At 33.7% G+C, this 121,275-nt stretch overlaps 2 protein-coding genes across 4 annotated transcripts; one reads left to right on the top strand and one right to left on the bottom strand.

The window, feature by feature from the left end:
- Positions 1–7,489: 7,489 nt before the first annotated feature.
- On the bottom strand, positions 7,490–51,327 carry EFCAB7 (EF-hand calcium binding domain 7). Its single transcript, XM_063106415.1, has 15 exons — positions 51,276–51,327; positions 49,101–49,288; positions 45,067–45,278; positions 44,349–44,435; positions 43,430–43,625; positions 42,868–42,989; positions 32,795–32,936; positions 29,372–29,481; positions 26,684–26,841; positions 25,330–25,463; positions 20,741–20,889; positions 13,926–14,135; positions 11,384–11,491; positions 10,234–10,409; positions 7,490–7,731 (listed from the first exon to the last, which is right to left on the bottom strand). Exons 2-14 carry the CDS (start codon positions 49,285–49,287, stop codon positions 10,335–10,337), a joined length of 1,890 nt encoding a protein of 629 aa, XP_062962485.1. The 5' UTR covers position 49,288; positions 51,276–51,327; the 3' UTR covers positions 7,490–7,731; positions 10,234–10,334.
- Positions 51,328–51,626: 299 nt separating this feature from the next.
- Positions 51,627–118,270, top strand: ITGB3BP (integrin subunit beta 3 binding protein). 3 transcript variants are annotated; one of them, XM_063104064.1, is made up of 10 exons: positions 51,627–51,724; positions 68,207–68,249; positions 81,296–81,431; positions 90,599–90,668; positions 105,557–105,635; positions 106,047–106,140; positions 106,538–106,597; positions 111,957–112,029; positions 112,740–112,790; positions 117,848–118,270. In XM_063104064.1, exons 1-9 carry the CDS (start codon positions 51,720–51,722, stop codon positions 112,753–112,755), a joined length of 576 nt encoding a protein of 191 aa, XP_062960134.1. In that variant the 5' UTR covers positions 51,627–51,719; the 3' UTR covers positions 112,756–112,790; positions 117,848–118,270. The 3 variants fall into 3 exon arrangements, with proteins under 3 accessions (XP_062960134.1, XP_062960136.1, XP_062960135.1); XM_063104066.1 differs by lacking the exon at positions 68,207–68,249; XM_063104065.1 differs by lacking the exons at positions 111,957–112,029; positions 112,740–112,790.
- The last annotated feature ends 3,005 nt before the right edge of the window (positions 118,271–121,275 follow it).

Here is a 121,275-nt window from a genome sequence, read left to right as displayed (position 1 = left end):
AAGTTTAGCATCCATTCTTGATAAAAACTCTCAGCAAACTAGGAACAGAAGAGAATTTTCCCAACCTAATTAAGGGCATCTACAAAAACATCTCTACAGCTATTATCATATTAATGGTAAAAGACTGAATGCTTTCCTTCCTAAGATTGTGAAGCAAAGTAAGGATATCCACTCTCACCATTTGACATCATAATGGCAAGTCTTTGCCACTGCAATAAGGTGAGAAAAAGAAATAATAGGAGAGAAAGAAATGAAACTGTCCCTCTTTGCAGATGACATGCTTTTCTATGAAGAAAACCCCAAGAAATCCACACACACAAAAAAGCAAAAAAACAAGAACAAAAAGCCCCTCTTTGGACTAATAAACGAGTTTAGCAAGGATCTCAGATTCTATTAGGACCAACACAAAAATCATTATTTTTTGTATATTAGCAATGTACAACTGGAAACTGGAATTTAAAAAGCAATACCACTTATAACAATTTGTAAAAATAAAATATTTAGGTATAAGTCTGATGAAGTACATACCGGATCTACATGCTGAAAACTACAAAATACTGATGAAATAAATAAAAGAAAACCTACATTAATGGAGAGATATACTGTGTTCATGGATTGGAAGACTCACCATAATAAACATGTCAATTGCCCACAAATGATCAATACATTTAACACAATACCAATCAAAATCCCAGCAGGATTTTTTGTAGATATAAACAAGCTAGTTCTAAAATGTGTATCAAAAGGGAAAGAAATTAGAATAAACACGAGCATTCTGAAAAACAACAATAAAATTGGAGGAATCATATTACCTTATTATAAGACTTACTATAAAGCTACTGTATTATTCGTGAAGGGAAAGAACATGGATCAGTGGAACAGAATCAAGTCCAGGAAGAGACTCACAAATATATGGGTCTATATGACCAGGTGATTTTTCAACAAAGGTACAAGAGCAATTTAATGGAAAAAAGGATAATCTTTTCAATAAATGGTATTAGAATAGTTGACATCCTATGGAAAAAAAAATTAATCTCAACCTAAACCTCATAACTCATACAAAAATTAACTTCAAATGGATTATAGATATAAATGTACAAGGTAAAACTATAAAACTTTTAGAAGAAAACAGGAGAAAACTCTTTGTGACTTGGGATTAGGGTATAACTTGTTAGGCTTGACAGCAAATGTATAATTCATTAAAAGATAAGTCGATAAATTGGACTTCATCAAAACTGAAACCTTTTACTCTCCACATGATCCAGTTAAGAGAATGAAAAGGCAAGCCACAGACTAGGAGAAAATATTTTCAAATCACATACCCAACAAAAGACAAATCCAGATAACTTCAAAACTCAATAGTAAAGCAAACAATCCAGTTTAAAAATGGGCAAGACGGTTCACTCACTGGCTGAGCGTGGTGCGGACCACACCGTGCCGAGGGTTGCGATCCCCTTACCCGTCAGAAAAATAATTAAATAAATAAAAATAAATAAAAATAAAAATGGGCAAGAGACTTGAAGAGACACTTCACCAAAGAGGACATATACAGATGGCAAAGAAGCATATGAAAAGTTGTTCAATATTAGCCAGTAAGGAAATGCAAATTAAAACCACAATGAGACATTACTGCACATCTATTAGAATAGCTAAAATAAAAAATAGTGACAATATAAAGTGTTGACACAGATGCAGAATAACTGGAATTGCTGATGGAAATGCAAAATGGTATAGCCACTCTGAAAAACACTTTGGCAGTTTCTTAAGTCAAACATACATTTACCATATGATTCAGCAATCCCACCTCTGGCTATCTACCATAGAGAAACAAAAACTTACATTCACATAAAAATCTGTACATAAATGTGTACAGCAGCTCTATTAATAATTGCTAGATATTAATAATTGCTGGAAACTCAGATGAATGCATAAACAAACTATGGTACAACCATATAATAAAATATTACTCAGCGATAAAAGGAACAAACTATTGATACATAAAATTTGGATAATTCTTAAAGGCATTATGCTGAGTCAAAGAATTCAGTCTCAAAAAGTTACATACTGCACGATCCTATTAATATGACATTCTCGAAAGTAGAAAACTATAGTGATGAAGAACAGACCAGTGGTTGTCAGGGGCTAGGAGTTATGTGTCGGGGGTGGCAGTGGGGGAGGGGAGTGGGGTGGGATGTGACTATAAGGGATAGCATGAGTTTTTCTGGTAATAGAACAGTTCGGTATCTAGATTGTGGTGGTGGTTATATGAATCTATATGTGTATTAAATTAATAGAACTGCACAATATTCTCCCTACCAAAGGGTCAAATTTACTGTATGATAATTTTTTAAATCTGAAATTAAAACTCAGCAGGAAAAAAAAAAGGCATTAGTTTAAAATAGAAGCTTCTTCTTTTTAGAAGTGGAACAGTTTCTTCTGGGTTGGGGAAAGGATTAAAGGTTTCATGAAGGATGAGGCATTTTAAAAATGTATGTTAGAGGTACAGCCTGTAATACTTGTTCATGATCCATCTTCTCTGATAGACTGTGTATAATGAGGGCAAGAATAATGTCTGGCTTGTTCAGTTCTGTATACACAGTATTAAAGCAGTGCTCTGCACATATTGGGTACTCAATAAGTATATAATTAATTGACCTGTGCCTGTGATATTAATAGGCAGAGATACAATGACAGGACATTTTAGGGAAAGTAAAAAACATGAGAAAATACCTGAAATTTCCATGTTTCCTTCTGTATTAGTCTGTTTTGTGTTGCTTATAACAAAATACACGGAACTGGGTGATTTATAAAGAAAAACAACATTTATTGCTTACAGTTTCTGAGGCTGTGAAGTCCAAAGTCCATCTGGTGGTGGCGACAGTGACCCAGTGGTCTCACATTGCAAGATGGTGTAAGCAGAGAGAGCAGAGAGAGAGAAAGACAGCTTTCTCTTCTTTTAAAGCCCTCATAACCATGCCCCTGACTATCATTTTTAATCCATTCATTACTGCATGGTCCTACAATCCAATCACCTCTTCAAGACTCTGCCTTACAATTACCATAATAGGATTTTCCACCCTCTTAACAGTCACAATGGGAGCTAAGTTACTAATACATAAAACTTGGGGGATACAATTCAAGTTTTTTTTTTTTTTTTTTTTTTTTTTTTTTGTCGTTTTTCGTGACCGGCACTCAGCCAGTGAGTGCACCGGTCATTCCTATATGGGATCCGAACCCGCGGCGGGAGCGGCGCCGCGCTCCCAGCACACCACTCTACCGAGTGAGCCACGGGCTCAGCCCTACAATTCAAGTTTCATTGAGTTTTGGGGGGACATAATTCAATCCACTACATACCACCCTGGCCCCCCAAAACGCATGTCCTTTTCACATGCAAATACATTCATTTCACCGCCAAAGTCTTAATTTGTCTCAACTCAAAAGTCCAAAGTTCAAAGTCCCATCTGTGAAATCAATACAAGTTATCTACTTCTGAGACATAATGGTGGGACACACATAGGGTACATATTCCCATTCCAAAAGAGAGAAACCGGCCAAAAGAAAGGGGTAACAGGTCCCAAACACATCCAAAACCCAGCAGGGCAAGCATTAAATCTCAAAGCTGGCAAATCATGTACCTCGACTCCATGTTCCACCTCCTCTGCACGCTACTGTGGGGGTTGGGTCCCCAAGTCGTCTGGCAGCTCCACTGCTATGGCTTTCCTGGTCTCAGGTGATGCTTTAGCTCTCTCAAGCTAGTGTTGCACGCTGGTAGCTCCGCAGGTCTGGGGTCTCCATGGCGGTCTCGCTCTCAAGGCTCCACTAGGCATGGTGCTGTTGGGGTTTCTCTGCCGCAACTCTAACCCCACATTTCCACCCGGCATTGCTCTAATGAAGGTAGTCTGCGGTGACTCTGCCCCTACAACAGATCTCTTCCTGGGCCCCCAGACTTTTCCATACATTTTCTGAAATCTGGGTGGAAGCTCCCAAGCTTCCACAGCTCTGGCATTCTGCAAGCCTGCAGACTTAACACCATGTGGATGCTGCCAAGGATTCCAGCTTGTATTTTCCAAAGCTGCATGTCCAGCCACACCTGGGGCAAATTTAGCCACAGCTGGAGAAGCCAAAGCAGCTGGGATGCTGGTTCTGGAAGCAGCTTCCCAAAGTGGCCCTGGGCAGTGAGCCCATGGAGGGTGCCTCGGGCCTGTTCCCCAAGACCATTTTGTCTCCCTGGGCCTTTGGGCCTGAAATGGAAGGGTTGGCCCCAGAGGTTTCTGCAATGCCTTCAGGGCCTTTCCCACCTTTTCCTGATAATCACTTTCCTTTGTACTAATCTTCTTAGCACCACTGGATTTTTCTTCTGAAAATACTCTCTGTTTTTCTAACACATGGCCAGGCTGCAAATTTTCCAAATCTTTATGATCTGCTTCCCTTTTAAATTCTGGCTTTATATCATGCCTTTGCTGCCATAACTCAGCATAGGCTGTCACAAGTAGCCATGAAGCTTCCTTAATGCTTTGCTGCCTAGAAATTTCTTCAGCCAAATACTCTGGTTTGCAACTCCTAAGTCCAACTTCCACAAATTCCTAGGGCATGGACACAATGCAGCCAAGTTCCTTGCTATGGTGTAGCAAGGGTTATCTTTTGTCCAATTCCTGATAAGTTCCTCATTTCTATCTGAGACCTCCTTAGAATGGTCTTTACAGTCCATATTTCTATCAGCATCCTGCCCGCCATTACATAACCAGTCTCCAAGACATTCTAAACTTTCCTTCGTCTTTTTGTCTTCTTCTGAGTCCTCCAAACTCCTCCAACCTTTTCTCAGTACCCAGTTCCAAAGCCATTTCCACATTTTCAAGTGTCTATTATAAGCAACACCCCACTTCTCTGGTACCAATTTTCTGTATTAGTCTGTTTTGTGTTGCTTATAACAAAATACACAGAACTGGATGATTTATAAAGAAAAATGACATTTATTGCTTACAGTTTCTGAGGCTGTGAAGTGCAAGGTCCATCTGGTGGTGGCAACAGTGACCCAGTGGTCTCACATTGCAAGATAGTGGAAGCAGAGAGAAAGAAAGACAGACAATCCTCTTCTTTTAAAGCCCTCAGAACCATGCCCCTGACCACCATTTTTAATCCATTCATTACTGCATGGTCCTACAATCCAATCACCTCTTCAAGACTCCACCTTACAATTACCATAATAGGATTTCCCACTGTCACAGTGGGGGCTAAGTTTCTAATACATAAAACTTGGGGGATACAATTCAAGTTTCATTGAGTTTTGGGGGGACATAATTCAATCCATTATACCTTTTCTTTCTAAATCCCTCCTATCCCTTCAAGGTCAGTTAAAGTTCTAGCTGGTCCCCTGATTCTTCCAGCCCACACCCATTTTTCCAACTTTTCCAAACTTGCCCTATCAAACTCAGTCTAACATTTTAGTGTAGTACTCCTCAGTAATTTAAAAGCCTATGCTTCATTTCCCTTAGTAGTCATTATAATGTGCCCCCTTTAATATTACTTATATTTTAAAGTGCATTACATAACTAAATACAAGGCACTACTTAGCTTCCTTCATTCCTTCAGTCCTCCAAGAAATTCTCATTTACCCCTACCTGCACTAAATTGGGCAGGCCTTTCCCTCCTCTTCTGTTCCTGTACCCATATCAGTAGTTTAATGCTTAATGACTGGTGTTTACTAATTTAAGATTTAATATTATTCCCTAATAGGCAAAACTCATTTCCTCAGCTCCTTCTTTCCTGAAGTCAGGGATCATGCCTACCACTTCCTTATTATAATTAATGTAATATGTAATAGATATTTGCTAATTGGATGCCCCTGTGTACCATTCCCTAGCCTACTCTACTCTCAGTATTTTCACTTCTCTGCTAAGAAGAAAATTAATTTTTCAAAAGCTAAATCCAGACAATTTTTATAATAGACATTTAGAAAACACACAGAAACATACTTTTCAGTAATGCTATGTACTCATATCTGAAATTGCAAGAAAGCTCTGCTGGTATTCTGTAACTGGCACTACTGTATTTACATTACATGCTGGCATTAGGCTTCATCAAATAATTGAACCTAAGCTGGACTTGAAGTTAGCTTGTTTGATCTTGTGTTCAATTATAAAGGAAAGAATAAAATTAAGAATATGTATACAATATTGGATATTTATCAACTGTCTAAAAGAAACAGAAAAATATATTTTTTTAATTTTTTGAGGAGTGGACCCATACTCCAACCCCTTTATAATATGCATGTCTTATTTTAACATTCATGTATGCTTTCAGAAATGTATTATATAAAAAATATAGCAGAGTACCTGTTTTAAAAGTAGAAACTAACTTTAGCCAAATATCACAAATATAGGCAGCTTATGAATTATTAATAAGAATTGAGGATACCTATTCTTTATTTCCTTGGACAGTACTAGTCATAGGTAACCAGTACAAACACTTCAAAACAACCAAAATTATTTACCCCTTAGGCTTTCAACAACTCATCCTAGCTCCTGGCCCCCAAATTATCTCACTGCACGAATCTCTTCTACTTCCTCTAAATCAGTTCTATTATTTATTTGCTTTATTTTTCCTCAAATCATTAAAAAGTACCCCCCCCACCACCACCCCATTAAGATAGGCTCAGTAGCAAAGATAGGCTTTATAATATATGTAAAGCTAGCAGGGCTATCTCTATATGACCTTATAAATTCATGAAGAAGTGAAAATCGTACCTTTTTAAGAGCAGAAGACTTAGTATCCACTTTATAAATTAGAAATATTTTTTATATAGTCTCTAATAAGAATGGGTGTATATGCCTGGGTATGCATATAGATATAATGTCCAATACATTTTGCCAAAAGCAGTCTTAGAAGTCATAAAGAATTCAACACAGTGCTGAGAAATATTATTAATCTCTCTCTCTAATGAGTAAAATAATATGCTCACCCTCTGGTGGCCAAAATCAGAAATACATTTCCATTTCTTGGGTTATATCCAAAATGATTAGTGTGGTATATTAAGTTTCTGCTATTTAAGCTACATTAAAAATAGATCTAAAAGAAGACCACTGGCTTTTTAAAAAAACAGGTCTACATTAATGTCTAATAGAAAATCAACATAATTATTATCTATAGTAATTTAAGAATTGCTTATGATAGTATTGGTTACTTAAAACTTAATCTGGTTTTAAAATATCAGAACTATAGAATTTTAGAGTTGAAAGGAATTATAGTGATCATGTAGTCTATTTTACTCCAATTTAAAACTGCATGTTAGGTAATCAGTGAAAAAATTAAATTTTTGTTTCTTTTTTTTTTTTAATCTGTTCATTAATGAAATGAAAAACAATCTAGGCAAATGAAATTGAAAATAATGAGGATTTTTATTTTTATGCTTCTAGTTTTAATTTATAAATCTCTTTTAGAATTAGGAAAAATTCATTCTACATATAAATTTATGTTTATTTTCTAAGCATTTTATTCAACCATCCTACCAATATTTATTACATATCTATTATGATTTCTATGGCATATGCTGAGGTTATAACTGTTGCTGCTTTCAACCTAGTCAAGGGTACAGACAAATGAACAGCAATCTTCATATAGTATGATGAGTGCTACAACAGCACTGAGCATTAAGTGTTAGGGCCATCAAAGTCATCTTGGTCAGGGAAGTAATCAGGAAAGGATTCTTGGAAAAAGTGACATATTCCCCAAAACCTGAAGGAAGAAGAGTGAAGAAAGAGGGAGGAATTATTATACAGGCAAGATGGAAGCACTACATACAAAGGGCTTGAGGTGGGAGAGAATACAGAAATTGGGAGAAACTACAGAAGTATGGGCGGAAAGAAGCCTGAAAGGGAATGGTCAGGTGGAGAGAAAATCTGAAAACAGGTGTCCCAGAAAGATCAACAGTGTCTAACACTGGAGAGAAGACTTCAAAATATCTACTGGATTTAATGATGAGGAAGTTCCTTGTCCTGGGAGGGAACAACCTCTATTTGAATTAACTGGAAAGATGAATGGGAGTCAAGAAAGTGGGTGGAGTAAAAGTGGACAATTCTTTCAAGTCCTTTCACCTGTGAAGAAGAGGCCAGAAATGAGATGATAGAGACAGATGGGGAATGAGAGATTTAAGAATAAAGCTCTATAGCTTTATAAAGAATAAAGCTCTATAGCTTTATAAAGAATAAAGCTCTATAGCTTTATAAAGAATAAAGCTCTATAGCTTTATAAAGAATAAAGCTCTATAGCTTTATAAAGAATAAAGCTCTATACTAGAATATGTATAAATAGTAATGGGGAAAAGCCAATGTAGAGGGAATGTTTGTAGATAAAACTCATTTATGGGAGTTTTAATGGGGACATTGAGAATACAGGCACGGATGGAATCCAGAGCACAGGTGAGATCTGGGGCATCTAGATGTCTTTTTTTTTTTTATCCTTTTCTGGCTATTTTGAAATATACAATACAATATTATTAGTTATTGTCACCCTAGAGCACCAGAACTTATTCTTCCTATCTAACTGTAATTTTGGAACTTTGTACCGTCTCTCCACCTTTCCCTGGCCTCCCCTAACCGCCTAGAAGTCTTTTTAGTAAGCCAGATCATTGCGCTTTTAAAATTAAAGCACATGCAAAGTTACCTTTGAAAATAATATGGTCAATCTGCAAAACCACTCTGAAAAAGGGAAGCACCTCTCAAATTTAAAGAAAACATTATATGTTAATCAAATATATTTGGATGGTTAAAGGATTACTATCAACCTATGAGTCAAGACCTAGTGCAGGACTTGAACTTTTTATGGATATTCCATTAGCATAGTACTTATGTAATCTATAAAAAGTAGCTAACTTAAAGGTCCAAAAATGTAACCTAGTTTATATTCATTATATAGCTCATTCCCTTAAGTTTTCATTCACTTGGAAGAAAATTTAGCTTGAAACAAAATATCTTTGTTTTTTTCTACTAATTGAAAATGGGACTGTTAAGAGAGTTTTGTTTTTTGTTTTTTCCCCTAATAAGTGAGTAATAGGAAGAAAAAAAAAGACTTGGTATGTCTAAGTGGCGACAGTGGTGGAAAGTAAAGGGCTCATTAGTATTTTTTCTCAAGTCTCCACATTCCAGTGATACCATTTTATGTCACCTATCATCCTATTTTAAAATCCCCTTTAGGGCCGGCCCATGGCTCACTCGGGAGAGTGTGGTGCTGATAACACCAAGGCCACGGGTTTGGATCCCATATAGGGATGGCCGATTGCTCACTGGGTGAGCGTGGTGCTGACAACACCAAGTCAAGGGTTAAGATCCCCTTACCGGTCATCTTTTTAAAAAAAATAATAATAATAAAATAAAATAAAATAAAATCCCCTTTACAGCTTGGGGCATAGATAACTTTACTATATGTTTTTAGTATCATAACCAGATAATTAATTTCCTATAAGTCAATACCTTGTGAAATAGAATATATGGTCACATTTATTGGATTTATAAAGCATTTGGCAATTAATAAAATGTTTTCACATTACGTTACTTTTTAAGGCCCATTATCTGAAGAATTCAAACTGCTAGATTATGACAACCCATTTTACAGATATCTAAATCAAAGGCCAAAATTCCAAATGACATTTAAACTATGTGCTAACATGTACTGGGTACAAATATAACATACTGCCATAATGGTATTCATATTTCAGAGCTGACATTTACTGGCCAACTATTCTGTTACTGATAGTATTGTACTGTTCTTAATTGCTTAATATAAGTTTTCATGCCATATACTGCTTTCCTAAATGCTATATAGATTTAATTCCTAATATTCCAAAATGCATTTAATTAAAAGCAATCCACAAGTAAATTAATAAAAAATTTACCATTAGAACAAAATATTGGCTTCTTAAAATAAAAATAAATTTCTCTAAATTTTTAACTTTTTTCTAATTGGAAAATTAAATAGCCATTTTTGTATGTATTTCTGTTTTCTTTTAGTTTTTTTAATGAGTAAGATAAACCAAAAGTATATAGGATTTTGTAGAATTCATTGAATATTACTTTTTAAAAGCTTACTGTTATTTTATTTTGACTCACTACTCATAAATGAAATGTGCATAGATTTCCCTCTAAATTAATAAGGCTACATTATAAAAAACATTATTTGTATTTTAATAACAAAATATATAATATGGACATAAAATATAAATGCATATAAATATATTATTACCTTGGTACATCAGTTAAATTGATTAGCATTTAGTTGATCAATAAATAACAGACCAAATGTGAAATAATTCTTCTCAGTTTGATACTTCCAAGTTGAATTATTTAAGATATGAGGGAATACACACAATAATATATCCATTCTTGTCGTTCATTCAGAGGCATTACATGTTGACAAACCTGCACATAAAAATAAAAAGCTTTTACTTTCCTTCTATGTATTATTTTAGACCTTTTGTAAAAAATATCCCTGTGCAAATAAAATTCTATAGTATTTGTCCTTAGCAGGGACTGGCAATCTATGATCCGAAGTCTAGCAGGATAATCCAATCCAAATCCCACCTTAAAACAGTAGTTTTTAGTTCATGTGTGTGAATGTGGGTAAAGAAGGGTGGTGGAGAGCAGAGTAATATCTTTTCCTTGCTAAGCCTAGAGAATTATCTAAAAATATTAACTGGAGAAATAGAAAAGATAATCTCTCTTTATCTTCTTCTAGAATGTTTCAGGATTTCATGGACAGAAAGGAGAAAAAAAGGGTAAGAACAGAAAGCTTTCTCTTTTTCTCTTTCACTAGACCCTGAGAACATACTGATCTGTCCCTGCCTTTGAGTTCCTAGCTAAATCCGAAATCCAGAGTTCTCTTACCACCAGAACTATAGCTCTCCTGGCTCTTGACTTGGTTGCTTATCTAAAACTTACAGGCATTTTCTCTTTTGGATTACCTTAGGAAATCTTAATAATGTAGATTAAAATATTTGGGGTTATCAAAATTCCTTTATTATAAATACTATTTAGTATTTCAATAGTATGTTCAAAAGTGCTTTCACATACATCATTTTATCTTTATCTTTATGTTAACCTTAGGTGAAGTACCTAAAACTAGTGATACTATCTTGAGGGGGGCTAATGAGGAATTGGTTAACAGACACAAAGTTTGACTGTGTATTGTAATGACAAGTAAACTAATTATCCTAATCTAACCATCGCACATTGTACACAATTATTGAAAATTAATGTTGTCCCCACGTATATGTATAATAAATTATCTTTAAAAAATTATTTAATTTCTACATGTTTACTCATAGCATTACAAACAACAATTTCTTTTTAAAGACATTTTTTAAAAAGGCTTTAATTAGAAAATAATGCATTACCATTGTAGATTTTGGTGCCACTTCTACTGCAAATATGTTGAGTCCTCTGTTGTTTACGCAGTTTTTACTTAACTCATTGTTGATGTGAATAATCACTTTATTATTTGACTATTAAAAAAAAAGATGTCATAAGTTGCTAGTCCTTTCTTTAATAAATACAGACAAATATAAACCTCATAATAAGCCCTGAAGTTCTGTTTTAACATCACACAGTCCACTACACATTCATATGAACTGGCTCCTTCTCTCAACTTTGTATCTGCTATTTTTTCTCATTCATTCTCTTTCCATTCTATCACCAATTATATAAACTTTTTCTTTTAAATGTGACTTTATTTACCCTTTAATCTTCATTTCCCAGGACATTATGGATATAAGGGCCACATTATGTCATCCTTGGCTGACTATAGCAATAGTCTCTATTTCTTTTATTGTATCTCTAGTTTTTCCATCCTCCATTCATTCCGATACTATCTTCAAACTAATATCCCTAAAAGATCCCTTTAATTGTGTTACTCACTCATTCACTCAATGTATATTTACTTGGTATCAACTGTAGGTCAGGTACTGTTCTAGGGTTTAGATAAAATGACCACAATGAGACAGTTCACAGTCTAGGGGAGATATAAATAAATGACAACTATAAAACATTTTGCTAAGTCATATAATAGAGATATTCATAGGAATCTATAGCAACACAGAAGGTGAACATTAGCTCCAGCTGGGGTTTCAAGGAGGGCTTCTTGAAAGAAGTGACAATTGAAATGACAGATAATGGCCTCTAGGACAGACAGGAAGCAAGGGAAGTGGAATGAAGTTGATAAATGGGAGAAATGATTCCCCTGCTAAAGAGCCTGCAATCACTCCCTAATCACTAAAGGGGCAGTATGTTAGACTACCTGAATTTATTTATCAACTCTTCTACTACTTAGCTGTTTGAACTTTTGCAAGTTATTTAACTTGTGCTTCAGTTTCCTATGTGTAAAATGCAGATAGTACTTACTTGATAGCATTGTTGTGATAAGTAAATGCATTAATATATATAAATGCCTGGCACACTGTAGGCTCTAAAATGTTAGTATTATTGCTACATTTTGGTGAAGAAAGTTTAATTTTCCTTGAGGGAAAAGAAGGAGGTGGAAGGTTGAGAAATGATAGGTAAAAGCAGAGCAGAGGTGTTGGGGTAAGTAGAGACTCCCCTTCACCCTTTTAATCCTAATAAAACATAGAGGGCAAAAAGGAAAACATGCTGGATCTTAAGAATCACTCTCCAAGACTTTATGATCCATTTGAAGATTGCAGTCTACTTGTTGGGAACTCTATCTTATTTCACGAAGTCCAAGCTCCTCTCTCTCATTTTCAAGATATCATATATAATCTGGATCTATTTTATTTATATTGTTTACCTTCTTAATACTTCAAATAAAGCTGTCTGCTTCTACAAAGCAGATATTCTCACTCTTTCCTCTACACTTCACATTGACACTTTCCATGTTTCTTCTTACAGTGTTGCCTCTGTCTCTCTGTATATCCAAATCCTAATCATCCTTCAGTACTCAAATCCCACACCACAATCCCTGTCCCCCTCATCAGAAATCCCTCCCCAACTTCTATGGTCCAAATTAACAATTAAGAGAAACAAATAGAATAAAACTCCTATTACACACACAAACAGTACTACATTATTTTACATTTGATTATTCTCTGATCTCTTTCAAGAGTATTTTGTCTTTCCAACTAGCCTACAATCTCATTGAAAGCAGAACTATGTTTTACACTTTCTGGTGGCCCTATTGTGACTACAACAGTTAGTTACATAATATATACTCAAATTGACTCAAAACTGAGCCAAACCTTAGGTATTTTAAGAAATTTATGGCAGGTATAGAAATAATATAAATCTCACCCTGGGACTAAAAAAAATAAGCCAACAGTACTAAGTACCTAGCTATCTTGTATAAGGTTTTATAAAAAATTATGATTTCTAGAGAACTGGGTATCTCTGGCTTTAAGAATTTAATATGTATTCATTTGACCAGTAATATTAATAGTGGCAGGGAAGATGGCCAAAGCTAGAAATAATTGGCTTGAAAAAAGTAGTTAGACAAAATAATGATAATCTATAGGATCTCTGATTGCAAAGTTAGTGTAAAAAGTTCAGCTAAATTTTTTTCTTTGTTTATAATATTTATTTAAAACACAATGTCTATTATTTAAAATAGCTATGTATTGTGTGAAGACTTTAGGAACAAACTAAATAAAATCTTTGCACCCAGATTATGCTCTATCTTCATTGATCTCCAAATATTTAATTTTCATAATATTTTAAGAGAAAAACAATGATCTCAAGCCTTTAGAAATCATAAAAATTATCATGCCCAGCTTGAGTTAGAAATCTGACAAGAAAAAAGAATAATGGTCCATTATAAACATTATTAATATAATGATATTTAATTACTACATAAGAATAGAGTAAGAGAGAAGATGTAACATTTTAGTAAACTTCATAGCAAAATAAGGAGAACCACTTTATAATTCATACCTTGTTTTCAATAACTGACGTTATCCAGGTGTCACAATTATAAGTATGTACAATTATATTTTCATAGCCATCCATTACTTTGGCATCACCCCTGTTAAGGACAGATTTACAAATGGCCTTCTCAAGTTGCCCACTACATGCCTCCATATGGACAGCTTTAATTCTTGGCTTGCATTTTTCTGCATAGATATCGATGATAAATGGACATGCCTGAAAAGGAAGAAAAAGCAAATCTTGCTTTAGCCTTTTAACAGAATTTTAACTAAATCACTAAATTTATTATTAATATGTTTATCATATAATTTAAGAAGATGCACTACAACCTTCTAGGCTTGCCCTTCTGATATACTTTTGGAGGAAGAAGTTAGAACTATGAATTTAGTAATAAAAAAATGTAATTCTGACTTTTTGGTAGCATATTAACTAATGATGTTCAAAAAAAACTACTATCTCTAGCAAGTTAGTTATACTTCCTTTAAGCCATAATACATACCAACCCTCCATTTGCTTTAATTCTAACTAACATCCTGTTATTTAATTTCCTTTTCTAACTTTAAGGCTACAGAAAGAATTCATCAAAAGGCCCTAAAGAAATTGTGTTTACAATTGAAACAATGCATGGACATAAAGCACTAAAAAGAATTAAACATAGAAAAATAAATTCACAATTCAAATTTAGTCTAAAAACATCTTTAAAATCTGAGATCTAAAAATATTTTCTGCATTTGGAACTGAATTTTTCCAGTGTCTACCTTTACTCTTTACCACAGCCTATAATGTGCTACACACAGTATACTTTGTCTCCCTATACAGCCCAGTCTCCTGCTTTTCTACCTGCTACACTGATCTTTCAGATCCTAGAGCAAATCAAGCTCTTTGCTATGTCATACGTTTGTATGTAGTGTTCTCGCCACTTGGAAGATTCTCGTCATATCTTCACACATGGGTTCCTTGTCCTCCTCCTTCAGATTAAAGCTTAAGTGCCACCTCTGAGGAGATCTGCTCTGATCTCCCAGTCTCCGTCACTCCCTCACTGTCCTTTTCTGCTTCAGCCTCTGGCTTATTTCTTGCAGAACACTTTTGAAATGATTTTATTTATTTTCTATTTAATTAATCACTCTTCTTCATGGAACGTACATTCCATGAGAGCAGTAATTTTGAATATTTTATTCATCACTGTGCCCTCAGTGCCTCTTTCTTACAGACTTAGAGTAGGTATTCAATAAGTATTTGTTGAATAAATGAATAAATTCACACACATTGATGGTCATCATTTTGGGGAGAAAAAAGATAAAAGTCTAAAGTAAATTTAGTAGAACATCAACAAAAATGTTTGTCTTAAAATATTTTAATGACTCTAACCTTTGGCAATAAGAGATAGAAAAATGAAAAATCATTGGACTAGAAAGCAGAAGACCTGGGTTTATAACTGGATTTTGCCATTTATCAACTACATAACCTGAGGGAAGTCACTTAACTTCTATGAGGCTTAGTTTCCTCATTGAGAAAGTAGAAATAGATAGTATATATTCTGCCAAGCGTTGTTGGAACTATCTATTAAGGTGATATGTGTAAAAATACATGTAAAATCTGAAACAAATAATAATGGTTGTGGTATATCTACAGGTTTAATTAGTTTTTTCGGTACTGAATAGATTCTGGTAATATTTTGTCATTTTTAAAGTCCTGGTTATCAGTTTTATTCAGCCAAAGAAAATCAATATTTATCAATATTCATTAAAAGTAAAACATTTTTTGGGCCGGCCCGTGGCTCACTTGGGAGAGTGTGGTGCTGATAACACCAAGGCCACGGGTTCGGATCCCATATACGGATGGCCGGTTCGCTCACTGGCTGAGCGTGGCTGACAACACCAAGTCAAGGGTTAAGATCCCCTTACCGGTTAAAAAAAAAAAAAAAAAAAGTAAAACATTTTAAAAGATCCTTATTAAAAACATGTTCTCTAAACTTTTAAAAGTAAAGTCTTATCACATTGAAAAAAGGTGTCCTATAGCTTTATTATATTTTCTGTTAATGGGCTTGATCTTTTATCTACTTATTTTCTTTATCCTACTAAATTAATATAGGAAGCAAGAAAACTATTAACTGTAAATTGTTAATTGTTAAACTAGGTAATAAGGAAAATGCGGAAGACTGTAATAATAAAACCTAGATTATGAGATGCTACCTAAGAAAAGAAACAAGGGAAGAAAAAAGGGAAAACTAAACATGCAAGTTTTACTTATCAGTATTCACTAAAAGAGCAACCATTAAGTTATGGTGATATAGGAGCAATACCCTTGTAGCAAGAACAATAAAGAAGCTGTATTACTCTTTGACAGAGGATCTGCCTTTACAGGTTGATATAGGAAATGTAGAAGTGTACTTCAAAAAGTTCATGGAAAAATAGAATTTAAAGATAATACTACTCCTTCCATGAACTTTTCGAAATACCCTTGCATAATCTATAATTCTAAAACCTGGATTAGGGAATTTAATAAGAAAAAATAAAGTAAAAAGACTGGTTGTGCCTGATTGTGGAGGGAAAAAATAACAAAAGACAAATTGAGAGTATGTAATAAGTTGTAGAAACCCTGAAATAAAATTTTACTTTTCTTGGTTTACTTAAGACCACTCAAAAAAAGATATTTCCAACAATCCTAAATCTTTTCCCAAATCCTAACCTGCAACTGATAATTTTATTATTCTTTGTGATACAATACCTACCAATCTGCCAAGTAGGATCTACTTCCTGATAAAATTTACTACAGTTCCTGTCCATGATCAAATTATAGCTCACGTAGGCATTAAATTACTTACATTACATGACGTTACTTCAAAAAGTTTATGGAAAAATAGAATTAAAAGATAATATAAATCTTTCTATGATCTTTTTGAAGTATCCTCACATATGATTTGAGAAAGTACCAAAGAAATAGGTATGGTTCCCAAATCTCTGTGGACAAAAGACTCCACAGACGTATTCAAACCAATTAGAACAGAGCTCATAAGATTACAGATTAATTCTTCCTAGATTATCATAACTTGCTTTTTTTTTTTATAAACATGAAAATGTTAGGCCATGTGCTAGGTATATTGACTCTGACATAGTACACATTGAGGAACCATTGCCTATCATAGCCTATACCTTAGTTTAATAGCTAAATAGACTCCTTGCCTCAGAGCAACTACAAACACTGACTAAATCAGTCAGTCAAAACATCTTCAGATTTCATATGAATCCTTTAAATCAAATATTACTGCATTTATAAATCTCTATTGCTAATGGCAACCACTCCGAATTTTTATATCAATTGATTAATTATAAATTGTTACTTTTTCCTTCTTATACTACCATCTGCCAGTGTAATACTCTTAATACAATTCTATTACCCTTAATGAGGAGAATATGTTCATTTTGATTCTATAAATCAAGAAATGTTCATGCCCAGAATATAGTTTTTGGATGCTGTAATACCAAATCCTGCCTTAATATTGTTTGTTGATAGGACTTATATTAAAAAATAAAAAGGTCAATACCAGGCTTAATATCGAATAAGTAGCCTAATCCATGTTTTTAAATCTATATGTTTACTAAAAGCCAAATTGTTTAAATGGCTAAACTGTGACTCTCTCTAAGGGATATCAAATTACTAAAATAAAAGAGTAAAGATAAACAAATAGCTAGTATGCTTTTAGAATAATTGACTTTTAAAAAATGCTATAGAAATAAGTTTTGGTTTTTTTTCCACTTTCTCAGTACCCTTTACAAATGAACAATAAATAAATTAATTATTTGACACTTAAAATAACTGCTATCATAAAGGAAGTGACTCAAACTAAAAAAAGAAGCTGATATATAGAAGCTAATATACTATATTATAGGAACTACAGAAAGACTCAAAAGCACTATAGAAACACTTCAGATATACTATAGTGCTACAGTTTTAATTTGAATGTCTGTCCCCTCCAAAGCTCATGCTAGAACTTAATCTCCAATATATTTGAAAGGTGGTGCTTTTAAGAAGTGATTGTATTATTAGGACTATGCCCTCATGAATGGATTAATCCATTCATGGGTTAATGGGTTAATGGTTTAATGGGTTATCAGGGAGTAAACCAGGGGCTTTATAAGGAGAGAAAGAAAGCATGAGGATGTGCTCTTGCTCAGCCCTCACTATTTGATATGCTGCATTGCCATGGGACTGACTCAGTAGAGTCCCCACCAAGAAGAAGGCCTTTATCAGATTGACCTCAGTCTCCCCAACCTCCAAAATTGTAAGAAATAAATTCTGTTTCTTTATAAATTACCCAGTTTCAAGTATTCTGTTATAAGCAACAGAAAACAGATTAATACATATATAAATACTTTAACAGATTGTTATGCTAAACAGACTACTCTGTCTAAAGTCCATGGAGAAGTTCAAGAATTCTATCATAGATTCACAAAACTTTGCCTGCCAAATTCTGAAAAGATATACTGGGAACCATCAGGTGGTAAGAAACATGAGGATAAGATCTGGCAAAACCAGACTGGCCACCTGACATGAGATAAAATCCTCCACGGAACAACTCATTCTAATAGGGACATATTGGCTATAATATTAAACACTGTGGAAAAACTTTTCTAGGATAATAAAGGATGTGGTCAGTATATGCTTTATCTGTAACTAAATTAACCTGGAAAAATTGTAAAAGTGGTACATAAACTGAGACTATGCTCTAAAAGACCTTTTGAGCATTTCCAAATAGATTTTATACAGTTGCCTCTCCTTCCATGGTTTATGACTATTTACTACTAACAATAGTACATTTATTTTCCCTGTTGAAAAGCCACAACCATCATGACTGCTTAGGACATTCCAAATTATTGATCCTGTGATAAGGTATACACTTAACAGGAACAATGATTCATGAATTTGGGTTATATAAGGTTTTGCTCCTTATTTAGAAACATTTTTGTCTTTATCATTCCCAAACCTCTGGAAAAATGAAAAGAGCCTTAACAGAATTGGAAAGGTTCATGCTTTAGAGATCTTCCAGTGAGTGAGGTTCTCCAAAGAATCTCCAGAAGCAGACAGTCCACAGAATTAACTCTAACCCAAGAAGTTTTGAACAAGCAACATGACCATATGAAGTTAGAGAGCTTCTTCCCAAGACCATTGAAACAAGATTCTACTATAGGTTACATGCTTCTTTGCATACTCTTGTTTATCTGTAGCTTTCCTCTTTACTGATTTAATGTTATATACTTCTGACTTGGCCTATTATGTTCTCCTTATTAGTAATAATGACTTGCCTAAGTTGAGAGTTTAAGGAAAATGTGCTTGAACTATGAGAAATACAAAATGCAACTTATTGTCACAACACCCAGAGACAATATACCTACAGTTTCACTAAGAATTATTACATATCTTGTGCAGCTCTTATGTGTAAATCAGACTATTAAATGGCAACCCATAACCAAGGTTACTTATTCTGCACAATTATTAATTAGGCCACTAAAGGTACGACTCCTTAACAACCTAAATAAGTTATAGTTTCTTACATGCACTCCGGAAGAATATATCCTTTATGGAAAAAGACTCCTGAAGATAGTACTCCTATCCACAGGAGTTGTGCCACTCCAAGTGGGCATCAAAAAAATTATTCCCTCATGTTGACTGATATAGTAATTAACATAGACTAAGCCCTGGGGGCACAACAAACTAGTTTCATTTCTTTAACTCAAGCAGTTTAATCAATTACCTAGTTCAAAAGCCTTGGATTTTCTTTTGATCGACCACGGAGGAGTCTGCACCAATGAATGCTAATACTTCAGGCTGTACCTGGATTGCCCTCCAGTCACTTCTTATAGTACTTCTAGTCATACTTGTTTGTCTCAGAGTTTTTGTTTAATGTTGTCCAGAGGTGGGTTTTTTTGGGGTTTTTTTTTATAGTCAAGTGCAGTAGTGAGAAGGCAATAAAGAGTAGAACAAGGAATTCGACTTGTAACGGACTGTGAACAATCACTTGAGATAACTCACTAACTTCGGACCAGCCTGTCCGGAGTCTTAAAATGCTTCTGCACAGTCACTGTCCTAACAGATGATTTAACATGTTTCAAAGACAAAAACAGGATGAAATTATGGTCAATGCACAAACTGAAATCAGATCTCCACAAATAAAACCTCTTCAAAGAGAATCAACAACAGTGGTTGAGTGAATTTTTGATGTTTTTTTTTCCTACAGCTTTAGCTGATGAAAGTCAAAAGGAAAAGCGATTTTTATTACCCCTTTGTTTTAATGCAAGTATTATTCAATTTCTATACCTATAGGTCAATAATAATGATGATGATAGCTGATATCCACATATGAGCCAGCTACTGACCCAAGTGCTTTACAAATATTAACCCAAGAAATACCCTTTAAAAAAAGATCAGAATCCCAAGTTCTCATACAGACATTTTCCTTATTCTAAGAGAGCCTTTATTCTGGTAGGACAAAGAGTTTCCCTATAAAATGAGACTTTAGGAATTCAAATAGCTTTCTCCAATTACAGAGTATAACTTTTTCTAATTACCTTTTTTCCCCCCTGCATATCATAAGCTCAAACTCTTTTGTCTCTGAATTAATTAAATGTTGGCAGTAACTAAGTTTCAGGTAAGACTAGGAACTTGCATTAACTAACTGAAACATGCTGTTTTACCCAGAGTTCATTCATATACTAAAGTTCAAGGATCTGAGTGCTCAATTCAAAAGTCATGTGTCACAAAAATATTCATGAGGTAAAATATTATATACTAAATCCATTGGCAAAACTTTAAGAATGCTTTACCTCTGTCAACTCCAGAGCTTTATTGTAGCCCATTGAATGTAGAGTTACCCAAAGGTCACAAGGATCTCCTTCTCGATCATTGGCTTCCATTAGATTCAAATCCATAAATCCTTGTCTTGTCAGTTCATTCTTCTTTGTGTCAAAATTCTCTGTTAAAACAACCAAAAGTTCCTTTCTTACATAATTTTAAAATTCACACATTTAATAAAATGTCTATTATAAATTATTATTCACAAATGTTTATTTTAGAGGAGGCCTTACAAATCTGTGAGTAGTCTAAAAGTGGAATAAGAATGGCTCAAAATATGCTTGAGAGCTAGCCTTCTAATTTCACACAATACAAAGTATAGTCACCATACATAATTTAGTTTTTCAATAAATTCTGAAGTTATAAATAGTCCAACTATATTCCAAACTTAGAGGAAATTGTAATATTTCTGGGTAAATTCCAACCTACCTGTTCATTTAGAGTGTACACTGATACATATTTCAAAAAATTAAACTGCTTCATATGTATTTGACACTTAAACCCAGCAGAAACTGGATGAATTTGATATAATAGCCCCAGAACTTCTGGAGTTTCAAGAAAAGAGATGCCGATAGCACCAGATTTAAGGAGATTACTATATGCCTAGTTCCTCTAATTTTAACTGAATTGTCCACTAGTCCTTAGAAGACTGTTAGATAATAGGGAACACTTTGGAGCCATGAATCAACTATATTTTCTCAGGCAAGTTGAAGTATGCCCATTTTAACATTATTTGTGAGCAAAAATAAATTCACCTAGAAGTATCTAGACATGAATAATTCCTAAATTTGTCTATAACATAGATAATAAGCAGCCATTTACTATGGATTATATTTTGTTAACTGTCCTACAACAAAAAAAAATTTTATTTGCCAACTCCCATCTGTATTATACCCAAGGGAAACAGGTATTCTTACGTGAGATAGCATTTCTTTTGTATGCATTATTGTGAGAAAAGCAGCAGAGACATAACTGTCTAAAACTGGTTGACTGATTAATAGTTTAAAATAGAGTTGAATGTGACATAACTTTTGCAAGGAAAAAAATAAATGCAGATTAAGTTAGATAATGGAGAGAAATGGTAGCCACTAAAATGGAAGTTGGAGCTACTATGTAATAAAGCAAGATGAAAAATTTAACATTTGATATATAATACAAAGAAATTATTACTTAAAAAATGAATCTAAATACTGTACTAGAGACTATCAATAACTAATCTACTTTTAAAACTTAAAATTCTCAATCCTCATTAATTTTTAAACAGTTTATTAACATCTGACTTCAACACTTACTGTAAAGCTACAGTAATCAACACAGTATGGTATTGGTGAAAGAAGTGACAAATAGATCAATGGAACAGAATAGGGAGCCCAGAAATATACTTACAGAAATATATTAACTGATATTTGACAAAGGAGCAAAGGCAATTCAATAGAGAAAGGATAATCTTTTCAACAAATGGTGCTGAAACAATTGGATATCCACATGCAAAAAAAGTAAATCTAAACACAGACCTTATACCTTTCACAAAAATTAACTCAAAATGGGTCACAGACCCAAATCCAAAACACAAAATTATAAAACTTCTAGAAGATAATATAGGAGAAATTCTAGGCAACCTTGGGTTTAGTGATAAGGCTTTAGATATACCAAAAGCATGCAAACCATGATACACGAAAGAAAAAATTGACAAGTGAGACTTCATTAAAATTAAAACCTTCTGCTCTATGAAAGACAAGAGAAGGAAAAGACAAGCCACAGACTGGGAGAAAATAATTGCAAAATACACATCTGATAAAGAACTTGTATTCATAATATACAAAGAACTCTTAAAACTCAACAATAAGAAACAAACATCCCAATTAAAAAAATGGACAAGTGATACGAACAGACACTGCACCAAAAAAGACATGGCAAATAAGCTTATGAAATGATGCTCAACATCCTATGTCATTAGGGAATTGCAAATTAAAACAACACACCTACTAGAATGGCTAAAATCTGAAGAACTGACAATACAAAATGCTGATGAGAATATGATATAACAGGAATTCTCATTCATTGATGGTAGGAATGCAAAATGGTATGGCCACTTTGAAAAGACAGTCTCACCATACAATTCAGCAATCATTGAACTGAAATGACTTGAAAGGAGTTGAAAACTTGTATCTGCACAAAAACCTGACACAAGTGCTCACAGCAGCAGTATTCATAATTGCCAAAAACTGGAAGCCACCAAAATGTCCTTCAATAGGTAAATGTGTAAACCAACAATGACATGTCCATACAATGGAACGTTACTCAGCAATAAAGAGAAATGAGCTATGAAGCCACAAGAAGACATGGAACAACCTTAAATGCATATTAAGTGAAAGAAGCCAATCTGAAAAGGCTACAAACTGTGTGATTCCAGCTAGACAACACTCTGGAAGAGGCAAAACTATACACAGCCAATAAAAAGATTAGTGGTTGCCATAGCTGTGGGAGGATGAATAGGTAGAAAAATAGATGGAGCACAGGGGATTTTTAGGGCAGTGAAACTATTCTATACAATACTGTAATGGTGGATATATGACATTTTATATTTGTCAAAACTCATAGGATGTACAACACAAGAGTAAATCTAATATAAACCATAGACTTTAGTTAATAATAATGTATCAATATTGGTTCCTCAACTGTACCAAATATACCATGCTAATGAAAGATGTTAATAGTAGGGGAAACCTGTGGGTGAAAAAGGTATATGGGAAATCTTTGTATTTTTTACTCATTTTTTCTGTAAAACTAAAACTGTTCTAAAAGTCAAAGTCTGTTAATAAACAAAACAAAAATAAAGATACCTTTGGGTCTAAGAAAAATTTATTACAATGATCTTACAAATAAATAACACATTTTCTTATAGAGGGGAAGGATAAGTAAAATTAAATTACATATGACAATAAACATTTCAGAACCTAAAAGCCTCCCATTTCTTTGCAGTATTATTAATGTGGGTGATGGAGACATTCCCCCCAAGTAATTCTGTAAGTCAATCATTCTTGAAGACTTTTTGATAGCATGTAGTTTAAGGTTCTGGAGACTAACTGCCTGCATTTGAAACCTAGTTGTGAAACTTTCTTGCTATATAACCTTGGTTAACTTATTTAACCTCTTTGATTCTACTTCCTTATTTGTAAGATGAGAATAATAATACTACTACCTCATAGAGTTGATGTGTGTAAGTGCTTAGATCCGCACCTGGTACATGGTAAGCTCTCAAAAAATGTTAACTATCAACTCTGCTGATTTAATTAAATTATTAAACTAGAATTTTATTGACCAACCACTTTACCATAAAAAAATCATTACTATTCACTCTTATGCAATGTGCTCTAGTGCCAACAAATACAGAATTAAAAGACTGTATCATTAAAGTTCAAGATAATTACATCATCCTATAGATAATACTCTATTATGTATATTATCAATCTTATTAATCAAAGTTTAATATTATAAATCAATAGGGGCCGGCCTGTGGCTCACTCGGGAGAGTGTGGTGCTGATAACACCAAGGCCACGGGTTCGGATCCCACATAGGGATGGCCGGTTGCTCATTGGGTGAGCGTGGTGCTGACAACACCAAGTCAAGGGTTAAGATCCCCTTACCGGTCATCTTTTTAAAAAAATAAATAAATAAATAAATAGACATTTCTTGTTGTTGATTTTATTATTTATACTTTCAGTTAAAAAGACATATACTTTTAAAAAACCCTTCATATTAATAATATTATATTTCTACCCTACTTCCTGTTTAAGTAAACAGATCTGTCAGACTCTCACCTGGCTCACTGACTTTGCCATTTTAAGAACCACATATAACTATCCAAGTGGCAGTATATGTGAGTTAATCTCTCTTCTGACTGAATTCAGGCCTCCTCATACTTTTGTTCTGTGATCTATAGTTGGTTATGGTTTTTTGTCTTTCCCCTATCCCCTTACAGTCCTCGGCTTACATATGCAGGCCCTATCTTCTTCCCAGACTTTTCCTAAGTGACTTTGCCTGATTCCAGTGACTTTCTTTGTCTATCTCAGCCTTATTTGCTTCAATACCTCCATGGATGGACTTTCTTAATTCAACTTAAATACAAAAACATTAAAGAATTCCTAACATGTATAAACAACTTCCTGGAAACCTCTTAATTTTTTAGTATAACTCTAGCTTACTAGCTTTTTGCTGCCCTCTCCTGGGCACAGTTTGTGACTCTTGACCACTTCAGGCCCAGTGGTATCAAGAGCTAGGACAAAGTTTTTTATCTTCTAAGTCCCAAAGAGCGTAGGCTGAAAACTGAAATTATGATTAAGTAACTCACAGTTTCTTTCAATTTAAGTATTACACCAATTATCAGTTTAAGGAAAATAAATGTTTATGTTTTTATGATCTATAAACACTGCTACTATTTTTACACTGTCCTAAATGCTAGATTGTATTCCATGGAGGAGAAGTTTGACTTCTTACTTCTTAGAGATGAAAAGGTGCTATATACTTTTTTACACATACATTAAAAAGAAAAGTGCTTACCTCTGCAGACAGCCCAAGCATCTTCATCACATTTCTCACCACTTGTTCTTAATTCAAAAAAATTATATTCTTCAAGGCTAAGAAGACCATTTCCATCTAAATCAATTACTTCAAATATATCTGATAAAGTTGACCTAAAATTATAAAAATAGCTAATTATTTCTTATCTCTAAGGCAACTAGACAAAGGTTTCTATAAGGATATCTTTCAAAAAGGAAATAATATAATGGGATTAAACAATTTTTGTGAACTACAACATTATCTAAATACAGTTTTAGCTCAGTCTAGTATTACATGAGATAGACAAGCTTCTAAAACAACCATAGTATCTCAACATATAGTAGGAACTCAATGAATAGCAATAGTTCCCTTCTTCTTTTACTCTTTCTGCAATCTACTTTCTTGCTCTCTTCCTGCAGCCAAATCTTATTGCATATATCTAGGGCATAGGAAAACTATATACGTTTTGGATTTCATATTTGTCAGTTATCTAAATCAATAGTACAACTAGCAGGATCTACATGTATTTCTACAAGCAGTGTCTAGTGGGGGAGAAATAGGTAGATGTGTGATTAAAATTGACTTGGTAAATGTGTGGAACCCAGAAATGAATGACAATCACAGACCCGTAGATGGAATCAGTTTACTATCAGATGCCTAGTAAATGGGTTGAGGTGGCTTTTTTTTTGTATATATTTATGGTATACAACGTGATTTTTTTGATACATGTATACATTGTAGAATGACTACATCTAGCTAACATATCCATTATCTCACACACTTATCATCTGGGGGTTTTTTTTGGCAGCTGGCCAGTAGGGGGAACCAAACCCGTGACCTTGGGTTTAGAAGGCTATGCTCTAACCAAGTGAGCTAAGCAGCCAGCCCTCATTTTTTTGTGGTAGAATATTTACAATGTACTTTTAGGAATTTTCAAGTATATAATGCATTATTATTTATTATAATCACCATGTTGGACAAGAGATCACCTGAACTTATTCCTCCTGTCAGCTGTCTAATTTTGTATACCTTAACCAACATTTCTCCGATCCTCCCTCCCAGCCTCCCGCACTCACTCCCTGGCATCTGGTAATCACCATTCTATTCTCTGTTTCTATAAACTTGACTTTTTAAAATTCCATATAAGTTAGATCATGCAGTATTTGTCTTTCTGTGACTGGCTCATTTCACTTAGTATAATGTCCTACAGTTTCATCCATGTTGTCACAATAGTTGAGTTATGAATTAGAATCAGAGGATAGGGTGGGCTAGCCAAAGGAAAGGGGGGAAGACAGGCTATTGATATATATCCATTCTAGACATTATAGTTCCGACCTTAATAAACAAAACTTACCTAAATTCCTCTGTAAGAAATAATTCCCCTGTATCATCTCTATACACAAGTTGGGCTTCTTCTGTTGTTGGTTTTATTTCTTTCCTCAGCCTACAGCCAGTTGTGGAAGGAATTAACCAGTAAATTCCAGGCCCTAGTTCACCAGTCCATCCAAACACCTTTTCTCAAAAGAATTAAACAAAACAAAATAAACATGAATCTTAATCATTTTTACTCTTTCTTATGAAAGGAAAGCGTTAGAAATTATTTTTTAAAATCAGTATTCACCAATTCTATTATAGTTCTATCAATCTTTGCTAGGCTTCAAATTCTTTTTGTTAATTGTAACCCCACTACAAGACCATTAGATGTAGATCTTTTTATATATTTAAAAACAAATGCTTGAAAGTATAACAAGTAAAAAGTTATATCTTCTACATCTTCCCCAATAATCTTCAGAAATGTTTGTTATGCAAATATCTTCAACAGGAAGCAAAGAGATAAATCTTAGGATGATTTTTTTATGCAAACACTGAGCTCCTGTAAAAAAGTAATAATATTCCAGGTTATGGTTTTCTAATTTGATTCAAATATAAATATGTAATTTGTAAATCATTTCAATGACACAAAATAAAAATTAAGTATATTTTAAAAGAGTTCACTGTTTGTATAAATTAACCATATTTATATGAGTCCAATTATGTGGACAAAAGCATTGGAATTTTACTATTATTTATGTAATATGGACTGTAAAACAAGATGCATAATCCTAAGTAAACCTGCCTTATATGAAATTCTGTTTCCTATAAAATGTTGGATATTTATAATGAGTGCCAGGACATCTACATAGGAAAACATTTTATTCTCCTGTTCTACAAAAGAAAGGAAATGGTATTTCTCTATGTTCCTCCTAGGAATTTTTTGGAGCCCAAAAGTTTCCTATAAAAACTAGAGGATCCCCATACCAGCCAACCATCAAAAAAAAGGAAAATAAGAAAAATGAAAAAAAAAACTAAGAGTGTCTGTCAAATATATTAAATCTAAGCATTTTCTAATTGTGTATAATAGCTAAGCAAACAGGTATTTGCCCTTCAGCACAGACTAGCCCAAGGGAATCCTGTCAGATATTGTTTCTAAAAATTTCTTTCAAAATCCATGTATATTTTTAGGTCATCCTGGAGGCTATTATACAAAATAAGTCTGCTCATCTGAATTCTGGGTTCAGCCCTATTTCTGCCCTGATGAATCAAAAGAACCATAATCATCCTAAGGTCACAATGTCCTATTTTGATATAAGAAGCAATCCAATATCACTGAGGGTCATTTTGAACACTACACATTTACCAAATCCATACTTTGGAAACCATAATCTTTTAATTTATTTTATTTTATTTTTGTACTTGGCCCCCATTGCAGGGGCAGACAGACCTCTCCCTGTATAATCTTTTAGACTGGCCAAATGTAGACTGATAATCAGGAGTGAAAAAACAAATCTTGCTGCTTTCCAATATGTGCTATATCATGAAATTCCTTTATCTCTACATATGACCTTGAATTGCTACTGTGGATGGCAAATGGTAAGATTTTCACGGGCACAAAACACTTTCTAAAGAAAATAATTGTGAAACTAAAAACACAAATAAAATATCCTTTGTAAATACGACATATTACAGATAAACAGAAGCCTATATAGTAAAGAAATAAATAGAAACTTATTTGAACTTTATTACAGCCTTGCTATGTACTAACTTTTTTATACAAGCAATCTCATAAGAAAGTAATTTTACCCAAAACAAAATAGGAAAAGCTATTGTTTTAGACAATGCTTTATCAGGAACTTAACTTTGCAGTCAGTTCTGAAGAAGAATTTAGTCAAAACATTAACTTCTGCCATTTTATTTGTTTCTTGCCTATAACTATTCTTGTCTGTTAGGAAGCCTACAATAAAGACTTTTATATAACATTCCATCAGGGAAATGTTTGTCTGTCATTGGGCCTATATAAAGATTAAATATGACATTGCAGTTAGCCCTTGAATAGAATTATTCCTGCTGTTGTGTAGCAATGTATTTTGTAGTCCTCATAAAATAAGTAGCCACATTTATGTATCTGCCTCATATATTTGGCCTCTGAGTAAATATATAATTAGGAAAGATCAGAACAACACCATGGGCAACATATAAAAACATTTAAAAGCATTTCTTCATATCAATCTATTTTTGAACGCTATGAGTCAAGCCTGAGGATAGTAATCTTGAAGTTTTTCTGTTTTGCACTAGCAATATAAGGAAGACAAACATCTACAGCAACTTTTCCAAAGTCTTGAATTGCTTGTATTTAAGGATAAAAAAAATCGACTGTCATCAACCTTTTTCATTGAGTATAACAAAAAAAATGTTTACATGTAAGGCATCAGGGCATTTAAAGAAGAGAAAAGTAAAGCACAATTTCACACAATTTATAAGTTACAAAGCCAAGACTGCCAATCAATCCTCAATTCTTAACAAATCTCAGCAAACAGGAAAAAGTCTTTCATAATTAACAAAACATATATAATATCTATGGTGTTTAAGTTCCGTATATAGCTTAATTGGAAGGGAGAATATAAAAGTTTAAAAAATAAAATATATATAGAAAAACTATTATTTTCTCCAAATTTGAGTTCATACTATATTTTAAAATTAAACATCACAAAATAAATATGTATACTTCTCTATTTCGTAGTTCAGTAAAACACACGAACTGTAGATTTGCTTGACTCTCACTTTCCTTAAGAATATACAAGGCAGTGTCAACTGATAACCAACGGGATGGTTTTCCTATAAACAAAAAAACCCAAACACCATAAAATAAGTAATCACTACTTACTCTTTCCTATCTAAAAAAGATGTTAGTGGTTTATTCCCCACACAGATTTTTCTTTTTAGAAATACACATCCCATTTGTATATTTAAACATCATAGCATTTGCAATAAGGCACATAACTATATATGGTAACCTTGTAAAAAAAATCCTCTACATGCTCACTTTCTAAAAATCATAACTTTTCTTGAACTCATCAAGCACTGAGGTTATAAGACATCCAAGTAGCCTGAAATCCAATGAAAAACTGACCCTTTCAGGGAGACATAAGATATAAGCACTAGCTTACCTGTACAGCACAGAAGCAAGAGATGTCAGACAGGATCTGTGTGTTGACAACTCCAAAATCTCTATCTTTTCTCTGAATGTTAGACCAACATAACCAAATGACTATTTGACATTGCCACTCGGATTTCTATTCCAAAACTGAACTCCTGACCTCTTCAAACCCCTTTTAAAAACTGTCCATCTACACTCTTCTTTATCTCAGTTAATGGTAAGTTACTTCTTCCAGTTGTTCAGGTCAGCTTTAACTTTTCTCTTCTCTCACATATCAAAACCAATCCTTAGGAAATCCTATGGTTCTACCTTCAAAACATATCCAGAATCTCTACTGTCCCCTCTCCTGCCTATACCCTGGTTCACAGCATCACCAGTCCTCTCCTAGAGTTCTGCAATAACATCCCAGCTAGACTCCTTGTTTTCTGCTCAGTATCCTTCAGTCTATTTTCAATAGTGACCTGACTTTTCTTGTTAAATATGTCAGGTTATATCCTGACTTCTACTCAAAATCCTCTAATGAAGTAGCGTTGCAAGCATGTCGCTCTGACCCTAACAATAAGGAAAAGTGGATGAACTAAAAAATCATAACTGTTCTTGAACCCATCAGAGCTGAGGTAATAAGGCAATGAAATAGCCTAAAATCCAAGGAAAGATCTTTCCAGGGAGAGATGGGATGCGAGAACTGGCTTACGTGTGGTAGAGCACAGGAGGAAGATACGTCAGGCACCATACGAGTGCAAGAAGAAGAAAGAAGACAGAAGAAATGTTTGAGGAAATAAAGGCAGAGAATTTTCTGGAAAGAATGAAAGACCACAAGCCACAAATCCCAGAAGCTCACAGAACCCTAAGTAGAATAAATATAAAAAAAATTAAAATAACAACAGCATCAACAACAAAACCAAAAAACACCTAGATTCATATTCAAACTGCTAAAAATCAAAGATAAAGAGAAAATGCTTTACTGGTCAGCCACCAAAAAAAAAAAAAAAAAAAGAGAGAAAGAAAATCTTAACCACAGCCATGGGAAAAATACCTCATATGAAATGAAGGAAAAAAACCTCAGTTAGCTTAGTAAAAGACCACATCATCCCGGCAAACAAAATCTCTACGTGATTTTGTTTTTGTTCCTCCCCTTGTCCTTGTTTTCATCATCTATCACTCTCTATTTATTCACTCCATCCTAGACACTCTAGACTCCATTCTTTTAACACCAGCACACTCTCACCTCAGAGCCTCTGCACAGAGTATTTTCTCTGTCTGGAATGCTCTGCCACCTTCTCCACTCTTCACCCATCCTTTCTACCAGCCCTACACCCACAAATCTTACTCCCTTGCCTCCTGTGGAAGACAACAAAAATGGCTGTCCCCCTCTGTATCCACAGCCTTTCACAATGTGACTTTGCAGTTTGTCTATCAAGAGATCAAGTCTATTTCCCTACCCTATGCATCTGGATTTGCCCTGTGACTTGCTGTGAACAACAGAATGTAACAGAAGTAACATTGTGCCAGTTCTGAGCCCAGACCTATTGTGTTTCTGCTTTTTTCCCTCAGATTCCTGTTACCTCTTGAGAACAAGTCCAGGCTAGCTTACCAGAGGATGAGAGATTATATGAAGCACAGTCAAGTTGTCTCAGTTGAGACCCCATATACAGGAAAGAACACAGCCAAGTTCAGCAAAGCCAGCCAGCAGCTAACCTATAGCTGACCACAAATGTTGAGTGAGCCCTACAAAAAAAAGCCAAGCCTGGCTCAGGCTAACAGAACTGAATAGCAGGCCTACAGACTCATGAGTAAACAAGTGTTTAATTGTTTTAAGCCACTGAATTTTGGGGTAGTTTGTTATGCGGCAGTTAATAATTGATACACCTCATTCAAAGTCTCAGTTCATATGTCACTGTCTTAATGAGGCATAAACTAACCTCTCCATTTCAATGACAACCCATATTCACTCGACATTCAAAATCCCCCCTTCATGTTTTTCTCATAGCAATTATACTTTCTAATATGTCATTTACTGTTTTTATTACATTTATTATTTATTTTTGCCCCACTAAAATGTTAGTTTATGAAAGCAGAGATTTTTGTCTTTTTTATCCTCTAATGTATCCTAAACACCTAAATTGATGTTTGGTATATAAGGCCCTCAATAAATACTTGATAAATAAATGAATAAAGGAATCTTATTCATAAAAATATAGAGAATTTACAACTACACTGAATTTTCAGGGCTATCTTGATTCTCTTCTCTGAAAAATTACCATCGTAATTGTCATTTAAAAGTATCAATCACCAAATATTTTAAGTACCCTACAAGATGTACAGTGAAAACTTTCAAAATCTCTACTTTAGGAGGGAAAAAGAATAGAGGTATGTTTGGGGAATCCTCTAGTAAGAGAATGTTTTTATGCACACATCATAAAGATTAATTTTGAACAATCAACATTAAAAGCACATCTAGGGAAAGCACCCTTATAGACATCTTTCACTGATTAAAAATTATATAATAACCATTCTAGTCACTAGGAAATAATTAATTTTTATATAGAAAAGAATATTACCATGAATGCAAAGATTATTAATAAAGATTGGCTAAGTCATAGACATAGGACTTTGAAGGTATTAAAAAACACTTACAGTTTTATATTGTCCCAAATTATGCTCCTACAGAACTTCTCTTAGACATTAATTTTTAAAAATTGATAAATAAAAAAGCTAAGATTAATTAGCAAATAAAAAGTTAATTCTATATCATGAGTAAACCAGGTAACATTTTTTTTTTCAGTAAGCCATGCTTTAAACATATACACAAAGCAATTTACTCACTTTGCATAATACCATGTATAAACACTTTCTTTCTTGAAATGTAACCATATGTTTCCTACTTAAGCATATTATTTTCTTCACTAACTAGGACTACTGAATCCTTACATAAGTATTTTCAGAGGTACATATTGATATTTTTAAAATATACAGAAAATTTAAACTTGCCTTCAACTTGACTTAAGTTTAATGGCTTAATTGTTAGATAAACCATGGACCTCTGAGCTATTTGCATCTTGTACTGATGACTAATGATTTCACCATCCTCTTCTACAAAGAAGCAACCTTTTGACTGTACGCATTGCCAGTCCTAAAATGAAGAAAAAAGTTTTTTCAAACAATATTAAATGTTTCCAGCATGCATAATAATGAGGAAAAACCCAAGGAGGATATAAAACAAATGTCATATACAGTCAGTACTCTCTAGGAATGTGCAACATAGGAAGTAAAAAATAGGCATGACACAATTCAATTATAATTGGTGACAGTATATGGTTGAGACAAAAAAAGAATTATACATGCAAAACAATACTATAATCCTGGTTCCTAAAATAGTGCCTAGCACATTGTAGGTGCTCAACAAATACTTATTGCCTGACTGGGTGGGAGGGATATTGATATCAGTGAACTATACCATGAGGGATCAACAGCATTTAGGAAATAAAAAGTTAGGAAAAGACATAATGGAGAGAAGAAATAAGAAAAACAAGGTTCATGAGAGTGGGAGAAGTATCGAAGCAAGGTAATAAATAAATACACTGCTATAATAATCCAGCTGAGATTAGTGCTAGGAGCATAGTAAGAATGAAGAAAGACTGCTAAAACAAATATATTGAAAGAAAAACATGATAAGACTCTGTGTTCAAAGATAAAGTATACAGCAACCAAAATAATTGTTTCAAGTCTAGGTAACTAGAAGAATGCTGAATACAAATTTCAAAGCTACAGAGAATTCTGATAAATATAAAATAACAGTTTTGAGAAAGATCTTTCTGTACTGGCTCTACTATCAGTCTAGCCAAATCTTTTTTCCTAGTCTGAATTAATATGTCTATGTGGTATCTCATAAGTATAATTAAATAAACTTGAAAATGCACCTTAGGCAGAAAGTAAAAAATTCTTTGCTGAAGCTATGAGAAATTGAGCCATTACCATAGAGGTGTGCAAGAACGCTTTTCACTTTATCATTTGTAACATAAGACATATGTGTGTTCTCCTAATGACTTCTATAAACAGAGTATTAATGAGGCTTTGAAATGACTTTATAAAGGAAGATTTTGAAAAATTATCTGTAAGGATATTTAGATAAGTTCAAGGCTTTAAAAACATTGGTAACTACTAAAAAGGTGTACATTAGCTCTATAACAATAGCATCACAAATATATTTAATCTATTACAGAAAAATTTAGTATGGCACAGAAAACGCAAGACCAAAGATTATTTACATTGAGATCGACTTCTTATTTTAAAGGCTAACTATATAACATATATTTACACATCCTTTTTCTTTTATACATCATAATTGTTTTCTTTTAATACCTATTTGTACGTATTTGTGGAGTACAATGTGTTGTTTCAGTATATGCATATACTGCGCAATGATTCACTTAGGGTAGATAGCTTAGTTTTGTACCCATTAATCCACCGTTTTTCCTCCTCCCCACTTTCCCTGTCACTGGTAACCATTATTCTACTCTCTACTTCTTTGAGAACCACATTTTTTTTTAAGATTCCACATATGAGTGATACCATCTGGTATTTGTCTTTTCGTGCCTGACTTATTTCACTTAACATGATGGTTTCCATATTTTATATTATTTTAATATATTTAAAATAAGAAATTTAAAATTAGAAAATAATCCCTATAATTCTACCATCTTACTTTGATTTTTATGCAGTCCTTTCTAATACTGGCCTGATGTAGAAACCTATTTTTTACATTCTAATAAACACCATTTTATGTTCTGATTTTAAATTTTATCTTATACACAAAATATTTTACTGTTGAAAAAGAATCAAGTTGGAAAACTCACACTTTCTGATTTCAATACTTCTAGAAATCTACAGTAACAAAAACAATGTGGTACCGGCATAAAGACAGACATATAAGATCAATAGAAGAGAATGGATATCTCAGACATAAACCCTCACATATGGGCCAATGATTTTCACCAAGGGTGCCAAGACCATTCAGTGAGGGAAAGGACAGTCTTTTAAACAAATGGCATTGGGAAAACAGGATACCTACATGCATAAGAATGAATTTGGACCCTCAGCTTATGCTATATCAAAGATTAACTCAAAAGGACTGAAGACCTAAACATAACTGCTAAAACTATAAAACTCTGAGAAGAAAACAGAGGAGGAAACCTAACAGTGGATTTAGGAATGATTTCTTGGACACGACACCAAAAGCACAGGCAACAAAAGAAAAATTAGATAAACTGGACTTTAACAAAATTAAAAACTTTTGTGTATCAAAGTGAAAAGGCACAGAGTGAAAAGGCAACCTATGAAATGGTGGAAATTATTTGCAAATCATCTATCTGAAAAAGGATTAATATCTAGAATATATAAAGAACTCCTACAACCCAACAATAACAAAACAAATAACTAGATTTTTTAAATATGCAAAGAAATTGAATGGCCATCTCTCCAAAGAAGATATGCATATGGCCAATAAGCACATAAAAAGATCTCAACATCACTAATCATTAGGGAAAGGCAAATTAATCACACCCATTATGATAGTTATTACCAAAAGTCCAGAAAATGAGTGTTGGTGAGTATATGGAAAAACTGGAACCTTTGTGCATTGCTCACAGGAATGTAAAATGGTGAAGCCACTGTGGAAAACATTATGGCAGTTCTTCAAAAAATTAAACATAGAATTCCATATGATCTAGCAATTCCACTTCTGGGTATATACCCAAAAGATTTGAAAGCAGTGACTTAAACAGGTATTTGTACATCAACATTCATAGCACCACTGCTCACAATAGTCAAAAGGTGAAAACAACCCAAATGTCCATCGATGATAAATAGATATACAAAACATGGTATACACACACAATGAAATATAATTCAGCCTAAAAAGAAATGAAATTCTGACACATTCTACACATAGATAAACCCTGAAGACATTATGCTAAGTGAATAAGGCAGACACAAAAGGACAAACACTATATGATTCCACTTATATGAGGTATTCAGAGTGGTCAAATTCAGAGAGACAAAAAGTAGAATGATAGTTGTCAGGGACTTAGGGAAGGGGAAAATGGGGACTTATTGTTTAGTGGGTAGAGTTTCAGATGAAAAAGTTCTAGAGATGGATGGTAGTGATGGTTGTACAACAGTGTGAATGAACAATGCTATAGAACTATACACTTACAAATGGGTAAAATGGTAAATTTTTATTATACCACAAGAAAAACCATTTTGCTATGCAATATTCAAAATTTCAATTTAACTGGTTCTATGATTAAAAATTGATTTGGTATATCATTACTTATTTAACTATTTCTAAAATGTTGAATATTTAGTTCATTTTCAATTTCTCATCAGTATAAATAATACTAAACTAAATGCTATTTTATGTAAATGTTTTTCTTCTGATGAATGATTTCCCTGAGAACTTCTAGGCAAAAAGTATGTATGTCTTTAAGGCTACTGACATGTATTCCCATATTGCTTTGTAAACAGTGATGCCAATTTTATAAGACCACCAATGGTATATCATGTAATAATTTTACTATTATTTAGTCAGTACTGTATTATCATAAAAAAAATTGGGTGGTGGTGAGGGATGATTTCTTAGGCCAGGTGTAGGTACATAAAACATCTATTATAATATTCCATATATTTTTTATATGCCTGAAGTAACTGACAGTAAAAAATGGTATTATAATAACTTTTGCATTAATTTGAATTTCTCTGATTACTACTAGCAAGGTTGAACATTTCCTGATGTGCTTATTATTTTTGTTTCCTTCTTGTGTTGAAATGCCTATTCATCTCCTATTCTCATGGCTCTATTGCAGACTTGGCATTTTTCTTACATATTTTAATAAATTCTTTTGACTATTTCAGATATTAACCATTCTTTTATTTTCTCTATTTTCTTTTATTTTAGTTTTATCTCTCAGCTTATATGTTTTCCATTTTTAGTTTTATCTTTTCTTTGGAACTTTCTTCTTAAATCAAATTTTAAGATTTTATCATTACTGCTGAATATTACTCAAGCTTTTAACCAGTCATTAGTCTCATATTCTGTCACACGTTTAGGTTATAAAAGATACGTGTATTTTTAATTCTGAGCAATTAAGATGTGACCTTAAATTATTGGAATTCATCTTCTTTAGTATATTGCCTATGACAAAAACCAATTATTATAGGGCCGGCCCTTGGCTCACTCGGGAGAGTGCGGTGCTGATAACACCAAGGCCGCGAGTTCAGATCCTATATAGGGATGGCCGGTGCGCTCACTGGCTTAGAGTGGTGTGAAACGCCACTGAGCCAAGGGTTACAATCCCCTTAACGGTCGGGAAAAAAAAAAAAGTTATATATGACATTTCAACAACATCCCTATGAGACAATATGGGGTAGATATAAATTAATCATTTAATAAACAGAAAAACTGAGGTACCCAGAGGTTACATATATTCAATATTTTACAAGGAGTTTATAGAAATATTAGGTCTAGAGTCCAAAAATTTTGGGTCAACGCTTTTACCATTAGGTCACGTTTCCAAAAGAAAACATACTCAGGGTACCAAATTCAAAATTTTTATTATCTCTAACACAATGAGGTTCAAACTTGGGCTTGAGCCAAAAGTTTAAGTTCAACTATTAATGATGAGTCAGAATATGCACAGACTTTGATTTAGCTTCCCTGTAAATCTCTTGGATAGGAACATGTATGGACTAACAACAGAAGCTGACATAAGTTCAGAGCCAATTGGCCTTAACATAATCGACATGACCTTGGATAATGATGACTGCTAAAGACAAGAAAAGGAAGATATGAGTATACAGTACTTAGACAAGATATCCTTCCAGACAGTTCAGTTTGAACTATCATTCTGACATTAAATGAAAAACATTTAAAATGTTTTCCTTCAGTTATTATTATAGCATTATCACATGGGACTTCATCCAATTTATGAATATATTTTTTATATCTACCTATCTAGAATAGTAAGGGATACTAGTATAGAATTACAGATTAAAGGTAGGAATCTAAAAAGCAATCTAGTCCATACTTCTCTTTTGATTGATGAGAAAGTCTGAAAAATAAAGTGATAAGAATAATGTCATGGGTCTCATTGATTACAGAACCAGAGCTGGAACCTAGGTCTCCTTACTTTCTCTCCAGTATACCAGTTCTGTTCTATGTCACATTTAAATATCTGCCATGATTTTTTTTAAAAAACAAGTTTTTAAAAAAACTTCATGTTTAGATATTATTATAATAAAGCATGATAAAGCATTATCATTCTGGCTTATCCATATATTTGTGTTAAGATAAACTTAATTATTTGTCTTTCTTATCCCAAAATATAGGTTTTAGTAGCTGCAAAATTTCTTAAATGTGTATTGTAAACATGGGCGTAGCACCCCCCTAGTTTAAGAAAACGTTTAAATAAAATTGTAAAAAATAATGTACTTTAGCACACTGGTAGTGAACATAATTTGTGCTATTTGGAAAATTCAAAGATGGAAGAATTTTTCCATGTGCTGATGGTACTTCTGGGGACAGTGCCATAAGCTGACAGGAGATGGCTTTATAAAATTTAGCTGGGGAGCAAGTTAAACATGTTTATTAGAAGTCTTTCCTAACTTCCAATTCTACAAAATAAGGCTATGTTAGAAGAGAATTCATAAATTACATTGGAAAGACAGCCAAACTGCATATTACAATATTATACATTGGGTGATAAGGCTGGAAAATGGTAGAACAACAGCCATTATAAAACAGAAGTAAGACAAATGCCACATCATTTATATCAAACAAACTTCAGTGTAATGATAGGATTAATTTGAATATTAAATAACATTTTTAGGAGAATTTGTACCTCTGTTTAAAAGGAAGCATTCAATTTTTTAAGATCTACCGGAGTTATTAAATACACAATGCTTATTTAACCTAAAATTTTCTTGAAAAGAAATAGATGTTCGATCACACAAAGCTCTAGGATCTAGACTAAAATGTTATAAGTTAAAAGAAAAAAGTTCTGACAAATTGGCTGGCTCATCCCAATAAATCAATTTGAAAGGATTATATATTAAGTTGGCAGTTTGAGTATTATGAGAAAAATGGAAGAAGGTTGAGTTAAAAAAATTTTTTAGAATGCTAGAGTAAGAAATTCCATGTATGACGTAATTTTTTGACAAAAGGAACAAAGTAATAGCTTGTAATTCTTACATAGGGCATGAGATGGTGCTATATTCTACCAATTCAAGTAAATTCATATAAATGCAAACAGAACTATTACTTCATTTATTTGTCCTATACAAATTTTACTTATTTTCATGCATAATGTATAAGCAAATGCTGAAAAGCACAAACTACAAATAGTAAAGCAGAAAATTCTAGCTATCAAAACAAATATATTAGTAAAATTACATTTTTCTTGGAACACTGTAGTGAATAAACATGATTTGTTTTGACGATTCTGTACAATTGCTAAAATTTTAGGTAAGGAAGAATTATTAAGCAGTAGATCTGCCATAGATATAGTCAGAGGAGGAATTTATATCATCATCATCATCATCATCATCACTTTTTTTTAAATAAAGATATCCTATGTCACATACTTAGAAAGCTATTTGCTTTTCAGTATATTAAGACAAATAGATAAATAGATAGTTATTGAACTGTTTGTTATTAATGCATTATAAACTATACATGCTTAAAAATAAAAGGTTAAATTGATGATTTATAAAAGGAAAAATTGATATAGATTGGCACCTAATTGACAGGATAGATTGATCAACATTTTGAAAATGTGAGAAAACATTGCAATAAAATTATTTGGAGCTTTCACAAAAATTAACAGACAACAAACCATTTTGAGTTTTAAAGGTTTATATTTGTATTGTTAGACATATATATATATATAATATGTATGATGCACAACACATACATATGTTGTACATTTGCTATGCAATATATATAGACATTTATAACATATAGGTTTTACCACATATGTATTGTGTGTGCATATGTTGTACAACATATAGTACACATGTAAAAAATACATGTAGGCATATTCTAATTATGAGTCTGAATACAGCATGGGAAGTATTTCATCTCTGGAGTTTACAACTTATGGTTTGGTGCTTACTCTAATTCTAGCTGTGACTGGCCTTAGCAAGGAAGTTGAAGCTATTCCTTTCTCAAAGGAAAATTCCTGACATCCCTTGGCACATTATAGAACCTCAGCATATCAACAGAATTGAGGATTAAATAAAGAATGGTAACACGGTATCTAAGTATGGCCAATAGAGAGTTATATATGTATAGTCCCTGTGAGGGTCTTATTTTCCTCCTGTAATTCAAGTCCTTTACCAATTGTGTGGAATTATGGTTTAAAATCTAGCTTATTCTTACCCTGTTACAATTTTCTAATTTCTGAAAAGTCCCTCCTTCTCTGTCCCAATTCCATACTTCTCTGTTTCCCATGAAATTGAGATACCCAAACTCATTTAAAATAGATTTAAAGTATTTGAAGACAATTAATTTAACAATCCTTTTAGCAATTTATTCTTTTTTTAAAAATTTTTTTACTTTATTTATTTATTTTTTTTAAAAGATGACCGGTAAGGGGATCTTAACCCTTGACTTGGTGTTGTCAGCACCACGCTCAGCCAGTGAGCGAACCGGCCATCCCTATATGGGATCCGAACCCGGGGCCCTGGTGTTATCAGCACCGCACTCTCCCGAGTGAGCCACGGGCCGGCCCAGCAATTTATTCTTATATTCATAACCAAGTCCTCAGAGTGGTTATAAAACCTCAGAAATGTATAAAATTTATGTAATTAAAAAAATAACTTCAAAGTAAAATGCAAACAAAGAACTGAATCCTCCTGAATAACAAAAGGGTGATATATATTTTTTAAAAATCATTTCAGCTCATCTAAGAAACACCAGATAGTAAACAACAATGGGCAATATCAAAATCAGAAACTGGATGTAAAAAGGTAAGAAATACAGGGCTATCCAATATTTCAAAAGATATTAAATTTTATATGAGAGTCACAGAATTTAAAAGTTGAGAGTATGCCATCTTCTTTTAATCATTAAATTCTCTTAGTACCTTTTACCCAATTCCCAAATTATCAGATGCACCCTATTATTTAGATGCACCTTTCTGTGCTCTTGATGTTTTAGATGCAAAACTTTCTTGTTATATAGTTGCAATGGCCTAACAACTAATAATTTGGGCATTTTTTATTAGATCTGCCCCTTCCTTACTACATTCAGGTAATACCCTAGGCCAAACTATCAACACTTTATATGAGGGGTCTTCAAAAAGTTCATGAAAAGGTTGGTATTATCTTCTAATTCTGTTTTTCCACAAACTTTTTGAAGTACCCTCATATCTGGATAACTCTATCAGTTTCTCAGATAGTCTCTTTAATTTGAGGTCTCCATATACAATATAATAGTAGAATAACTTTTTTAAAAATATATTTTCTTTGTGTCATTCCCATTTAAAGACCTACAGTCATTTCTTAGTCTTGAAATAATATTAACACTATTATTTATTAAAGTGAATACTATGTCCCTGGCACTGTGCTAAATGCTTCACATATGTTAGATGACTTAAATCTTTCTAAATCACACTAAATATAATTATTCCCAAATTACAGATAAGGAAACTGAAAGTCAGAAGGGCTGCTGACTACCTTACCCAAGGTCACACAGTTATTAAGTGACAAAGCTAAGATTCCAGCTCAGGTCTGTCTCTATCCAAAGGTCTTAATCAACACCTAGAGCACTGCTTGGCACAGAGTAGTCACTCAATAATACTCGTCAAATGTATGTATAAATAAAATACTATGCTATACTATTTTAGTATACTGTTAATAATCAAATGAAATTTTCTGTTTTTTAATTCAAGGCCCGTATTTTACTAAGCAAAATAGATGGCATACATTAGCTGCTTAGTAATATTTGTTGAACTGAAGTAAATTAAAGAAACTGTATTGGTATGGGCCCAATTAATGACACAGAGAAGAAGTCTTATTATGATTTAATATAATCCATATTTATTTATAGCTCTCTTTACACTGGCTAAAATTATGTTTATTTTCACTTTGAATCAGGTAAACATAATTATTTAACTAAGTTAATTTTATTAGCCTTTAAGTTAGTTGCAAAACACAAAAAGTTCCATTGGTGGAAGATAATATTGTTGGAACAGTAAATATTGTGTGTGAACATGTTGGACATGCACACCAAATTGCTTAGGGTGTATGGATTCCTAAACAGTCTGAACAAAATTCCTTGGAGATAATGTTTTAAAATTTTAATATAGAACAAATGTCACTGTCTAGCAATTTAAAGATATAAGGGACTTCAGAGTTCAATAACAAATACAGAGTTGTTATTTGAAACAAAAATGTAACTCTTGAGAACAATCAGTTCAGTTTTCTAACAGCAGTTATAGTATGTGGTCATAACCATTTTCCCCCTTTTACAGAGGTCTCTAGGTGCACATTTTTAATGTATCCTAGCAGTTTCCAGTTAATGTTTTATATTTCTGTAACTATTATTTTCTGTTGAAAGAAAACTAGTAAAGGTTGAGTCTAGAAAGGGAAAACAAAGAAAGAAGATCAATATTAACACTCTACAAATATTGACTTAGCAAAGTGACTTTGCTGTCTTTCTCATAGGAATTCATATTGAATGAATGATTTATTTATAAGAAACACCTATGGAAAGTATTGTTAAACAAAAGAAAAAATTCGCTTACCAACATATATAATTAGATAATCTACTCATCAAGGGTCATCATTTTCAAACTGAAGCTCCTATAATAGTATTCTTATTCATTATTTTTACTTAAAAAGTATTATAACTGGCTTATAGGTAGAAATGCTGCATTCCAAAGAAAAATCTCAAAGAATTACTTCACAAATTTTACTAGTTCTCTGTAGACACTGAATAGTTATGAATAAAATTACTGTCAAGTTTTCTTGGAAAAAGTCATATCTATTAATTTAAAATACTGTACCTTTATTAAGCTTGGCTCAGTTAACTTTGAGTTTCGGTTACTATTAGCACCCATGGTAATTGTGAAAGAAAGAGATGTTTTGAACGTTCTAGTTGCAGACAGTAAAGAACTCCTGGTGTCACCTGTAACAAGTAATAGTTATATGATCTCACCTTATGAAAAGTCAATTGGTGTTTGTTTCTAAAAACAATGTAATATAAAATGTCTATTGTATTAATTTCACTCTCTTTGTTCTTCCTATCGAAATAGTCAAAAGTTTTATATTTATCAAGCTCTAATGGTCCCTAATTTATGGGCTACTTACTAATAAGATTTCTTATTTCAATATGTCACCTTTTAGTCTGAAATTTTAGCTTTAATAAAACATAATGAGCATAACCAAGTTCTATAATAAAATATTTTTTCAATAGATTTTTACAGCTAACAGAGTCTAGAAATGGTTGCTAACAAAAGTTGGATTCACATTTGCTTAATCATTGATAAGCTGAGATAGGAGGAAAAATTTATCTGAATATGACTCTTCATTCCTGATCAAGAAATTCTTTATGTTAAAAGTAAATACCTTTATTTGAGAATGTTTCCTGATCAGTTTTTCTTATGATTCTAGGTGATGGTTTTGGTACTGGTGACGGGTCCCTTTCAGGGGACCCTTCAATGTGGCTTCCAAACTGTTGACGCCTCAGTTTACTGTCAACCTCCAGTTTTTCTAGTGTAGTCTTGAGACATTGCTCATTGGTGGTCATATATAATTTACAAAACTACAGGAAATAAAAAAGTAGTTCAGTGGGTAAAATATTAGATCATACATTTGGGAGGAGAAGGTAAATGGACATTAGTAGGCAAGGGACAGACTGATGTATGGAATATATTTCCTATTGAACTCGATTACTCATTTTATTTTCTTGAATCAGATTGACCAGCCTCAAGTGACCTAGTGAAATGCAGCCATGATTCAATCAGGTCATACTTTGAGTGAAAATAAAATGTTACACAAGGAGAAATGATTTATTATTTTTTTTTACAAGACGTGTAGACTTGCGTTTGTTCTAAATAATTTTTATGATTCTTCCACCCTAGAAACGGTACATTTCTGAGAAGACTCTCTATGGTTGTGCATGTGTGTGTCAGTCAGTCTGTGTGAGCACACACATATTTTAACTTGATTATATCATTTTTAATGTAGTCATCAGCTTGCAATTGGGAACTGGAGAGATTAGATGTCAAGTACAATGAGTGCACAAGATAGTATGTCATTGCCATTATTAAAAAGACATGCCCCTTTAAAAATACTTTTACAATAATGTTAATTAGCTTGATTTAATCATTTCACCATGTATACCTATATCAAAACATTACATGTACACCATAAATATATACAATTTTTATTGGTCAATTATACCTTAAATAAAGATGGGGAAAAATAAAATAAAAATACTTTTCCTACACAGTATGCAAATTTACATCAATATGAGTTTATGTACCTCAACGTAGTCAAATTTGCCATCAGCATTTACATCAGCCAAATTTATTATAGCATTTACTTCTTCTCGCGTCATCTTTTCACCTCTCTGAAAAAAACACAAGATTTATTTTAAAGCAACATGATTATCACTTTGTTATTTATGGGGATAGTGAAAATATTTTAATCTTTTATATGAGTAAGTTTGAATATATGGTTTCATTATGATTCAGAATGAGCATTATGTCAAGCAAGAATGAAACTGCTATTAAAATAAAATTTTATAATTTTATTAAATTTTGTGAAAGTACGCTGAATTCCACTCTACCGAATTCTAACAATTGCATACCATAAAGTCAGTGATAACTGCTATTGAATTCAGAGTAATGATATTTTCTAACATTGTGCCAAGAAACCACGTGAATTCCTAATACCATTTATACTTTGTTATCCTTTTACTTGTTACGTATGGACCTATCACTGATTTCCCAAGAGTTCTGGACAGGAAAGATTTGCATAGGAGCACAAGGAGCAACTTAGGCTCAATTTTATACTTTATCTTTTATTTACAAAGTATCTTTCATCCAGAAGGATTCCTAAGTACTTTTAAAATAACATGTAGGTGAGTCATTTCACCTGCCAAAAAATAAGTATTATTAATGTGGACTTTGGTAGCCAAAGCTAGATTCTAAGTTGTTTTGTAAAATATTCATACTACAAAAAGGTTTCACAGATCTTACCTTTGTTAGAAATTTATAAAGGTCTGTGTGTAAAATAGAGCCATCATCGTTTACATCTAATTGTTTAAATGATTTTAGCAGGTCTGCTTTTGAAGTAGGTTTTTCCTTCTTTAAAATTATACAAAAATCATCAAAATTCAGTTTGGCAGTTTGAGGAGTCCAATACTTATTAATAGTCTTTTGGGATGGATTTCTTCCTGCATGCTGAAGAGCTGCCCAATAAAGCAAGTATTATTTGTTATTGTAACATTTGGAATTGGTATTTGTGCTACCAAACTCTATTTATAAAACCTTATATTGTCTATTTCCAGCTATCTTAGATGGAAATTCACAAGATCTGTGTATCATCAATCAGTGCTAAAAAATGATAACCTGAATATTCTACAATCTAACGCAATAAGGACTAAAAATATTAAACAATTTAACTAAGAAATATCATCAAGGAAATAGAAACCAGATTAGTGTAATAAATACCGACATTTGTAAGTTATAATAAACATTTACTGTGCACAAATATTAAAACAGGGTGATTTTTTTTCAGAGATACAAACTTTGGTTCCAAAGAAGTTTACATTTGAAATAGGAAGTTTACATCTGAAGTGTAAAATTGGTCTCTGTGGTCATGACTTATGGCTAATAACATATTAGAGATCCATAGATGAAGAGAAATTTTACCATCCTCCAGATTTTGCCAGTGCATCATACCTAGATAACTTAAACATTGATATGCAAAGAAAAACAAGAAGATAAACCAGAGGTGATTTTCACAGCTAATGGAAGTTGTAGCTGTAGTAACTGCCATCTTCTATTCACCTACAAAAGCTTTGTGGAAATTTGTAGCATTAGAGATAATACAATTTTTTTTAATTTCCACAGGTTTATTTTGGATGTAGACAAAATTGCTGATTACCATGCTGCCCTAGAAACAAAATATAATTATTCTGCCTAGTGTGTAAGTAAACATTCCTTAATTCACCTATTAATAGAATCAGAGAAATGGCATATAGTTTTAGGATTCCACCCCCAGCCAACTTCCACCCTTTAAAAGTTGGGAATACAAGAACGTTAATGAAGTTGTAACTTGAAGGTCAAAAATCCATGTGAAAGAAATTAATATTTTTCCTTCTAATTTTGGAAAAATAAGTATGTAACTGTTTCCCACAATTGGCAGCTCAGCATATGCTTGCTGCTATCTTCAATAACAAAGAAAATATTGTTTTAAAAAATTGACTGTTAATTACAGTAATCACCCCTATCTGCGGTTTCACTTTCCACAATTTCACTTGCTGTAGTTTGTTACCCATAGTCAACCACAGTCCAAAAATAGTAAATGCAAAATTCCAGAAATAAACAATTCATAAATTTTAAATTGTACGTGATTATGAATAGCATGATGAAATCTCGTGCCATCCTGTGCTGGTCCACTCTGTCCTGTGTGTCGTCCCTTTGTCCAGTGTATCCGTGCTGCATATGCTATCCATCTATTAGTCACTTAGTAGAAGTCTCAGTTGTCATCACAAGAAGGGTAAGTACAGTACAATGAGATATTTTGAGAGAGAGAGAAGCCACATTCACATAACTTTTATTACGATATATCATTATAATTGTTCTATTTTATTATTAATTATTATGTTGATCTCTTACTATGCCTAATTTATAAATTAAACTTTATTATAGGTATATATGTACAGTTGGCCCTCCATATCCACAGGTTCTGCATCCTCAGGTTCAAACAACCAAGGATGGAAAATATTTTTTAAAAAAATTTTTAATGACAATACAATGATAAAAAATAATACAAATTTTAAAAATATAGTATTACAACTATTTACATAACACTTTGTATCAGGTACTATAAATCTAGAGAAGATTCAAACTGTATGGGAGGTTGGTCAGGTATTAGCATATGTAAAAAAACAAAAATAAAGTATTTGGGAGGTTATGTGTAGGTTATATGCAAATACTACACCATTTTATATAAAGGACTTGAGCATCTTGCTGATTTTGGTATCCTCAGGGGTCCTGGAACTAATCCCCCACGAACACCAAGGGATAGACTATATAGGAAAATACATAGTAAATATAAGACTGGGTACTGTCCTCAGTTTCAGGCATCCACTGGGGGTACAAATACTGTAAAAAAGAAGGACTTTCTCAGAATAAGGTTAATTATGCCAAAACATGTACCCACTAAGCAGACATCCCCATATCTAAGAAATAGATACAATCTAGTTACGACTGACTAACTTTAATCTCTAGGTTTAGAATTAGTTGGAGTCCATTATTAAGTTTGATGATAGTAAAAAATTATGCAACTGTAGATGTTTAAAGGTTAACACCAAGATACTGATCTTTTGCCAGGGTTTACTGTAAGCTTTGACATGAGTCTATAATACCTGCATTATTTATAAATTGACAAAAAGGGAACTCTAAAGCTCTGGTAATGGTACTACTCTATCCCACTGGAAATGGAAATGTCACAGCACATGTTCTGTATATAAGTGGCAGAAGGATAGAGATGAAAGACCTAGTAGTAAGAAAGACATGTCACTGGTTCACAATACTCTTTTTCAAGAAATATATTACCTGAAGCCAATTATTACAATGTTACAAAGAATATTCCACCATAAAACCAAAAGTTTATATAAAACTAACGAGACAAACACTACGTTGTTATCCTCCCAGGTAATTTTGAAAGACTGACAGCACCTTAGTAATACATACTCATTAATTAACAAACTAAATGCTACAGAAAGAGAAGGAATATTAAACTTTCAAACTTAGAAGATTCCTTATCTCGGCCTATTTTCAAGAGAATAAAGAAAAAAAATGCAGGTATTTTAGAAATAATGGCAAGTTAGAGGTAACTTTAAATTATTGGATTTCTAGGCCAATCCCGTGGTGCACTCGGGAGAGTGCGGCACTGGGAGCGCAGCGACGCTCTCGCCGCGGGTTCGGATCCTATTTAGGAATGGCCGGTGCACTCACTGGCTGAGTACCGGTCATGTAAAAGACAAAAAAAAATAAATTATTGGATTTCTGCCTGTACCATTTAATGTATGTTAATTAAACACTAATACTTAAAATTCGAAATAAAACATTTTACTAATTTTAAAACTACATAAGTAAAATTAAAATTTTCATGACTTTAAAAATTGCTTCAGTCATGTGCATTTGCATTTAAACTATTTTACAAATAGTTTAAAATTTTTTATTTGGATATCAAATAAATTTTAATCTTTTCAATTCTCATATTCCCTCAAATGAATTTCCTCATATAGAGATCTTATTGCATACAAACTCAAGACATTGTTACAAAAATATGTCAGTTTTTGGTTTAAGGGAACTTCTTCTAAAGTTGGCAAAATAACTGTTTCTTCACTAACAAAGTTACTATCCTTGGACATGAACAGTCACTGTTATCTGGTATTGCTGTTTACCACTCTCTTGAGACTAAAGACCTTGAAGTCATTCAGTACCCCTGGCAAGAACCAAATTCACTGTTGGGGGACATTTGCAACCAGAGGAACTTTAAAATGTGATAATGGAGAGAAGCAATAAAAGACAAAAACAAACAAAAATAAAAAACCATAGAACTCTTAATTCTCTTTTAAAATTTCACTTACCTCCTAATACTTCTTTTTCAGTCATTCAACCGATTTTCTTATATTCTCTACATTTTCCTCAGAATAGGTCAAATTCAGACTAGTGATTCAGATGCCAAAAGTGTTTTAATTCTATTATTATATATCTTAAAGCACCGAAATGAGAATTAAAAAAATATTTTTTAAGCAAGTAGTAATTTATGAAAACTTTAAGCATACCAATCTAGTCTGTATAACCATTGAAAGTTTTATTTTGAATTTCTTAGAATATATAACTATATAAAATGGCATAATAGCTTAGTGTAGTTCCATTGCTCAAGTTTCACTAAGAAACCGGGATGGTCCAACAATGTAATTCTAATTCCAGTCTTTCAGACCTATTAACTTTTAAAAAATAGACAAAATATTTACATTTTAAAAAAAATTTACCTAAGTAAAGTTGATCTTTAGAAATAATATTTTCTAAGCTGCTTTTGAAGACAGTTAAGTAGGCAGCTCTACAATTCATATAAAATATCTCCTCTTCAGTTACTGGAAATTTCTTTGTTCGAGGACTCTCTGAAAGCGTTGTTTTCTGACTGGAGAATGCTGCATCACTTCCTGGACTGATGGCCATTCTATTAGAAAATAATTTTAAAATTTGTTTCAGCCAGTGTTAATCACCATGACAAACATCACCATGCCCTTCAAATGGGGGGAAAGATTTTAAAGTTTTTATATGTGGAAGGAAAAGATGAAAATTATAACATATATAAGGAAAAATCAAAATATTAAGTTTTTCTATGTGGAAGAAAAAGATGAACATTATAGCATGTATATGGACATATTATCCTATGTTAAATTGGAATAAGCCCTTGGCAATTGATTTCTAATTTTATATATACACACATATGAATATAACTGTTCCCCAAGTATGTGATAATAGCCAAAAGAACAAAGATGTAATATAATACAAAAGCAGAATCATAGGACAAAGGAAAAGCACACATTTATTCTCCTAAAATAAGAGGACGGTCAGATGAGACTCTTCATAGGGTTATTAAGACGATTAAATCAGTTAATATATGTGAAGCATATAGAGCACTTGCCCGGTACATAAGAGCTAGATAAACTGTAAGCAGTTTGAAACTCCACAATAAGGAGAACTTGGATATAAAGTGGATTGGCAGTTGGCACCCATCCTCTGCAGCAGCATCAACCAGGCCATTTCATCAATGTCTCGATAATGCAGCCCCACATTTCAAATAATTAAATTTTAAAAGTCCCATTTATAGCATTATCATGGGGTTTTCTTGCGTTCCTTTATTAATAATATTATTTGGGGTTTATATAGCACCTTTGCTCATAAGAGCTTAAAGAACTGTCACACATCTTGTTTTATCCCTCCTACGGTGGGCATGTATTTTTGTCTTTTTTTGTCCGTTTTACAGATGAGGAAATTGAGGGACAGAGATGTCACCCGGCTAGTAGTAAGTGGCAAAGGCAGTAAATTTTGATAACAGTTTCTTCTTTGTTAATGTGGATGAAGGTTTATTGAACAATGGTTACTGAGAGGTACTAAATTGTGCTGGTGGTCCAAGCTTTCAACGTTACTTTAGCCAGTTCTGACTTCTAAAAATACATTCCAATCTGCTAAATTGAATATTTCAAGTTCAACAATAAGATGACACAGGTAGAGTCTCCTTCAGGACTCATTGGATTCTTACTCTGGAGGCCTAAACCACTTGCACCTTCTTGAATTATAAAGGTCTTTTACATTTGGGAAAGAAAGATAATAATCGCTTATCATGGATGAAGTACCCTATTTATAATACACAGACCGCCTGCCTGACACTTTCATATTACACCAGATTTAGAAAGACCCCACAGGGATGTGCTGTCACAGTCTGGTTACTGCAAACTGGTATCACTATAATTAAGCATCAGCGTTTTAAACACATATGCGGGCACGCGTCTCCTCACATATGTGAAAGAAAACTGTTCCAGCAATAAAGAAAGAATGAATGTTCGCTTTGCAGCAAGCAATTTTAAAATGGAAGTATTTTTTAGAAGGGTTTTCAAATATTCTTTCCAAATAAGGTGACTTCCTCACGTGGATATCCCAGGGCAGAAATGTTCCAGAACTCTATTCTTTCTCTTTCTGTGACAAGAGACTAAACTGAAGCTTAAATAAATATATAATTGTACCCCTCAGGCTTGGAAACCTCCTTTATTTAAAACTCCAGCCCGAGACCGAGACAGGGGCCTAGAGAGTACATTGTAGCAAACGGCTCCATAAATAACCAGCCACACAACAGCAACAAAAATAAACTGTTAAGCGCCTAAGGCTTCTAAAGGGCCAAGAGCCATCCAGTCACCGACCCTACCCAGTGAAATACGTTCAACGCTAATCTCGGGCAACATCTCTCTATGTTTGCATTCTTCTGGGTGGGCATAAAACTGCATTTATATGACGGAGAAGTAAAAGAAGCAGGTAGGTGAAGCCACACAGTGAGGGACAGGGGGAGTGAAGACACGGAGACAGCGAGCTGTTTGCTACCTAACTCCAGTTCACAAACGAAGAAGCGCAGCCAATTCTCTTCTGCGATTTTGTTATCCGCTCACCTCAGCCGGACAGAAATCAGCCTTTCTCTAATTACCGTGGCAACTGCACCACTCCGCCACCGGAAATAAGACACAGAGCACCACCCCAACCAGTCCGGCTAGAAATCTAGGGATCATTGATCCAGAGCGTTCAAAGACGGCTCTGTTGCTTTTCTATCGGGGGGCCGCTATGGCCAGAGTAGTGAGAGAGGGTTCCGTGTTGCACCCAGCAGGGACTGGATGCAGTCTTGGGCCTGGACTCCCCACTGTCCCCCCTTTCCTCGCACATACACGGATCCTTTATCGCGAGCAGGGTGTTTCTGGCGGGCCGCGTTAGGCGTGACACAGCGTTCAGCGCCCGCCCGCGCTTTTCATGCTGCGGTGTATCCTTCGGCGGATTCTCGGTTCTAGGAAGTTACTCAGCTTGTATTATCCGGCCGCGGCAGTGCTTCCCTGATTCTCGAAATGTTGTAGGTATCTCCTTCCCAGGTATTGCTGTTTTGGGGCCACTCTTTGAGCAAGAAGAGCAGATATTATGTGGTCCGATAGCCTTTTTCGTTTCCGTGTTTCTTGGGAATGTAAACTTGTCTCTTTTGTCTGCAGTTCCCTTTCCTTGGTACCTTCAACCCACCTCTATTCCTCTTGCAGCAGTACTCATCCAGTATTCCTTGTTCACTTTAATTTTGTTTCTCCAAGGCGTTTGGTAGATTTTATAAGATGTAGGATGTGTTTAGGTGATGTCTGACGTGAAATAATTTAAGGTTAACATACCGATGGGACAGAGTAGATTAATAACCGGTATAATTTGTAAACGCCCGTATAATTCGTAAAGCCCTTTAGGGCCTCCGTTAGTGTGGTGAGTTCATATAAACTCGTGGGAGAACTCATGGCCCGGTAATACCTGGATTCTAGTTAAGGCTCTTTCACTGTTGGGCAAGTCGTTTATCGACTCTGGGCTTCATTTTCTTCTAATAGTACGTTTGTACTGGACGATCTCTAAATTCCTGTCCAGCGCCAATAATCAGATTATTGAGAATGACCGTAGTGGGAATAGGCATTATGATAGGTAGTATTCATTTGTTTTTCCTATCCTTCATCCATCCTGTATTGAGACGAGTAAAAGACAGTTGCTGCCCTATAGAAACTTAAAAAAAAAAAAAAAAGTCATTAAAGAACTTTGGGGGGTGGGTGGATATCTAACACTTACAGTTCTTCTCTGGCTGTCCCTTGTCCCCAGGTTGACTTAGGTACCCTGTCTAGAGTAACCTATCTCTTTCCTTATATCCAAGATTGAGTAAAATGCAAAGTAACACAGTAGGGGAAATATTTGTATCAAAGAGGAATTGACATGAAAGTGAGAAGATGTGCAGTAATAATAACAACCTATATTTATTGAATCTTTAATTATGATCTGGGTACTGTGTTTAGCAATTTATCTACATTTTCTCATTGAATCCTAAAAAAGGACCTTAGGAGGTAGGTCCTTTACCTGTCTGCTATTAATCTTTGCTTAATAGATAGGGAAACTCAGTATCTAATAAGGTGTCCTACACAAAGTATCAATAAATGCATGTTTTACTTATACCCTTAAAAATGACGGATTATTGAAGAAGTTTTCCTTTACCCAGAATTAAGTAAAGACTTGTCTCCCTACTCTTGCATTAGAAAAATCATCCAGTTATCATATATATACGAAGTTGCAAGGATAAGGTAAGAAAAAATCCCTAAGCAGGAATACAGTGAAAACAAACTGGTGTGTATTAACAAGTGGTGATACTTCCTGGACTATTCCTGTTCTGTTATAAAAAACTATTTCAAATGGACCTTTTGACAACTATCTTCTTAACAAATCAATAGGTACACGTTATATTAGGAGGATTTAAGATAAATATATCCTGACAATAAATACACAATCTTAAAAGTTGAGATCGGCATCTCACATATATAGCAACTTTGCTGAGTTTATATGTTTTAGCAAAGTGATTCAAAACCAAATTAACAATTAAATAATGCATAAAGCATAATAACATTTTTGTAAGGGATCTCCATCATTGTTAGTAAACTTATATTTTTAAATGTGGTAAATTGTGAAGTAATATATGAGGGTTGTACAAATAGTCATCTTGGCAAGTTACATGTGAAGGTGGAATAGTTTTAAAGTGATGTTGACATGATGACTTTGTTATGCACTTGCAAGACTCATTATGTAATCTAACTTATTGGAGGGTGTGATCTGTCTCATTTTTAATTTCTTTGAACCTTGAGAGGAAGAAACTTCAATATAGTAATGAGTAATTGTAGAAATATATGTGGGCTTAAAGAATCTAAAATCTAAAATGAATCTAAAGTGCAAATGTCCAGTGAAAATTGAGTGGGTCGATGAATCTTAAAAATATGAAAAGTGAAAGAACCAATTTGTAGATTACATATAGTATATTATCTTTATAAAGCTTAAAAACAAGCAAAAATAACCTTCAGGTTATGTTTGTATGTGATAAGATTGTTAAGAAAAAAAGCAGGGAAATGATAAGTACAAAATTCAGTTTAATAGTTGCGTTTGTGGGGAAGCAGATGAAATAGAGAAGGAGCATGCAGGTGTATTCAACCATACATCTAGTTCATAAATTATGTGGTGTATTTATGGGTGCTTATTTTCTTATTATGTTTCATAGCTTGCACATCTTAAATTTATTTATTAGTAAGCATCACATTACTACTTAAGATGTTTTTTAGATGATTTAGAGATTACCTACCTTGAATTAAGTTCTCAGCAAAGGTAGTTTTCCCTACGTTTTCTCTGATCCTCTGGATGCTGTATTAGAACTAGGGAAACAGATGAATTAGATAAATGCTGCTCCTGGTTTCATTAGGCTAATTATTTCCCCTTCTGAATTTACTCCTCTTTCTGTGTGCATTATAAAATTAATGGACCATCATTTCCCTATCTAGATTGAAACTTAGATTTGAAGTGGAAGATCATGTACTTTGGAGTAAAACAAACTGGGATTTAAATCTTGATTCTGTTAACTAGCTGTGTGAACTTTAGATTGTTACTCAGCATTCAGTGTCCTCAACAGTAAAATAGTTGCGCAATAAATATTAATCGAATGGTAAAATTGCTGCTTTGAAAAGATTCTATCCTATATGGACAAATCTCACACCATGTTTATCTTTCCATAATACTCAAGTCAAATGTACCTTTATAATAGCTCTTGCTATAAATAATCGATTCCCATTCTAGTGGAGTTTTTTTCTTTTTCTTCCTTCTTTAAATCTTCCTAGTACCATTTGCTTAGTCTTTCTAATTAGTGTACATCATCATGCTAATTCAGCCAAGGACACTCAGTTTCTATGAAAGTTAACTTTATTCTGTTTGAAGCTGTGACTGAACTAAAGTTATAGAGTTAGAATGGCACTAATGTTGGAGAAAACTGTTTGTAACAGTATTTCTGAAAGTAGGGTCCATTCTGCTGATACATTTATAAAAGTGAGAATTTTCTGAGAGAACTTTAAACATGTGTTACCTTTTTCATGATAAAGGAAAGTGAATATAAGTGTATTTTGGATCTGCTATTTTATTGTGCCTGTTTGGGTTTCTAGTCATGTTGGTGCTAATGTCAAGTACAGTGATTTTTATTTTGTGTATTGATTATAAAGAAACAGGTGAGTGAAATGTGTCAGGCCAAGTAAAAGTTAACATTTAATAACCATCTTTGAATCATAGTAGATATTCAAAGTTATATAATTTCTTTTACTTAAAAGCCTCTGCACATTTAAAGAAGTTTGGTGAAATTGTTAGTACTTGATATAAGTATGAAAAATATGAAATTTAAGTACAGTTCTTTCCCGATTGTATAGTCAGGAAAGTATAATAGAGCCTTTTTCTAATGGTATAAGTAACTCCCCTCATATACAGACCAAAATCTCTGAAAGTCCCTGTCATTCCAAAACACCTAGATTCTGCATAAGTCATATTTTTATTGCATTGGTGGACTTTTAGGGAATTAAATCTCAAGGGGTAAAACAAAAATAGTGAGCTGAAACCAGACTGTGAGGAGTAAGCACAGATGAAAGGTGGGATTTCCCTGAATAGATATAAGATATTCATGTTGCACTGAATAGACTCAGGCTAGAGGCAAGGTAAGGGAGTTAAACTTGAGACTTAGTGATTAAGTTGGGACAGGAGCCAAAATGATACCTGGGTGGTATGGATTCCTTGGCTGGTGATGAAGTCAGTTGTTTGGAAGACAGCATTCTCAATTTAGTCCCCCAATTTTTCCACAGGTTAAGATCAACCAAAAGATATCCCAGAATCACAGATAACCAAACACAAAAAGTATCTACCAAAAGTGAAAGTTAGAATGCATAATAATCAACAGATTTAAATTCCAAGGACTTTTCAAAAATGAATTATCAGATATAAAATATAAAGTAATTGTACAGAATGTTTAAAGAAATAAAAAGTTGAGTCACAAAAATTAGCAATTAATAAGAGAATATAAAAAATGACAAGGTGAATTTTAAACTAGGATGATTAGAATGTTTAGAAACAAAAAAATATATAATTGTTGAAATGTAAACTCAATAGATGGAGTTCCATATCAAAGTAGTTTGTATTGGACTGCCTCTTACAATTTTAAATTCTGAACAAAGTATTTAAAACAACTACTTGAAGGCACTAGAGAGTAACCATAAACAGTCAGAAATCTGAGAGGTGCTGACCCTTGAAAAAATGAAACTGTTATGGGCAAGATTTGTGTTTATAGTGTTTTGCCTGGAGGTAGTCTGTGGTGTAGTACAGCTAGAACTCAAGCAGAAAGCTCAGGTTTTATTGGCTTGAAGAGTCAGGGGATAAAAGTTTGGGATTACTGGACTTGCTGGAAAATAAAGGGAAAATACTGTAAAGAGGGGTAGCCCCAAAATGTGGGTATAAACTGCCTGAGTCCTCAGAAGATCTCTGAACTGTGCAGATCTCCTAACTGTGTTAGGGAGACTCAGTGAAGCCTGACAGGAAGCAACAGCTGGAATGCTGAAAGAGCTAAGCAGAGGTTTTATCCGCTCCCCATAACGAGAGACAAAGTTTAAAGTTTGAATGTAGTCAAGTCAAGGCTGCCAAAACAAAATTCAACACTGTCAAGAGTAAGATAACAGAATCCAGAGTTGGTGTCATATCATCTACAGTGTCCAGTGTACAATAAATATGACAGACATGCAAAGAAACAAAAAAATGTAATCCATCATTGAGAAAAAGAATAGTCATTTGAAATTGATCTCAAGATGACACAGATTTTAGAAATAGCAGACAAAAACTTTCAAGGATTTATTATAAATCTATTTAAGAACTTAAAGGAAAAAATGGTCACAATGAAAGAATACTTGAGGAATCTCAAGATAAATAGAAGCTAATTAAAGAAATTAAAAAGAAACAAATGGAAATTCTATATCTGAAAAGTATAATATATCTGGAATGAAAGTATTTACTTTATGGACTTTCTGGCAGATGAAAAGGTCAGCGAACTTGGAGATAGAACAAGAGAAAGAAAAATAAAAAATAGACTCTCCATAACTTATGGAACAATTTCAGGTAGTCTAACCTGCATAATTTGAGTCCTAGAAACAGAGGAGAATGGTAATGGGGTAGGAAAAAATATTTTAAGAAATAATGGCTTCTGAATTTCTCAATTTTGCTGAAAACGTAAAATTACAAACCCAAAAAGCTCAGCAAACTCCAGTCAAGGTTTAAAAGTGTGTGTTTATACACACAGGTATACATATACTCATATATACACATATACCTACTGTACTCAAACTGATGAACACTGAAAAGGAAGAGAAAGTCCTGAAAGCAGCCATAGAAAATTGATACTTCACATGCAGGGGAACTATTCAAATGAAAACTAACTTCTCATTAGAACAATGAAAGTCAGAAGGCAGTTTCTTTTAAAGTGCTGAAAGGAAAAGAAACCTGTCAACCCAGAATTCTATGTCTAGAGACGTGTCCTTCAGAAATGAAGGTGAAGTAAAGATATTATCAGATAAGTAAAAACAGAGAGTATGTCACTAGCAGACCTGCCAAAACAGTTTTGAAAAAGAAGAATGAAGCTGGTGAAGATACACTAACTAGACTCATTTTAAGGGGGTGGCAATGAAATCAATGTGATTTGGACGTAAGGACAAATAGATGAATGGAATAGAATAGTAAGTCCAGCAATGGACCCACAAAGCTATTCATTAGGGAAAAGAGAAGTCTTTCTTTTCAAATGGTGCTGGTACACCATATGGAATAACAAAACAAAAAACCTTGACCCCTACCTTATACTATATACAAAAATTAATTTAAGATAAATTTCAGTTCTAAATGTAAAAAGTTTCCAGAGGGAAATGTATGAGAATATTGTTACAGTCTGGGGTAGACAAAGTTTCAGACCAGACACAGAAAGCAATAACCATTAAAAAAATGATAAATTAGACTTTGTCTAATTTTTAAACTTTTCTCTTCAAAAGGTACCATTAAGAAAATGAATTTTCAAGCAACTGACTGGGAGGAAGTAGTTACAAGACATGTATCAGACAAAGAATTTATATTTAGAATATTCAAGAACCCTTACTACTCACAGTATAAAGACAAAAACCTCATTAAAGTAAAGGTCCAAAGACTTGAATCAATACTTGACAAAAGAAGTTATAGGAATAGATAATAAGCATGTTGCTAGACATTTTGGCAATTACTTTTAAAGTAAAATATACACCTATCCAATGATCCAGCAATTTTACTTCTCAGTATATATTTATCCAAGAGAAGTGAATACAATATAGCTAAGAAAGAAAAAACTTGTGAAAGATTGTTCATAGAAACTTTACTTATAATGGCTAAAAACAAACCAAATGTACATCAACAGGAGAATGAATAAACAAATGGCTTATTAATATAATGGAATATTAATAAAAAACAAGTGATCTACTGACATATGCAACAATATGGATGAATTTCACAATCATTATGCTGAGAAAAACAACAGACATAAGTACATATTATATTATTCCATTCATATGAAAGTCTAGAATAGAGAAAACTAACCAGTGTTGAAAAAAATCAGAAAAGTAGCTATGTATGATACAGATGATGGCTTTGGAAGGAGTTTGAGGCACCTTTCTCAGGTGATTCATGTTTTCTGTATCTTGAAAAGGGCGTGGGTATAATGATGTATGTATTTTGTTAAAATTCACTTCTATACTCTGAAGATTTGTGTTGCTCACTGTATATAAATTTTACATAAAAAATACTAGGCAAATATTGAACTTAAGATAGATTTGCTTTGTACAGTGGTATGTGTTAGCACTTCTAAAACGGGTCTCTGTATTCTAGGCTTAAGCAAATGAGTAAATGTATTGCAGATGATAGGAGTCAGGTTTCTCACTTTTGGATAGAGGAATTTCAAATATGTTGACTTGGTGTTGAAGGTGTTAATATGAAATCGTAGATTTTAAAAATATACATATTAAAGATAATAGAAGTAGATAGAAATTTGTGTGTGTGTTCAATCTCTGTCCACCTACAGGGCCTATAAGCAATGACATAAGTAGCAATGAACACATTTAATGCTCAGATTTTGATTTCTAAATACCATTGTGCATTAAAAAGAACCAGGTCTCACTGGAGAAAAAGCTGGTTCCAAGGTTGGTGCAGAGAAAAATTTTTTGTGCTGGAAAGGTAGGAAGTGCTCAAAGAATTATAGGTACATGGGGTAAACAGTAGCCAGCATGAAGGGGAGATGGTCCCATTGCCAAATCTGGTACAGTTAAACATCAAAATAAATGATAGGAATGACTTAAAATCAATTGGCTAAAATAAAAATCCATGACACTATAATGATATAAGTGAATAAAGGGAGGAGAAGGGAAAGCTCTTCCTCGGAGTAGAATGCTAACTAATAAATACAAAAGGAGTTAGAAAATTATCAGTGGCTCTTTATGTATAAGATTTTTTTATTTATTACATTGGATAAAACTGGAAGATAACATCTTAATGATTAAAATTCATATAACTGACGTTGCAGTACATCACGATGTGCTTCAAGTTCTGCCCTCAAAATGATACAACATCACTTCTGTGGTATTTATTCCAAAAATGCATAACCTGTTTATGGGTAAATAACACATAAACCCAAATTGAGGGATATTCTACAATGATTAAAATGGCCTGTGCTCTTGAAAAATGTCAGGGCCAATGAAAACAAAGAAAGGTTGAGGAACTGTTCTAGATTAAGAGAAACTTAAAGAGATGGAACAACTAAATGTGATGAGTGATCCAGGATTGGATCCTGGACTTGGGGGGACATTATCTATTAAGAACATTATTCGGACAAGTGATAAAAATTGAATATGGACTGTTGATAATAATATTGTATTAATGATAAATTTTGATAATTATGTTCATGTAAGAGAATGTTCTTGTTAGGAAAACACATGGAAACACAGGGTATACTGTGTCTCCGACTTATTCGCAAAAGTTCAGAAAATATGCATTTATAATAAATTATATTATGTGTGTAGAAAGAGAATGGTAAAGCAAATGGGAAAAAATGTAAACAAGTAAATCTGGGTAAAGGATAAGAGGAATTCTTAATCTTAGAACTCCTTAAAGTTTGAAATTATACAAAAATTAGAAGTTACCCAAAACCTGCACAGCAAAAGAAACAATTAACAGAGTTAAAAGACAACCAACAGAGTGGGAGAAAATATTTGCAAAATATACATCTGACAAAGGATTAATATCCAGAATATATAAGGAACTCAAACAACTTTACAAGAAGAAAACAAGTAACCCAATGAAAAAATGGGCAAAAGAGCTAAGTAGGCATTTCTCTAAGGAAGATATACAAATGGCCAACAGACACATGAAAAAATGCTCAACATCACTCAGCATCCGGGAAATGCAAATCAAAACCACACTGAGATACCAACTAACCCCAGTTAGGATGGCTAAAATCCAAAAGACTCTGAACGATAAATGCTGGCGAGGTTGCGGAGAAAAAGGAACTCTCATACATTGTTGGTGGGACTGCAAAATGGTGCAGCCTCTATGGAAAATGGTATGGAGGTTCCTCAAACAATTGCAGATAGATCTACCATACGACCCAGCTATCCCACTGTTGGGAATATACCCAGAGGAATGGAAATCATCAAGTCGAAGGTATACCTGTTCCCCAATGTTCATCGCAGCACTCTTTACAATAGCCAAGAGTTGGAACCAGCCCAAATGTCCACCATCAGATGAGTGGATATGGAAAATGTGGTACATCTACACAATGGAATACTACTCAGCTATAAAAACGAATGAAATACTGCCATTTGCAACAACATGGATGGACCTTGAGAGAATTATATTAAGTGAAACAAGTCAGGCACAGAAAGAGAAATACCACATGTTCTCACTTATTGGTGGGAGCTAAAAATTAATATATAATTCACACACACACACACACACACACACACACACACACAAAATAAAAACCGGGGGGGGAAGAAGATATAACAACCACAATTACTTGAAGTTGATACGACAAGCAAACAGAAAGGACATTGTTGGGGGGGGGAGGGAAGAGGGAGGGAGGTTTTGGTGATGGGGAGCAATAATCAGCCACAATGTATATTGACATAATAAAATTTAAAAAAAAAATAAATAAATAAAGAAGTTACCCAAAACCAAATTGTTAAAAAGAAAATTAATGGAGTAATTAAACAGGTTAGACATAACTGAAGAACTAGAGAACTGGAAGATAGAGCTGAAGAAATTGCCAAAAATGCAGCATAGAGAACAATTATTTGAACGAGTTTAGAAATACTGAAGATAGAACAAGAGAATCTAAAATTTACTTAATAGAGTCTCAGAAAGATAGAATGCAGGAGAGGCAATATTTGGAGATTATGGCTTAGATTTTTTTCCAGAACTGACAGGACACAAATCAACACAAGGGACTACCTTAGGAGATAAGACTGTGTTGATATGAAATCCTTTGAAGACCTGTGTTTAAACCACATTAAATAATGGTTGACAAAAATGTCTTTTTTAAAAAAAGCAAAGTCTCATCTTGGAATTTCAAACCAAAATTACTTATCTTAAGTACACAAAAATTAGGGCATCATAGAAAATCGAAGGAACTAAATATATTGAATTTGAGACTACATGTTAATTTAAAACATAAACGCAATTAATTAAACAAATCATTAATTTATATTACACCTATGTGCCAGTCACTGTGTCAGTCTTTGGGGATTCAAATATGAACAGATATCCTACTGTCTGGGAGTTTTAATTTTAATGGACGAGACAAGCATTTTTAGAATTCAACCAATCAGTTAACAGATGAGATGCTAATAATGATATAAATATCCTAGTCTAGGAAGGAAAAACAAACAGATTATTCAACATGCTAAGTTTAGTGAGAAGGTCATGTACAAGTGCTGTGGAGTAGAGTGGAAGGATCCTCATAGTGCAAACTAGACAGTGTTAGGGGAAACTTCATAGAGCTGATTGATTGTGTTGGCATCTCAAAGGTAGGATAGGGATCAGTGTTAATTTTGGGTTGTTATTTTTATGTTATGAAATATAGTTCATACAGAAAAGTGCATAAAATATCACCCATGTCCCATTTTAAATTTGATAGACCTATTTGAGCTCTTCTAGTAGTGACTTTTGAAGGACATATTTATGTTCTCCTTATATGTATGTATGTATGTGTGATATATGTGTATATAAGTTTCTGAAAGAAGGTAGTAGTGAATATTCTATAAATGTTCGTATTTGGGAGTACCCATTTAGCAGTGAAATGGTCTTACGGCATTCATTCATTCATTTTGGCAGCTGGCCGGTACAGGGACTGAACCCTGGACCTTGGTGTTACCAGCACCATGCTCTAACCAACTGAGCTAACTGGCCAGCCCGCATCTCTCATTTTATTCAACCCAAAGAACTTCTCACCTCCATCAGTTTATCTTCTGGGGTTAATATTCCCAAATATTTTCATTTGGCTTCTGTAAAACTTCTTTTGATAATTATCTATTAATCTTTTGATAAGAAAGGTTTTAAGGTTTCTGGTCAAGACGGCGGAATAGACAGTCCCCAGCGTCACTCTCTCCCACAAATCAACCAATTTACAGCTATAAAAAAGCAACAACAGCCAAGCTGGGGCTGCTAGAGCTCAGGGACGAGGAGGAGAGACCTACAAAGTGCATGAAGGTGAGAGAAGCCACGATGAGAGAAAGAAAAAACTGCTCCAACCATTTCATGGCACAGCAGCTTTAAGGCTTTAGCTGCTGAGCACACGGAGCATGAGCCGGCAAAAGCCACAGCTGTGCCCTTTGGATGAGGTTGCTTAGAGGTGGCAGGGGAGAAGAGGGCCTTGTGGCCCCCAGGACAGCAAGACCACTAATAGGGTTCCTGTGGACCCACATAGGAGCGAGGAGCCACAACAACTGAAAAAAAGGAGCCACTCAGAGGCCAGTGAGTCATCGCAAGGGACTGGCACACAGCCCGTCCCATGGGAAGTATTTGCAGCACAGGTGGTGGGGAGATGGGCCCACCAGGGGAACACTGGGGCACAGCAAGGACAGCTGATCTGCCCCTCAATCAGCACAGGACCACTCAGAGGAGACTGGTCAGGAATATAGAATTGCATGGGGTGCAGTTTGATGAAAAGACCCAGACTCAGATTAGAGTTTCTACACAACCCAGGTGCACTGGGTCTCTAAAGAGCTGGAAGTACCTATGAAGTCAACCATTAAAACCTGAGCTGCACAAAAAGCCTTCCCTACGGAATCAGCAGCAAAGCAGCAATTTAGCTCAACCACACCGCTCAAGTACTGGTCCCCACAGGAAGTTCCCCCATTTTAGAAGTAAGCAAAGGACAAAAAAATTAGTTCTGGCCCAGGCACACTGCCAGCGCCTCAGGGCCTGCCCGGGGTCCTGAACCATGGAGCTGGGGACCGAACCCCTGCACACACACACACAACCAGGTACACTGCCAGTGCCAAGGAGCATGCCAAAAACATCACCTCCATGTGGGTGGCCCACCACAATAATCACTGCTGCCACGAAAGCATCTAGACGCCACAGCCACCACTCAGATGGTCCACCAGCCACTGGAGTTCATTGACACAAGGAGAGTAACCAGCAGAGACCAAAGAAAAGGAGAGAATGTCTCTCTGCACAAAGCCTATTCCAGAGTGACAGAAGAAGCATCTGCTCTACAATAATATCGGGGGACCTGAACACACCTCTCAGCATTGGACAGATCATCTAGGCAACAAATCAACAGAGTAACCATTACTCTTTCAGAAGGAGAGAAGAAATATAGGGTTATCAGAGGGGGGAGGGGGATTGGAAGAGAATGGACAAGGGGCATAAAGAATGAGTACAATTTGTAACAATATATATGCTAGTAATATTGATTTGACCAACATATGTCAATGTTGAACCCCCAAAATATGTACAATCACAATTCAATAAAAATTTAAAAAAAGAAAAAGAAAGATTTTGACACCATAAATACATGTTGCTTGATAATTGGTAAAAGTTTTTGGCAAGTTTTTTAATCAAGAGTAACAGGATTAATCATTCATTTAAATGCTTCACACAATGACCATATTTCTACAAGTGATTAAGTGGTGTTCCCACTCATCCATATTGTGGTAGAGATTACTTTGTGTGACCACTAGAAACTTGGAACACAAGGAAGCATAGGCTTGAATGAAGAGGAGAATGCAGAGAGGATATAGGAGATTCTTCTCCCTTTATATATGCTCACACCCATATATAGAATGGAAAATAAGTCATTCAGATATCTCAATTTACACTTAAGTACTCACATGGGATACGGATTTGGCCATTGCCTTTCATCAAAGGATCTCATAAGCATATTCAGTAATCCTCTAAACACTCTTGTGAAGTTGGTAGCTGGCAATATTATCATCTCCATTATAGTGAAGAGTAAATGGAAACCCTGAAATACTAAGTGATATTTTTTATCTTCTACTCAGAAATTTCTTACTACTTTACTGGCCAGTATTACCAACTTTATGAAGCTTAGTGAGATTATGTGATTTGCCAAACCTTGGGGAAGAATTTGGCATAGCTTCAAGGCTCCCTGAGTCTTATCTGCTTTACTAAGTTTATTCTTCACTCCCCACTCCCACCCCACTCCTGCTGTTCAGAATCGCATTTAATTTCATGTTTTAAAGGTCCTGTAATAGGACCTCAAATCAATTTTCTGAGCTCCTGAGGTGTCATTCCTGATTCTTGATTAGGAATCAAATGATTGGAGTTTTTTTCCTAGAATAATTTCTTTAATATTGTAACTGATGTTAGAAACAATTTATAATAAAACTCATTTACTTGTTCTGTTCTGATGAATTAGAGAATCCTGTTTAGTATACTACTATGTGTTAAGCTAAATAAATAGGGGAGTATAGTCTTAGAAAATAATATAGTTAATTCTACAAACGTAGTTACTTTCTCACCTGTTGATATAAAATTGCATGTCAGATGTTTTTTATCTTTTTAAAATTCTCACAGTAGTAATCTTGGTAGCAACAGAATTTTGATCCCAGTGAACCTAAACCCAGTACACCTAAAGATGGAATATAACATTTTAATTAATGGACAAAGGTGGAAATTTGGGCAAGTGGGAAGTGAGAAGTCACCGAGAATGGAGGTTACTCGTAAGAGGGAGGTAATTAGGATACAATAGGTAGGTGTCCATTTAAAAAATTATTTTAAAATTGTGCTAAAATGTACATCATATTAAATTTACCACTTAACCATTTTTAAGTGTGCAATTTAGTGGCATTAAATACATTCACATTGTCGTGCATCACCACCATCTATCTCCAGAACTTTTTTCATCTTGCAAAACTGAAACTCTGTACTCATTAAGCAGTAATTTTCCATTTCTTCCTTCCTTCAGCCCCAAGCAACCACCATTCTATTTGCTGTCTCTCTGAATAAGACTACTCTTGCATGAGTGAAATCATACAGTGTTTGTCCTTTTGTGACTGGCTTACTTTACTAAGTATAATGTCCTCAAGGTTCGTCTATGTTGTAGTATATGCTAAATTTCCTTCCTTTTTTAAGGCTGAATAATATTCCATTTTATGTATATACTGCATTTTGTTTATTCATTCATCTGTCAGTGGACACTTGGGATGCTTCTACCTTTTGGCTATTGTGAACAATAGTGTTATGAACATTGGTGTGCAAATATCTGTTCCTGTCCAGCTTTCAATTCTTTTGGGAAGTGAAATTGCTGGGTCATATGGTAATTCTATTTTCATTTCTTTGAGGAACTGCCATATTGTTTTCCACAACTGCTGCATCATTTTACATTCCCACCAGCAGTGCACAAGGTTTCCAGTTTCTCCGCATTCTCACCAACACTCGTTATTTTCTGTTTTTTTTTTTTTTTTTTTTTTTTGATAGTGGATATCCTAATGGGTGTGAAGTGGTATCTCATTATGGTTCTGATTTGCATTTACCTAATGATTAAGGATGTTGAGCGTCTTTTCATGTGCTTATTGGCCACCAGTGTATCTTCTTTGGAGAAATATGTATTCAAGTCCTTTGCCCATTTTTGTGTGCCCATTTTTTTAAGACCAAGATAGTAGCCACAGGAATTGCTGCTTATAACTTTACAGAACTATGAGAAAGGTATCACTTTTATTTGTTAACTAATGCTGGTAGCAAATGAGTAAATATTTTAGGAAAATACTTATATGCCTAATCAAGTTTTGCCTGTTCTTCCTTTATATATCTTATCCATCTCTTCTGTGTTCCTATTAACATCATCCTAATCCATCATCTCATGCTTGTATTACAGTTGTTCATGGGTAGAGTTCCTTGCATATAGTGGGTGCTTAATTTAGTGACTGATATCTTGACAGTGGGCCCAGTTCTAAGAATGGATGGTCATAAATTTCTGTAGTAGGTTTGCTCTTCTTTACTCCTCCTTTAATTCTCTCTGCCTTGATTCAACAAAGATTTATTATGCACAGGACCGAAGATCTCAGTTTCTGTCCCTCAAGATGTGTGACAGTAGGCAAGTTGTACAAATTCTTTTCCCTGTTGGCTGAATTAAGTGATTTCTTAGATTTCTTCCAGTCTTGTCTATTAAGTCTTTTTAGGAATCTGGTAAATATTATCAGCTTTTGGTTATTAGATGCCTGAATTATCTAAACTACATTACCTTCAATAACTCATGTTTTTAGATTCTCACCAAACCTAGTTAAAGTGGGAGATGACAGCCTATTTTAACTCAGCTCACTTTCTCATTTACTTTTATGTATTTCCTTGGGCTTCTTAGATCAACCTAGGACCCAGTTTGGAAGCCATTTAAATCTAAACATTTAATTACTTTCTCTAAAAATTAACCATTGATAATAAGGTAATACTATTTTGAATAATTAATATCAGGGTGAGGTTTGTGTCCTTCTAAAAGATAGTATTGATCTTAACAGCATTTAGAAACAAAGGGTAAGAAATATTGTACTGTGTAACTTTTTTACTTCTACTTATGAAATGTTATAAATACCAAAACATCTCACACACCCATATAGGGCAATTCCAAAGCTAAATATAAATACGTTTTAAAATTATCTGCCATTTTTATTTGTTCATACCTCTGTTCTCTTCTTGCTTCATTGTGAATTTACATTAAATTGATTTTAAGTGGATTTCTAAAAGATATAATTACTTAAATTTAATTAATCTCAAGAAATAATGTTGTGATAGGCTAATGTAGATATGATAGCAAAATTAAGTAAACCCTTTTTAGATAGATTAAATTTTTGTGTTTAACATTTACTGCACGGTAATTTTCTTAGATTGATCATCTCTTCTGTTTCTTCTTGTTCCTGTTTTTTGTAAATCAGTTATTTATGAATAGTCATTTTCTAGGATCTATGCAAAATTTTTTTTGGTTTCTATAATACAGCCTTTATAACTCAGTCTTTTACTTTGTGCTCTAATTCTTTAATATTTTAAATAATTTTATTTCTATTTCTCATGGATCTAGGAACTACTTTTAACACTGCGTTTGTCACTGGGAAAACTAGTTTTAATTTATATCGACCTTTTTCTCCTTTGAGCATTTAGCCTGCATTCAATAAAATGTTGATGACTGCTCTTTAGAAGACAGCTGTACGAAATAAAGAATTATAAATATTCAGCTTTCCTTTCTAAGCATTGTCACCAACAGCTGGGCATCCAGTTTAGCAGAACACATTTTGCACAGAGAGAGCCTGGCATGTTCCTGAATCAGTTTAGTGAAGGAAACAAAAAATAGTTTCTTATGGATTGGGGACTTATAAAGAAATAGAGCATCTGTTCCTCAGCTAAGTCATAGTCTGGTTGCATTTAATCATGTTTAAAGCTTTAGTAAAGTGCAAAAAACTTTTTTCACCTTGCTCATACCTTTAACACCTAGTACATTATTTCTGCAAATAATATACTTTCAACATCTCCATTGAAGGTATGTAAGTTATGTATAATTTTTTATTAGTGGTATTTTAATGCAGACAACTATACTGATTTTTTACTGAGACTTTTTACAATGTGACTTTAATGTTTAAATTGTATAGTAGTCCATGTATATAAAACCACATATATTTTTAAAAAGTGATTCATTTAAATATCTAATTGTAATTCCATGTTGACAGGCGGGGATACTCACCACTATACTAACGAGGACGTAATTCCATGTTGAAATGTGTTATTTAAAACAGACAGGTTGTAATAAATAATTGCTTTTTTCATGTGGTATTCTGCTCTAATAAATAGTATGAAAATTAGTTGGCCAAAGTAATTTCAAATCTTTGTTTATGTATCTTACCTTTAAATATTTGGCTATTTAAAATAAGGCATGTGAAATCTGAGATTTCTTTAAATATTTTGTTCGCAGTGTTAGAAGATCACTGAAATTGGATGGTCTGTTAGAAGAAAATGTAAGTATTTACTTAGTTTAGAGTTTGTGATTGGATGATAAGATTGTGTTTTTAATTTTAACTACTGATTTACCTTGATAAATACAAAAATTATCAAAAAATGTGACATAATCTTTATTGATACACCATTTTCTGCATATAAAATATTTTTTGTAAATCTAATTTTTGTAAGTTTCTGGCCAGCTTGAGGTGTTACTTAAGGAGCAAATTTCTGGCCAGCTTGAGGTAATTCTTAAGAAGCAAATTTTATTTAGAAACCCAGATGAAATAATTTAGTGGAAATTAGTGCTCTATTTGTAGGGAAAAAAAATTCTGCCACAAATATACAGGAAACAATAGGGAACAGTGGCCTTACTTTAACCTACATACTATAATCTGCTAAAATTAAATAAAAACATTAGCATCATTTTTATGTTAAAAATGTAATTATCTCCCTCAGCTGTGCTGGCCTGGATTAAATGACAAAGTACTAGCATTGTAATAAATTTCGTCACGGTCATCACAATAAAAATAAAATTGTACTGTTGCTATTACTTTTTGTAAATCTAATCATTGCACATTCCCAGTGCCAGCATATCATGACATATGTCAGTTTATAATATTTTCATTCCAACTATGGATGTAGATGCAAACACTAATACTGAGATATTTATGACCTCAGTAGTCTTAAAATGCAAGTAAATTGGTGAGAAAGTAAATTAAAACAAATAGGTTGTCAATAAATGGGTTCCTACAAAATCCAATATGAGAATGCCATTTCAAGAAATGGGTTTTATATAGACTTTCTCTTTGGAAGACTCAGTGGTATTTAACAAAACAAAAATTTACCATTTAAAAAACTTCCTAGTTGCTTTTTAAAAAAAAATTTAAACAAAGGTGGCAAAATACTGCAATGACACTAAAAAAATCGTTAACAGTGTAATTAGCAATTTAGAGTACCATTATCCAACTTGTTCTGTGCAGAATGCAGCTGTGACTGTAATTCTGCATCTGTTTCTTTGGTCAGAATGGTATTTTGGTAGATGAGTAGTCCAGCTTAAAATGAAATGCTGTTCTTTCCTGCCCCAGAGCTGTTCTTTGGGAGATGGTAACATTGTTTGAATGGAAAATAATGACCATTTCAGAATTCTTTCTCTTCATGAAGTATAATTGTCATAGCATGCTATCTGTCCATTTTTTTCTTTAGATGAGGATTTGTCGAGGTAGTCAGTGCCACAGCTAATATCCTGTTAGAAAAATACATTGTTGTGTTTGGCCCAGTTCTGTACCTTTAAACCAGTTGACTTAGCTTGGTATCACATGGCTACTACTGCTCAAAGCATGTTCCCAGCATCCTCATCTGGGCCTTTCTTCACATTTTTCTTGTTTCCTTACCTAATTTTGATATTTTCAAGTTTTGAACTCTTGCCTCATCATCTGTTTTTACCTCTATATTCACATCTTAGATCTGACAGCATTTGTTCTATTCTGATGTTGAGTCTGGATTTCTTTTCTTGGCTACTTATATGCTTCCATCCACCACAGTAACAACTTAGCCCTGAAGTATCCTGGCTCCCAGTTAGCTTCCCCCATCGTCTGTGATCCCATTGAGGCTGCCTTAGCAAATCCAAAAGCAAATCAGACATTCAAAACATATACCTATAGTTCTAGGAGTACTTAATTGTTGTGAAGCTATAGAGGAACTAGTAATAACTTTGTGGTCATTTTGCCTTACCAGTATAATGCTAAAGGAAGAAGACTGGTGTCTAAGGAAAGGAGGTGGCCCTTACATGCCAGTTAGTTGAAGTAGATCCTATTCATCCTAAGCTTTTGCTGTTTCCTGTCCCAGAGATGTTTGAAACTCCCAACTCCCAGCGTTCCCAATGCATCTAGAGAGCTTCATGGAAATTAACGCTCCGTGATGTTTGGGCAAGGCTGCAAATGTTTCCTTGTGACTCTTCTGATGGGGGAAGTGGAGATATGGATCATCCGCTGTGTCCTTCCTATAATATACAAAATGTACACTGCAAGTACCACTATTTGCTGAACCTCCGAAATCATTGGGTGTTGTGAGGAGGTAAAGAAGGTTCCAGTTTATCATCATCTACAATATTTGGGCTGCTTGAGTTGTTGCCCTCCATGAACTGTTTCTAGATGGATTTTCAGGAAAAAAGATGAATTATTTATTACAAACTGTTTGCTGGTTGCAGTCCAGATGAATTTATAGGGACAGCTAGCTACCTGGCCATATACCTAACCAGCTTGATCCAGTTTCAGGTTGCCTCAGAGAGGGGATGGAAGAAGTAGGAGCTACAGATGGGAAGGGAAGGAGCATATTTCCTACTAAGGCCAACTCAGTGGACTTGCTGCCCGGAGGAGCGATGGTGTAGGTTTTTCGGGAGGTTTGCTAATTGGTACATACATACCCAGTCTAGATTACTCCGTTACTATTAGTAAGGCACTGCTCTGTCTGATTATTACTTGTCTATCTAATTCCAGAACACTTCCATCACCCCAAAAAGAAACCTTGTACCTATTAGCAGTTAGTCCCCATTTCCTCCTTCCCCCATCCCCTGGCAACTGCTAATCAACTTTCTGTCTCTATAGATTTGCCTATTCTGTAAATAGAATCATACAATATGTGGCTATTTGTGATTGCTTCCATTCATCTACATGTCTGTCCTTACACCACTACCACACTGTCTTGATTACTGTAAGTTTTCAAAACCAAAAAAGTTTTATTACTATAAAATTGAAATCAAGAAGTGTGAGTCTTCCAACTTTGTTGTTCTTTTCAGGATTGCTTTGGCTAGTCTATATCCCTTGCAATTTCATATGAATTTTAGGATGAGCTCATCCATTTCTGAAAAAAACAAACAAACAAACAAACAAACAAAACAGCAGTTGGAAATTTTTTTTTTTTTTTTTGACAGCTGGCCTGTGTAGGGATCTGAACCCTTGACATTGGTGTTACCAACACCACACTGTAACCAAGTGAGCTTACTGGCTATCCCCTGCAGTTGGAATTTCAACAGGGATTATATCAAATTTGCAGATCAGTTTGGGAAATTTGCCATCTTAACAATAGTAAGTCTTCCAAACTATGACCATGAGTAATATTTCTATTTATTTAGATCTTTAATTTCTTTCAACAGTGTTTTATAGTTTTCAGTATACAAGTCTTATACTTTTTTGGCTAAATTTATTCCTAAGTATTTTATTCTTTTTCATGCTATTATAAATGAAATTATTGTATAATTTCATTTTTAGATTGGTTCTTACTAGTGTATAGAAATGCAGCTGATTTTTATGTATGGATTGTGTATCCTGCAACTTTGCTGAACTCATTTATTACCTTTAATAATTTTGGGTGCTTTTTTTTTGGTAGATTATTTAGGATATTCCATACATAGGATCATGTCATCTGCAAGTAGAGATAGTTTTACTTCTTCCTTTCTAATCTGATGCCTTTTATTTCTTTTTCTTGCCTATTGCTCTGGCCAGAACTTCTAGAACAATGCTAAATAGAAGTGGCAAAAGCAGACATCCTTGTCTTGTTCCTGATCTTAGGGGCAAAGCATCCAGTCTTTTGCCAGTAAGTATGATGTTAGCTGTGGGTTTTTCACAGATGCTCTTTATCAGATTGAGAAAGTTCCCTTCTATTCCTAGTCTGTTGAGTGTTTTTATCATGAAAGGAATTTTTGCCAAATGCTTTTTTTTTTTGCCTCTATTGAGATGATTATGTGTGTTTTTTCCTTAATCTCTTGATATGGTGTATTACATGGATTGGTTCTTGTATCCTAGAGCATCCATGAGATAATTTCCGCTTGGTCATGATGTATAATCCTTTTTATATGCTGCTGGTTTCAACTTGCTATTTTTGTATCTATATTCATAAGGAATGTTGGCCTGTAGTTATTTTGTGATGTCTTTGGTTCTGGCATCAGGGATACTGATGGATACTGGCCTTATAGAATGAGTTAGGAAGTGTTCCCTCCTATTTTTTGAAAGAATTTGAGAAGAGTTGGTGTCAATTCTTTAAACATTGATAGAATTCACCATTGAAGCTATGTGGTCCTGGGCTTTTCTTTGTTGGAAATTTTTTGAACATTAACTAAGTTTCATTACTTGCTATTGATCTATTCAGATTTTCCAGTTCTTCATATTTCAGTATTGGTAGGTTTTGTGTTTCTGAGAATTTGTCTATTTCATCCAGGTTATCTAATTTGTTAGCATACAATTGTTCATAGTATCCCTTTATAATCCCTTTTATTTCTGCAAGGTCAGTAGTAATATCCCCTCTCACCCCTGATTTTAGTAATTTGAATCTGTCTCTCCCTCCTTCCTTTCCTTCCTTTATTTCTTTTTCTTCTTTCTTTCCTTCCTTCCATGTAACTAAAGATTTGTCAATTTTGTTGATCTTTTCAAAGAATCAACTTTTGGATTCGTTGATCTTCTCTATTGTTTTTTATTCTTTATTATTCTTTATTCGCTTGTTTTCTCTTTAATATTTATTATTTATTTCTTTCTGCTTGCTTCAGGCTTAGTTTCTTTTTCTAGTTTCTTAAAGTGGAATGTTAGTTTACTGATTTGAGAGCTTTCTTTTTTAATGTAGGTATTTATAGGTGTCAGTGTCCCTTTGAGTACTGCTTTCACTGCATCCCATAAATTTTTGTACGTTCATTTTCATTCTGAATGTCCTTTCTAATTTTCATTTTGATTTCTTCTTGGACTCATTGTTTATTTAGGAATGTGTTGTTTAATCCCTGCATATGTGTGTGTTTTCCAAATTTCCTTCTGTCATTAATTTTTATCTTCATTCCATGTGGTCAGAGTACATTCTTTGTATGATTTCAGTCTTTTTAAATTTATTGAGACCTATTTAATGTCGTAACATTGTCTATCTGCTGAATGTTATGTGTGCAATCAGGAAGAATGTGTATTCTGCTGTTTTGGGTTGGAGGATCCTGTAGATGTCTTTTAGGTTGAGTTGGTATGTAATATTGTTCAAGTCTTGTGTTTTCTTGCAGATTTTTTGTCTAGTTGTTCTAATCATTACTGAAAGTTGGGTACTCAAATTTACAGCTATTATAGTTGAATTTCTATTTCTCCCTTCAATTCTGCCAGTTTTTGTTTCATATATTATGGGGCTCTCTTGTTAGGTATATGTATGTTTATAATTGTTATGTCTTCTTTTTTTTTTCCTTTGCCAATAAGTCTATATTTATTCATTGTATTTTTTTGAAGAAAAGAGGAGATGGAAAGGGTTAGCATGTGTAGCAGAAGGGAAAGGAAGTACGCAGTACAGCAAATCAACTATCAAATAAACACAGGGATAGGGTCACCAAAGCCCAAGGGAACTCAGTTTCCTGTAGTTCAGGAATGAGAGAAAGTGATCAGGGAAAAAACAGAGAGGTACATACTCTCCTACCCTCTGTCCTTCCATCCTTGTAAATTCAAAATTTTGCACAAAGCTTTGGTTTCTAACATTAACAGGGAATTACACTTGTTAGTCTCCTGTTAATCAATCTTCTGGCCACTTTGACATAAGCTTTTTGCACCTTTGTAAAAGTTCCTGAGGTATTTAGATAGATTTATCTTCCCTTTCTTGGTTTCCAACCCAGGATTAGTCACACGTCACCCACCCAGTATGTTCTATTGCATTTGCCCTGTTTCAGCACAGTGATGTAAGTTTATAGTGATCTCTCAGCATATAAATGAAACCCCCATTCTCTTTAGCTTCTGTAACACTACAGTCACTACTGCAGCAGGGCAGGACAATGGCTCCAGATACGTCCAAAGCCCTCACTAATGGGTCTCTCTAGAAGCCAGGCAAGAAAAGTCCAGAATTAAGGTTAAGGATTTTAGTCCTTGCTTCATTCCTGGGCAGCACATATGGGTACAGACATACCAGTCTAAAGACCTATGCTTACCAAGTCTGATACACACACACACACACACACTCACACACACACACACACACTCACACTCACACTCACACTCGCATGCGCGTTCGTCATGTATGGTAGGCCCAGTTTAATCTCTTAATCTCAGCGAAAGATGGATCTGGTGAAGCAAGTCCCATGCCCTAGGATTAGAGATTTGTGATAATAATCCTTTGTTACATATGTAGACAACCTCATCTAATCTTGGTTTCCTCTCTGGGTCCTTCACCTGCACAGGCTCTAACCTCTCTGCACCACCTTCCTATTCATACTAATTTCCAGTCTTCTAGTAGGAGATCAAGTCGTGGGATGAACTGACTAAAACCAAGTCTTCCATGAAACATTATCAAGCCGAAGGAGTTTCAAGAAGGTACTGTGGTAGAAAAGCCAGCTCTTATTGGCAAAAAGGGGGTAGTTCAGTAGGCCATATACTCCAAGTAGTTGTTCTTTGTGGTGATAAAACAATAAAAATTATTCCTGCTGTGTAAATTATCCCTGAGATAATTACTGCCAAAGATACGCTGCTTCCAAATTATCCCTGAGATTGCTCGTGTACCTGAGAATAGAGTATAGGAATCAGGTCCTTAGATTAAAATATGCAAAAATACAAAACTGAAGTATGTATATTAAGGAGGAAAACGTTAAAATGCACAAGATACATTATTTGCACTTATCTAGTTCAGTTGGCCTCCTGGAGAAAGTGGGAACCAAGATGCAGTTATCCAAAATAGCAAATAAGTAAAACCATAGTCACCTAGAATGGGGTAGAGCAAGCTTAGGGATTGCAGATCTGTGGCTGTTCCCCAGCCACTTCTTTTGCCTGTCATCACCATTGCTTGGAACAGTTCCAAGCCCCCTGTCCCAAGAATGGGTTATGAGAAGTCACGTGGAAAAGCTCTGCCCTAATGGACCTGAGAAATTCCCTCCCACAAAATGTAGTGGCTTTTGGATTGGGTCCATCAATCTGATTTCATGCTTAATCTTTTCATTCTGGCATAGGAAATATTATTATGTATCCCTCTTTAAAAGGAAAACAATTTCCCTCTCCAGGCCACTTTCAAAAGCTGAAGATTGTGGGTGTGGAGCCTCAGATAAAAGCATGGAGGTTCTAGGAAGATTTTCCACAAAAGCCCTCATTTGTTTTTGAATAGGATGATTGGAATTCCTTTGCCTTCATTCCTTCCCCACACCAAGAAGGAAGCGAGTGTAATGCTGTGGATCCTGGCCTGAGATACATGGAGCACCAGCTGCCCCCTACCAACTTCATTCTACTTTTTCTAGTCTTCACTAGTCAAGTGAGGCAATATATTAGTTAAATGAGGAAACTGAAGTTCATGTGAGTGGTGTGCTCATGATAGCATAGCTACAAAGCACCAAAAGCATTGTATGAGCTCAGGCTTTCTGACTTTGTCTAGCACACCTTCCATATATCTATCACAGCTGTTTTCCCATTACTATAATTGTTTAAATGCTTCATAAATCTTCATTCTTTTTTTTTTTTTTTGGAAAATCTTATTTCTAATACTGTTTTTGTTTCATATTATCTTTAGCAGTTGACTAAATTTGTTAAACATTTTTTTTTTTTTTTTCGTGACCGGCGCTCAGCCAGGGAGTGCACCGGTCATTCCTATATAGGATCCGAACCCACGGCGGGAGCGTCGCCGCGCTGCTAACGCAGCACGCTACCAAGTGCGCCACGGGCTCGGCCCAAATTTGTTAAACATTTTAAAATTCTGAGTCAATTCAATAGGAAAAATGAAAGTCTTTAATAAATTGTATCCATATAAAGAAGCATTAACCACCCTTCATGTGCAAAATTTATATACAAAAATTCTTACTCATATACAGAATTCTTATATACTTCATATCTCACTTCATATACAAAAATTAATCAAAGAAGGATCATAGGTCTAAAGTGAAGGCAAAAGTATAAAGTTTCTGGAAAAAAACATAAGAAACTATCTTTGTGATCCTCGAGTGGGCAAAATTTCTTAAGACAAAAAATTCTATCTACAAAAGAAAACGTTGGTAAATTGGACTTCATCAAAATTAAAAATTTCTGCTCATCAAGAAGACACAACAAACACAATTCCTTGAACTTAAGACAAGTGAACAGATATGATGTTGATGAGGGGGAGGGAGAGAGGGAGAGAGGAAAGGAAGAATTGGTAAAGGGACACGAAAATCAATGACATTGAATATTGATAATTTTTTTTTTAAGGCACCATTAAGAAAATGAATAGGCAAGCCATAGATTTAGAAGATAATATTTGTAAGGTGCGTATATCTGACAGACTTGTATCCAGAATATATAAATAAACAATAAAAAGACAATCCAATGAAAATGCAAAACTTGAAAAGAAATTTCACAAAAGAAAATACATAAATGGACAATTAGCACATAAAAAAGTGTTCAGTATCATTAATCATCAGAAATACGAATTAAAACCACAAAAGGATACCATTCCCACAGACTAGAATAGCTAGAGTGACAACCAAACAGAATGGTTACTATTTAACCCACTAGCATGGCTAAAGCAAACAAAAACTAACTAAATAAAGGTTAGTGAGAATGTGGAGCATTCTCATACATTGATGGAGGTTTTAAATGATACACTTGGGGAAACTCTTTAGCTTTTATTTTATATATATAAAATTAAACCAATATTTCTCCTGTAACACAGAAATCCCACTCCTAGGTACCACTGAAGAAATAAAATCATATATATACAAAAAGATGTGTACAAGAATGTTTTAGCAACTTAATTTATAATAGCCCCAAACAGGAAACAACCCAAATAGGAAAATGAAATAGCAAGTTCTGTTATGTTTAAACAAAGGAATACTACTCAACAATAAAAAGGAACACATTACTATAACATGCAACAATGTAGAGCCCTCAAAGCATGTTAAGCAAAAGAAGCTAAACACAGAAGTTATGTACTTCATTTATATGAAGTTCAAGACTGGGAAAAATTTTGTGTGTTTATAGGAATTAGTGATTGCTTCTGGGTTGGGAAGTGGGAATTGGCTAGAAAAGGATACAAGGGAACCTTCTGGGATGATTGAAATGTTGTATATCTTGGATGGTGGTTGCATTGGTGTATACAGTTGTCAGAACTCATCACGCTGAACAAGATCTGTGGATTTTATTGAACCTAACTCCATAAAAAAAAAATTATATCTGGGGCGGAATTCAGTAAACAAAAAAATTGTATATGGGGTAGAATTCACCTCATCTGAAAAATATGAAAATCTATGAAGACATCATGGGAAACAGCCATGAAAATATTTTATAAAAAACTATTGAGGATTACAGCACAATAGAGTAACAGTAGGATAATAATATCTTTAATATTAAAATTAATATTTTAATATCTTTAAATGGTGGAAGAATAATGAACATAAATAGGAAAGTCGGTGTATCAACATTTTTAGCCAACATTTTATTTCTCCTGTTAACATTTTTTTATCAAGGTGAAATTTACATATCATTAAATTCACAAATCTTGAGTATACAATTCAATGAGTTTTAACAAATGTATGTAGCTCTGTGTATCAAACACAGGTCTAATATATTGGTCATATTCTTTCCTTGCTATTCCTATCAGATCACTGAGATAAGTACAAAATGCTTTTGCTCTCCATAGCTACCATAAAAACAACAACGAAACTCAGCATTTTTAGAACCATTAAGGATGGTAATTGTGACAGCTAAGTTCGTTGATATCTAGCACTCTTCTGGGAACCCTAGGCCCAAATTGTGAAAAGTCCTGAGGCAGCTAGTGTTTAGAGTTTTCTGATATAAATTCCATAATTAGTACTAGTAGTGCATAATAATTATATCTTGGGCAGTACATCCCAATAACTAATTAACCGGTATAAAGTTATAAAGAATGATCTCATGTTGGCTGCCCTTTGTTTCTGGTTGTCCAAATACTTACAGTACCTGTGTTCTAAATATTTCAGTGACAACATAATCTAGTAGTTCATAATAATAATGGCAGATCCTTTATATCTCATATTTCATCCTGAAAGAACCCTTAGTAAGTACTTTCTAGACTGTTTATAATAGGTAAAAAATCAATAAAGTGCAGGTACCTTTCTGGTAGAATATGCTTTAAACAAGGTGACGAAGCAAGCTACAATTTGTGAAAAATATTGAAGAAGAATGTCATATCTATTTGAAATTATAGAGAGAATATTGATTTATTTTTTTTAGACAGAAAAATCAATTCCCAAATTTTAGTTTTGTTAATGTACAAGGTTTGACCTCCTTACATAATATACAGTGGCATTTGGGCTGATCATGACAGAATCTTAGAACATGGCTTTTTCTTGTTTATTAGTGATGTTAAATATCTCTAAGGAGTCAGTAAATATTAGAAGCAGTTGTAAATTATTATAGAAGTGGTTATGACATCTATTTCTTTACAATTTGTTTGCATTCTAAATCCTTTCCCTTTTCTAGTCAAATCTATCCCTCTCACTTTTTCTTCCTCTTTTTCTAAAGGCTCTGGTAAGTAGCACCATCCTTGCTGAGTGGAAAGAATGATGACTTCTCAATTAGTTGCTCAGTCTTCTCTCAAATTTCAGTGTTCTTTACTCTTCTGGGAGACTGATGAGTAGGCCAAATCCTTCAAAGTTTGGGGATGGCAGAATGGGAATTCTTAGGTAGATTCTTTTTTTTTTTTTTTTTTTGTCGTTTTTTCGTGACCAGCACTCAGCCAGTGAGTGCACCGGTCAGTCCTATATAGGATCCGAACCCGCGGCGGGAGCGTCGCCGCGCCCCCAGCGCAGCACTCTACCAAGTGCGCCACGGGCTCGGCCCTTTAGGTAGATTCTAGTATCACTTTTAAGCATCTTCAGACATTAAAAGTTAGAGGACCTTGATAAAACTTTGAGGGAAAGAAAACTTAGGGAAGTAAGGTTATGCCTTTTGTGTACCAATAGGGCAGATATATAAAAATGCATTGTTTACTGAAGACATTTAGTGGGATAATAAATAAAGGTAAATTTTCAGTTTTCCCTCTATGTATAGTAGTTATAGACAGACTTTTTTTTTTAACCAACGCAAATGACCAAAAAAAGAAAAAAAGAGAAGCCTCAGTATTTTTTAACTGAGGCAAAAAAATACACATGCACACACAGAGAGTTATTTTCTGAAAGCTAGAAAATTGTTTTCAAGGAGAAATGTAGTCTACAGTTGCAGTGTTTAGACATTTGGCAATTGGATAAAATAATTTTCTGGTGAAAATAGGAAAACAGATTGACATAAATGTACATTAGGGTAGTGACTTTCATTTCTTGTACATACACAGTGAAATAGTTTGGGGCAATAAATTCTTGGAAAAGCAGAGTAGGGATTGGGTAAATGTCATAGTTTATGACTGAATTCATATAAACAGGTGAAAACTTAAAGATGGAGAGGTAATAGTTACCACCTGATAAAGAGACTTAAAACCCTTTCACCCTACAAAAAAGATTGCCTTAGAGTTGTAACTTGATATTATAGATTGATTTTTTTAAAAGATATTGGTTACATATGTGGTTACTGTGGATACACAAAATCAAGTATGAAATGCCTTTTGTTCACCAATAAAAAGAAGTATTTTTCATTTAAAATCTTAACTGTTAAAAAAATTTTTTTGATACTATAGATTCTGGAACTAATATCAAGATTATTGAAAAGGTGACACAGCCACAATTTCTGCCATGGTTGTCTTAATAATAAAGAATAGCTAATTATGCAGAATTACATAACTATTTCAAGTCAGCCGCTAAGCTAAAGTTTAGTTCTACCATGTTGGCAACATATGAGCCTTTAGACTTGTTTTATCCCCTAGATCCATCCTGTGCTGTCTGTTCCACCTCTAAATTTCAGGTTTTTCATTCCTTTTATTTTCTCTTATCTAAGCCTTACCCTTCCCCCTCACAGCAATCCTTCTGTGACAGATTACTGCAGCCCACTTTGATTTTCCCTTTTCTCTGAATTTCTGTAGCACACATACTGACTTAAGACCTCTTTTCTGCTGTTTAACTTTTTGTAGACACTCCTTGAGGCCAAAACGATTTGCTGTATTTCTTTGTACACATTAGTTAGCAATACTGGGTGATCAGTAAGCATTATGGAAAACAAACTTCAGGGGAGTTCAGGAAAACAAACAATAGTATGATAATGGATGTTCAGAGGAAGTGGATCATGAATGAGGACCTAAACTAAAGAAAGACTAGGTCTTGGGGAAGATAAGAAAGAGAACATTCCACACTGAGATCACAGAATGATATGAGCCCAAATGTGCATAGCCTAGTGACAAACTGTAGGTACCAGTGAATATTGGATGAATGAACTAGTGAACAAATGAGAATATTTTGAGTAGAGTAGCGTGGCCAACTTTACTGGACTGTTCCTTTTATGTCATCTATATCTCACATATTTTTGAGTTCTCTAGGGTACAAAGATGAAAAAAATGGTACTTATTTTCAGGAGCAAATTCTAATGGGGCAGACAGAAATGTAAAAAATCACTATATGTTACTTGCAGTAAAAGGTGTGCACAGTGCCTATGGGAACACAAAAGAGGAAGCTGCAGAGAATTGTGTGGGATAGGCCAAATTTTCTAAGGCCTTAAATGCCAGACTCAATTGTTTTGATATTATTTTGGTTATTATTAAGGTAAGATACTGTGTCAGAACACTTTGTGAAGGTTAAGGACTGCACTGATCCTTCCTAGGATTTCCTTATGACTCTTAGTATTAGGCACCTCTGAGAGTTTTCCTGACATTGCCCACATAATTATACTTCACGTTCAGCTGAAAGCAAGTCAGGATGTGATTGGGACAGTCAGCAATCTCTGTTTGGAAATACCATTAAAATAATACTTTAATGTTAACATTTCATAAATATTAAATTGAGATGCCGTAATTATTGCAGAGAGCTGAAAAATCTACCTAATTTGAAAGAATGGTGTTTACTTTGATGGTGATAATTGAGTATATTTGAAATCTGAAAAGAAAGAACAACGAAACAAGTATCAGTTTAAATTTTGCTGAGTTTTTAAAGGTATTTTCAAAGATCTGTAACTAAACTTAAGTATTTCTGTCCCAAATTATTTATTTCCAGTCATTTGATTCTTCAAAAATCACAAGGAAGAAAAGAATTATAACTTATTCTCCAACAACTGGAACTTGTCAGATGAGCCCATTTGCTTCTCCCACAAGCTCTAAAGAACAAGAGCACAGAAATGGACCATCAGATGGTTAGTTGAACATTCTTTTCCACTTACTGTAAGATTTTTCTAGTTATTGGCTAAATCAAGATTTTGATTTAATAATATATGGATCTTGCTTCAGCTGATTTTTCTCTTCTCTCAAAGAATTTAACATAGAAAAGGCTAGAATGTAGTTATTACTTTGGATATAAATGTAAACTTTCTAGGCACTTACTTTAAAATGCTCCTGCAGGCTTTGTTCCCTTACTGTCCCATCCATTAAATAGAAATTATGGCTTGACTGCCTTCAGCTACTATCAATTATAATAGTTACAGATATACTCCTTAACAAGCTATCCATCATGTGCATAAATTAAAGGGCACATAACTCAGGTACTGCTGCACTCCAGTTTAAAAGTGATACTTCTAAATATTATTTTTATCCATGTTGTTCATTTAGTTTTATCCACATTTAGTGTATCTTTATATAACTTGCCTTTATTATATTTCACTCCCTTCTTTTTCTTTATTATTTCAAATGCATTTGCAAAAGGTTTATAAAATATTCCAGAGAAACACCTAATTTTAGTAAGTTTTTTATTCATTTTGATAATATATATTTGTTGTTTTCTGGTAGGTTATTGCTAAAAAATTTATTTAAAAACTCAAATTTCAATTTCATAGGTTTACTTTTTCTGTGTTGAGAAAGGTCATGAATCAGTGACATGCCAGTTTCTACAATATAAAATTTTAAATAGGCTGAAATTTAATAAAATGTATTTTAGATATGCTGTAATTAGCCTAATTCATATTTTATTGTTTAACATTAATTCAGTGCTAACCATATACTAGAAGCTACACAGAAACAGTCTCCTCATTTTACCTAATTTGTTGTACTGAAACACATGAGATCTTAAACTTTTGAATATCTTTGACTTTACTTTAACCAAATGCTTTTTAGTCTTAAAGCTATTTCTATTAGGTTTACTTGCACAAAAATGTATGAAGATGTATACATTTTCTTCAAGTTCCATAGTTCTGTTTTTTATAAACCTGATGTATCTTTCTTTTTAGTTAAAAATGAGTGCCTTAGAGATTGCACCTCACTATACTGAATGTGAGTAAATTTTAAGTTAATATATACTCAGCTTCCATGTTGAAATTAAGTATGGACTTAAGGGAACATTTCTTTGCCCGTAAAGATTGTTCACGTGATTTCAGTTGACATTCAAGTGGATAATTATCACAGATTATAGTACTAAGTAAGCTCTTTTTTAAAACGTTAGTTATCAAGGATTTCTGAGGTACTGGCAATATTCTATTTTTTGACCTGTGTGGTGGTTACACCGATTCACTCTAGTTATTCATTAAACTGTACATGTATGTTTTACGTACTTTGTAATATGTATATCTCACATATAGAAGTCTCAAAACAGGAGAATCCTTATCAGATTATATCCTTTGTAAACATTACATTGCTCATCCTAATATGTCATTTTGTACAGGTTTTACAAGTAAGAAAGTCTGACTCTTATGAAGTAACTTAAGTTCATATAAATAAAATATGACTTACGAAGTCATTTAAGTTCCAAATGAGGTAATAACCTCTATTAACAACTCCCACTTTTTAAGCCTTGTACAAAACATAATGTAAAATGTAAATAACATTTTCAAAGACATTTTAGATATTACTCACTTTCCTTCAAACTTAGGATAAGATGAAAAACCCTATCATGACTTTTAAGACCATACATTCATCTAATACCCGACCATCTCATCAGCCTCATTTTCTACTACTCTTCCCATGTTTACACTACTTTAGCCACTTTTACCTTCTTGCTATTTGTCAATCATGCTGAACCCCTTCCTGCCACAGTCATTGCACTCGCAGTTCTTTCCACATGGAGTATTCTTCCTTCAGATATGTATATGTACTTTCTGTATACATTGAACCATGTACTATGTGAACAGAAGACTTAATATTAGATTTAAATCCATTTGTAGTTATAAAAGGAGGAAAAATCTGGTTCTGTGTCTCTCCTCTACTTAGATTCTACATTGGCCAAAAACTGGGATGATTTGTTTCAACTCTTTAGTTTATACATTTAACAGATAGATATATATATATACATTTAAGAGATAGATATATGGGTTTGTATATATGTGTGTGTGATTATTTCATTTATATATCGTATTTATGTACATGTGCATATGTGTGTATATCATTATATTGCTTCCCTCCCCCAATCCTTAGCAAATTTCTCCAAACTATTAGGCATTTTAGAAAAGAGAGAAAGAATGGTAAATTTTCCTCTTTACTCCCAAGTGTACTTTGGACTTGTTATTTAATAATGAAGGTAGAAGGATAAAGAACAAATTTGCATAGTCAAAGAGAGTACTCGTTAACTGGATAGTAGATTTGTGGAAATCACCCAGACTGTAGTACAGAGAGATAAAGAGATGGAGAATGAGATAAAACAGTAAAGAGAAATGATGGTCAGAATGAGAAACTCCAACATCTCTCAAATAGGCATTCCAAAAGGAGAAACTGGAGAGAATGGGCAGAGGCAGTATTCTAAGATAATTCTTTTCATAATTAAGGAACGATAGGAATTTCCAAATTAAAATAGCATGCTTAGTCTGGGCAGGGTAAATTAAATTCACACCTGGTCATATCGTGGTAAAACTGCAGAACAGTGAAGACTAAAAGAAAATTTTAAAGTCAGCCGGAGAAAAGACAGACTGATTAGTAGACTTAGTATCAATTCTTGCAGCAGGAATTGGAATAATAAATACCAACTAAGAATCACAGTTGAATTTTTATTCAGGAAGTGAGAATGAATTAAAGATATTTTTTAGTCTCAGAGAGTTTGCCATTCACAGGTCCTCACGAAGTACTAAAGAATTCACTTTTGTAAGAAGCAAATTGAACTTCAAGTAAAGGAGTAGAATGCAAAGAGCAGTGGTGAAAAAAATAAATTAACAATCATGTTGGCAATTCTTTTTGTAAGTTTAATTACAAAATCTAATTACAAATTTTGCTGACTATAAAGCAAAAATTAAACAATTTTAGAGGTTGTTAAAAACAAATAATAGACCATACTAGCATGTAAAACATGGAAGGAGCAAGTAGGAGTTAAAGTGTTTTAAGATCCTTGTAGTTTTAGGCAGATGATGGGATATCTATCAGTTGGCTTGTTAACTGAGTTTTGTTTACTTGCCTGTAAAATGGGAAAAATAGTAATTTTTACCTACCTCAGAATCATTGTGAAAATTATGAATTAATACACAAAAGGCAGTTAAAACAGTGCCTGGTATATACTATATGTGCAGTACATATTTTAACTACTTTTATTATTGTTATTATTGACACTTTAAGAAAAGACAGGGCAATTAAATATAAAGGGATAGAAAAATAAAACACAGCAAATATTAGGTTTTACAAAAAGCTGGTAGTTGATATAAGAATATTAATATTAATACAGGCCTTAAAAACAGACTTTAAGGCAAAAAGCCTATATTGAAAAGAATACAAACTTTACATAGAGAAAAATATTCACCACTGGAAAAATAAAAGAATACTGAGACATATCTGCATCTAAAACAAAAACTCAAACAAAACATGATGAAATATGACAGGATAACAAGGAAAAACTGATAAAGTCCCAATCATAGTGGAATATTTAAAACTACCTCTTTCAGAAACTGATGAAGCAGATAAAAGGTTAAGAAGGATATAGACAATTTGAGCACAATTAGCAAGCTTGATCTGATGAGCAGTGGTCAGACAGGTATAATGTGCCACTTACAATAAAACACACATAGAACTTTCACAGAACTATAAGCAATTTGGAATCATAGAGGAAGTCTCACTGTACAAAAAATTGCTGTTATGCAGGTCACATGTTCTGACCAAAATTTTGTATAATTAGAAATCAATAAAAAAAGGGCAGTCTTCCAAAAATTTTAGCCCCTGTGTTTGGAAACCAAGAGACTTCTAATTAATTAATTGATCAGAAAAATCATAATAGAAAGTATAAAATATTTAGAATTTAATGATAATGAAACATGTAGGCACTTAGAGGAAAAAGTTATACCTAAATTCTACTAATGCAGTTCTTAGTGGAAAATTTATACTTACAAATGCATATATTTAAAAGGAAGAATGATTAAAAACTAATGAGTCAAGCATTCAACTTGGAAACACTGAAAAGGAATTTATAGAGTAAACCCAAAAAAGTAAAAGAAAGGAAATAGTAAAATACGAATAGAAATTATTAAATAGAAAATAGGGCAATAATAAAAGCAACAAAATCAAAAGCTGGTTCTTGAAGGTCTAATAAAATGGTAGGCCTCTGCCAAGACTGTTTCTTTTCTTTTTTTTCAAGTGGGAGAAGAAACAAACAATATGTATTCCATAAGATCTGATAAACTACTGTCTGCAAAAAATTTAAATCTGTGGTAAGCAATTTGAAATATGCAAGCCAAGTGCTTCTTAATGTGGTCCACAATCTAATTTGGGTGAAAGATTTTTTTTATTAGCATATTTATTGTTGCAAGCCATACTTATTCTTTATGCCCTTATATTTTTTTGTTGCTTCTCAAATATTACTATATTACAAATATTTTAGTAGGTAAAAAGCAATTCCAGTTTTCTCATTGGTACCTTCTTATTCAGTAATTAGGTAATATTTTAAGAATATTACATTTCTTCCTATGGGAGTTAATAAAGGTATTTTCATTTTTAATAAAAAACAAAGAACCATTAAAATTGTTACTTTATGTGAGTTGATCATGGTTCTTCACTCTCCACTCTTTTTTAATAATATTAATTAGGTTAATTAAAAGAATAAGCGGATCATATCAGGATCCCATTCACCTCTTAGCCTACAAGCCCCAACTTGATCTGTAAGTAACTTTTTTTTTGATGGCTGGCCTGTATGAGATCCGAACCCTTGACCTTGCTGTTACTCTGTAAGTAACTCTTTTTTAAAAAAGTTATTTACTTGTGTGTCCTTAGACAAATCACTTGAACTTCTGTGGATCATCAAGCCTTTCCCCAACTCTTAAGAGGTTTGAGATCAAAATGATGCCCGTGATATTTGCCAACTGTAAAGCATATCTATCTAGAAGTATTATGATACCAGCCTAAACCTGTTTGGACTTTAATCTATTAATAAATAATCATAGCATCATGGTTAAGAGTAGAGTCTTTATAGCCAGATGGCTGGGTTGGATTCTCACTCTGCCACTCATTAACTTTATGGACTTGGATAAGTTAGGTAACCATTCTTTGCCTCTATCTTATCATCTATAAAATGGAAACAAGAGTGACTACTTCAGAATTGTTGTGCAAATTAATTATTGTCTGTAACATGTTTAAAATATTGCCTCTCTCAAATAAATACTGTGTAAGTGTTAGTCATTATCAACATCATCAATTGGTTGTACTTCCAAACATAATCCATTAGTTAGGGAAAGGGATCCCTGGAGACTTACCAGAAAGTTCAGATACAAGTTCTGAATACAGTCCAGATTCAATGATGGTACATTTATCATCAGTGTTTTGTGAAACTGCACTTAAAGTCAAGTACACAACCGTTTGTTAACATTATATATATAACCTAGCAAGAAAAATGCCGTATAGACTTCACAGCCCTTTAGTATATGTTCATTGTGTTTATTTTTTTAATAGAATGGAGTGAAATAAAGGAAAGTAATTATAAAGCAACTGGAAAACTTTTAATATTTTAAAATGTTACTCAATGTTAATATGTTACTCAATAGTCTTTGATAACTGATCCAGGTGTTATTCTTTGATACAGTAAAACTATTTAATAATTGAAAGTATTTAAAAACGTAAGTTCTTACATGGAAGATTGAGATTAATGTTATTGTTCTACATTTTATAGGGTGAGGTGTCTGACTAGATCTTTTACAATAATAAAAATGTTTAGAAAGGCATTTGGATATTCAAATAAAGCTCTTTTTACTGTTTCTCACCTACCATTACTGACTACTGGTGCTGAAATGTGAAAATGAATTATAAGTTAAAGGAGCAAAGTAATTTTCATATTTAATTTTGGAAATTTACTGAATGCAGACAGGAAAGAACAAAATTCAGGAAATTAGTATTAATCTTCAGGTAAAGATTTTCTGAAATAAAGGTTAAATGTATATCTATGGTTTTCATTTGTGGTTTTCTATGATATAGGAGCATTTTCAGTTTTGGTGGGGGTTGGTTTTTTTTAGAGAGAAACAGATTTTAATGGACTTCCCCAAAGTTCTCTAAAATCATAAATAAAATATTGTTACTCTTTTCCCCTTACATCCTTTACTAAATAGGCTTTTAGCAATATTAATTTATTCTGTTTAGAATTTAATAGGATAGGATAGACTAATCAAATAATGAAAAGTTAATAAACAAGAAAAATAACTAGTACTAAAGAAAAATTTCTAAATCAAAAGTTTTTTTTCTCCTTGCCATTAGAGAATATTTTGAGCTAACAGTTTAATTATGATAGGATTTTTTTTTTTTTTTTTTTTTTGAGGGAGGAAGGCATAAGGGACAAAGTAACAATGAGGGAAATTATTGTTAATCAGTTTCTGATTCAGTTTACCCAATAACATTATAAGTACCAGAGAATAGAAAATATACTTTAAATAAGCTTTTCTCCTAGTAATAGGAGCAAATAAGAGTAATGGAATAAAAATTAAATGAAGGGAAAAAATGTAAAGTAGCACTGGAAAGTCTGTTCCAGATAATAGTGTATTTCTTAATATGTTAATAAGTTACAATTGAAAAATTAAATTGCTTTCATATTATCTGTGTATTTGGTTTCATCTGGAAGCATTGGATCCTCCTTGCAGTATTACCAAGAGCTATAATATCCAGTACATGTGGATATTGAGCATTTGGAATGTGGCTAGTCTGAATTGAGATATACTGTAAGTGTAAAATATGCACCACATTTTAAGACTTAGCGTGAAAAAAGAATATAAATTATCTCATTAATAACTTTATATTGATTACACGTTAAAGTTGTATGTTTTAGAAATATTGAGTTAAAATATTAAGATTTATTTATCTGTTTTTTTTTTTTTAATTTTGCTACTAGATTTAAAATTACATAAGTGGTTCACAGTGTATTTCTGTTGGAGAGTGCAAGCAACAGTTTTCATGATACATTTTATCAAACAATTTTTGGTAAAATAATAAGAACATTAAATAATAGTTCAGTGCCAGTTGTTGAAAAAATGGAACTACATGAAAATATGTAGTGTGAGGAGGATGCCACCCTTTATGCATTTCTAAAAGTGGTTTCTGTTGTTTTTCATTAGTAGTAAAGAGTTTGGAGTGTTCGTTTGCTTGTTTGTTCATTCAGTGAACATTTATCAAAAGCCAATATATGTTAAGACACTGAAAATCTTAACTGTACTAAATGTCCTCAAATGCTTGCTTATTTTACCTCAAACATGTTAAACTATTATAGAGTACAAAGTACTCTAGAACAAACAATTAAATAGTCAGCTCATAAAACAATTGTCTGCTTGACCACTAAGTACAAACATCATTTTGTACTAGAGCTGTAAAATCGAATTTACATTTCAACCCATTTGTAAGATTATGATTTAGTTACATCCTGTGTCTTCACTTGTGCCTCTGTCAACTTGTGAAATGTAAAAGTTTAGATAAGCCATTGTCTTAGATAATTACATAGCATTTTAAACAGAATGTGACCATTTATTTCTTTTATTATTACCTAAAAAAATACTATAATGAATGATATATTTTAGTAGGCACGATAAAGAACTTTCCAAGGATTTACTAAATAAATAAGCATTTAAAGATTTGGGTACTCAAAAAATTAGAAATTAAACTACCACACGATCCAGCAATCCCACTACTGGGTATATATCCAAAGAATATGAAATCAGTATGTCAGAGAGATGTCTGCATTTCCATGTTCATTGTAGCATTACTCACAATAGCCAAGATATGAAATCAACCTAAGTGTCCACCCGTGGATGAATGGGTAAAGAAAATGTGGTATATATACACAGTGGAATACTGTTCAGCCTTTATAAATAGGGAAATCCTGCCGTTTGCAACAACGTGGATGAACCTGGAAGATATTATGTTAAGTGAAATAAGCCAGGCACAGAAAGACAAACACTACATGATCTCACTCATATTTGGAATCTAAAAAAGTCAAACTTATAGAACAGAGAGTAGAATGGTAGTTACTACGGCTGGTAGTAGGGAAGGAAGGGCAATGGGAGATGTTGGTCAAAGGATAAAAAATTTCAGTTAGCTAGGAGAAAAAAGTTCAGAAGATCTGTTGTATAATATGGTGGCTATAGTGAATAACAATGTATTGTATACTTGAAAATTGCTGAGATTATAGATTTTAAGTGTTTTCACCACCAAAAAATAAGTATGTGAAGTAATAAATATGATAATTAGCCTGATTTAGCCATTCTGTGATGTATAAATATATCAAAACTTCATGTTGTACACTATAAATACATACAATTTTTATTTGCCAATTAAAAAAATAAAGTGTCAGGCACTTTTACCCCTAAAATCAAATTTATTTTACTATGGTATCACAAGGAACTTAACTGTTTTCTAGGCATTAATGTTATGAATCCCTTGTTGTTAACTTTGACCAAAAAAAAAAAAAAAGTTGAAATAATGCAAACTGGAAGGCTTAACATATTTTTGATTAAAATATTTGGTGAAAGTGTCCTTCAAATAGTAAAGTTTACTAATGTATTTTAATCTAATTATATTATCAAGTTGGATTTCTCTAGTTTTCTCTTTAATATACCAAACCCCAGTGGAAATTTCATTCAAAAGATTATTTTTTTCTATATAATATCATCATGAATAAAAAAATTAGAAGAATGGGAAATGAAAAAACCAAAATAGGATACTTTTTATTTCTTTTTTTTTTTTTTTTTTTTTTGTCGTTTTTTCGTGACCGGCACTCAGTCAGTGAGTACACCGGTCAGTCCTATATAGGATCCGAACCCGCGGCGGGAGCGTCGCCGCGCTGCCAGCGCAGCACTCTACCAAGTGCGCCACGGGTTCGGCCCGGATACTTTTTATTTCTTACCTCCCTTTTATTTCTCCACTCTTTTATTTTCTGTTTAAGAGTTGATGATTTCTCCCTTAATTTTTTGTTCTTTTCTTTATTACATGCATATAGGAAAGAGAAAAAAATTGAATTACCTCAGTTTAACTGAAAGAGAGGAATCTACAACAAAAGAGGATGATGAGTAAGTTTGTTGTTTTTGAAATTATATATACATGTCATGCAGGAAAAGGGTCTTACTTGTTAAAGTGTTAATATACGAGAAATCACCTATTTGTAGAAATTAATAATTTATACCTGAGCTGAAGTATTCTTTCCTAAAAAAGTAAAATAACCTTATTTGTGATGTGTTGTGCAGTGCTCAGATAATGGTGACGTATTAATGCCTTCATTTTAATACTTAGCCCAGTTCTCTCAGCCTATGCATAATAGTACGGCTTAGGGTAAAACTGAGGAAAAGGCCCATTTCAGATTTACATGGATGAAGAAGTACTACATTGTCTGGGAATGTAATGCCTGGCAAATAGCTGGTTCAGGACAGAGTTAGGAACACAGTGAAGCCAGCAGACTAAGGGATCTAGAGGAACCTAGAAGGCTTCCATGTCAGCAGCCAAACATTTTCATATTGACCTGCCAGGCCTTATCTGCAGAAAGCTGTTGCCTGTGTATCCCGGAAAGAATATTTATATCTTTTTCCTGGAAGGATTGAATTAAGCAGAACAGGGGCTTAAATTTTCAAAGTAGTTCATATGTTCAGCTCATTTACCATTTCAGTATATCTTCTGTGTGCCACACTCTACGATGGATATTGAAGGGTAAAGATGAGGAAAATGAAGTTTCTTCCCATTGGAAGCTTATGGTCTTACATTGTAAGTTGATTATCTTCTTACTTTAGAAATAGATGATGTTTAAAAAACTTTAAAAAATCATTTGTGTGGAACTCAGAATGTGTTTTCCATACAAATAATGTGATATTTTGTGGTTGCAACCCCAGGTCAGGTCACAAGTCTATTTATAGTAATACACCACATAACAACATTTTGGTCAGTGATGGACTGCATGTACAATGTATGATGGTGGTCCCATAAGATTACAGTGGAGCTGGAGGTATATAGTAGGCTGTACCATGTAGATTTGTGTAAGTACACTCTGTGATGTTCACACAATGAAATCGCCTAACAATCCATGTCTCAGAAGGTATCCCTGTTGTTAAGCGACCCAAGACGACTATATTTCACAATGTAGCTGAACTATAGTATTAATTGGTAGTAGTCTAGATTAAAAGATGTGGACACTATTTGCTATTTAGAGTACCATAGGGATAAAGGGAAGAGGTTGTCAAAGAAGCCTCACTGTTAGGCATCTCCTACATCTATCACAATTCCACTCTATTTGCTTTTAGTAGCTGTTTTCCCTAGCCATTCTCCCCCAGCTCCAATTATTTTCATGTTTGTCTTCCTACCCTACAAATAGTTTTGCTGTAAATTACCACTTCTTCCTTCTCCTAATCAAAGCTCCCATTTTCTCAGTGAAACCGATCTCAATTAGATATTAAGAGAAAAGCATTCTGGTTTTGTTTTATTTATTTGATTTTTTTAAAAATAGGCAATATATGTACATAGTAAAAAACTGAAATTGTACAAAAGAATATACAGTGAAAGCAAGTAGCAAATAACAATTTATGAATTACAGATAATGTATTTGAAAGCAGATGCCTGCTAAACCAAATGAATTTCTTACACAGTTACATAAAGTATAAGTAGGCAATAAAGGAGGAAATGTTTTGGACAGAAGTGATACCATGTAAGCAAGCAAACTTACCTGTTGCTTTTCCCTAAAATCAGCTCCACTTAGTTTCTTTCCCTCTTCTGAACCCATCAATTTGCTTGGAACTCAGATATTTTTTACAATAGTTATCATGGTAGTTTGCTTTCAAGTAGCAAGAGAGGAGCAAGAACCTTTGTTATGGGTCACTTAGGAATTTGCCTGTATTTATTTAAATTATTGATTTCTCTCAATATTTGTTTCTAAAGATTCCTAGTATTTATATATATATCACTCCATGATCCATGGTGTTAGTTAGAATTAGTGAATTTAAGCTGAGATATTTTACAGTATATAAAAATGATGTATTTCTGATTGTTTTTTCCATTCATTATAAAATTACTCAGTCCTAGTTAGTAAAACCATTTTTTAGCTTTAGTAATGGGTTCTTTATTCTATTTGTTTAGGTTTCTTTTATTTTGTTAAATCATTCTAAAGACTTAGATTTTTAAAATCCCAGATTAAACTGAACATTTCACTTTTGTGGATTAGTTTTAAATGATCATAACATTTTATGTTATGCTTTGGCTATATTCTCATTTCATTTTTTTCTTTATAAAATATCATGTGGCTTAGAGCCATTAGAAAAGAAGCAAGGGACCTGCTTTTAGAACATTTTACTGGGCTTCAGTATCTTGTGGAGTCACTCTGGATTCAGTGTTTGGTCCTACACTATACAAATTTAGAAACTCACCATGAAGTATTGAGGCATGAAGAATTAACCAGTCCTAATCAATCTCAGGAAAAACTGATGTATAATGAGAATGGCATTTTATTATGAGAACTTTATTGATAGAATATCTAACATCAGTAATTTTCTCAGGGTACCTCCTCCTGAAAGTCAGTCAATTCCAATAAAAAGAAGTTTTTTAAAGATGTTGAGTAATCTGAGACTTAGAATTAAGGGAATAAGATATTTTAAAGAATATTTTTGTTTAGCTGGATTAGCTATATATATCCCTTTCTCCACAGTTTAGGTATTTCTGCCTAAATAACTGATATCTTCCATAAAAGATAGCACTGTCACTTTGTTTACAGTAAGGGGAAAATTATATTTGGACCCTTACCTCACACCACACATAAAAATCAATTCCAGGTGGATTGAAGGCCTGAATGTGACAGGTGAAAGAATAAAGTTTTTAGGGGAAAATATAGGACAGTCTTTCATGACTTGGGAAAGTAAAGGACCAACCATAAAAGGAAAAAATTGATAAATTGGACTGTTTTAAAACTTTATGAAAAGAAACTTTTTCTAGTGTGAAAATACTGCCCACAAAATGTGAGATATGTGCAAGAAAATTGAATAGAAAAATGGTCAAAAGACTTGAACTGCCCTTCACAAGAAAAGATATTCATATAAACCAGTAAACATATGAAAAGGTATTCAACTGGGAAATGTCATCAGGGAAATGCAAATTAAAACCTCAGTGAAGTACCACTACATCTTCACTAGAAAAGCTAAAATGAAAAAGGAAAATACCAGGTAGATTTTCCTCTTGGGTGAGGATATAGAGCAACTGGACCTCTCATAAACTGCTGGTGGGAGTATAAATAGATAAAAGTCACTTTGGAAAACTGTTTAGCAACATCTGCTAAACCTGGATGTGTGCATACCCTATGGCCCAGAAATTCTGCTCCAGGGTATACAACCAACAGACTTGTATACATATATTCATCAATAGAAATACTATAACGTTCATTGCAGCCTTATTCATAGTAACGTTATGTTTGAAAATATTCAAATGTCCACCAGTAGTAGAATGGATAAACAATTATGGTATTTATCTAATAGACTACAGTGAAAATGATCTACAACTAAAAACAACAATATGGCTGAATATCACAAATATAATGTTGAGTGGGAAAAACTGGACACAAAAATTACATATTATATAATTCCATTCCACCAGAGGTGGAATACTATCATTTGAATGTCCCCCCAAAACTCATTAAAGTTTAATCTCCTTTGTAACAGTGTTAAGAGGGTGGGAAATCAGACTATGATATTTGAAAGGTGGGGACTTTGGGAGGTGATTGGATTGTGAGAACTCTATCCTCATGAATGGATTAGCCCATTCATGGATTAATGGATTAATGGTTTGATGGATTATCATGGATTAGACCAGGGCCTTTAAAAGGAAAGGAAGAAAGCATGTGGGGATGTGCTCTCTTGCTCAGCCTTTGTGATACCCTGCATCGCCATGGACTCTGTAGAGACTTTCTACCAGGGAAGAAGGCCCTCACCAGACGTTACCCCTCAACCTTCCCAGCCTCCAAAACTAAGAAATAAATTATATTTCTTTATAAATTACCCAGTTTTAGGTGTTCTGTTATCAGTGACAGAAAACTGGCTAATCCCCATACTGTATAATTCCATTTTTACAAAATACAAAAAAATACGCAAAACTAATCAATACTGTTAAAAGTTAGAATAGTGGTTGCTCTTGCAGGGGACAGAGACTGGTAGGAAGCAAGAAGTGAGCTTCTGAGATGCTGGTAATGTTCTCTTTTTCGGTCTGGGTGCTGATTGCCCAGGTATGTTCAGTTTGTGAAAACTGAGTAGTACACTTATGTGAACTCTGTCCCTTCTTTTATTTCTATATCAAAAGACAACCAAACTGTTCTGTAAATAAAATCTTGAACAACACCAGCAGTTTCTTCAGACATGTTATAATTGATTGAGTAGATTTTAACTTTTGGACTGCATTGCCTGGTCTGGGTTATATTAAATGGCATTTTCCATACTATATTCTGTAGAACATTTACATCTCTGGAAGTGTTCATAGGTGTTCATGGGGTTAAAACATAATTTTGTGTTCAAATAGATAAGAGAAAAGGAGATATTTTTCCCTTAAATATTTACAAAGCACAGTGACTAGACATAGGTAATAATAGCTAGTAATTACTGAGTACTTACCATGTGCCAGGCATATATTATCACATTTACTCCTTTCAACAACCCAGTGAGGTAATGTCATTGCCCTTATATAGGTGAAGAAACTGAAGTTGAGAGAGGTAAAATAACAGCTTAACAAAACTTCACATCTGGTAGACTGCTTTTAATCATTGTGCGAGAGTAACTAACACTATGGTATACCATCTTATTTTGTCTGCCCAGCATCTCTTCCTGCTGGGTTTAGCATTCTCAACATAACTCCTCACCCCATTCTAGTAATGTGGCACTTTATTGCAAGACTCCCATATTCTTACATGATCCCACTAACTGGATAGTTGATTGGTCCAGGGATAGGCATGTGACCCAAGCCCAGTCAATTAGTTATTTCACACAATTAATAATGTTGGAAGTAGGAAAAGAGCCAATACTTCTCAGATGGAGATTGTTAAGCAAAGTCATAAATGGCAGCCATGTTCACCGTGTAGATAAACTGGTTTGCAATGGGAGAGAAAGAAGCTATAGCCAGAGAGAAGAGAGGCATGAGACAGAGTCATATTTGCTTTCTGATGTCTTCCTGTTGTCCCTGAAGCCTTGCTGAATCTCAGCCTTCCCTCAATTATGGGAGATAAACTAGTATTCCTCCAATAAATGCCCCTTTTTGCCTGAAAAGATAAATAGGTCTGCCTTCAGTCTTTTAATCATTTAATCTTCTAAAAGAAGTTTAATACAGTACATTAGGTTACTTAAGAGTTTCACAACCTCAACACTATTGACATTTGAGCTGGATAATTCTTTGTGGTGGAAGTTCTCCTGTATATTTTAGAATGTTTAACAGAATACTTGGCCTCTACTCTTAAGGTGCCAGTAGCATCCTCCTTCTCTCCAACACTTTTCACAATCAGAATGTCTCCAGACTTTGACAGCTGTTCCATAGAGGGCCACATTGCCCCCCTTTGAAAATCACTGGCTTAGCCTAAATTCTTGAGACATTCTGAAGTGAATAACCTTTTCAACTTGATTTAACCCAGTAATTTCCTAAACACATTTAACTATGCAAACCTCCCTCCCCCAACCATTTTTCACAGAATTATGAGTATTCCATGAAACACAAGTGTGGAAAAATTGGATTAGTATATAACCTGATACCATCACAAGATGTTTGTAAATCTCTCTTAGGGTCATTTACTTCTACTGATGCTTGGTCACATCTCAGATCTTTGATGCAGTACAGAAAAAATAGGCATCTGCTTATGATCCTCAGATCAGTAATTATTAAATTATGAGAAAATAGAAATAAAATGACCGTTTATACATTCATTCAACAAAGATATATATATATTTCACATTGATGCCAAATATTGAGCCAGGTGCTGGTGCTACACAGATGAATAAAACCTGTTTTGTTCCTTCAGGAACCTACAGTCTTCTGGGAGAATAGGAGATAGACACATGAATAATGGGAGAAAGACATGTAAATAAGTTATTAGAACACAGCATGGTATTGTGAAGGCCAGCATGACCTATAAGTATGTCTAATAGCTAGATTCTACAAAACTAGAAGATAACTATAATTTAGAAAGTAGGATGCTTTTAAAATACATTCTTAGCAAATCAGAATAAATAGAGTCTAATATTTTCTCATATAAGAACTCAGTAAATGTTAATAATAAAAGTAAAGTAAAAATGACTGCAAAGCAAGTTTCAAAATAAGCTTCTGTATTTTTAAAGGCTAGTGAATCACAATATTTCTATGTCAGTATTTACCTAGCAATAAAATTAAAGTTATTTTAAGCATTCCAGCAAGGGAAATAAGAAAATATTGAGCTAATTTTTAATAAATTATTAATCTAGTTTCTTTTTACAAAGTTGCTTACATATGTGGCAGAAAGGGGGAAATTAAAGCCCAACTTTTCTAGCCAGCAGCGTGGTGAAAGAAAGAAATTACCATGCCAGATAACGAAATTACTTCAAAAAATGGAAAAAAATAAAATTGAAAGATAATACAAATCTTTCCACGAACTTTTTGAAGTACCCTCATGCATTTTGTTTGCAATAGGTTGTTTATAATTCAAATAAAAGATTTATTTTAGGCCAGCAGGTTAGCTCAGTTGGTTAGACCAGTGCTCATAACACCAAGGTCCAGGGTTTGATCCCTGTACTGGCCAGCCTAAAAAAAAAAAAAAAAAAGATTTATTTTTTAGAAAAAGAATTCCAGCAAAATGTCTTCTTGTGAAAGTAATCAGTGATTAATGGGTGTATCATTTTACTTACATTTTTAACTCTCTTAATTCTGTTTTTAATTTTTATTGTAATGTTCATTTAAAAGTTGAATCTCATACCCTTTTAAAATTCTTATTTTGATAAAAATGTTAAGTGCAGTAAAAATACAAATTAAATAGCAACATGCTTCACTTATTTCTACAAATATTTAATTTTATTTAAACCAAAACCTTGAGACCCTTAATAATACACAAATTTTTGAAGTAGAGTTAGAAAAAAGATGCTTAAAAACTACAAGATTTTCCACTGGTAAAATGTTTGCAAATATCTTCTCTAAGCTGATAACAGCTCGAAGAATTTTTTTAAACTTTAGATTTTTAAATAATTTCAAATTTGCAGAAAATTTACAAGAATATTACAAAGAACGCCTGAACCCTTCCCTCAGATTCACAGATTGTTAACATTTTGTCATGTGTATTTTTATCCTGTTACACGTGCGCACACACATACATATGTACTCAAAATTTTTTTGTCCGAATATTTAAGTTGCAAACCTACCTTCTTACCACTAAGTCTTTTAGTGTGTATTTCTTAAGAAGAAGAATAGTATTTTATTTAACCATAGTACAAATATTAAAATCAGGACATTTAACATTGATATAATTACTGTTATCTAAAATATAGTCCATATTCAAATTTTCTCAGCAATGTCCTTTATTGCAATTTTTCCATTGATCCAGGATTCAATGCAAGATCATACATTGCATAATAGTTTTTAAAGTTTCCTTTAATCTGGAACAGTTTTTAAATTTTTCATTGTCTTCTCCGATAGTGATATTTTTTAAAAGTACAGGCCTTTTTTTGTACAGTGTTCTTCAGTTGGGTTTGTCTGATGTTTTGTCATTATTTGTGTTGTGCATTTTTTGGCAAGAAAAAGTATTATAGAAGAATGTTGTGTCCTTCTCAGTGCGTTACATCAGGATATATTTTGTCCTATTGATGGACTTCAATCACTTGATTACGGCGATGTTCACCAGGTTTATCTACTATAAAATTAATCATTTTCTCCTTGTAATTAATAAAGATTTTTCATGGAGGTACTTTAAGACTGTTTCACCCAGTAGCTTTATCATAGATACATTGATGATATTACGAGAATGATTGCACAGTGATTTTCTAACTCTGTCATTCCTCTCTTAGTTGGCCTTCTTCTAGTTGGCCTTTTTAAAATTCATCAGTTCGTAGTGATTCAGGGTTTTTCCTTCCCTTTTTCCATATTTCTATCTCATCTCAAACATATCTCTGTGTCCTAAGAACAGCCATAAATTTGCACATTTCCTTGACCTTATAACATACACAAAATAGTTTCAGAATTCCTGCATGCATAGCACTGCTAAAAACAAACCTGCTAAGCATTTGCTTGCAGTATTTTTTGTCTTTAGATTGAATATTCAAAATTTATTAGAATTAGTTCTTTGTTTGAAGAATTAGTTATTCGTTTGAAATATGCAGGTTCTCTTGTTTCTGTCTGGATTCTATTCTTTCTCTCATTGTGTTTTACTTCACTTTATTTTTTTATTATATAGAACATTAATATGGTTCTAAAAGTCAAAATTATACCAAAAAAAGTATATTCAGAGAAGTGTTACTCCCTCCCCCATTCCTTCTACCTACTCCCTGTAGGTAACCAAATTCATTAGTTTCTTGTTTACCTTTCCTAAGTTTATTTTTATAAAATGAAGCAATTTTATTTTTTCTTATTTCTCTTCTTATACAAAAGATGACATATATACTCTTGCGCACTTTACTTTTTTCATTTAAGAATATTTTCAGAAATCATTCCCTCTTAATCAACAGAGAATTTTAAATGTAAGAATTCTCTCAACAGGAAAATACAGTTCTGTGTTCTGGGTTAAAAAAAATTTTTATCAGAAAACAAGCAGTTAGTGTCATGTCAATAACGCCCATTTATAAAAAAAAAAAAAAACTACACATTAATATTTTATGTGAATTTCCATATTCTTAATGTTTTACAAGGAAAATATACAATTCACTGCCATTGGCTTGTTTTCCTCTTGTCAATCTGCTGCTGCTGCTGCTGCTGCTATTGCTTTGAAAATGTAATAATGGTGATTATCCTTCTGTAAGGTTTATTTTCATTGAACTTTTTATTTTTAGATAATTATAGATTCACCTGCTGTTGTGAGAGTTAAACAGAGAGATCATGGGAACCCTTTACCTAGTTTCCTGATGTGATAGTATATTCCAAAACTGTAGTACAATATAACGACCAAGAAATTGACATTGACATAATCTACTGATCTTATTCAGATTTCCTCAGTTCTTGCCTTAGGTTAAATGTCCCCCCAAAACTTAAATCCCCACGGTAACTGTTGAGGGTGGGAAATCCTATTATAGTAATTAAAAGGTGGGGCCTTGAAGAGGTGATTAGATTGTAGGACGTTGCTGTAGTGCAAGGGTTAATATTGGTGGTTGGGGTGTGGTTCTGGGGCCTTTAAAAGGAGAGCACATGAGAGTTTAGTGTCTCTCTGCTCTGCCATTTTTCTACCATGTGCGACCCCCTGGGTCACTGTTGCCACCACCAGTTGTGTTCCCTAGACTTTGGACTTCCCAGCTGCTGAAACTGTAAGCAGTAAATTTAATTTTCTTATAAGTTACCCAGTTTAAGGTATTTTGTTATAAGCAACAGAAATGGACTAATACAGTTTTACATGTACTCATTTGTGTGTGTATGTATTTAGTTCTATGCAATTTTATCACATGTAGATTCTTGTATCTACCACCACAGTCAAGAAACAAAACAATTGCATCACCAGAAGAATCCATCCTTCCTATTATATGGAACTTATTTTTTAATCACTGGTTTATTCTCTTGTAGGCAGAAGAGTAACTTTTTTAGGTGTGCCTTTTTATTTCTATACTAATCCAAATAAAATCTTTTTAATAGTAGTGAGTTATGCCAGAACTGGTTTTTTATTTTTGTCTTTTTTTAATGTATACAATTTACTTGGGCAACTACTGGTCAGTATTCTGAGTTTGTCTTTATTGTATTTTAAGTATTCAATCATGCAAAAGAATGTTGACTTATGAATTGATTTCTGCTCAAATGATGGTTTCTAGGGGTTAGTTGAAAATGTTTGTCAAAAAGTTTGAAGATATAGTTATGTCTGCATTCTATAGGTGAGCAAAGGCTAACAGGGAAATGAATATTTAAAAGTTTTGACATGGAAGACTGAAAGCTTTCCTCCAAAGATCAGGAACAAGACAAGGACACCCACTTTTACCACTGGTACTCAACCATGTACTGCAAATTCTAGCCAGAGCAATTAGACAAGAAAAGAAAATAAAAGGCATTTCAATTGGGAAGGAAGAAATAAAATCCTTTCTATTTGCAGATGACCTGATCCCATATACAGAAAATCGCAAAGAATGCACAAGAAGCTACTAGAGCTAATAAACAAATTCAGCAAAGTGTCAGGGTACAAGATCAGCACACAAAAATGAGTGTTTCTGAACACCCAGAATGAATAATTTGAAAAGGAAATTAAGAAAACAATCCCATTTATGTAGCATCAAATAGGATAAAATACCTAGGAACAAATTTAACAAAAGAGGTGAAAAACTTGTACACTAGAAACTACAAAGCATTGCTAAAAGAAATTAAAGAAGACCAAAGTAAATGGAAAGACATGTGTTCATGGGCAAAAAAGTTTAATATTGTTAAGATGTTAATACTACCACCCAAAGCAACCTGCAGATTCAGTGCAATCCCTGTCATTTTTTTTGCAGAATGATTAAACAGCATTTTTTTTCAGAAATAGAAAAGCATACCCCCAAATTCATATGGAACTGCAAGAGACCCCAGATAGTTAAAACAGTCTTGAAAAAGAACAAAGTTGGACTCACATGTCCTGATGTCAAAACTTACTACAACGCTATAGTAATCAAAACAGTATGATACTGGCATAAGAATAGACATATAGACCAGTGGAATAGAACTGAGTCCAAAAATATACCCATATATCTATTGCCAATTAATTTTTGACAAGCATGCCAAGTCCATTTAATGGGCAAAGACCAGTCTCTCTGCTATGGTTTGAATGTCCCTGCCAAAATTCACATTGAACCTTAACCAACAGAGCGCATTCCCAGTGCAGCAATGTTGGGAGGTGGAGCTTTTGTGAGGTGGGGCCTACTGGGAAATATTTGGATCTTGAGGGCTCCACCCTTGTGGCAGCTTGGTGCCATTCTTGTGGTAGTGAGTTCTCGGTCTCACAAGACTGGATTAATTCCTACAGGGAATGGGTTAGTTCCTGCAAGAACAGGTTGCTATAAAGAGAGGATGCCCCTTGTGTTTTGCCTTTCACACATATCCACTTTCCCTTTGGCCTTCGGCCATGTTATTTATGATAGAGCACATGGCCCTCACCAGAAGCCAAGTAGGTGCCAGTGCCATACTCTTGGGACTTTCCAGCCATCAGACCCATGAGATAAAATTTTTTTTCTTTATAAATTAGTTCAAGGAGGACAAAGATTACAGATTTCTCAAGTTGTGCTACAATAGTCTTTGGCAGTAATATAGGATTTGATCAGTTCTTGTAAGGATACCATAAAACTGGCATGAGTTACTAGATATCTGGATGCAGTGCCCCTGTCAACACCTGGATGATTCAGGGAGTCATCGTAAGATGAAGGATTTGATCCTATTTAGTCTAGCCAGAGGCAAATCTGTTTAAGAAAGGAATAATATTCTGTAAGATATGAATGGCACCCACTTGAAAGAGAGCAACAATTACTTTGAAATTTTGTACTATAATGTACTTAAGAAGTATATTCTATAGGCAGCTTAAAAGAAATGAAAGACTGTTGGTTTTAAGAGATAAATAAATGAGTGAAGGAACATCAAGATAACATTTGAAAAGAAAAAAAAAAAATGATGTTAAAGACCAAGGGATTGTAAGCAACTATAATGCTATTTCAGGGCACCAAAGTAGAATTTGAACCATACATTGAAAATACAGAAAAAGTTTCTTAGCAATGAAAACCTAGTTTCCAGCACAAGTGGAATTGAACATGTATATGAGCATTCCCATTTTGTCTAGGACGAAGGAAGTGGCAGCCATATTTCCCCTAAAATCTGCTCAGCAAACAGTTTATCTCTAAACATGATGCAGGCTTCTCCAGTGAATCAGAAGGTATGGAAAAGGAGAACACACTTTCTGAATTTCCCAGGATTTAATAGTTGAATGACAATTGTAAAACCATTCCTGGGAATTTGGTTGCCATCAAGATGGAAGTAGGAGTTGATTTCATCTAGGAAGAAGAAAAAGGAGGAGGAGAGAAAAGGAAATTAAAAATGAGGGTTGGCCAGTTAGGTCAGCTGGTTAGAGCATGGTGTTATAACATAAATAAATAAATTAAATAATTTTTTAAAATAAAAATGAGCACAATAGAGTGTCTACTAGTCTACTTGATCCTGCTGTGGAGACCAACTATCCCAAAAAACAGCTTATGGATGGCAAGGATGTCTTAAAAACACCTTCCCAGATAATTGATACTTGGTCCTTACAACTCTGTCGATTAGTTAAGTCTCTCAATGACTTTCTTATTTTGGGAGAGTTGCTGGTAGGTCCTTTTGCGGATGCTACATTGAACAGTTCCTGGGGGAACCATTCACCTCTTCCTCTATGTGGACAGAACCTCTTGGAGTCAATCAAGATTGGCAGTCTTGTAGTACCCAACCCTTCCCACACAATTCCCTGAAGGTTAACAGGGATTACCATCAGATCTTTAAGATATGGTAAGACAGTGTGGAAAGGCTCTGCCACTCCAGACCTCCCAGGAAAGGAATGTGAAATGCAGGGTAAAGAGCCCGTAGGATTCCTTCTCGTAGCAAAATAGCTTACTTGCCTCTGCTTTGCACACACCTAGGGCACTTTAGCAGGCTTCGGCATGATGTAAGAAAAAGTGGAGGTCCCCAGCCTAGGTGGAAGTCTATTAAGTCCTCTTGCTCCTTCAGGCTTTTGGAGCCCAATGAGAGGGACAGGAATTCCTTTATGATACCATGTTTCAAACCAAAGTTCAACTGTTAAGTAATTGGGACCTCAGACAGATGACTTTTAATTGAAAGTACGTAATAATGAAGGAAAATGTTTAAAGGGAAAAAAGTCACCCATAATTCCACTGTCCTCTCATAATTTTTAGCTTTTGCATAATGGCAAGTCAACATTCCTTGTTTGCATACTTAAATATATTTTTTACTTGAAATATACCACACATACCTATTGCGCATGAAAATTTTAACATTATGTCATATTTGTCTTATTTTTAATAGCACAAAAATCTTAATGGATAACACTAATGTGATCTTGAAAAGCATTTAAATAGAATTTCTGGTTTCTCTCATTAAATCTATAGTATATATTTGTGCTGTCTGAAACAGTAGTCACTAGCCACACATGGCTAATGAGCACTTGAAATGTGGCTAGTCAGAAATTAGATGTGCTGTGAGTATAAAGTACACACTCGATTTGAAAAAAAGTATATTATGTCTCAGTTTTTATATAGATAACATGTTGAAGTGAGAACACTTGATAGATTGGGTTAAAGAAAATATATTATTAAAATTAAGTTCACCTGTTTCTTTTTATTGCTTTTAATGTGTCTACTAGAAAATTTTAAATTACATATGTGGCTTGCACTATATTTCTATTAGACTGTGGTGATATAGGTTATCATACACAGCTTAAAATTGGGATCTTAAAATTGGAAGAGAAACTAATATTGCAACAATAAGTTAATAGTTAAATAATCTTTGGTATGTTTTCTAGATAGAATATTATGCAGCCTTTGAAATTACAGATATATGGACTATGTGGCCAAAAACTTACATGTGATGTTATATGAAGTAAAGAAATCAAGATATAAAGTTACAAAAAATGTTTTTGAAAAACACAAAAACCTAGGAGAATTTTTCCAAAAACTAACTGGAGGTATATTTGGAAGATAGGATTACAAGCAAAGTTTTTTTTTTTTTTTTTCCTTTTCTTTAATTTCAAATTTAAAAGATTGCCTTTGTATCTTTTTCACTCTGAAAAAAATTAAAGCCATAGACTTTTTTAATTGAAAAAAAAAAAGTTACTGGGTAACACTGATTCAGACTTTGAGCAAGGTAAATAAGGCAACAGTGGTGTATTAGCGTTCTCAAGGTGGTATTGTAACGAAAGGAAAAAGCCAACTATGTTTTCTTTCCCACTGCTCAGTAGGAATGCTCAGTGACATTTTGAAAGAGGAGAATTGATAATATACATTGTGTTTGTAAAGGAATGAAAGATTGAAGAAGGAGCATTTACATTTTATACCACTTTGGAAAATGTAAAGAAAGGATTAGAAAACTGATTCTAAGTTCCTTAAAAAGAATTAACACTCTGAAAATGACTCTGAAATGCAGTGTTTAAATACTTACTCTTTTTTTTTTAATTACTGATTTAAATTTTTTAAATTAATATTTTTATAAATTTATTTATTTATTTAATTTTTTTAAAATTTTATTTTGTCAATATACAATGTGGTTGATTATTGTGGCCCATTACCAAAACCCCCCTTCCTCCTCCCTCTCCCCTCTCCCACCCAACAATGTCCTTTCTGTTTGCTTGTCGTATCAACTTCAAGGAATTGTAGTTGTTATGTCTTCTACCCCCCCGTTTTGTGTGTGTGTGTGTGTGTGTGTGTGTGTGTGTGTGTGTGTGTGTGTGTGTGTGTGTGTGAATTTATTTATTTATTTTTAGCTCCCACCAATAAGTGAGAACATGTGGTATTTCTCTTTCTGTGCCTCACTCGTTTCACTTAATATAATTCTCTCAAGGTCCATCCATGTTGTTGCAAATGGCAGTATTTCATTCGTATTTATAGCTGAGTAGTATTCCATTGTGTAGATATACCACATTTTCCATATCCACTCATCCGATGATGGACATTTGGGCTGGTTCCAACTCTTGGCTATTGTAAAGAGTGCTGCGATGATCATTGGGGAACAGGTATACCTTCGACTTGATGATTTCCATTCCTCTGGGTATACTCTTGTTAAGTATTATTTTTTTCTTCATTCCTAGATTCATGATGTTGCTATCTAAAGTTGAGAAATCATCAGAAGAAATTATGGAGATAATGCAAAATTTAAGAAGTATACAGGTTTGCTTTTTTTTTTTTTGTATATAATTTTTCATACTTCTAGTACCCCATTTGAAAAGGAAAGAAGCCCAGATTGAAGAATACAATCCAGGAAAAAGTTTGTAGGGGATATGTTTCATTTACTTTTCATGGGAATTTCTTTTCTCATATGAACATTATTTAACCATAATATTTTAGTAATATCTGGCTTTTTCACATTTAAAAGTAAATTTGTAGATTATGTTTAGTATTTTTAGTTAATAAATTGTTTCTATTCTGGCATTTTAGGGCTTGCAAAAATAGTTGACCTACCAGAAAAAGTTAAATTTTCTAACATAGAGTTTAAGTTTTGCAAATGAAGGAAACAATGTACTAGACTTGTCAGTAATCCTAAGAACTTACTTAACTCATTTTAAGATGGCTTTCTTTTAGGCTTTGGAGTGCAGGAGAGAGCTTGAAAATCTCATTGGTATCTCCCTTGCACCACGTTTCTTAAAAAGAGAAATGCAGAAAACCAAAGAACTAAGTAAGAATTTGTGAATTTTCAATGGTAGTAATTTTAAAGATAAACCTATTAATTTTTTCTAAATTTAAATTCAATGGACTTCTTTATAGATACTACTACTGGATGTGTGACAGAAATACCGTTGCATTCTTTAAAAAAGAAGCCATGTAAATAATGTTATTTGGGGGGATTTCACTTGATGTGAAGGAAAAGGATGTACCTGGAAACTGGTAGTAAGCTTTTTTATGTAATGCTTATTCTTAAAATAAGATATAATAAGGTCTTGCATTTTATACTTGATACCTATAAGTATGTATTACTTTGAATTATTTTTTCTTATGAAGTTGTTTCTTCCAAGTAATGAGAAATTATTCGTATTCCAGGTGAATTCTTAACATGGAATTTCTTTTTCTTTTAGTAACTAAAGTAACAAAACAAAAATTGTTTGAAAAGAAGAGTTCAGAACTTCCTCACAAAGGTAAAGAGTTGTGTTTTAGTTTATTACGTAAAGAGATGCTTTCATCTCATTTTACCAATTAAAACCAATCATCATTAGTCCTTATTAGTATACTCTTTTAAAAGACCATGAATCTCATTTGAAAAACCTCAGATTACATTTAGCAGACCGGATCTCATGAGATCAGCTTTCCTGATGATTGAACTTTTTGAATGTTTTTTGAAATACAGTTTTCAGTTTAAAATTTAAATTGTCTTTTTATTAAAAATTTTTTTTGAGAATACAGACAAATAGGGACAACAGTGCATTAATATATCATAGTTATTAATTAATAGTTATCATAATATCATAACTGTATAATGGTGCATTAGAAGGGTACACTAAGCTTTAGAAGTTACTTTGTAACCAGTGTTCTGGAAACTTTCAAATCATTAATGACCTTTGATCTACTATGAACTCTTTTGCCTCTGAGAATTTCACAGTATGGGAAACTTAATTAGCAGTTTTTAAGTTGCCATAGGAAATACACAGCCACACCTCAATAAACAAAATAATCATGGACTGTGAAATATTAAAACCTTTAGACCAACTTAAGAGTGATCATTTTAATATTTCTGACTTGTATGCCATTTAGCAATCTCTACAAGTGGGGTTAGACCTTGAAATGGGTAACCATATTTTAGTCTACCATTTTTAAGTATCAATAATTACCATTTTCCCAATGCTAGAATCTCAGGTCTTCACAGCAGTGCTGCAAGATAGCTATTTTCGATGTCCTAATAGACAGTGAAAAAAGGCACAAAAAAATGTTAAGTAACATGCCCAAAGATACTGCTACTTAAGTGACAGAGCCCAGACTAATCTGACGTCAAAAACTCTGTTGTCTCTTTCTAAAGCAGATGAAATCATCAAGTTATCTAGGTTTCAGATTCAAGCATGACATAACTGAAACTGCTTCAACCAATCTAGTTTGTTTAGACTGTGTTTAGGGTCTTTAATAAGCCAGCAGAAAGTTTGCAGTGCAAAGTGCTGGGATTCCAAGTTGGTCAGATCCAAAGGCCAGCTGGGTCCTGGCAGGGCAGCAGCCATGGCAAGACTCCAGAGTTTATGTGGGAAGGGAGCTGAGAAGGCTTCCTGAGTCTCAGTTGAACAGATAACTTTGACTATGATCCTAAGAATGATAGAACATGAAAGGTAGCTCTTTCTTGGAAAAGGCTTGGGATCTCTTCTCTCCTACTTGAGCTGTGTAACTTGATTCAAATGTGTGTCTGGGTTTCAGTGGTTTCAGTCTCTCCTAACTTAAGTTTCAAAAGCTCATAATGGGAAATTGAAATGTTTATTTTCCCAAATGGAACAAATCTTTCTTCTATATATTCTAACCAAATAGTGTGATTTTTAAAAAATCTTTAATTTTCTAGAACTAATTAGAATTAGGTTTCACATAGCTGGCTTTTGCCAACAGTTTTGAGAAATGAGGAAGGGAAAAATTCTAGAACAAATAAGTCACTGCTAATAATTAATGTAAAAAATTTTTTTCAAAAGTATTAATACTTCATTAAAATCTTTTTCCTTCCAGGAGATACTTTTGTCATCCTTTTTCAGTTATCCAGTATACATCAATTCTTTGTGTGTTTATGCATGATGAGCCTTTAAACTATTTTCTATTATTTTAGTCATTAAGACTGACTTGCCCATTACCAGGCTTTCCCAAAGGACTGAGTTTTGTTCATGCCACTAAATCATGTTTTAAAATTTCTAATAAGTATTGATTATTTGTTGCGGTTTAAACAAAAACTGAGTTATTATATATTAATATGTACTATATTGTACATATATGCATTAGTCATCTTCCATTTCTATTTCTTTGCAAGAGCTACATTAGCTCTTTAAATTTCCAAGTTATTCAAAGCTTTATTAGCTTTTCAGCTAATTTTGAAAAATTAGTGCTGCCTGAAAAGTAGATTAAAGCTTATTTTCTTTGTAATTTGAGTTTCAGCTATATAGTTGTACTGAGTGCTTTTCCCATCTCTTTCTCTGGTTCCTAATGTGCATAATTTTAGTCTTGGGTGTTTTTTTTATTTTTTGGTTTTTTGGTTAAAGATAATGTACAGTGGATATGCTAATTATCCTGATTCAGTCATGGCACATTGTACACATGCACCCAGATATCACATTGTTTCCCATGAATATATACAATTATTATGTCAATTAAGAAAAAAATAAATTTAATAAAATGGAAAAAAAAGATGATGTACACACATACACGTAATTTTTTTTTTTTACTATGCTAGCAGCTTTCACCCCTTTCTGTTCATACACTCATTTTAAGAGGACTTTGCTGATTTTTTTTGATATCTCAAACTAATTTGCTTTATGTGTTCCTATTTCAAGATCTGGCCTTCAGCTTCTTATAGAAATTTCTTTACTTTTTACTTCTATGCTATTACCCAGAATTGTTTAAATTTAAAAATTTGGGGGGAATCTTCATAATATTAGAAACTATATAAAATAAAAACCAGCTGTATAGTATGTATACAATTTGTTTCATTTAGGCAGTTATAAAAATGAGAAGAAGCTAATTACTTGTTTTATTATCAAAAGAATGCCCTTATTCTTATAAAATTTTCCTGGGATAGTTAAACAATAACAGGAGAATTCCAACATTTATGCTGTCATTTCCCCTTCACATTGGACTTTTAGTTCTATTTATATTTTCGTAGCACTCTAGTGTTTTAAATAGACATCTGACAAACATTCTTAAGGCTTTATATTACTTATTCGAGAGAAATTGAAAATATACACAATAACATCAAGAAGTACGCTGAAATTTTCATTGTTTTCAGAACTGGGACTTGTAAATCAGGGAATGCCTTGATAGAGTGTATAAGTAAAAGAGGATCTCCGTGCTAAATACAAATTTCTTAAACAGAGGAAGTCTTCTTTCCTCAGTTGCTTAGCAAGTGAGCCTAATTTCACTTTTTTTTAATATTACTGGCTTTATGACTATTAGAAGAATAATGAAATGAAAGGTTCTTTTTCTGTTAGATTTAGATGTGAATTTTCATAATTATTTTAAATTTGTCATGCTGAAAATTTAAAACATATGACCATTCAATGGGTTGATACAAATGGAATGTCACATTACCATCACATGGTGGTAAGGCATGAAATTTATTTATTTTACATAATCAACCTCTACTTAAAAGAACTTGATACAGATATTCCTTAGTCAATAGACGGCATTATATAGTACCTTGTATTTTCATTTTCTCTGTAGATATTAAAAAATACCATCATTGTTTGTCTGTGACTAGTACTTCCAGTAAACAAAATGTTTTTGAAAAGAATATAAGCAAACTGGAGAGCAGTTGCCAAGATATGAAATCTAGACATTTAGCTTCAGTCCAAAACATATTTTATCTGCTTTGAGAATAATTGTGTAGGTTGCAGTATGCATATTTTAAATGAAATGTAACCATCTGAACTCTGCATTGTTCAAGAAAGTTGATTGCTTCAGCTATTTGTAATAGAAAATATTTCAGAATTTCTAGCTCTGGTTTTTTTTTTTTTTTTTTTTTTTAATCATAAACTATAGTATTCCTGTTTTCTTTAGTTAACTTACTATGTTCTTACATTGTAAAATACATCTTGATTATAGGATTTTAAAGTTACTAAATCCTTAGACTACAGGACAAATTTTAAACTCCTTCAGTTCTAAAACTATAAAATAGTCTGAGATTGCCTTTTCATTCTAACCACCCACTGAGGTACTTTTTAAACATAAAAATATGTTGTTCTTTTCTCCCACTCAGTCTTGAAAAAGTATTCATCATATCAGCTAAATAATTTTACTCCCAGAAGATTACTACCCTTTTAGTTTTTTTCTATTACATCTTAACATTTAACAATATCTTTTTTCAAACAGATACTTCAATTTTAAAAGCACTGAGGTTTGAAGTTTAGGCATGATGAGTTTCAGGAGAAACAACAAAAATTCTCTCTTCTGCTTTAACATTCTGGGTTTATCTGGAGATAAAAAATGGAGCTATTAATTTTGGTAGCACAAATATATATTAATGTACAACTGTAGTCCTCAGCTCTTTATAAGGATTCAGCTGTCATGTATGCTGTACGTGGGTCATACCTTTCCTATTAATAATGTTAATGCTCTTACTTTACACTGTTCATCACTGTTTTGAGGATACATTTCGACTGCTGAAAATGCTTACTTGAGATTTGTCTAGAATTTAAAGAAAAACAAACTGGTTTATTACTTTTCAAAGACTTTTTAATAATTTCTTCCATGATTTAAGTTTTTTTATACTGTACTAGAAGTATGGTAATTTTTCTTTTAAATAAAATCAGTTAAAAAATTTAAAACTATAGATTTGGACTCACCTAATAGCAATTATATGTTTAAGAGGTGTAAATAACTTGCCATCAGACATTACAAATATCCAGGTGCTCTGTATGTGCTGATGACAACAAAATTGAAAAGAAAGACTGTAATAATTCTGACTGGTTTTCTCTGCAGAAGATATTGATTATTTGTGTGTGGTGAGAGATTTGGAAAATTCAATTAAAGGAGTTGTGCAAAGGTTTCATAAATTTTCCTTCTACAGCGTGTACACAGACATTGTTGCGTATTAAATCAATGCAGCACTTCACAATATATTTTCTTTGAAACATAAAAATAAATAACATTTAAACAGTTCTGCTTACTACAGAAACAAATTTTATTTTCTGTGAAGCATTTAGTCATGTGCTATCACTGACTCATACACATTTGCCAGCTGTAACAAATTTTATAGACATCTTCCCCAGAGACATATCTCACATACTATGAATTTTTAAGTGAGCAAATGGTGAAGAAAGGATGTCAGCAATATAAAAATTGATCAGTTAAAAGATAAAAGAATAAGTAAAGAGATTTGTATGGTAGTCTTAATAGGTTTTATTAAATAAAAATACTATAAAAAGACAGTAATGAATAGACTGAAGACTAACTGTTCTTGAGGTGGAAAAAAATTATTCTGGCACATTTAATAGAAATTGGTTTTACATCACCTGACAGGTAAACATTTTTTTCCCTTTTAATTCTTAGTCAAAGAAGCCCAACAAGAAAGAGTTAGATAAATTCTTTAAGTGGTTTACATATTTTAAACAAATGTATAATAATAAAGCAGATATTGTGTAATAAGTAAATATTAGGTGATTTTTTCCTCCAGCTCAGCCCTCAGATAGGAAAAGGGTGATCATTTTCATTTACACTATTCACATCATATGCTTCAGCCCTCTGGAATCTCTCTCTTTTAGGACTCCAGGCTTCTCCACTGCTTCTCCTTTTACTTAGATTGCTTTTTCTCCCTTCTCTGTCTAGCAAACTCCTGCTCATCCTTTAAGGTCAGCCTCAAATGTCACATTCTCTCTGAAGCTCTCCTCAGCTCTCTGAGGTAAAGCTAAATTGCTTTGTCTTCTAGGCTCCCACAGTGCTTTTCTGAGTATTTATAATTGTATCCTGTTGTAGTGCATTTTAATTGTCTGGTTCTAGGGCTCTTTCTGGGCTCCTTTTTGGCAAATGAAGTCTTTTTTCTATATTGTAGCCCTAGAGCCTAGTACAGAACCTGGATTGAAAGTCCACAGTGCAGTGTAATAAATGTGTGAATGAATGAAAAAAAATGGCCACTCTAAGAATTTTTTAAAGAATTATCGAAATATTTTCAAATACTTATAAGTTGCTATCTCCTCATTAATTTAATGTTTATTGAATGCTTACTATAAGCCAATCACTGCTCTAGCATTGGGGATACACTGACAAACAAGATGGGCATAGTCCTGCCGTCAGAATCTAGCAAGATGACAAGTAATTATAATAAACTATAAAGAGAATACTAACAATGCTGTAAGCATACATTATAATAATAAATTTCTTGGCAGTTGTCATAATAAACTTTTAAATGTAAATTCTGAAATAAAATCAGGCCTAACTGGTAGGGTGCTGAAACAAGAATTTACAGCTCCAAAGCTGCTATTTATAATGTAAAATAAAACTTTATGTTTAAGTTATTTTAATTTCATTTTGATTCAGCATTTATTCTGCATCATATATTGTGACAAGTTACGTTGAACCATTTTCTGAAAAAAATTTTTTTCTTTCATTTAGAATTATATCATCCTGACAGCTATGAATTACTTAAAGCCATTTTAAACTGAGGTATTGTTTCACCTTTCTAATTCAGTTTATCCTTGTTAAATAGCACTGTGTTTTGTTCAGGTGGAAACAGTTCATTTAACCTACTCATAAACAACTGGGGGACAGTCTGGCAAGATTAGTGAGTTAGAAGCTGATTGAAAAAGAACACTGTTGAGCTGACTAGGCCAGTTTTAAAAGTCATAGAGCACATTTTTTACATATAAGGAGGGCCCTTAATTGAGCACCCTTCATATAAGTAGCTAAATAAATATTGACAGGTGGGTTGTAGTTTCTATAGGACACATCTGACTGAACTACGTATAACAAGTCTGTTAAATTTGGAAATGTGCTAAATTGATTAATTATATATTAATTACTTATGCCTTTCAAAACAATTCCTATTGATTCAGCAAGTAAAAATATGTTTATAAATAGCTTATTATAACATATAAACTAGAAATGATATGAGTCATGATGTGATATTAGTGTTTAGTGTACCTGTAACTGAAAATTCACATTAGGAACTGGCGTTATCCCAGACTTAGTGGCATCAATATTAATCAAGATTCTTAGAAGCTAACCTGATGTTGCCTGCTATCTCTGAGAAAAAAATTAAAGCAAAATGAAATAATTATACTCTATTTCTGTGGCAATGGTAGCTCAGTGGTTAATATTAGCTTCCTAACCAACTAGCTGTGCTTAAAATATTTGCAAGGCATCTCATGTAGAAAATTGTGTCACTTTCATTGATTAAAATTGTTTATTCTGTTGTACACAGTAATAACTTGTAATGATAGCCAACGTTTATTAAGCACTTTCTATGTGCTAGACACTATATAGTGTTATAAGCACTTTTTACATATTCCATTTAATGTTCACAATAACTTATAAGGTAGATACAGTTATTATGTTCATTTTGTAGGTGAGGAAACTAAGGTACAAAGAGGTTAAGGACCTTGTCCCAGAATCTCCTAGAGACAAAGCCAGGATACTAAGCTGAGTCTGATGCTGAGCCTGTGCTCTTGACCACTACACAGTGGTAATTTGTGAATGTCAGGTTTCACTACTGGTCAAGGATTTTATGTCCCAGTAAAAATACAATATATATATACACACGCACATATATTCATTCATTATAGCATTGAACATTTTAAAATTTCTGACCCATGAAAATCCAACAGGGAACTATTATATTGATAATGATCAGATACATATTCACAGTTATGCATTTAACAAGTGAACGTACACATTTAGTGTATGATGGTCTCATTAAAAAACTTATGGGGAATGTAGAGTACTGAGAATAGCTTTCTGTTCATGGATTCTAGTAAAGGTCATCACATTTTAGGGGTGTTCTTTTGAGTCATTAATTTGAGTAGTACTTTCAAGAAGCTTAGAAGAATTAAAGTTGATACCAGTCAACTTGCCTTTTAGTGAGAAGCAGTAGAGAGAAGTCACAGTGACTTCACCGTTGAGGCATTTCCATGGGTTCTGCTTTTTTACTGTGATTTCTCCTCACTTTGAGCACTTTCTTCATGATCTCATCCATTCCCCTGACATTAGTTTTCACCTTAGTGTAAATGGTTTTAAAAGCTATTTGTGACCTCCCTCCTGAGCTATAAACCCACAATCTCAGCTCAAAGGCTCAAAATTCTCTCTTTTTGTCCCCATATCCAAACTGCTGCCAGATCATATTACTTCTGACAACATTTAATTCTTCCTTCTATGCCCACTGGACTAGTTTATTCCTTCATTACCTCTCATTCAGATTATCATTGTCCCCATTGTAATCTACCTGTCTGCCCTTTGGTCCCTTTCCCCTTCTGCTGTCCTGCTACTGGACAAAATCTGTTGTAGAAGATATCACTGTACCATATCCACAATAAAATCCAAATTTAGACTGACATTAAGGACTCTACCTGATCTGACCACAGCTTACCTTTCCAATTTCTCCATTGTGCCTCATTCACTCTAGGTTACTTGCCATTTCACAGACACATTCCCTAAAAAGTGCTTTTCTCACTTCTTTACCTTTGTTCTTGTCTCCTCTGCCTAGCATGCCTTTCCTCCCATTATTGTCAAAATTTTACCCATCTTTCAAAGCCTGCTTAGAACTCACTATATACTAGGCTTTCCCAGATCCCTCTCCTCCATATTCTCTTATTTCTCTTCTTTTGTGCATTTATCATAGCTGTCCTACTGGTATGAATAAGAAAGAGTATTAAACTCCCTGATTTTGTCCTATGCTCTAGAAACCTCTGACACACTCTAGAAACCTTCTGATACCACTGTGGCTAAATTCCCTGTCCACACAACATTTCTTGCCCTCACATTTCAGTGATTATTCCTTTTGACCAATAATTGTTCACTGGGGAGAACTGTCCAATACACATTCACTCCCAAATCTTTTAAAATGTGAAGGCTTTATGAAACAGTGTTAGAATAAGAAAGAGTAAGGGAGACAGCAACTCAGAGGCCACAGGCAGGGTGCTAAGACTATCAAAAGAGAGGTAGAAAAAAGCATAATTTTGGCTAACGTTAACAGGTGATACTGGGATACTTTAGCAACAATGTGGATAAATCACTTAGTTAACAAAAGTCTGAGGCTTAGTATGAACAAAGCACTGTGTATAATGACAACCTTTTGAAAACTTATAAGCTAAGGACACAAGACTTAGATATATGAAACAATAATATAAGCAGGGATTATGAGTCCATTGAGGATCAAAGTATCAACTTGATTAGTGGCAGAATGGATAATCTTCAACATGGCAGACCCTATGGTAGAAGCTTGGGGTAACTAATGTGGATTGTACCTTAAAGCAGTAATGGAACCTCTTCTCTCCCCCACTGAATCTAAATCTTGAACTCTATGCTCTCCTGAATCTCAGGAGAAAGCTGTATCATTGAAATAGACCCCCAAGTCCATGTGCCTCTAAAGTTCTGAGGACCACAGACCTGCCTTACATGCTTGATTTCAGTCAGAACAATAGAATGGGTTGTTCTCCTTACCGCATGAATTAGGAAGTACATTCCATTGATCAGGCTCAAAAGCTCAAAAGTCATTGGACTTGAGAGTAGACAGTGACAGGGAAACTACACAGTTGGGAAGAATGTTGTATAAAAATAGTGACTTAGTAAAATTACCAGTAATTTAAAATTACCTATTACTAGCAAAATATAGACCAACAAATGTTCTGGACTTTAACCAATCAAATTTGTCACACTTCCATGGGGTGTAGAGAGAGGAAGAGTTGACAGAAGTTCCTTCCTCTTTGGACTCAGGAGTATAAACATTACTCTGTACCGTTAAGTACCAAATGAAGAATAAGCAGTGTTGTAAGAATTCACAGCAGACGTAGATCATCTCAGGATGGGATGATTGGGTAATTGTTTAAGGATTCGTGATTTTTATCAGTTCTAGTTATTCCACTTTACATGTCTCTGACAGAGCCACCCAGACCCTAGTAATGGAAGCTGTGTACTTTACTAGGAAACTGGCATTTAAAAAGTGGGTGATTTGGGTGGGCTGTGTAAACATGCTAGGTAGAGAGAACAACATGAACAAAAAAGGCAGAGAAGCAGGATGATGAAAAGGTAGATTTGGGCCACATCACTGACAGTTATGGTAACCAGGCTAATATGTTTGAACTTTATTCATTAGGCAGAAGTGGGCCAGTGGAGATTATTAGGGAAGTAATAATCTGCAATATGTTTTAGAAAGAATATACTTGGTATGTGAAGGATGAATCCTGTCAAAATGCTGCTCATAAACTACATTACTATCTGAATTGCCTTCCATTTGTTTTCTGGGATGTTCATCTCAAGAACCAGCATGGCAATGTAGAGATAACATGCTGCCTCTCCCTGTTCTTGCTCCATGACATACATCACATTGATGAAAGTATTTCTTTTTGCTGGATCCTGGATTGGCCTCAGAATCTTTCTCAACACAATTCTCCTAGCAGCCATGATCAATTGATGAAAGTTCTTTGCAGAGCCTAGCATTGTAAAAAAAAGAAGATTTGGATTAAATATCCAATACCAGCTCTATTACCTACTTAGCCATGTAAATTAAACAAGGCATTTGGTTCCCCTAAGCCTTAATAATAAAATGAGACTCTTTACCTTGTGAAGAGTATACAAAATACCTTAAGTAGTATGAGGTACTTCAAAAAGTTCAAGGAAAAATAAAATTAAAAGAATGTATAAATCTTTCCATGAACTTTTTGAGGTACTCTTGTACTTCCCCCATACTATTTAATAAACAATTGTCTTTCTTTCCTCTATAGTGTGTTATCATTAATACTGATAACTGTATCAGTAACCTATAAGGATTTAAGTGAACCCTAGAGTTCTTAGAATCTTCTATAGGAATGCACACCAGACTCTGATATGAGAGTTGGCAAAATAAAAAGGTTGTCAAGTTGGCAACCCATCTAATTTTAAAACAAAGTAGAATATATTCATATGTAGATTCTTAGGAGTAGGGAAATACAGGGGCCCACCATTTACTACTTCACAGCTGCTGACATAAACAAGGAAGGGTGCTTCAGGAGTGAATGATCTACATGCCCTATGCGTCCCATCAGTTGCCAATAGCTGCTTTCTTCAAAGCCTTCTTCCCACACAAGGGTCCTAAAGCCAGAGGCAAGAGCCTCTACCACCACTAGGAGTCCCCAGAGGGACACAGTCTGAATAGGAATCTGTCATAGTAAATACTGTCTCTTCTTTTGGCAGCTGTTGGAGGAAACACCTGCTGAAAGGGCCTTAAGGCTTGTAGACAAAAGCATTTAAATTTGTTGTTCTCTGTAGATCATATTGGAGTTTTAAAATTCTCTCAGAAGTATCTCATGTAAATATCTTCACGTTAGGTGAAGAGTCTTATGTCAGAGTATACATTGACAATTACTGTAAAGGTGAACATGCTTAGAAGACTCAAAAATAAGCAAATGAGAGGTTACCAGTATCTAACTGAACTAGGTACGAAATTACATGGTAAATGGGTGTATATGAGATGCATGTTAACTTGGAAACTAATTCTTGATGATGTAATAATCATCTTTTATATCCCACAGGCATTTAGAAGAAATGCACTATGACCACCAACTTCTGCCATCTGCCTAGTCATATTTAAAGGAACAGAAGAAATGTTTGTAATTAATCCGCCCAGTAAATACCAGCTCATAGCACTAGGCAGGTGCACATCTAGATAAAATTTCTTGCAGCTAATTTAAACTTTCTACACACACCAGTAGATAATCTCAATGTAAATAATACATTTCTTCTTGACCCTTTAATGTAAGCCAACATGTAGAGGAGGATCTTGTCTTGTATTCTATGTCACATATATTTCTGAATGTATTTTAGCATTTGTGAATAGACTTAATAAAGCCCATATGAAAATGGCATCTTTGGCAGCGCTATATATTTTCCTGAAACTAAGATTCAATGTAGTGGTGAACAGAATTAGGCACCAGTTTCCCATTTAAAGCCCCAGCTGCATATTAATTTACTGATCTTTTTAAAATTTTTAAATTTATCTAGAAGTTTATTGTGTAGACACTATCTCAGAGATGGAGCTTATATATGTATGTATATTTTTTTGGCAGCTGGCCAGTAGGGGGATCTGAACCCTTGACCTTGATGTTACAACACCATGCTGTAATCAAGACTTTATTATACTCTAGTTTTTCCTATGCTTATAGAGAAAAAATATTGTTGAAGTTTTAAAATTTCACACCTGTTATAAAATATTGGAATGCATTTTTCAATACAGACATTTACATGTGAAGCTTTTTTGAACTAAACTACACAGACTGTACTGGATTTAAAGAAAAGAGCTTCACTATAGGGCAGTATGCGATCCCTTCTAAATTATTTTGAAGCCTAACTTAAATTTCTGTTATTCTGTGATGGTGTTTTATATCATCATTTGTTTGTGCTGTCAACAATAAAGGAGAGGGGGTAATCACAGAACATGTTTTATCTTGATATCACTATTAGTTTTTAAAATATTGTACTTTTCTTGACCATTTCCGCAGGGAAAAAAATGCTGTTCCCTTGGTATTCACCCTAAGTTTTCACAAAATTAGTGTAAGGTATTACCATGTCATTTGATTCAGTATATCATGAAAATAAAAGTATTATATGAAAATCCAAAACAAAATTTAACCAGGTAAGGTTGAATAACTCTTTTTCCACTTGGAGAAATTTCAGATTCTCCTATTAAAATGATGAAAGTGTGTGGGTTTTTTAAAACTATTAGTATAAATGACATAAGGTACTAAGCAGTAACCCAATTAACAATTAACCCTAATTGCCTTCATTAATGATTTTCTTGGTATTATTTAAGATTTTTTAAAAGATAATCTGTGTGCTGGGCTGACCACTTATCTCAGCTAGTTCGAGTGTGGTGTTGATAACACCAAGGTTCAGGATTCGATCCCTGTACCAGCCAGCCATCAAACAAAAAGAGAATCTGCTAAATATTCAGAATATTACTTTGTAATACAGTCCTTATAGTAGGACATTACCGAAAACATACTAAATAGGATTGTTCTAGTATTGGAAACTAACATGAGGAATAAGCCAAAACGTTTTATAAAGTAACCTACATTAGTCAGGAAATACAGGGTTAAGAAGTAGATGGGTTTCATATGTAATCCAAGTTATGTAGGTATGTGCTTAATGCTATTAAACCAGTTACTGTATGTTTGACCTCTGGATATACTAAGCTTTTTTGCCTTTCACAACAGCTGGGCCTGCTAAGAATCATTTCCCAGTTCTCTTCATTGTAGATCAGATGACTCTCGCTTTATCACCCTTGGAGGCCACATGAAGGACAAAGCAGAAAGATCCACACACAAAACTAATGTTTATATGGGGGGAGGGGTATGCGGGGGATGTGCTTGGCTCCGATCTTCCAATGAACATAAGAGAGACCAATTGAGACTTGAAACCACTGTGTTACTCCAACCCTTATTTAGTTATATCCTATCTACCTCTTATTCTCTTTCTATTGAACAGAGAGGCTCCTTTGGCTGCCTTGACTTTTGTAAATGTTTCACTTACGTAGTTGTGGTTTATCATTTAGACAGAATGCTACATCGGGGATTTTTCTCACCTCCCTAAGGCCTCAAGGGAAAATGACTTCTGTGTCCCTCATATATGATACATGAACATATACTCTATTCTCTTCATTTTAAGAAGCAAACCTAAATTTACTGGCAATGGAGGAAACTGCATTTCTCACAAATGCCTTTTCCATCTAAAATGTACTTGAAAATAACTTGTAAGCGTTCATTTTTTGACAGCTACATTAGTGAAGAAAGTGAGAAATCTATATTTAATATTTTTGCATAACCTAAATATCTTTGTATTAAAACATCCCAATAATCCTTAGTTTAGCTGAGAGAAATACTTTGGAATTGCCCACTTCTGTGTTCTTAATTCATCACTGAATATTTTTGGAACCTAATCCCTCTAAGTTGAAATACACTGTTAAACTAGTTTATTTCTAATAAACATGAGAGATACTTGACCTATAAGATAATTGCTGCAAGTCTCCATAAAAGCTGCAATGTAACTCAACATGATTGGATCAAATTGGGAAAAATTTTTATTTACAGAATTTACCTATAAAATACCTTGAATACAGGTGCATTCTGTTTTATTTGTGTTTATATAATACTTTTTAAAGTTTCTCCATTTATGTAAAAGTTATAGATTAAAAAATTCCTCGTCATTGATTTAAATCAAAATTCTGTGTTAAACACAAGTATACTATTACAAAAAAAGAAACTAAAAAATTAAGGCTACACCAACCAGCCAGCCAAGATGCTGACATCTGGGCACAGTGATTACAGATGGTGACCATGGACAGCGATGTTCCTGCTGATTCGGCAAAGATTCAAGGCTGCTTTTCTGTGCTGACCTGCCCTTTGAATCTTTATGCACGTTTGCTCTGAGAAAGAAATACTTCTTGATTTTTGCTTTGTCTAAACCCACTTCCTTTATCAGACTAAGAAACATACTTTCTTGCATCACCCTATGGCTGTCCATATCCAGAACTAAATTTTTGTGTATGTGGTTTCATTTGCACTTTAAAAGATGCTTTAATGACTATCTTCTGAAAGAAGTATATTCATTAAAAAATAGATTGATGATAAAATGATTTTTATCACACAGACTAAAGAAAACATCTTTATTTGAGAAACTACAGTATACAGTGGATATAATACATTATGTTTTTACCAGTTGAATACTATAGAAAAGATGGGCTTCTAATATAGAGTGACACAGTATTAACAGGACAAGGTTAACATGAAGCATACAAATCAATGTTTATCACAGGTTCAGTATGAACCAGGTCAGAACAAAAATAAAGAATAGAGGGATGGAATCCTGTATAAGGCAGTTCACCTTAAACAGGTGATTCTGAAAGTTCAGAACTAGTGACCATAAGTAATTAAAAGAATTCACTCAAACCACTTAGATTTAAATT

This window comes from Cynocephalus volans, chromosome 8 (assembly GCF_027409185.1).
Source record: "Cynocephalus volans isolate mCynVol1 chromosome 8, mCynVol1.pri, whole genome shotgun sequence".
NCBI lineage: Eukaryota > Metazoa > Chordata > Mammalia > Dermoptera > Cynocephalidae > Cynocephalus > Cynocephalus volans.
Note: the sequence above shows the minus strand (reverse complement) of the source record. Positions and strands in the feature narration are given on the sequence as shown.

Excerpts from the sequence above, each read along its gene's own strand:
- EFCAB7 (XM_063106415.1), bottom strand. The coding sequence starts at position 49,287 with ATGGCCATCAGTCCAGGAAGTGATGCAGCATTCTCCAGTCAGAAAACA. Across the intron at positions 43,626-44,348 it reads GCAAATTTGACTACGTTGAG|TTTTGTAAATTATATATGAC; the intron begins GTACATAAACTC and ends TATTTCCTGTAG. Across the intron at positions 25,464-26,683 it reads TTTCTTACAGAGGAATTTAG|GTCAACTTTATCAGATATAT; the intron begins GTAAGTTTTGTT and ends TTATAATTTTAG.
- ITGB3BP (XM_063104064.1), top strand. Across the intron at positions 68,250-81,295 it reads ATGGTCTGTTAGAAGAAAAT|TCATTTGATTCTTCAAAAAT; the intron begins GTAAGTATTTAC and ends ATTTATTTCCAG. Across the intron at positions 105,636-106,046 it reads AAAATTTAAGAAGTATACAG|GCTTTGGAGTGCAGGAGAGA; the intron begins GTTTGCTTTTTT and ends GCTTTCTTTTAG.